This window comes from Anastrepha obliqua, chromosome 1, assembly GCF_027943255.1.
Source record: "Anastrepha obliqua isolate idAnaObli1 chromosome 1, idAnaObli1_1.0, whole genome shotgun sequence".
NCBI lineage: Eukaryota > Metazoa > Arthropoda > Insecta > Diptera > Tephritidae > Anastrepha > Anastrepha obliqua.
This window is the reverse complement of record NC_072892.1, coordinates 168,224,123-168,366,112: the sequence shown is the minus strand read 5'-3', so window position 1 is coordinate 168,366,112 and position 141,990 is coordinate 168,224,123. Positions and strand designations below refer to the sequence as shown.

Here is a 141,990-nt window from a genome sequence, read left to right as displayed (position 1 = left end):
GAGAATATAGTCACGTACGCGCTTTGTTCACAGGGAGAGCAAGCGAAATCTGACTGCACATATCATTTCATTGTCACTTTTGGTACTCCCAATAGAGCGATAAGTCATCGTCACACTATTACGAGTATCGCGCAAGTAAACTAGTAAAAACAACACAAAGTGATTTTAAACCAAAAATGCATGTTTGTAGACCTTTGGAACACTAAAACACTAAATTATTCGCCATCAACTATTTTTGGTTTTCTTTCACCTATTAACCTTAACTCACAATTTCTTCACTCACCTTGTGACTCTTTCACCTGCCAGTTAGCTAACTTTTTGTTTGTGTACAGCTTAGTTCTCCTTTCCTAGGTTTGATCCGATTATATTTTCCTTCTTGAATCAACCTGATTTCAGCAATGGTCAGTGTTTTTATACCAAGAGTCGTCATTTCTTGCGATCTTTGTTCTTTGTGCGTGAATTTGCAATCAGCTGCTTTTGTGTGTGCGCTTTGTTTATTTCTTTCGCAACAAACAAATACATTTGGACATTGCTGTAGATTTCTTCATCGCAGAGTTGCACGTGGTGTTCGCTTTAAATGCCGTAATCACTCCAACGCTAAGGTAACGTAAAGTAACGAGTGATGAAACATAAGAGCAATAAGCATAATTCAAATGCAACTGAAGTGAAAATGGAAATGCTACTACACAAATCTGAATTATATTTTAAAAATCCGAAATTGAAATATTTGAAATTGTGTGTAAATGTTTTTCATACATTAATCTGCAAGGTCATGTGTAGTTATCTTAATATTAATATAAAAAGGACATAATTTCTTAGCATTCGGCGGTTAAAGGGTTATATCAGTTAAAATTTTCAAAAAAACGATTTTTTTCTCTTGATTTGCTTAATGTACATATATTTAAGAATACACACAGAAAATTTAATACCGTTCCGGTGAATATTGTCGAAGTTACACGCAAATTTAAAAAGGCGTTTCTTTCAGAGTGTATGTAAAGTGCTTTTCAAACTTTAACGGGTTTTTCTCAAAATGGTGTTTTCAAAGTCAGTGACCAACATTACTCTAACACGGCTAAACCGATTAGTCTCAAATTTTAACACGAGCTTTTTAAATACATTTCTTAGTAATTAATCGATGATTTTTTATCACCGTTAAAGATTGTTTTTAATAAACAATTTAAAGCCGAAATTTTGGGCAAAAATCGATTTTTTTTTTTTAGAAACTGCCATTTTGTCAAAAAAATGTAATTACTAGACTGAACGAAATCTGTTTGCTTTTTTAATTTCAGAGGATCCAGTTCCAGTGGCCACCGCAAAATGTCTTTTTTGAGAGGAGCTCCCGGAGATCAGCTGTAGCTCCTTTCCAAATAAATATTTTTACTAATACTAACTCTTAAAATATAGTTAAAAGATAACATAATATGTATACAAATTTTTAGATCAATAAATTGAAAAGTTTTTTCAGAAAAAATTCTGGAAAATTCGCTTTTTTCGTCCTTGTAACTGTATATATCCCCTTAAGTGGTGTTCCCCACTGTGATTTATCAAAAAAATCGATTTTTTTTTTGCATTTTCTTAATATTTAAAAATATGTAAAAAAAGTTAACTTAAAATCTTGAAAATTGACGAAGTTATACTTTACATATCATTTCAATTATCGCTACTTAATACTGAGCGCTCTCACCGAGCGCCGCCAATGAAAACTTTAAACGAGCTTTTCTCAAAACGACTTTTCTGAACACGGTGGCCTCGATTTCTCAAAGACTTAAGAACCGATTTTAATTTTTTTTTTTTAATTTTTGTACATGTATGGGCTACAGTCGTACATAGCCGTTTTTAAAAATTTCAAAAATTAATATTTTTTCAAGCCTTTCGAAAACAAAAAAACGGTAAAAACACAAACTCATTTTTGAAACTTCCACAATTTTCACAAAAAAAATATAAAATCACCGCCACGTACGAAAGCCATTGATGTATAGATTAACCAGGGTGCATCAGTTTTTTATGACGTCATTGCATTAATATCAATGACAATTGTAATTTTTAAAATTTTTTAATAAAAATTTGTGTCAGTATAGTTGAATATACCTGTATGTTAAATAAATTATAATTTGTCCGATCCTCAAATAATCATCCCTACTTATAAAAAAAAGAGGTTGTCTGTAAAGTCGGTTTACTGACGATAGTTTAACGTGACAACGTCATAAGAAAATATTGATGGAATGGTTGCAATTTTCAAAACAAAATTTTAATTTTATTTGTTTGATAGATATTTTGTATGGATATAGAGGAGGAGGTAAATGGGATTGCAATGGAATAGGTCAAGTTACATTTACACAAACGTGAAAAATGACGAAACACTTATCAAATTCATGAAAGATATCTTCAATTTCGATTGTGCATCAGACATTAATAAGTCAACAACACTAAGAGGCACCATCATCGATTTGCCTTTTTCAAGACACTTTAAACTCGAAACACTCCTTTTCATTTCCTACTTTTTCTATCATCGTCCTATTCTCAACAGAGAAATGGTTCATTACCATGCACACAGGAAGAAGGCATATACAAATACAAGTATGTGAATTTATATATGTACATATGTGCATATACATACATATATACGCTCACTTAAGTGGGAGAGAGCAAGATGTCGAACGTTGCCGTTCGTTTGCTTTGTTCGTTCCGCGCTTTCGCTTGCAGTTCATTCAAGGTAACGGCAATGAGCAAGGTAACTACAAATGAGCAAGGTAACGGCAATGAGCAAGGTAACGACACATTTTTTCGTGCGTGCAGCCGGCTAAATCGAATTATAAGACGTTATCACGTCAAAAATTCATGAAAATCACTTAATTTTCACGCGTTCACAATGGTGTTCCGCCTTAAATGGAGTGAAGAAAGATTTTAACAAACCCAAGCCAATTTTTATATTTGCAATTTAACTAAATATGAGAATATTACTATTTTCTCTACCAAATCATGATGATGATGAATTGCCATCGCGCTGATCACTGAGCGCATAGATCTGGAACGAATGATATCCATCGATTTTGGCTTTAATCTTTCGCCTTAACCTGTGCCCATGTCAAATTTTTGCTATACGTTTAAGGGGTTAGGTAGTCAGAATTTTCAAAAAATTGGATTTTTGTGTTTTTGCATTTTCTCAAAGTATAGTATCTTAAAAATATTTTGTGAAAATTTGAAATGAATCTGACAAATACTTTTCGAGTTATTCAACAATTAACAAAGGGCGCTTGGGCACTCTGGAACGTTCGAGAGCAAGTAGCTAACAGCAGCCGAAAGCAAAAGATTTCTCGGGTTTTATTGTTACGAATGTCCATTTTGATGTATATATAAGTATACCTAAATATATATATTCCCTATATATACCCTACTAATATATATATGGCTCAAAATCACCAAGGTTTTATGCCAAAAAAAAATTGCAAGCTATAATGATGACTATTAGTTTATACTGTTGCTTAATTTGTAAATTTTTTAACCTTCACAGGGCAGCGCACAGAATTCTTTATTTTTTTTAGTAATATTGCTTAGTAGTAAATATCTTGCAGAAAACCATCAATTCGGGAACGTTTTCCTAAGTTTCATAAAATCCGCAAAAACCAAACAAAGCGCATAATTTGAGCTTTGTTTAAAAACATGGGTATGTATCTATATATATAATATTAAATACCTCCATTTATGCGTATTTTATTGTAATATTATAATGTTCCCGAAAATGATCAACCGTTCCCGAAATGACAAAAATGTTCTCGAAATGATGATATTGATATAATTAGGTAGAAATAAGGAAATATTTAAATTATAAACTACCGTTTAAAGAACTAAGTTATTTATTTATTTATTTTTTTACAAAACTTATTACTTTTCAAAAACATTAATATCATTATCAAAATAATAATATTCTTGACTTTTTTCTTTTTTAGCGTCGGTGTTGGAATAATACTGATTATTTGCTCAAAATCAATATATGATATATCCTTAGATTCCAGCTTAAATTTTCTAATATTGTTACGCACAGATCTCAAAAAGGGTACTAAGATTTCTTCATCATCGTCATCGACACATGTCTGGCAGCTAGCAACATATCTGAAGCAAATATTTGGCTTCTCAGTAGGAACTTTAACAAGCAAGAATGTCCCAGGGGATATGAGATTTTGATGTATATTTTCTTTGCAATAAGACGTATGCTTCAACATCAATCTGTTTAACTTTAATCTGCTGACGACGAGAAATTGTCTCTAAATCTTCATTGTCCGAGGAAGATGACCAGTATTCAGATTTATAAATGCTTACTCTATTTTTAAATCTCAAATCGTTATCTGTGATCATGGGCTCTTCGTCAACAGGAGATTCAATTGCAGGCATAAAAACTTCTTCAGGTTCAACTGCACTCATATTACAAAGGCTAGAAAGCCTCGATAGTTTTAGCTCTTTATGAAAATGTTCGTATCGATATAATTGTATTAAAACGTCTAGTCCTTTTTGCCAGTACACTTTTGTTATGTCCATTATACCTGGAATAGCATCCAGAGACTTTGGAACGCGGTTTTTCTCCTCAATCACGTTGTCTTCTGGGATTACTTTTACTTCGATAGCAGCATTTTTGAACAAATCGGCGAATTCTGAGGCTATTCTAACATCATTACCCATCAAGACATGTCTGTCAGCTGTTCTTTTTAGGTATCCTCCTACACCATCCATTGGGCCTTTACCATGACCAGCCTCGCCTTTTTTTTCTATAATATTCTCTGCCCTTAACCCGTTTAATTTCTTTCTGCTCTTAAGTCATCTTATCCAAAAACTTTCTTCTTCTAGCATTCGCCTTTTATCTTTGGCGCAAATAAGCTGCACTATCCTTTTTAAGCTTTTTTTGAGATTTTTATTTTATTTTTTTCTTTATCAGGAGTTTCCATTATGCTGTAATTATAAGGAACCAAAATTTTAAAATAAATTTATTAAAAAATTTTAAATGATTCGCCCTTACAAATAATAATCATCATTCCGAGAACGCAACAGTCATTTCGGGAACGTGTCATCATGTCCGGGAACGTTTCCGAAATGACGATTTCAAATAAGCGCGCGCTTTGATTAGACGGCGGTCATCTTTAATGCGATCTGTGTTTGCCAATAGGAAAATATGTGAGTTTACTTTGTTATTTCGTGTCGTAAAAAGAATTTCATCAATAATTAAATGTAATAATTTCGTTCACGAATTGACGGACTATTGATGTACGCTCTACGAATAATGAATTGAAAGGTACTTACCATTCGATACGTTCGCTGAAATGACTTGTGCGGTATCGGACAAACTATATTGGACATTTTTATAGTTAAAAATAAATAATCGTTTAGTATCCTTTCTAAAACTAAATTTTGTGTAAAAAATACGGTGTATTAAGTAATGAAATGGGTAACTTACCTCAAATTTTTATATTAAATTTTGGGCTTGTTGCTGAAGATTGTACATTAGGACGCGTTCCCGGAATGATTATCCATGCATGTATAATATATTGATTTTATTTAAAATTTGCTTTATTAATTAGTTATATTGTTTGATGTACACACAAAACAGTTAGTTGAACGAATTTATTAATTTTTTATTCTCAAATAAGTCAAGATTTAAGACATTAAATTGCTAGCAAAGCCAATTCTGCACCTTGGTGATTTTGAGCCATATATATACAATTTCTAGGTAGTACAATTGTTGAAAAATGTTTTTTTAAAACTATTTTTTAAGTAATTTACCATCGGACGTTGTTCTAGAAAGGTTTCAAAACAACTTTGGACTTCTGAAAATATTAATAAGTAGCGTTCAGTGAAAAGAAAGAATGTGTTTAATCCGAAAACAGCGGAACGCGATGAAAGTATTCAGAGTACATCTTCTAAAAAATTGAAACAAAACACTGAAGATGATGTACCTGAAGACAGCAGAACTGAATTTCGAATAATAAATTTTATTATGGTATTCATTTCTATTTCTGTTCTTTTAAGGGGTTAGGTGGGTTTGAAAATTTCAAAAAATCGATTTTGTTTTTGTCTTATTAAATAGTATAATATGTTTAAAATATTCTCCTAAAATTTCAAATTGATCCGAGTAAAATTCTACGAAATAGACCCTTCAGAAATTCCGCCCATCAGGCCATGCCAGTGCAGCGTTTCGCAGGTATACGCGTTTATCTCAAAACTCGATTTTTTAAGTCGGTGGACACGATTTCTCGAAAAGTTAAGAAGCGATTTTGTTCAAATTTTGCACACATCTTTGGAATAACATTATCAAGTTAGTGAACGAAGGATTTTTTTTTTTATTTTTATTACAACTAATTTTTTCGAGCCAACACATGACGAAAATTTGACCAAAAAATGTGTTTTTTTAGTTCAAAGTCTGTCAAAAATTCAAATTAAATTTTATTTTTTTTCCTTCGTCCAGTAACGAGATTTATCCATGTACTAACGAAATATTTTTGGTTTTTTGATTTTAAATGAACCAATAATGAGTTATGCTGTCCACGGCAAGAACATTTTTTTTGTGAGACGTTAAGGGAGATGAGGTACCAACGGCTGAGTTTTCGGAATTTTTAAATAAAAATTTCACAAAATACTGTTTAAATATGTGTCTTTGATATGCTGAATTGTTTAAATAAAATATATGATTGTATATATTAAAAAAAAAAAATAGTAAAAATACCCTTTTTTTGAACCTCTGTAACCCACCTAACCCCTTAAGTAATCTATGTTGCTACGTCGTCCTCTATTTCGTGTTCCCTGTGTTTTCTAGTCTAAAGCAGCTCTGCTGCCTTCGTGCGTTGGTCTGCGCAGAGTATACCCTATCCAGCGCCAATTTCTTTGCCAAATCTCAATATTTCGCTAGCAGAAGTACTATTAAAATAATTTTAAAGTGAAAGCTTTATTAGTGAAAGGTACGTCAAAAAAATTAAATGCTTAAGTCCCAATATAAAGGGTGGTTAAATTTCAAGGGCCGATGTTGAATGTGAACCACCCCTAAACGTCAACGACACCGTTGGACTTCTTTCTTTGGGGTTACTTGAAAAAAAATGTGTTCGTCAATAAGCCAGCAACAATTCAAGAGCTAAAGGATGAGATAATTCGGTACATTAACGGCATAGAACCTGAATTATGCCTCAGCGTCATCGGAAATTTGGACCATCGGATGGAGGTGTGCCGCCTAGGCCGCCGCCATTTGGCCGACATTTGGTTCCATACGTACTTGAACTATACCAATATTATCATAATAAGGAGAAATGACAATAATTTCCTAAAAAAATTGTATTTTATTCAAAATCAACACCGGCCCTTAAAACTTAACCACCCTTTATTAAATAAAGGATAGGAATCTGTTGAAGATGAATCAATCACTAGCACAATTAGTTACTAGTGAAATGCAATAACTGAAAGTTTCACTAATTCCCAGTGATGGACAAAAAGCTGACATACACCTACTCTTTTTGTTGTTTGGAAAGTCCAAAACGTTTATTGAAAAATGTATTGATACAGTTTTGTTTGAAACCTTTACCTAATCGCAATAAACTGAAAAAAATCTATTCTTAAACATAAAATAACAAAGTTAGGGGGGAACAGTTGAGAAAAGTCTATATACTCGTACAGTACAAAAACAACTTACTTTAGTGCGAAAACTCAACTTAATCCCAGATATTGCTGCTGTTCACTATTTAGTTGGTCCAACGTTAGCGTCAATAATTGCTTGAAGCCAACGTGGCATCGGGACAACTATATTTAACAACCCTACAGATGTTATGCTGCTCCAGGCTTCTGAGTTCTTTGAGTATGGCAGCGCTAGAAACCAGATTTTTTCTAATTTTGTACCAAGCTCCGCATTATCCCCTGAAGGTTTCAGATGCTCCAGTTAAGATTCGTATTTATAACGATCCATGTTACCCTCAATGAATGCTATTTTTTTATACTATTATTTAAATGGCGGCAATTTTGTGTTATTGACGTAGCCATTAAGCCAAAAATGGGACTCATCGCTGAACATCGCTAAGTTGGTTTGAGCGCACGATTTACACTTTTCCCAAAGCGTCGATTTTCGTAATACGAAAGCACGATTTGTAAACATTGTTGAGGCATATGTCTTTCCACGATGAAATGCCGATGAATACTGAAAAAAGCTCATGCATTAGGTTGGGGAATAAGTTCGTAGCGTTTTTACCAGAGACTTTTATTTAAACAAAAACAATAATTATATTAATAAGTTAATCAATTATATATTCGCCGTTGTTGTTTACAACCTCTTCCCACCTCTCGACCAATTTGTTGATACCGTTCCGCCAAAAACCGTGTGGCCTGGTGTCAAAGAAGTTGTTGAGCCAGTTTTTAAGGACCTCTTTGCTATCGAAAGTAAAACGCCCTTCATGTGGCTTGACAGGGAGCAGAAAAGGTGGTAATCGGTCAGTGCAGGGTCCGGAGAATACGACAGATGCTGAAAGACCTTCCATTCGAGCTCTTGGATTGCGGTTTGGATGGCGGGCGAGATGTTGAGAAGCAATTTGAAGGTGACTTTCTTTGTATTTTTCGTTGAGCTCGTGAGTCACCCAGGCTCCCAAGGTACATTCCATTGAATGAAGGTGATTGAGAATCATTTCACAGTTCATTTTTCCGACAATTCACGACTGGTTGGCGACTGTTCTTCTTCAAAAGTGATTTGAGGCGTTCTTCATCGAATTCAGAAGTCCTTCCGCTGCGGGACGTGTCATCAACGTCAAAGTCGCCATTTTTGAACTTTGAAGACCATTTCCGTGCTGCAGACTCGCCTAATGACACCTTCTCCATACACGTCGCAAATGTCCCGCTCGCTGCTTCGGCAGATTTTTGGCCTCGATGAAAAGCAAAGAAGAGCAGGTGTCGATAATGTTGATTTTCCCTGCTGGGTATTCCATTTCTGAGTACTTACCCTTCGCCAAACAGCAAACAAATCATTGTAAAACAAAAGAGAATATAAAAACGCTATGAACTTATCCCCTAACTTATTTCTCAGGAAAGCGCAGAAAAGATGGAGCTCAATTTCTTCATGTGCTATTTCGAAAACCCTTTGGCCCCAGTACAATATACGGAGGACTCAGAAAGTCCTTTGGACTCCTCGCCATTCAATTTCCAAATTCGTAGCTGTGTTTACCGGTCATTGAACGATCGGCACACACGCGAAAAAGCTAGGTTTACCATTTAACCCTCATTGCAGAAGCTGTGTGGACCTTTCAGAGAACAAGACTGTAGACCCTGTAAATGTCCGGGTTTGGCAGCTAGACGACTAAGTCACTGGGAGCTCCTTTCTTCGATAGCCTGGGGCAGTGCGCCAACTTAAATTCCATCAATCTTCTCCATTGTATCAACAGTTCTGGCTGTAATGGTATCAAAACGGCACTTTAGTGCTACTTGAGGAGTGCCAGACTGGCACTTCAACCATTTCACCTACCTACCTCACCTACCTATTCCCCAACCAATATATGCGATGGCTTGATCGTAAGATTTATAAGAATGGACAACAATTTGAAGACAAAAATGCTTTAATTTGAATCATTAAAACGACCTGGTCTGAAATTTCATTAGGTTCTCGGGAGAATTTGTACAAATTCATTCATCAACGTATTTACGAAGTAATTTATAAACAAGGTGGCAGCACAAACTATTAAGCTTTAAATAATAAATGTAAAAAAAAACAGAATTTCCTATAATTATTATTATTTTTTCTTATTTGGTTAGTGCCTCTATTCAAGTAAACCAATAAATGGAGGGCAACAATACAGCTGCTGAAGTTTTATTGCTGGGAAATACCGTTATTTGGAATAATATTTTAATGCATATTTATTTTCGAGCAAAGTACAGTCCTCACTTGAATTATCAGAAAACCTTGGATTACTAGATCAGATACAGCTGCTTTAATAACCATTTTTTTTCCATAAAAATGATTGCCTTTAATCAAGTGAATCGCGCTGTACTTTAAATCTTGCATTGCTCAATATTTGATTAATTTTGAAATGTAAATCTAAACTTAATAATATTTTAACTGCTCAATTGCTTAAGATTTTTTTGTAAAATTTTTGTCTAGCCTGTAAGGTACTTTGTACTGCATATTGACAAATAAATACATGAAATAAATAATTAAATAATTTGTTTAGCAATTAGTTTTATTCGAGTATCCACTCTTCGCTGATAAATAGCCATAATAGTTAAAAGCGGCATTGTGCAGCGTTGTCTGGTGGTCTAATTAAAAAAAAGACGATAACTTTCAAACAAATGTTTACTGTTCAATTCATTCATGACAATAAATTCAATGTAAAACTCAATTCTAAAGCCAATCAGTAGTGGGCCACTTTAGGTTGAAGTACTACCATTGAATGCGGCAATGCGGTTAGTGATATTTTAATACTTTCTAAAAGCTATTTTTTGTTTCTATTAAAATTTTAATTTTTACTGTTTACGATTTTTTAAATATTCTTACTTACGAACTTACACTCATGCGACAGTTTGGAAATAAATAAATAAATATGCATCTTAAAATTGCTGGCAGCGCACAGTGGTTCCGCCATAGGACATTGGATGAAAATAGTCATGTTAAAATTATGCAACAATATTTAGCTAAATGTTAGTTCATTAGTCATAGTAACTTAGAGTACAAAAAATATTTCAACTGCACAAACAATTCACTTATAATTGTGCCTCCAAAGTAAGAGTGAGATTATGGAAGGAGCTCTGGTATTACTCAGCAATTGGGCCACGGACTGTGGTTTAAGCGTAAACCCGAGAAAAACTGAACTGATGCTATTCACCAAGAAAACCAAGGTGCCAAACTTTAATCTCCCAAAACTAAACGGCGTCAGCCTCACGCTAACCAAACAGGCAAAATACTTAGGGGTTATCCTGGACCCCAAACTCAGCTGGAAGTCCAACGTAGAGTACAGGGTAAAGAAAGCAAATATAGCACTTTACACGTGTAAGAGAATGTTGGGAAAAAAATGGGGTCTCCAACCAAAATTATCCAACTGGTCCTACACAGCCATTGTAAGGCCAATACTAACATATGCGGCACTGGTTTGGTGGCCTGCAACAGAAAGGAAATACAACAAAACTAAGCTGAACAAGATACAAAGAACAGCGTGTATCCTAACTACAGGAGCGCTTAGCACCAGTCCTACTGAAGCGCTCAATGTACTAACACATCTATTGCCACTAGATTTACACATTAAAACAATAGCTACTTGCAGCGCGGTGAGACTCAGAGACATAGGAAGCTGGACAACAAGGCCGTACGGTCACAGCAAGATCCTCCTACAGGGACCCCCGCTGCTCAAAAACGGATCAGACTACACAGTCCCCGACCTAAACTTCAAGAAAGGCTTTACGGTACGTTTCCCACCGAGAGCCGAGTGGAGCAAAGGAGAGGTGATTGGAAGATACGACATCGAAATTTATACCGATGGTTCTAAGATGAACTGTGGTGTGGGAGCTGGCTTCCATTCGGAGCCACTCAACCTATCTCAATCAATTCGTCTTCCTGATTATGCCAGCGTGTTCCAGGCAGAACTTTTAGCGATCAGAGAAGCATGCAAATCCCTAGAACTCTACAAGGTAGTTGGCGCAAGAGTAGCTATCTTCTCAGACAGTCAAGCAGCTATTAAGGCCTTAGACTCCAACTACATTTCATCAAAACTGGTCCTACAGTGTAGGGAGGAGCTGAAACTGCTCAGCCATTGGCTTGAAATTACCCTGATATGGGTTCCTGGTCATAGGAACATACGAGGCAATGAGATAGCGGATGAGCTAGCAAGAAAGGGCTCTACACTAGACATAACAGAGGCGGTGGCAGTTTCCACCCCACTGAACACACTAAAAGCATCTATTGCTTCACACTATCATGCTTTAGCCGAAAGAAGATGGAAGCAAATACCTACATGTATCACAACAAAAAACACATGGCCGTCATATAAAATCCAAAGGACGAATGACCTGTTAGGATGCTCTCGGCCAAACATTTCACGTATCACTGCAACCCTTACAGGACACTGGAAAGTAGGGGATCATGCAGCCAGACTCAATCTACCCTTCAATCCTATCTGTAGAAGCTGTCAAGCGGAAGGGGCGAAGGAAAGTCTGTTCCACTATTTATGTGAATGTCCGGGACTAGCCAGGGCACGACTCCGATCCTTCGGTAAGCCTTTCCTAGAGCAAATTAAGGAGATCTCAGTCATCGAGATAAAGGATTTGCTCCTATACTTGGACCTCACTAAATGGATCTGACTTGGAAAAAAAAAAAAAAAAAAAAAAAAAAAAAAAAAACAACAGAAAACATCTCATCATTTCACGAGATAGTGGTATTAAAACGGTGCTGGTCACTAATTAGGAGCATTCTCAGCTAAGTAATGTTCAACCACCTCAACAACAACAACAACAAGAGAATATGAAAAGTGATAGTTAGCGTAGTCTCCGCTCCGTACTTACGCAGTTCCGGGAAGTGTTACTTTTCTAAGCATACTGTGTTTATGACCTGTTGTACAATGGAAATTCAAGTTGAAGGTATGTACGACATTTTCAACGTTTTGTTATTTTTTTTAATTATTATTTAATAGGTTTTCAGACCGTACGAAATACGTACTTTAAAATTTGCCGTTTATTTTTTTTTTATAAGAAGTTTGTAAAGTTTTAACTAAGTTCGCACGAATCTGCACAAATGAAACATACATTAAAATATTCTTACGTATGTCCTCTTTAACCCATTCGATCCCATTGTACTCGCTTGAGTACAGAAAAAGCATCTTTTTCGAAACGACGTCAAAAGCCAACGCTTACAAATTTTTAAATGTACTCGCCACTTTATAATACAGAGCAATGTTGAAACGGAATACACATGTTTCTCCTTCTTTTTTTTGAGTCCCGTTATCCGTTATTCACTTGTCTTTGCGTGCACCTTTGCTATTTTTCTTCTTTTCATGGTTTAGTTTGCAATAATCTCTCTGTTTAACAAAATCTAAGTTATCACGGAAAAAGTTCAGTGTTGAAATACTCATAATACATATAATTTGTATACTTTATAACAAAAATACGAAAAAAGTTGCGGAAAAGTGCATTTCGGTAGGTTTAAATTCTAGTGTACTCGCATGGGTACAGTGGGAACATTAATATATATTTTGTGTGCATATTTCATGTAGATGTGGTAATGGATGTAAAAAAATTTTACGGAAAGAGGTTTCACAACCTTTCTGCGGCCACCGACTATATTGAATCAAGCGACCGTAGTCACTTCGACTTCGCTATTATACCGCCAAATTCCCACTGGGACACAGATGAGGAGGACATTGAAGAGGATAATATATTGCGTGATGATATTCCATGGGATGTTCCGGGCGAAGTTGACTTATTTTTGAGCAGTGACAGTGACAGTCATGTCTTTACGTCATATGACCTTCTTAGAATTTTAAAAGAACAAGGATTTAAGGCTACTGGGACTGTTCGTGAACGGCGGTCCAAAAAATGTCCTCTGAAAACGAACAAAGAACTACAAAAGAAGCAACGGAGAGAGTTTGATTTTATGTAAGAGTATCATAATGATTTATTTGAATAGTTGTTTTGTATCAAATTTTGTAGGTGTTCTGACTCAGGAATACTTTTTGTGAAGTGGAATGACAATAGCGTTGTGCAGTGGGAACAAACTTTGATAGAATTGAACCTTTACATACCGTCAAACGATGGTCAAGACAAGAGAGGCGCAAGGTGAATGCCCATCAGCCGAAGTTGATAGCGGAATACAACTCAGGAATGGGAGGAGTTGACCTTCACGACCAAGCTTTGAATACTTACTATATAAAGTTTAGAGGAAAGAAATGGTGGTGGCCTATTTTCACCACAATGATAAGCTCGTGCGTAGCAAACGCATGGAAGCTTTATAAAATGGCAAGTAAGAGTCAATGCGACTTGTTGCAATACCAACGTGAAATTGTGCGATTTTATTTACGTAATTATAATATCCGGGACATATCTTCAAAACGATCGACAACGGCATCAATAGCTGGTTCCTCATATAACCATTTTCCCAAAAGGATATCGAATCAGCTGAGGTGCAGGGAGGTGTCACCAAAGAATTCGATGGATTTGCGAGTTATGCAATGTAGCCCTTTGCGTGGAGAGAGAATGTTTCAAAAACTTCCATACTGTTAACCGAACTAATAGCCAAGGGAGTCTTTGAAAGTGTCTTTTTATTTAATACTCCATATTTTCATATACAGGCAATGTATATACATATTATCCCATTGTACTCGATTGAGTACAGCCCAAAAAATGCATTTCTTTGATTTTTTTTCGTGTTTTTCTTTTTCAAGGAGCTTAATTACACTATTTCAATAAACGTTTTATAAACGCATTTAAAAAAAACTGTTTTATATAAGGTTGGGATTTAATGGGTTAAGGAAAAATAATTAATAATGCGATGACCTGCGATTGCGCTTGATATAGGGTCTAATCTGTACCTATGTGACTCATCTACGAGTAAATGTTATATTTGTGGTGCGACACCAAAAGAAATGAATGACTTAGAAAAGTGTAGAAACAAACAAGTAAACTCCAGTAGATTTGAATTTTGTTTATTACCCCGGCATTCTTGGATTAGATTTTTTGAATACTTTATTCATGTTTCTTATAGAATCGAATTTAAAAGGTGGCAAGCACGTTCATCTGAGGAAAAAGCACTTTTAGCTAAGAGAAAGGAATTTGTTCAGAGGGAGTTTAGAGAACAATTAGGCTTGATAGTTGACAAACCGCGAAGTGGAGGAAGTGGCACCTCCAATGATGGAAATACAGCACGAAAATGTTTCCTTCATTCAACCATATCATCCGAAATCACAGGAATAGACAAACACGTTATAGACAGATGTAGTTATCTCCTACAATGTCTTTCATCTGGTTTTGAAACTAATTCGAATAAATTCAAAATATACGCACTAGACACTGTTAAAATTCTAGTTAGTAAATATTCATGGTATAATTTACCTGCATCAGTTCATAAGTGCTCATTCATGGGTCGGAGGTGATCGATCATTGTTTATTATCAATTGGAGAATTATCAGAGGAGGCAGCTGAATCATGTAATAAATTAGTGAAACAATTCAGACGTGACAATACCAGAAAGCACTCAAGAACTGTAACTAACACGGATCTTTTGCACAGGCTTCTTCTTAATTCCGATCCATTTATATCTAGTCTACGAAAATTACCATGAAAAAAGAAATCTATGATGTCAAGAGAAGTGTTAGATTTATTGAGTTAAAAGTTTTGTATTTCTAAGTACATTAACTTTTTTGGAAGTGAATGTTTTATTGTTTTCATAAATAAGAATAAGTTAACTGGCATCCAAGTATACTTCATGCTCATCCTTCCGGAATTTAATGTTTTTTTTCTATTATTGTTTATAATTTAAGATTTATGCAAAACCTTAAACGAAACAAACAAATTTTACATAAAAAATGTGTGTACCTAATTTTCCTTTGACTTTTTATATTAATTATATTATATAATATATTACTTTATTATATATTATTATTATTATTATATCTTATATATATTCTTATTATAATATATATATATTACTTTTTATATGTCTTAGTGTTTTTTTAACAAATAAAAACATTTCTCAACTTAAAAACGTACTAAAAAGTCATTTATCACGCCAAAAGTTCTTATGACCGCTCTTCCTACGCGGCGGGACCACTGTGCAGCGCTTAGCGACTCTGCGAATGTCTAGTCAACTACTTGTATATCCATACTAACCGCATTCAACCAAGGATGATAGATGTAAAATCTTTTCTCCATAGTAACGGGTGATCAATCATGAGGTGCTTTTTTCAATAGTTAAAAAAAAACAAAAATGTAAATTATGTTCAAAACCTTTATTCATCATTTGAAAGGACATTCTTTGACATTTACTTTTTGAATATGACTTCATTCAAATGTTGGCCGCAACTACGCTTAAGGTGGTCCATTCTGAAGGTCCAATTTTCAATCACTCGTTCGAGCATTTCGACTGGTATGTCGTGAATAACACGCGTAATGTTGGCTTCCAGAGCTTCAATCGTAGCTGGTTTATCAGCATAGACCTTGGACTTCACGAATCCCCAAAGAAAAAAGTCCAAAGGTGTGATATCACAAGATGTTGGTGGCCAACTCACAGGTCCTAAACGTGAAATCAGCTGCTCTCCGAAATAACTTCTCAATAAAGTCATTGTTTCACGAGCTGTATGGCAAGTGGCTCCGTCTTGTTGAAACCAAATGTCGTAGAGATCATTAGATTCAATTTCAGGTAGCAAAAAGTCCGATATCATGGTACGGTAGCGAGCACCATTCACAGTTACGTTGCGGCCATCATCATTTTTGAAAAAATATGGACCGATGATTCCACCAGCCCATAAACCACACCAGACCGTTGTGTTCTCTGGGTGTAAAGGTAGCTCTTGAACCTGTTCTGGTTGCTCTTCATCCCAAATACGGCAATTTTGCTTATTGACGTAACCATTGAGCCAGAAATGCGCCTCATCGCTGAACAAAATTTTGCTCGAAAACAGCGGATCTTCTTCAATCTTTTCAAGAGCCCAATCAGCGAAACGGTGACGTGCAGGAAGGTCATTTGGCTTTAGTTCTTGTACGAGCTGTATTTTGTATGCTTTTAAATGAAGATCCTTCCGTAAAATTGACCAAGTTGTTCCATACGACAGTCCAAGTTGCTGAGAACGGTGCCGAATCGATTCATCGCGGTTTTCACGTACACTCTCTGCTACTGCCGCTATATTCTCAATGCTTCTTGCTGGACGTGGTCTATTCGGTCGAGAATTATCCACCAATGAATATTCGGATTCAAATTTGTTGATGGTATGTCGAATAGTGTTTAAGGCAGGCCAATTATGTTGACCATAATGCGGTCTAAGCGCACGAAAAACATTTGTCACAGAACGCTGATTTTCATAATACAGTTGAACAATTTGTGGACGTTGTTGCGGTGTGAGTCTTTCCATGATGAAATGCCAAACGCTGTTCAACAAATCCACGATTACAGTTTGCCACAACTCGCGCGCGATCTGTAAAAAAAACGCAAATGAAAAAAACTCCTCTTAATTGATCACCCGTTATTTAACTGCCTATGCCGAAGTTGATTTGAATTTAAATATCACACCTGATGAATTTCAATAGCTTGAACTGGTTAATACAAATCTAATTAGCCACTGTTGGTTGTCATCCTCCAATCCAAAGCCCCTTCTTTCATTTTTCCACTTGCTTGGTTATTTTCCCTCTGTTTTTCCCTTGTATGCTTTCACAATGGACGTATTTTGATTCTTTTTCCAAGTGGGCCCACGCATGGCCAGCAATTTATCCTATCCTATAGTATCCTAATTTAAAATTTGCTGGTCTCTTAGATCCGGGTTTCTTTGCCTTTAGATGCTAACCTTAGACGACTGCAGAAATTTTAGCTGCTGCGTCACTCGAAACCACGGTAACTAATTGTTTTCATTCAGGTTTTGATAACTTTACTGCGTTCAATCGCGGCGCCTCGACGTTGTAATTATAGCGAGAGCCAGGTTCGAGAACACTCTTTGCGATACTGTAAATAGTTTTAAACTTGACAAAAAGACGGTGTGCTGGGCTAGGTCTGGATATAAACCCGTCCAAAACAGCCATCATCCCTTTCACCAGGAAAAGAGTCTTACCAGGAATGGAGGAGATCAGCATAGACGGGGTTACTATTGATTTGGTCAGCGAAGTTAAGTATCTTGGCCTTGTCCTGCATCGCAAGCTTAACTGGAAGAGGCATACTGACGCAACCTTGCCCAAAGCAACAAGAGCTCTCATGACCTGCAAACTTCTAGACGTTGGGCTGTAGCCCAATAATCCTGAGATAAATGTACATCATGATAATAATACCAATGGTGGAGCAGTCGCTAGGGCATCGAGAGTCACTCTCTCGACGGTGCGGGCAGTGCATAATATGCATGTGCTTCACAGGGACAGGGGTATAACTGGGAACGCAATTATGGACCTATTGACGAGAGAGGTTTGCCTTTAATAGGACGCGCGCGCCCTTCCTTACTATGGGACAACACATAATCAAGGAGAAGCCCAGTAGTGAAAAGCTAGGGCTAAGGGAGGTTTGATTTTATATTTCGAAAGTATAGTAAAATTTTTGGAAGGATATTCCCAGTATTCGATTCTACAGCCGTTTTAGCAGGTAGAGTAAGATTCGTCACGCGACCATTCTCAAAACTTTAAACTCATTATCTCAAAACTACTCTTTTCGGCCTGGTGATGTCAAAAAAAAAAAAAAAAATTCAACCGAATCGTCTGAAATTTACATATGTATGTTGATGTTCACAACATCAATGGCTATCGCCCGTACTGGAATCATATTATTATTTCAATTATTACGTATTTTTTTTTTTAACTGAAAAAAATACGATTTTTAGAGTGTCAAATTCAAAACCGCGGAAAAATTTTCAAAACTTTTTTTTCAAAAATTTTTTTTTATTCTAGTACGGGACGTTGCTACAGCCATACTGATTAATGGTTTTTTTTGACTTTGTGTTTCAGATAAATAGAAGAGCCAAAATGGACAACACCGTCCAGGTCCAATTTTTCGGGAGGCAACTTCAGCGCCATTTTTTAAATTAAACAATTATTTTTCACATTTGTATGTAAAAGAAGGCCACATTTGTATGTAAAAGGCCTAAAAAATTTAAATATCGTTTTTAATTTTTTTATTGTAAAAAAAATTCCTGAAAATACCCTAAATTTTCGAGCTCTAGACCACTGGACCCCTTAAGAAAGAAGTACTGCTTTTTTATTAAGAATTAGTTTTTAATATAAAATATATATAAATTAAACACTCTATCGGAAGATTTATAAGTTTTGCAAATGGCATCGTACTTCTATCATATTTGACACCTGTGAACTGGACAGCTGCAGTATACTTATACACACAGGCATGGAATGAAGCTCGTAAAGGTGAAAATAAAGATTTCCGTCAATCAAATTTTTTTTTGTTTTTAATTCAAACAAAATTTTTTTATTTAAAAAAGTAAAAAAAGTAAAAAAGTTACTCTCAAACAAAATTTGGTGATTAATTTTACGCCACCTTATATAAAAATGTTATAGTTGCTCACCATTTTCTCTCATCAGTAATCTAACGAGGTTCCCCATGAGTTGCGACTACTGAGTTAAAAATGCTTACATATTTCAAAAAATCAAATAATAATACAATATATAAAATCGAAAATAATTAAATTTATTTCCTACAGTGCACTCGCGAAAACTCGAACTAATGAAAACCAGCCCTGTCCGAGTTATCGAAATGTTCGAGTTTTCGAACGTTATGTATTTTTAATATACATATATGTATTCGTTTTAACAGTTTTTATACCCTGTCCATTTTTATGGCATAGTTAATCAAAGAGACTATCTGGTTTCATGTTTTGTAGTTCATTGCCAGTTTATTTAATAAAAAATGTTAGGAAATATGAATGTTGTTTACAAATTATTAGAAAAAAAAGCAGTGATCTTGGTTTGATGTTTCTTATTTTCTACCGTATTCAATACAGCCTTTTCGCGCAGTGATTGTAGCACATTAACTTTCCTCGGGCTAATTTTTTCAGCAGTTGCCCATGCTATAGCTTTGTTGAAAACTGTTACGGCTTCGGATGAACTTATGCGCTTTTGTTCATTTTCACCTGTAGCTTCAACTTCATCTTCGGATTCGCTTTCTGCAATAGCTTCAACCTCTTCAATCAAGTCGTCGTTATTTCAGTCTCTTATTTCTTCTTCTGTGAAAGTAGTCTAATAAATATTTATTATTGTTATCGTGCGTTTTTTTATTTACATCAAAACCATAACTACCTCAGGATGTAAGTGTTCGAGAATTTCGGCAGCTTCTTTTTCCATACTTTTAGCTTCAGCTTCTATTTGGTTTTTCAAGACACTAAGTGGAATGTCATCGTCGTCATCGTCTTTCAGGTTTGCAAAGTTTAAAATATTTGTCCAGCATTTCGCCAACGTCTCCTGTCTCAATTTATTCCAAGCTCTATCCAAAAATGTAACAGCATCTCTCAAGCTAATTTTTTTTAATGATTGGATCAAATCGCAATCATCGGAGAAAATAGCTGCCAAGAGAGAATTTCGGTAATGTAGCTTTGTTATTCTTATTGCATTTTGATCCATTGGTTGAATCAAAGGAGTTACATTCGGCGGCATAAACATCACCCTAATTAAACCATCTTCGGATCTTAACGTGTCCTCGTTTGGATGCGAAGGTGCATTGTCAAGCAAAAGTAATGCCTTTTCAGGTAGTCCTATATTTTTTAAATAAGTTTTCACCTATGTAATAAAAAAAAAATAGGTTTTTTAAAGGGTGTTTAATTTGTAGTCAAATATGAACTTGCCTGTGGTACAAACGAAAAGTGAAACCAATTTTGGAACAGAGTTGATGTCATCCAGGCTGATTTTGAACTTCGGTACTCCACTGGGCAGTTAAAATGCCTAAATGCGCGCGGATTTTCGGCTTTTCCAATGACAAGCATTTTAACCTTGTGTTTCCCAGTAGCATTCGCACACGCCAGAAATGTGATGCGCTGTTTTTCAGATTTGTTTCCCGGTGCCTGCTTTTCCATTCTAGAAACGTATGATTTTCTCGGAAGGAGCTTCCAATATAACCCGGATTCATCTGCGTTGTAAATTTGTTCTGGGCATAGTTCAAGCTCCTGAATTTTAGCTTGGAACTGAGTTTTGAAAGGCTCCACTAACTCTGGTCGCGAGGATAGTTTTTCCCCTGAGATTGAAATCAATCGTATGCCATGCCGTTTTTTTAAATTTTGTAGCCATCCATCGCTGGCAAAGAAGGTTGAGCCATTCTCGCTATATTTGGCATGTAACTCCTTAGCTTTCTCTTTCAAAATTAATCCATTTATAGGATAATTCTTGCTGCGTTGTAATAAAAACCACATGTAAAGCTTTTTTTCCATTTTTGGCAATTCTGAAGCGCGAAGCGTTTTACGTTTTCCAGGGCCCGATAGCGTGTTATTAACGCATTCCAAAATTTTGTTTTCATTTTTCACAATTCCACAAATTGTGGACTTGGCAGTGTTATATTTTTTGGATAGAGCTGTGATACTAACGCCATTCTTGGCCTCGTTAATTATTTCAGCCTTTTTTGATAAACTCAAAACATTTAGTTTTCGTCCCATTATAAAACGCAAATAAATTTGATCTTAACCGCGCAAAATCCCGTGTATCACTGACAAATATCAATCAATTTAAAAGAAAAGTTCCGTAATTAGCAAGAAACATAGCCAGTGCGGCGCCTTAGCATGAAACAAAAGACGCACATAACGGCAAAAATTTGAATACTGGCCGTTACAACACATGCAAAACGACAGTTTCTCACATGTTTTTCCATGAAAAAAGAAAATAATTGTTCGAGTTTTAGAGTAGCTACATTTTGTTCGAGTTTTAAAGTAGTCAATGGAGAAAAAAAAATGTTCAAGTTTCCGAATGTTCGAGTTATCGTGTGTTCGAGTTTTCGCGAGTGCACTGTATTTCTAAAATCTTTTAGTGTTCCCCCAACCTTGAAATTTCACAACCACCCTAAGACATTCTTTAAGGAGCGTAAAAAGCAAAAGTTCCAAGTATATCTAATATTTTCTAATGACCCAATTAAGATAAAAAAAGTATTTTCTAAAGATTGATTGCCAGCAAATGTGCACAATACTCGTACGTTAACATTGTGATTGATAAAGAAAATCATCGAAAAATGTGTGCCATGTTTATCTTTTGTGTTAATTAATCATATTTTGTATTGGTTTTATTTTCAAATTTCTTTTCATTTTACGAGCCTGACGGCTGTCCGCCGGCAATTAACTCTATAAATATGTACGTGTCCACATGAATGTAAGTCCACTGCATACGCACTTGCATTTGAGTATTGCGCACAGTTTCAAATTTGCAGCGCAGCGACTGCGTTCACGGCTGCGGCAGTGACTGCGATTATAGCAGCGATGTTGACGTTGACTTCGTAGCGGACAATAACCATATTGCCTTTATGTTTTCCCCGCACACCGACGTACATACATACATACATATGTGTGTGTGTAAGTAGTTGGTACGCATCTGTTTTGTGCATTCTTCTGCGATGGTGGAGCGTACACTTGTGTTAAGTGAGAATTTTTTTTTAATTTTCAGGAACTTTCAACGGCAGTAGCGTGATAACGGCCACGTTTTTGTCAGCTCTTAGGATTCCGTAAGGGGAATTGGTGCATACGACATTAAGTCTATTTAGATTGTTTCAAAATGCATTATCTTGTAATATTTCTTGTGTTAGCTTGAACTACACTACAAAAACCATATGTACTACCATACGCCGATTTCAGTGCAAAATTGGGCCCGTAAGATTTGAAACTCAAAATTTAACTAAGAAAAAAAAAAAATACCAGTCTAACGGTTAGACTTGATAGAAGTGAAACCTTCCGTAAAACAAACTGAGAGAGAATAAGACGAAAGCAGCATTAGGAGCGGGATAATTATAGGTTCATTATAATATTGCTATAAAGTTCATATTTTATTTTCTTCATTTTATCATTATTCATCCTCAATGTTTTCAATTTCAACAAATGATACGAGTGGCTTATGATAGATAAAATATGATACAAATGCTTTGGTTTCGATGTTGTCAAAAAAAATACCCAAACGGACCGAAGAAACAGACTTACAAATTTCTTCCATTTTCGTCTACTTGTATTCATATAAAAATTTATGTCTCTTCCCACCAAAGCTAAATGTATTAGTATATTTTTTCTTGTATTTATTCAAGGCTGAAATCCAAAAAACTGTTTTCAATAAATAATCAGAAATGTCCTACAATGCAAATTTCAAAAAAAAAAAAAATTTTATTTCTTGTGATTCGAACCAAGAATTTTGGATCGGAAGCTCACATTGCTAGCCGCTCGGCAATCGCGCCATACTGTCGGTGTTGGCCTAAAAGTTATTTAGTTCGTCGCTACGTTTATATGTAATTCGTTTCACTTTTTCCCAAATCACTCCCAACGATTCTAAAGAAGTTTTCACTTCAAAAATTAATGTACGACATATTTATACCGATTCACTTAAACTGACTTTCAGTATCTAAACCAAAAATAGAAAAGCCAAAAAACTGTTTTCAATAAATAATCAGAAATGTCTTACAATGCAAATTTCAAAAAAAAAAAATTCCATTTTCGTCTACATGTATTCATATAAAAATTTATGGCTCTTCCCACCAAAGCTAAATGTATTAGTATATTTTTTCTTGTATTTATTCAAGGCTGAAATCCCGGCGGTACTGCAATACCGGGTCAACCCGTGGCAGAGGCGGAGCAAGCCCACAAAACACTCCGCGCATTTCCAAAAATTAGTTTAACATTTGTTGTCCTCCGATGGAGGATCTATAAGATGTTAAGCTGATAGGAACAGATACCACACTACCTACTTCAATAGATTTTCTAATAAACCTTTTGAGAATTTACACGCTCACAAAAATTAATGTACGAAATATTTATACCGATTCACTTAAACTGACTTTCAGTATCTAAACCAAAAAACTGTTCAATAAATAATCAGAAATGTCCTACAATGCAAATTTCAAAAAAAAATTCCATTTTCGTCTACATGTATTCATATAAAAATTTATGGCTCTTCCCACCAAAGCTAAATGTATTAGTATATTTTTTCTTGTATTTATTCAAAGCCGAAATCCCGGCGGTACTGCAATACCGGGTCAACCCGTGGCAGAGAAGGAGCAAGCCCCTAACACACTCCGCCCATTTCGAAAAATCAGTTTAACATTTGTTGTCCTCCGATGGAGGATCTATCAGATGTTAAGCTGATAACCACACTACCTAGTCTATACATTTTAAATAATAAACCTAATAAAACTTTTGAGAATTACACGCTCACAAAAATTATTTATATCAACATATAATATAACGCTTCGTAACTAAATAACTTTTAGGCCAGCGACGACAGCATGGCACGGTACCGAGCGACTAGCAATGTGAGCTTCCGATCCAAAATCCTTGGTTCAAATCACAAGAAAAAATAAAAGTTATTTTTATTTATTTCGTCGCTACTTTTATATCAACATATAATATAACGCTTCGTAGCCAAGTTGGTCGCTTTTTTCGTTTCACTTTTCCTCAAATCACTCCCAACGATTCTAAAGAAGTTTTCACTTCAAAAAGTGCGTGAGGCGTAGTACATATAACAGAAATGAAACTTTCAAGGAAGACAAAGAAAGAGGGAGAGACCCGAGAGCGAATGAGAGAGAGAGAGAGAGAGAAAGAATATATATCTAAATAAATACACAACATTTGCAGAGAATACAAATATACAAAATTTACAAAAAACGGAGAAGGGTCGAGCGGTGTAGGTAAATGACAGACACAAACCGTAGCAACAACGCGTACAACTCCGAGCGTTTATCACCCGCAGAAACGCAGCGATTCCAGGACCGCAGCAATGGCACAAGGCAATACCAATAAATGTTCTCTAATATGGAACCCATTCTACCAATGTCATATAAATAAGATTGAAAGAGTCCAAAAAGTCTTTACCAAATATGCGTTGTGTAAGCTGCGCTGGCCTAAAGGGCTCCCTAGTTATATAGGCAGACGCAAATTGATTGGACTGCAAAGCCTTGAGGGCAGACGAATCTACTTTTCGATTCTCTTTGTGTATAATCTTTTAAATTTCAATATAAATTTGCTGTGAGTTACAGAGTTTAATTACATATCAAACAAAGCACCATGATTTAAGGCAGGCTCGTTTATTTGTAGATCAACGGTATAGAACTAACTATGCCCTCAATGAACCAATGGTGAGATGCATTCGATTCTGCAACAATTATTCTAGCCTCGACTTTAGACTAAGTTTATATAATTTTAGGCAACAATTGTTTATAATCTTTAACTAATAATTAAAAATTGTCTAATATAGTCTGTAAGAATTATTTGTAGACTGAATAAACGAAATAAAAAAAAAAAATCCGACGCCGCAATGGATAGCACTTTATAGTACGCACAAGCACTAGCCAGGAAACGGCACCAAAATAAACGCCAAAAAAATTGGGACCAAAAAACGCCCCCAACAGTAGGCACTAAGGAAATATAGCACCAAAAAGTAGGCACCAAAAATATATTTCCTACAAGTTTGCACCAAACAAACAAGCGCCAAAAAGTAGGCAGTGTTATTTCTCACTATAAATTAGCAACTACGAGGAAAAACTCGGGAAAAATAGTATAAAGTGTATCTAAGATATATATAAGGTATAGTTCTCTCTTTCCTTTTCCTCAACGTTATATCTTTTTTCTCTCTCGCGGAACGAAAATGGCCAAAACGTTGCATGGCCTTGAAATTTTACTCTCCATTCTCGCTCGTCCATCGACGCCTAAGAAGTTTCACTTTACAAAAATAAATCTATTTATCTATTTTTTCTATTCATTTTTCCCTATGCGACATAGCACACGCATTATCTATTCAAGTACGTCTAAAAGCACTTCAATATTACAATGCAGCAACAATTTGCAAAAGTTGTTCAATATTAAGTATTAATTAGCAATTATCTATACCTACAATTTACCGAGCATGCAATTTTATCTAGAATCTAATTTAATGGCACTTATAACTCGGTATCTCTGGGTATGACTAAATGATAGCAAAAGTCTTTTCTAGTAGCAGTCGCCGCCCGGCAGGCAATGGCAAACTTCCGACAGTGTTTCTGCCATGAAAAAAGATCCTCATAAAAAACCATTTGCCGTTCGGAGATGGTATAAAGCTGTAGGTTCCTCCATTAATGGAAAAACATCAAGAGGCACAACACAAATTTTGAGGAGGAGCTCGAATAAACACCCAAAACGGGTGCGCGTTTCTCGAATTTATGACATTTTGAACTGTATACTGAAATAGCGCAGAAAAACAGAAATTAGTCATTTCAAATTGGTTAAATTTATTTATGAATTTTTTAGAATTGCTTCACAGCTTCGAAGTAAACTTTCGATTATCTTTTGACATCCATCCCAAGGAATAGAGTTCCACGCTTCCTGCACTCATTGTAATAGTCCACTGACATTTTAAATTTTTTTTTTTCACAACCTTAATCTTAATATCGTTCCACAGATTTTGAATGGGGTTAAGGTTGGCGCTTTGTGCTGGCCAATCCAGAACTACAATTTTTTCTTTGGGAAGCCAATTTTTCACAACTTTTGCTGTATGCTTGGGACCGTTTTTATGAATGAATAACCAGTTTGGTGGCATGGACACGAAGGAATATGGCTCCATCACATTTTTGAGAATATTAAGATTAACAAACTTATCCATATTGTCATTTATTCTAACCATCGGTCCAACTCCATAGCAAAAAAATGATCCCCATACATTCAAGTTACCCCCACCGTGGTTGTATAGCGGGGATTGAGCTCTTGGCTTTTTGCGCGATGAACACCAGTCTTCCCAACATGACCAATCATACCAATTTTCGTTTCGCCCGTAAAAAGTATTGTTTTGCAGAAATTCACGTCTAAAGGCATTTGTGAAAGACAAATTTGCCTTTGATATTTTTTTCGACAGTAGCGGTTTTTTCCGCTGACACGTCCATACAATTTATTTTCTGCTTGAGTTTTTGAGTCTACTTGATATATTTCGGCTATATTCCTCACTTATTTCTAACGTAATCGCTCAAGAGTACTTAAAAGGGTCACCCTTCCTTTTTTTCAAGGATTGTCTTTCGCGCACGCGTCTTTCGAACTTTATTCCTTTCAAGAATCTTCTTCTTCTTCTTCCAACATAGAATCTCTCTTGCCAACAAGTGCTACTTTGGACTAAGTAGGCAACCCTCTCGACGAACAAAACTAACACTCTACAACGTTCTCATCATGCCCGTCCTAAAGTATGGCGCAGATGCTTGGATGAAGACAATATACGTTGAAGCGTCGCTTGGAGTGTTTGAGAGAAAGAATCTGCGGAAGATTTTTGAACCTTTGCACGTTGGCAACGTCGAATATCGCAAGCGATGGAACGATGAGCTGCATGAACTTTACGACGACATAGACATAGCGCAGCGAATAAAGATCCAGCGGCTACGTTGGCTGAATCCTATCGTTCGATTGAATACAAACGCTCCCGCTCTGAAAGTATTCGATGCGGTACCAGCTGGTGGCAACGGAGGAAGAGGAAGACCTCCTCTGCGTTGGAACGATCAGGTGGAGAAGGGCTTGGCTTCACTTGGTGTGTCCAACTGGCGTCGGTTAGCATGAGAAAGAAACGACTGGCGCGCTTTGTTAAACTCGGCCAAAATCGCTTAAGCGGTTATCGCGCCAATTAAGAAGAAGAAGAATATATTTGATGATTTTGCATACCATTTTACGTGAACAACTCATTTCTGCACTTTTGTTTGTTTCTTTTTATCTTTTTTGTAAAGGTCCCAAATAATGTTTTTCTTTTCAAGTGAGTGGTGAAGTTACTTTCCCTTTTTCGTGCCCAATAACGATTTTAAAAGTAACATTTATATTTGCAATTACAACAAGCAAGAATTTACCGAAATAATTAGCTTTAATTATCTTAACTAATAATGGAAATCTAAAGGCGCTATTTAAAAAAAAATTAAAAAAGTTAACGGGGCTCATTGTCCGATATTAATCTTCGGTAGACAGACTGGAGTGTGAGGCATCCCACAAAATGTTTAATGGGTTATAGTTTGTTTATTTCTAACATCTAGAAATATACCGTTAGCTGTGTTTTAGCCGATTTGGCTCTTCGAATTCATGCAGTGAGCCCTCATTAGTTGGTGCATACCGAATTTATGCAGACCTAGAAATTTATTGGGTGAAATTTGCCCCAGTGTGTACTTAGTCTTGCCATAAGTTCTGTTACAAGTTAAGTCCGTTATAGATATGAAATGATAATACTTCTTTTTTAAAGGATTTAGTTTTATTTAATCTTTTTTTTCCTTGTTCACTCCTCTCAGTAGGATACGACCTCAACAGGACTCAGTCTTGCGTTGGTTTCGTTAATCTTTTTTGATTTCTGACAGGGTAGGTGATTAGCCTGCCGCTACCAGTCCTAAGTAGTGGGAATGCCCACCTGTCGTTGCTTAAGAACATCGCCATCTTACTGCTTAATTTAATCATACAAAAATTTAAAAAAAAAATATTAAATTTTCATTCGAAATGGTCACCATTTGCCTTTACACAAGCCTTCAAATGATGAGGCAACTCAGCTCTTGCAGCACGCATGGTTTTCATAGATATTGACGATGCTGTTCACTGCTTGAACCAAAGATTGTTTGAGACTCTGCAAATTTCTGTGAGGTCTTCGAAAGGCCATATTCTCCTATTCTGATCACAAACTGTAGTCCAATGGATTCATATCTGATCTTCCAGACGGCCAACCTTCTGCGGCTTTGAACCCTGAAATATTGTTTTTTAGCCATTGTTGGCTGGTTTTTGCGTTCTGGGCTGGAGCGGAATCTTGCTAGAAGATCCAACGCTCTCCATTGAAGAGAGTACGGCTCAACTGCTTCACCACGCCTTCTAAGACATGCTCCTGGTATACTTTTGCCGCGGAAATGAAGAGATGTACAAAGCACTCCCCACCAAACCATTACGGAAGCTGGGCGATGGCCACGCTGAACCCTTGGAACAACATGTTTGCGTCTTTCGAAGTCTTAGCATACATTTTATCGTTTTGCTTATTAAAAACTTCTTCTACAGTGAAAATTTTCTCAGCTGTGAAAAAAATATTTCCATGGCCGTTCACCGCGTGCCGCCAAAGAAGCTGTTTATATCTGTCGAGTCTATTTTTCTTCAAGTGCGTTGTCAAAAGATGATCAGTTGAGCGGCGGAAGGACGGAAGTATTTCATGTGAAGATCATCTATAATTAGTCTTGACATGAATCTGGTCGATACATTCTTTTCCCTGGCCATGATTTTCTGCGAATTCGTTCTCGAACGGCTTTTAATGATTCCCTGGTTTGAGCCACGTGAGGACGACCATTTCGTTTTTGTCTGTCACTTCAGACGCTTGGGAAAAACGATTGATCGTGCGGTAAACAAACATTCTCGAAATATTATGTTTTACCAGCAATTCGTAAATCTCACTTGCACTTTTACCCCTTTTTTGTAATTCAATCACTGCAATGCTATTTTCTTTAGCTCCCCACTCCATTGTTAAGAAGCGAAATTAGCGAAATTAGCCACGGTACTGAGTATCATTTTTGAGTAGACAATGCATACGAACAAAAGCAACAATAACGGAACTTTTTTCAGCGATTTTGTTCTCGCCGTATGCATTGTGAAATTTGTCACAGAATTTATGGCAAGACTAAGTATTTGAAAGAAATTAAAATTTGTTCTGGCACTTATCGCACTGCCGCACAATATTCAAGTTTTACGCTCTCAACACATATTTGTAGCCTTTGTATTCTAGGCCGTTATTATCATTGATTACTCGCTTACAAGAAGTAATGCATACCAGATACATTTAGTAGATAAAAGCTTGAAGAATCAGAAAATGCAGTTAACTAATTTTCGATAAAAATTGCACTTACACTTGCGCTGAACCATCGATATACATACATATAAGTATATAAAATAAGTACATATGTATATACAACTCATTGCTGTATGTGTGTATGTGTACGTCTGTATTCACAATTTGCCTCCATCTGCTTGCATTCCAATAAGTTAGCGGAACAAATGTTATCAAACTGTAGCAACAATAATGTGAACAACAAAAATAATAACATTCATAATTACAAAACCAACGATTGATTGTTCTGAGTCTCAGAAGGCGGAGAACAAATTTCTTCGTATTGTCTTAGTCATAGCAATCGCACAATGCAGTCTTTTAGAAATTTATATATGTATGTATACTTCATTTTGCTTATTTATGTGCCTACTGAATATGCATATGTACTTATACAAACAGTGTCCGGCACTCGAAGTGTAACCAACTTCAGACCGCTCTCGCAGCTGATGCACGGGCATCAGCTGTCTGTTAGTTGGCTAAATGACAGTCCAGCGTATTTTTTACAAGCGCGCTTAAGCATTTTGCCGATAGTAAACGCGAAAACAGAAAATCAGTAATGGATTTCAAACGTAATAGCGGGATTGCATTATATTTAGGTGGGAAAATCACAATCAGCGATTTTTCGTGAGCTGGAGCACCTTAAAGTAAAAAGAGTTTTTGTTTATCGCACCATTACTCGTTAGCATCGTAGCATCGCGAAACGTCATGGAGGTGGTCATCAAAAGACTGCAACGCAAGTGAAGTGGTTCAAAAATTTAAGAAGCGACTTGAGCGACATCCACGACGAAGTGCCAATCAAATAGCGAAAGAAGTGAAAATATATGCGAAGAGTTGCTTCGTTTGGCCGAAAGCGGTCAATTTCCGAACAGTGTGCTTACTGACGAGAAAAATTTTCAAATTGAGCAATTCGTAAATTCTCAAAACGATAGGGTTTATTTGACCGACAGTTCATACGAGAATTTCAGAACTTGAGTCGTAGATTGGCCACTAGGAAGCAGCACCCGCCACAGATAATAGTTTGGGCCGTTGTAACCGCAGGTGGGCACTATCCAATCGTTTTCATCGAGATAAATGCGAAATATTGTCGGGTAAGTATTCTGGAAGTTGTTTTGAAGCCGTGGGCAGACAAACATTTCGGTGGCAAACGATGGCCGTTTCAACATGACTCGGTACCGTCTCACACAGCTCGAGTGAATCAAGAATGGCTAAAAAACAATGTTGCGAACTTCATAACGTCCACCCAATGGCTCTCAAGTTCACCAGACGCGATTCCAATGGATTATCCTCTTTGGACCATTTTGGAGAGCAATGTCCAAACTAAAAGATTTACCAGTCTCGAGGCGCTGAAAGAAGCCATTGTTCGCGAGTGGGCGAAAATATCTACAAATCACATTCGGGCAGCTTGCGACTCGTTGCTGGACCGTCTCAAGGCCAATATCGAGCAAAAGTTAATTGATTTTTAATTTCGTATTATTTTTCACATTTTTACCTTGAATTGAATAAAAATAATTTTCCTAACTAAATTTATGGTCTTTTAAATTGGTTACACTTCGAGTGCCGGACCCTGTAGTATGGATTCTTTTCAAGCTCAAAGTGATGAAGTTATAAATGAAGCAAATTTACTCAAATTTGGAAAAAGTGATTAACCCAAAATGAAACACAAAAAAAGGAAAATGCTTGAAAATGGACATCGCTACTCCCGTTTTTTGGTATCTCGATAACTACTTAATAAAACTCACACAATCTTGGTATATATGTGCCACCCACCTCAGTTCAGCTCCAAATCCAAGGTTATTAAGATCGGATAAATTCATGCCCACTTTTTTAATGCTAAGACTAAATTTCCGGCCATCCGCCTGATGTTACAAGTTATAACTCTCATAGATGAAATGGTTGAAGTTCCAGTCTGGCACTATAACTCTCACTGTGCATACGATAGTTTGATTATTAAATATTTGCGGAAAAGTAAATTTTTGAAGTGAAACTTCTTTTGTCTCGAAGGATGAAACGCTGTGAGGAGTAAAACCATAGCGTTTCATCGACATGTGACGCTACGCCAGCGCCATCTGTTAAAAGCGTGGCGTGGATGAAACGCTGTGAGGAGTAAAACTACGCTAAACTACGTAAAACTCACGCTATGCCAGCGCCATCTGTTAAAAGACTGGCGTGGCGTGTCGTCGTGAATGTAATGCGGTCGTTTATTATTGCATTCTTATCGAATGTAATTTGTAAATATGACATTTGATTGACGGCCGCCGTAGCCGAGTGGGTTGGTGCGTGATCACCATTCGGAATTCACAGAGAGGTCGTTGGTTCGAATCTCGGTGAAAGCAAAATTAATGAAAACATTTTTCTAATAGCGGTCGCCCCTCGGCAGGCAATGGCAAACCTCCGAGTGTATTTCTGCCATGAAAAAAATCTGCTCATAAACATATCATAAAACAAAATGAAATAAATGTATAAAAAAAAAAAAAAAAAATTTTCTTGTGATTCGAACCAAGGATTTCGGATCGGAAGCCCACATTGCTAGCCGCTGGGCTATCGCGCTGTGCTGTCGCCGCAAAATAATGTATCATAAATCTGTTTACCATACCAAAGACCATACACTTTGCGAACGCATTTCGGTGGAAACAGTTGACAGTTATCCCAAACACAATATTATATTAGTAACGCGAGACGCGTCATAGAGTGTGTGTGTAGTTTTGAGCAAATCTTACAAACATATTTTGTTTTGTTGATTGATTTCTGTTAAATATGGCATCAAATCAACAAAAACGGAAACCGAAAACAGGTGCTGAACGGCAACGTGAGTATTTGGAGCGTAAAAAATTAAGAGCTACTGTTGAACACCGTGACAGTGAATCCTCCGGTTGTACGATAAGTGATAATTTGTAGTACCAACAACAAGATGCGGAACTACCATTGATGCAGTATTTCATCGATACCTTGATAGATTAGAATGTAGATCATTTTTTACGTATTTCAGTTACCATAAAGCCCTTGTTTCATTTTTGGAAAACGAATCCAATAATGATAATGACAATGCCGAGAACCAAATGTAATTGAGTACAATAAATTCATTTCTTTTTATATTAAAATAAATAAATAATTCTGTTTAATAAAATTCCATTCCATGCTTTCCATGACTTCTGCATGCATTATATTGAAATAATAGTTAAATTATTGATTTGTTGATAAAAGAAGTTTCACTTCAATCGTGCGGGTTCCGTGAACTACCACACACTTTCTTTTTTTTTTTTGTTTTTTTCGAACTCCATTTATTCCATACAATCTGTCATAACAATAACAATAAGTACTATTTTTACCTACAATTTAAAGAAGAATAGCTTAGAGTAAGAATTCCCAGTGGAATGCGTTACATAATAATTAACATCATACAACATATACATATATTATACAATTTTACAACTTTTGCATTTACGTACTATATATTACGTTTTAAATCTTTACATTAAATCGTTAGGCTGACATTTTTTTAATCTTGAGGAGTAGCTTATCTTGGAGAGGTTGTTTGCTCGGTTATTCGGATGAGTGGCAAGTCGGTTGTTGTATCTCTGGCTGAGGTTGTTTATTTCTTCGAAAACTGTCGTAACTTTTAGGTCACGGTGCAATATCTCGTTTCGTACAAACCATGGCGCATTGGCACAGATGCAGAGCACTTTTGACTAAAATCTTTGCATGATTTCTAGATTTGATTTTGCAGCTGAGCCCCATAATTGAACTCCGTACGTCCATATCGGTTTCAGAATAGATTTGTAGATAAGCCCCTTATTGCCTTGTGTAAGTGCTGAATTGTAGCCGATTAACCAGTGTAGTGATCGCAATTTCAGTCCAAGTTGCTTTCGCTTTAAAAATATATGCGATCGCCAAGTAAGACGCCGGTCTAATAGAATACCTAAATATTTGGCATTGTCTGTTTGAGGTATAGGAACGCTGTTAAGAGATACGGCAGGACATGAGCCATGTCGAAGAGTGAAAGTTATCTGCGCCGATTTGCTTTCGTTAGCTTTTATGCGCCATTTTTTCATCCAGTCGCTAATACTGTTAAGGTTTTCTTGTAGGTAATCAGAAGCAATTGAGGGAAGGGTACTCCTGGCCATGACGACAGTATCATCTGCATACGTGGCTGTATATGTGTTCTTTGATAGTGGAAGATCTGCCGTGAACAAAATGTACAAGACGGGGCCTAGAACAATTCCTTGTGGTACACCTGCTCCGATTGCGTGAAGGTTAGTTTTTTCGTTGTTTACTTTAACAAGAAAATGTCTATTTTCCAAGTATAATATGATTTTATGAGCATATAACAGTTGTGCGGTAAGCCCTGCTTAAGCTTGTATAGCAGGCCTTCATGCCAGACTTTATCGAAGGCTTGCGTTATATCTAAAAATGCCGCTGTACAGTATTGCCGCCTCTCAAGTGCTTGTCTAGCGAAATCATACATACAATTAACTTGCTCTATGGTGGAGTGATACTTGCGAAAACCAAATTGGTGCGCTGGAATGAGATTTCTTTAGTAAGTAAATGCATTATGTTTGCGTTCGGCACTATGCGCCCAAAGACAGCGCGATAGCAACTAATAATTATAATTTTTGCGTAAAATTTTTGTGCAAATGGGTTAAAGCTCATTTTTGAACGATCTTTAGCTCCTGGGCGATGCTACGACTACTTACATGCTGGTCAACTTCGATTATTTTTTACATGCCGGTCAACTTCATTAAAATCAAAAATACCTGACCAGAATCGACGAAACCAAATTTACACGAAATTACATATACAGCATCGGCACCATAAACACAATTCTCAATTCACTCATTCAGCGGCACGGCTTGCATTTTCGCCTTTATCAAAGAAAAACTGTAAAAATGTACCGAATTTTCTCTTTGTTGACTTCCATTGTTAACACCCTGTAACTCACAACTGAATGGAACAAACAAAAAAACGGCAAAGATTTTTTTTAGTGTGAAATGTCACCTTGACAACGAGCATGAACTTTAAATTGCTCAGATATCGATCACTACAGCCATATATCAAGAAAATAATGGATTTCTTTTTCATCATACAATCAGCTGTTTGTAGAGTTTTTTATACATTAATACAAAATAAAAATATTAATTATTGATGAAAAATTGGTTAAAATTAAACTATTAAAATTTACTTTCCATAAAATTACATTTTCCTTATGTCGTCTTGCCCGCTTTCCTCTGCAAACGATTTATTTCCCTATGATGCTTATCGTCCTTTTTTTACTACATAACCTCAAAATTTATAGGTCCTTTATCGTGTCTGTAAACGCAGTTTTGTTCTCTCAAGCTGTTAATATACTTTTGGGATGATATATTTAAAAGCCAGTTGTTGGAGCTTGTTTTCAAACAACAAATCGTTGCTCGCCAATTTGAATTGAAATTGTAATGGCGTTGCCATAGTTTCGCAGTTGACAAATTTTTGTTCGAATCCTTGCTTATAAAACCAAAAGAATCAAAGGACACTTTAAAGTGAAGAAAGTTGTATCGGCTCGGTTAGGAAAGCGAACTCTGTTGGTTGAGGATGAGAAAACGGACGTACGGATAAGTCAATATTAAAATCTTCATCAAACTCTGTGTCAAACGAAAAGTTCAAGCTCTAATTTCTTTTCATTCATAAAAAATGTTTTGGTTCTGCTACAAGTTAAAGTGTTAAATGCTATAAAACGTGTAAATCTGACTAGTTGTGAAAAGACTGGTCCGAAACTAGTCAAATTTAGCTCTAAGCTTGAAAATACATAAAAGCTGCCACAAAACATAACAAATGTTTATATGCTGTACTTTCCACTAAATGCTATAAAACCTATAAATATGTCTAGCTGTGATAAGTCTGGTCCAAAACTAGTGTAACTGAGTTTTAAGTTTTAAGCTGCTCAAAAGCGTGCTGTAAAACATAACCTATTTGACTCTGCTGTAATGTCTAATTAAATGTTATAAAACACGTACATAAATCGGACTAATTGTGGTAAGACCAGTCCAAAACTAGTCAAATTTAGTTTTAAGTAACAAAAAAGCATGTTGTAAAACATAAAATCATTTTCTTGGCTATAACTAAATGCTATAAAACCTGTAAAGCCGACTAGTTGTAATAAGTCTAGTCCGAAACTAGTCAAATTTAACTCAAAGCTTGAAAATACATAAACGCTGTAACTTCCAACAAATGTTATAAAATCTGTAAACCTGTCTAGTTGTAATAAGTTTAGTCCGAAACTAGTAACAGTCAAATGTAACACTAAGCTTGAAACTACAATACATACATACGTAAAAACATTATTTGATGTAACTTCCAACAAATGCCATAAAATCTGTAAATCTGACTAGTTGTGTCAAGTATGGTCCAAAACTAGTCAACTTTCGTTTTAAAGTAAAGTTATTCAAGAACTGTCAACGTTCAGAAGCTTAAATAAAGACGAGTGACAGCTAATTTTAAGCTGTGGAAATTGTCCACAAATCTTAACAGTCTTATGCCAACAAATCACATACAAAGCATGAATCAAAATATACTATACACTCGAATCACTATTCCAAAATCCATACGACTCTCACTACAATACATACATTTTACTCTATGCATTTATAGCCTCTGTTACGATCGCAGTTGCGGATATCTGCGTTAGCCAATGCTGCTACTGCGAAGTCAACGTCAATTCTGAAAGTGAGCGCACAAGTGTTCGAACAAACGAAAGTACTATTTTCGAGGGCGGTTGACCGGCCGGCTGTCAGGCTAAATTTATTTTAATCATCGTCGTGAGTTGTTTTGCCTGTGCATTCATATGCATGAAAATACGCATATGTATGTATGTATGTATGCAAATATGTGTGCACGTGTTATATACTCGTATGTATGCGTGCGTTTGCTCATTGAAAAGGCGGGCAAAAATAAAAATTAAATCAAATTCAAAACATTGCTCTGGCCTGGCGGTTTGGCATGCACAAACATACATACCTACATACGTTTGTATTAGGGAGGTCGGCCCCGGTGTTTCACAGATACCGGAAATGCCGGGATTTGCATGCATTCATCTCGGAATATCGAACATTTTGAAATAGGGAATTGAAAGAAGTAAAAATTTATTTACTACAAAATTATAATGCAATAAAATTGTTTCAATTACCGAAAAACTTGTTCTAATTTACTTTCAAAATATGGTGTCAATTGATTGTGGGAATGTTTAGTAAAATGCCGCATGCTTTGAAAAAAAAGAGTTAAAGGGGGGTAGAAAGTTGAGTCCCCATTCTAAAAAACGGAACCAAACACACTGAGGTTTATACTTTTTAAGTTATTTGATGTTAAAGTAGTGTAATTTAACGTCCTAAGCTCCGACTAGGAACGATAATTTGTGCAGAGAGAGATTTTTTTATAGTAATTCTGTAGTTTTTCTTAAAAACATCATCCAAAAGTATACATAAGGGTGGTTAAGTTTCAAGGGCCGGTGTTGGTTTTAAATAAAATACATTTTTTTATGAAATTATTATTATTTCTCCTTATTATGATAATATTGGTATGGTTCAATTACGTATGGAACAAAATATTGGCCAAATGGCCGCCGCGGTTGCACACTTTCAAGGACCACCAAATGCAAATAGTTCCTTATCTAAAGGGTGGTTAAGTTTTAAGGGCCGATATTGATTTTGAATAAAATACAATTTTTTAAGAAATTATTGTCATTTCTCTTTATTATGATAATATTGGTATGGCTCAATTACGTGTGGACACGGCGACACACCTCCATCCTATGCTCCAAATTTTCCATAACGCTGAGGCATAATTGAGGTTCTATGCCGTTAATGTACCGAATTATCTCCTCCTTTAGCTCTTGAATTGTTGCTGGCTCATCGACGTACACCTTTTCTTTCAAATAACCCCAAAGAAAGAAGTCCAATGATGTCGTTGACGTTTAGGTGTGGTTCACATTCAACATTGGCCCTTGAAATTGAACCACCCTTTGTAATTGAATTGGAAGGAAAGACTTTCGGTTGATGGTCGGTATTATTACAAGACACAACCCATGGGGTCAGCATATGACCACCATTGGAATCATTGAGGACCCAATGCGCCTGCCGTGCTTGGAGGGGGCGGATAGCATTGAGCACTTTCTCTGCGAGTGTCCTGCCTTTGCTAGAGCACGGCTACGAGTTTTGGGTTCCGATGTCGTGAGAATGAGTAATATTCGTTCTCCAAAACTGGAGGATATTTACAGATTTGCCAAAGAATCTGGAAAATTCTCACAGGACTAACACCTTTATATCTGTCTCTATTCTTTCCTATCTCTTTCCTTGATACTTTTCTTCTTCCCTCCTTGACTATCTACCCTCTTTCCAGAGCTCTAAATACAATGGGCTTTGTAGTCTGAGTGTTTTAGGAGAAACGAAATCTCCTGGTGCTCCTTGGCTCAACCTTTTCAAATTTCAATTTCAATATATTTTCAAGGAATAAAAAAATAAAATAAAATTAGCGAAAAGTTAATGCTGTCGGACTCCCGAAAAGCTTCCTTTGAGTTGTCTCAAAAAAAAAATTTCAATTCTGGAGCAGAAAGGTTTGATTACATCAAATAAACTGCTGGGAATAAAAAAAGAAAAATTTGAAAACATTTTGCATACAAATCCTGATTTGGGTTTTCGCCACAACATTTATTGGTCCTACGAGCCTCGAACAGTGCATGCGAAACCCCAAACGATGTTAATTTTTTGCTGATTCCAACATCGAGTGGCATTTCAATTCACTGACTGCCACTCATATGGCAGGTTATTGAGAAATTGGTATCACACGCATAAAATATATTGCCGATACCTTCCCGGCTCATGAAGAATTCAGCACACTCTTAACTGAAGTAGAGGCCCGCGTAAACTCCGGTTCGCTATGTGACAACTCTGGCGATGCTTGTGACCTAGAAGTGCTAACTTCTGAGCTTTTTATTGTGGGTAAGGGATAAAAATCGATTTTTTTTTTTGCATGTTATTGTAGTAAAACATTTCAAAAATACCGTGTTAAAATTTCAAGCCAATCCGAGCAAAACTTTTTAAGTTATAGAGCATAAAGCCGAGCCGCCTCAAACATCTGCCGAGACGCAGCAGACTTTAAACGCGGTTTTCTCGAACCTTTTTTTTTAAAGTGCGTAGTCATTGGCATTTGAAAACTACTCAACCGATCCTTTTGAAATTTTGCACACATATTTTACATATAAAAAACCTCCCCCCAACGTTTTTTTTTCGCCATTTTTTTTTATATTAAGGTGGTTTTACACCTACAAAATGGCGGCATTTTTTCGTCAAAAATCACTTTTTACTTCAAACGACTACCAAATGGCTGAAAATGAAAATAAATCGTCAAAATAAACGTTGGGGGGAAGTTTAACTCATACTTTAACTAAATTATTCGATTTTTTTGATTTCAGATGATTCTACGCTGAGATATGCTGACTACTGCAAAATGTATTTTTGAAAAGACGTCTACGTAAATGTGCTCTCATTCGCTCATTTTGCAATATTTGTATATGAAAATTTTATCAAATATTCTTGAAATGTTACTTTATAATATGCAACAACTTTTAATAAACTGACTTTGAACCGTTTCGCTACAATAAGTTCATGAAAAAAGTGCTTTTTTTAGTGTTTATCCCTTATCCCCCCCCTTAAAGAAAGCACTTTTCCCTTATAAATATTTCCTTCAAGAAACTCAAATTTCAAGCAACGTTCAAACGTAGCGGGGCTTGAGGCAAAATACAAAATAATTTAAAACTACCGCTAGTGATTTCAATTTTAAAAATATTTATTTATTTTGATTTCATATTAAAAAATTCATATCCCAAGGAAAATTTCGAGATCCCGATATCAAAACTCTTCGCTAATATTGACATCCCTAGTATGTATAGATTTATTTTCCCCAAGTGCGTGAGTGTATTTCATTTGTTGCTATTTGTGTAGTTGCTATTGGAGCGCCTTCTGCCGCTGCCAATGTAAACGACACTGCTGTTGTAGCTACTGGCGGGAAGTTCAAATGGCTTCAACCACTAATGTGCATGTGTAAGTGAGGACTGCTCTTTTGGTGCAGTTGTGCAGTTGTGAGTACGTAGATGACAATTCAGAATAAATTCGCAAATAAATACAAAGAATATTTCTCTTTTCTTTTGGTTTTTTTTAGAACTCCTTATTTAAGTTTGTAATTTCAATATAGAAAGAGAAATTTTGCTTTTGATTGAAGAATTTTTTTGAAATAATATTAACACAATAACAAATAATATTTAACACAAAAATCATACGTTTGAATTCTCTTATCAGCCATTTTATGTTATATAGGGTGGGCCATGTAAAATTTGCTTTTTGAATCGGCTATAAAAAAAACACTAATCAATATTTTTTTTAACTTTTTTTCTTTTATTTTGAAGATTGAATATTGTCATTTATGAATGAAAAATAATATCGTTCAAATGACTGCCACGACTGGCTTTACAGTAGGCCATTCGATCAACCCAATTTTAAGCACATTTTCGATTGTTTGGGCTCCAATTTCGTGAATGGCAACTTCGATTTCGTGTTTTAAAGCATCAATCGTCTCGGTTCGCATAGCATTTGTCCTTAACGGCTCCCCACAAAAAATAGTCCAACGGGCTGAAATCGCAGCTCCGAGGCGGCCAATTGATATCGGAATTTCGGCTGATTATTCGGTTTTCAGAAACGGTAGCCAAAAGTTCGAGTGTAACTTTGCAGTGTGACGAGTTGCACCGTCCTGTTGAAACCAAATGTCGTCCATGTCATCCTCTTCAATTTTTGGAAACAAAGACTCGTTGAGCATGTCACGGTTTACTGTAACCGCGGCTCCTCGCTCATTTTCGAAAAAACATGGCCCGATGATGCCGCCAGACCAAAAATCGCAAAAACAGTGACTCGTTGTGGATGCATTTGCTTCTCTACAGTAACGTGTGGATTTTCTGAGCCCCAAATCCGAGAATTTTGCTTATTGACGTAGCCACCGATGTGAAAATCAGAAAAGAAGAAGAATACTCACCACTTTGGAAATAGGTTTTCAATATTTCCCAATTTTGCTCAAGCGTATTGCGTCCCATTTCGTAAATGTTAAACCTTTAAGTAAATTATGAACACATTTGACATGTCATTTGTGCTACCATTCTCAAAAAAATAGGTGGTTCAAAAAGCAAACGCTATATGACCCACCCTGTATTATTCTGTTCGGCTCACAACGGACCCGTTTCGTGGTCTAAGTGACAGCGCCGTTTCTATATGCGATGAGGCTGCTAAAACTATTCTGTTTGACTACATTTTTTTCTTGCATGTGCCGGCTCAACAACGCAGAGCAAATCAAAACTCAGTTTGTCAAACTCGTAGAGAGCACTTTGCCGCTGTCGGCTCTGCCTTATCGGAACGGCCCGGATTTCTGTATATCTGCTCAATGACTGTCACTTTAGTGGCATTCCCCAGAAATTGATGAGGAATTTTTATGCTGTTGCAACAACAACAGAGCATTTCGAAAATTTCACGCTTCAATGCAATAGATTAAAACGCAGTTCATCTCTTATTGGATGATTTGAATTTGTTGCAGATGACGAATTTTATACAAAAACTTGGGATTGCATTCGTGTGAAATTCAATTGGATCCAGAATATTCAAAAAATATTTGTTATTTATGTCGTGACTTCTCGGATTAGACTCTCAAAAACTTGAAAAATTATCTGCTTTTTTATAGAAAAAATTTATTTTAGTGGCAAAGGTTTTTCGGAGAAACATCTGACTCAATAAACAAAAACCTCGAATTTGGAGAGAAAATAACACAAAGTTTACGAAACATGGGCCGCTTGCTGCAATCCAGGGCGAATATATTAAATGTGATATCGGTAAAGCAGCTAATTTGCTTTTTTCTTTCGCCGTGTCCATGTGACTGTCAGCCCAGAATGAAGTAAAGCAAATTCAGTTTTTGTTTTCTATTTTGCCAATGATTTGTTTGACAATCAAACGTACAAAACATTGTTGTTGGTCTAGTGCGCCTTGCTGCAATCATTGTACACAAATATAAGTAAAAACACTCTTCTTCTTGCTATTTTTTGACAGGCACACTTGGTGGAAGTTTGACAGGCAGTCAATTGTGTGATCGTGTGAGTGCTTGGTTTTTTTACTTAAGCGTATTGGCGGGCTAGCTATGGCAAATTAGAATTTTTATGGTAACTTTAAAAATAATATAAAAAAATTGCGAGTAGCGTAGTAAACATAACAGAAGTGAAACTTTCAAGGCAGACAAAGAAAGAGGGAGAGACCCGAGAGAGAATTAGAGAGAGAGAGAGAGAGCGAGAGAGAGAGAGAGAGAAAGAATACATATCTAAATAAATTCACAACATTTGCAGAGAATACAAATAGACAAAATTTACACAAAAACGGGGAAGAGTCGACCGGTGTAGGTAACGCCGAACACAAACAACGCAACAACGCGTGCTACTCCGAACGTTTATCACCCGCACAAACGCAGCGATTCCAGGACCGCAGCAACGGCACAAATTACCGCAAGGCAATACTAATAAATCCGACGCCGGAATGGATAGCACTTTATAGTGCGCACAAGCACTAGAAAGGAAAGGGAAGTAAGCGCCAAAAAGTAGGCACCAAAAAAAAAATCCAAAAAAATTGGGACCAAAAAATGCCCCAAATAGTAGCCACCAGGCAAATATAACGCCAAAAAGTAGGCACCAATAGTATATTTCCTACAAGTTTGCACCAACAAACAAGCGCCAAAAAGTAGGCAGTGTTATTTCTCACTAGAAATTCCACAAGGAAAAACTGAGGAAGAATAGTCTAAAGTGTATCTAAGATGTATATAAGGTATAGCTCTCTTTCTCCTTTTCCTTTACGTTATATCTTTTTTCTCTCTCGCGGAACGAAAATGCCCAAAACGTTGCATGGCCTTGAAATTTTACTCTCCATTCTCGCTCGTTTATCGACGCCTAAGAAGTTTCACTTCAAAAATGGAATATAATATCTTCGACTTGGAAAATTTACAATACTAAATATTTTTAACTTATATCTTAGTTTTTATTAAACTTTTTATGAAGAAATACTATATTATATATGAATTGTTACGTAATTTTTTAATCTTTTTGAAACGATTTTATATGAAATTTAGTCATCATCGTAAAAGAGCGTTTCGGAATCAGCTGATCTCAGCTGTGGGCATTTTTTGACAACCAGCTGAGAGTGTTTTTCCTTATGGATCTGTACAATGACTGCAATTTACAAGACTGTGGGGGCATCGGGGCCCACACGAATCTACAGAAGCTGATGTAATTTCATCAGCTGATTGGTGCCTGATTGGCAAGGTGAGAGTATTTTATCTTCTCTCCGGTCTTATTCCTTCAGCTGAAATTTGATAATAGCTCATCAAATCGTTGTATTTGTAGGATCGATATCACCGTGTATAGATTCGCCCTGATCCAAGATCTTATTTTTTACCTTATATTTTATGTATTTATTATATCCTTATCGCTGCATAGCCACTGATATTTTATGTACATTTGTTTTACGTTATAGTTATACGTCGAATCGGCTCACACTGGTCAGTCAGGGTTGAAAGTGGGGTGGTATTCATACTTAACAGCCAATAGAACACACTTTGGAGCAATGACCAAGGATTATTTATTATGCAGCACGAGCGGCATTGATGTAGACATACCAGGATGGTAGATTACAGGTTCGGCCATCCGTTATGGTGAAAAACAAGATTGTGAGAATAATTTCCATAGTGAAAAGATTTTTAAAAGTTTGCTCTCTAACAGATCGTTATTCGGCTCTGAGCGAATTGGACAGAATCAGATGATGGGCTGACATCACTTGGAATGTATTTCCATATAAACTGAGATTGTGTTGGTGATATAGGAAAAAAACTCTTGATGTTGTTCCGCAAATGGAGGGACCTACAGTTTCAAGCCGACCCCGAACGCTAGATATTTTTTATGAGGAGCTTTTTCAAGGCAGAAATACACTCGAAGGTCATTGCCTGCTATTAGAAAACACTTTTTCTTAATTTTGGTGTTTTACCGAGATTGGAACCTACGTTCTCTCTCAGAATTCAGATTGGTGGTTACACACAAACCCATTCGGCTAAGGCGGCAGTAAATATTTTAAAAATGAATTACATATTCCTGAATTGTCCTGATGAGCAATGGCCTTACAGTATCAATTAACTTCCAAATATCAGGAAAACAAATTACTTATTGTCATATAAAGAGGGTGTAATACTTTTTTGGAAGCAATAAGAAAAACAAAAAAAATTACACTTTGTTGCTGTCTGAACAACGACTGATTGGGCGGGGTGTGAATACATGTGAAATGATCGTGCATAATTCGGCTGTTGAATCTCTCAAATGACGTGGCAGCCGAAGTTTTCCTCACAATTTTCTTTATCACCACAGTTAAAGAGCAAGCCTGGTAACAGAATTATGCCCGCTCATTTCACAAGTATTCACACATTCGTCTAATCAGTCGTAAACAATCCGCTGTCATGACCATAATTACGTCAGCCAATCAGCTGATTCCTTCACATTTGCAGAGAGTCGGTGAATGGTTTACTATTGGCCATCCTTCTGAATTTTTGTTACCATAATCAGCTGATTCTTTCAAATTCGCTGCGATCCAGTTAAAGGTATGATATTGGTTACACGTTCCTGATTTCTTTCATCTGGGTTAAGTAGCCAATAAGCCGATTCTTTCAAATTCACAGCGAGCCGGTTAACGGTCTGATCTTCGCCATACCTCTAAAAATATTTTCACTATGATAAACATATTAAGTTAAATTTATAGCGATCGACTGATTCAGGCATGTTTCGAAAAGATTTTGGTCTATTGGCTGCAAACATACCCTATGAGCAGAAAGTATCGGGAGTGTTTAAATAGAACAAAACAGAGTTAAACTTCAGGCAAATTTATTTTATCTCCTCCAAAATATGACCCGTCTGAAGCAACACACATGTGCCAACGCTTAACCCAGTCCTCCATGCACCCTTGGTAGGCCGACGAAGGGATGGCTTCTTTGATCTCCTCTATCGACTGAAATCTCCTTCCACGAAGTGGTGGGAAACAAAAAGAAGTCGCACGGGGCCATATCAGGTGAATACGGTGCATGCACGATGGTACTTACTTGGTGTTTAGTCAAATAATCCAGCACAATTTTGGTGCGTTACCATCATGCAAAATCCAATAATTGTTTGCCCACATTTCCGGGCGAATAATATTCTTTATTGACTGCCTGACCCGATGAAAGGTATTCATGGTGCATTTTGCCTTTTTTTTTTTTTAAGGAGTTTACGCCTTGGCAATCGATGAAAACAGTCACCTACCCAGTACTTTTTGATCATAGGGTATAAGCAGGGTAATGGAAATTATTTGGAAGAAATCATATGCCAGCATTAAAAATTAAATCTTAGAAAAAAAATTAAAATAAAAAAATAAATAAATAAAAAGAAAAAAATTATAAATATAAAAAATTAATAAGTAAGTAAAAAAAATTAAAAAAATTAGAAGAAATAAATAAATAAATAAAAAATAAAAATCTCGCCTCTATTTCCATTGTTCGTTACCGTTTTGACCTGATTTAGCTCCGTGTGGCTTCTAACTAACTTTGTGAATTAGAGGTCTCCGTGTAAAGTAAGTTCAAGAACTATTTCCAGAATTGAAAAATGTTGGCATAAATGTATGAAATGGATTGGGCAGAATAAATAAAAATTGTAAATAAAATAATATAAGAAAATAATATAATGTAAATAATAAATAAAAATAAAAATTGTAAAATTGTCATATTTTTATTTGGGCTCAGAGTTATGGATAAGGGAATACACATTTTTTTTAGAGAACATCTTAAATAGCTGTGGAGAGATATCAGTTTCTATATTTAAGACTGAGCTGCTCATAATATCAAATTGATAAAGTTGCTAAAACTGACTGCTTTTGTTTATTGGGTATATTTGTATTTACACACAAACGCATGTTTTCTTGCTGGCTGCTCGTCTCGTGCGGTAAAATTATCAGCGAGCCAGTCAACGCAGTAGCAGTAGCAGTAGCAGCAGCAATGGTAGCAGCAGCAGTGGTAGCAGCGGCAGTAGCAGCGACGGCAACTGTGAACAGCCTGTGGCCGAACAGATGCACGCAAATGCTCGAGTGCTTGACTATAACATTTCACGATCATTAGCCGCTCAGTTTAGTCGGTGAAACGCACTCGCCGCGAATAGTTCGATCATAAATAAAAAATTTAAATTACAAAATAACTGAATAAAATTAAATTTGAACTTAAAGTAAAATAAAAAATAACAACACATTTTTTTTGAACCTAAAGTAAAATAAAAAAAAAACTAACACATTTTTTTTACATATGGTCGAACACCCCTTCTCGATCAGCAATCGCAGAGAACGCAGCAAGCGTTAAGAATATCTCTCCCAGACGCACTGCAATTTTCCGCTAAACAATTTTTCTTTTGCTGAATTATCACCTTTAAAGCTTGTTTTGGTTTCTTTTTTTTTTTTTGTTTTGTTTTTTGCTCTACATAAGCAAACATAAAAGTGAATGTGAAACGCATGAAAATCGCGTGGTGTCGACAAGAAAACTCAGCGGCAGCGAAGGAAAACGAAAGACAAACGCCACACAACGTAAAAGAGGCTCAGTAGCTAACAAAAGCACGCCAGCTGCTGGCTGGTTGTTAATATTGCCTTTGCTATTTCTGCAGCAAAATTCTAAATAATGGTTGCAGTGAAAATTTAGGAAAAAGCAGATACCAATACGCTCAGTCAGTCGCCCCTGACGTGTTGTGTTTGGGGTCACTACGCACACACAGACACGCCGCGCAAGTGACGTCGCTCTGCCTTCACTGTCTTCCACGAAGATTCTCCATCCATACATTGAAGGAGTTGTTGGTGTGCATTGGGCTATAAAAATATCAAGGCGCCGGTCAGTGCAGAAGTTGTTGGAACGAGATTTACGCATAGTTGTTTTTCGTTGTTGTTTGAGCTATTAAATTTTGTAGTAAATAGCTGTGAAATTGAGCGACAGAGGAGACCGCCACCGCCACCGCCACCACCAGTTGGCCGCATTTGGCGCCAATGAAAAATCACAACAGCAACGTAGACGCAGACGCAGAAAGCCGAGAAGCAAAAGCCAAAGAGTGGTTCGCATTGAGTGTGAAAAGTGAAAGTGTAATGAAGTGTATTTTCTAATTTGCAACAACAAAGAAACGCGTAAAATCAATGAATAATAAACGGACGGAAAATTAAATCTAAAGTAATTCAAATACCAAATTTGAACTAAAATAAAAAACCAAAAAATTTAGAATCTGTGTATATTTTTATACAAAAAAAAAAAGAAAACAAAATTAACAATCTGTGTATATTTTAGTCCAAAAAAATAAATAAAAATAAAATAAAAAAATCGTGCTACAAAAGATATTTTGTAAATTTTCTACTCAAAGGATTATATTTCTTGTTAATAAGAAAAAAACATCACCGAAAAACATTGCATTTAAATGAACTGAAAGAAAACGAAAATTGTTTTCAGATTTTCAATTGTGTTTAAAAATAAATAGAAATAAATACCTTGCACTACTCAGAAAACCTCATCAAATTTGACAAATACAAATTCAGGCTACTTGCAGTAGAACGATTGCAACCAGAATTGTCTGAACCAACCAAACAGCCTCATAAATAAAAACTTTTTTAACGAAAAGAAACGCAACGATGACAGCAAAAACGAAGCCGGAATGTAATGAGAAGGTGAAGGAGACTATTAGCGAAAAGACTTTCAAAGATATACTCACCGAACAGTTAGAACGCATCGGAACGGGTGGCGCTTATGTTTGGTAATTATTTTCTCCATTCTCTGATATTTTTCTATTCACTCGTAATACAAATATGAGTGAATATGTAAATAGAGCATAAAAACAAATAAGGAAAGCTACATTCGGTTCGAACCGAAATTTATATGCAAGCGCGCATATTTGAAAAAATTTAGTTTCGGCTGGGTGTTAATTTTTGGAATCAAACAAACGCATAGGCAATGGGAGTTTAGGATTGTAATTTCAGGCAGATGAACGGAAATTTAAACTTAACATATATTTAGTCCTGCCATAAGTTCTGTTACAAGTTAAGTCCGTTATAGATATGAAATTATAATACTTTTTTTTAATGAAGTTATTGGCTGTACAACTAATTAATTTCGTATTTTTTTGTTAAAACCAAAACTATTTATTTAAGTATAAAAGTGAAAAAATATTTTATTAAAAATATTGTCCATCGGAAGCGGCAACTTTTTCCCATCTTTCAGGCAATTTATGGATTCCATCCCAAAAAAACTTCTCATCTTTTGCGCCGAGAAAGTCATCAAGCCATTTTTTAATACCTTTAACATTGATGAACCGTATTCCAGAAAGGTGATTCTGTATCGACCGAAACAAGTGGTAATCAGAAGGAGCTATGTCTGAGCTATAAGGCGGGTGAGGTAGAATTTTCCATCCGGCATTTTCCAAATAATTTTTGACCGGTTCTGCAACATGTGGGCGAGCATTGTCATGATGGGAAATCAATTTCTCGTGTCTGGTCGCCAATTCTGGTCGTTTTTCGGCTATTGCTTGCTTCAAACGTATCAATTGTTGCCTGTATAGCTCTCCCGTGATCGTCTGGCCCGATTTTAACAGCTCATAGTACAGCACACCCTTCTGATCCCACCACCTTCAAACCATGAATATTCGGCTTGGGTGCCGATTTGGCTGGTTGGCCTGGCTTCCCATATGATCTTTTACGCTTTGGGTTGTCGTATTGAATTCACTTTTCATCGCCAGTGACAATACGATGCAAAAACGATTTCTTTTTGTGGCGATTAAGCAGCATTTCAGACATGCAAAATCGTCTCTCACCTGTAGCACCCAATTTCCTTGTTTGTGAATGTATCCGGTTACCTTTAAACGCTTAGAAATTGCTTGTTGAGTGACTTCCAATGTTTTTCCAAGTTCTTCTTGAGTTTGACATGGATCTTGATCGAGTAATGCCTCCAATTGTTCGTCTTCAAACTTTTTTGATGGACCTGATCGCTCTTTGTCTTCTGTGTCAAAAACACCAATTTTAAATCGTGCAAACCACGGCTGACATACTTTAACCTCTGGAGGTCGCATGATTTTCATGGATATTGGCGTCGCTGCTCGCTGTTCGAACCAAATATTCTTTGAGACTCTCCAAATTTTTGTGAGGTCTTCGACAGACCATTTTCTCCAACTCTGACCACAAACTGTAGTCCAATGGATTCAGATCTGGACTTCCAGACGGCCAATCTTCTGCGAATATTCCAGGAATATTGTTTTTTAGCCATTGCTGGCTGGTGTTTGCCTTTTGGGCTGAAGCGGAATCTTGCTGGAAGATCCAAAGCTCTCCATTGAAGAAAGTATTACTGCTCAACTGCTTCACCACACCTTCTAAGACATCCTCCCGGTACACTTTTGCGCGGGAATGAAGAGATGTAACGCCTTTACAAGACACTCCGCACCAAACAGTTACGGAGGTTGGATGGTAGCCACGCTGAACCCTTGGAATAACATTCTTTGCTTCCTTAGAAGTTTTAGCATAGATTTTATCGTTTTGCTTATTAAAAGCTTCTTCAATAGTGAACATTTTCTCATCTGTGTAAAGAATATTTTCATGGCCGTTGACCGCGTGCCACCGAAGAAGCTGCTTGCATCTGTCGAGTCTAATTTTCGCCAAGCGCGTTGTCAAAAGTTGACCAGTTGAGCGACGGAAGCCTTTCATACGAACAAAAGCAAAAATAACGGAACTTTTTTCTGCGAATTTGTTCTCGCCGTATGCATTGTAAAATTTGTCACAGAATTTATGGCTAGACTAAGTAAAGTGGGCGAGGTTTTTACCGATTAATTCAGATCCATATGGACCAAGTTTGGGGGAGCTTTATTAAGTCCATTGTAATATTTCCTAACGTTGTTCAAGCATAAATTGATTTATTTATATGATATTGACTTTCTGTCAATATTTCCAGAGATAAACAGTTGTTAGGCTCGGAACATAATTGTAGCTGGACAACGGGTATCGGGTGGACGGGTGGGGATCAGCTAATCCACTTCCGTCGAAAAATTCGGTCGGTTAAACAAAATTGCGAGGGCCGGTTTTCAGCTGGCATTTTGTGGTTACAATAAAATTTATTTTGTAATGAAATCTTTTCGTTTGCTATATTTCTGAAGCAACTCGTTGAAGCTCATTCTTACAAAAACAAAAAACTTCTTTCTAAATTATTGATAATTTGCAGGATTTCTTACGCTAATCGAATATTATTTGCTTTTTATTTGCATGCTGTTGATTCTAAACAATGAAATTTCATGAAAGAATAAAAAAAGCAACCTTGAGTCTTCAACCCGTCGGAGAAAATAGAGATAGATGATTAGTAGCAAATCCAGGGTGGGTTAGGTTAGGTTGGAATGGTTGCCCAAGGAATGAGCACACTTGGACGAAGATAAACGGATTCGTCCTTTGTGATACCATTATGTAGAAGGTGAGGTGAAAGAAAAAACCGATGGGATGAAAGGGGAGGGGGTGGTGGAATGGTTAGGTGGATGGGTTTAGAGTGTGTGGATTATGAACGATGACTGTGCTGCGTTTGCGTCAACCGCTTTGTGCTGTTGATGAAATTCATCAGATTTTTAATGTCAACGCCAGCTATATCAGCAGGCGTAGCAAAGAAGTATGAGCCAAGATGCCTGGATCTTAACCCCGCCAGAACAGGGCAGCTAAGGAAAAGGTGCTGAGATATTTCCACATCCGACGCACAAAAGGACTCGAGGTAATTTCAAGTCTCACAGCATGAATTCCTCGAGAGCTGATATTTTGTCAACCTCAGAAGCTCGTCCGAGCGCCCCCGATCCACATGTGGCCAGAAGGATTTCGCGACCTTAAAAGTTTGTGTACTTGCCCAACGTTCACTGAGTTGGCGCGAAGTCCATCTTTCCAGGAGCAGACCGCAGGTAGTCATGGGGATTCCAATTCTCTCCCTTCGCGAGGAAATCACCTCACATATGCCTTGTCTGGCCAGCTCATGCGCCTCCAGGGCAAGTCTAGAGTTTCTTGCATAGCTTCTTAGTTTTATAGTTTTCCAAAAGTAAGTAGATATTATTTGCAACATTTAATGAAATTTTAAAAATAAATGTTTTAGTCCTGTGGCAAACAAAAATTTTGAAATAAAATTTATTTTGGTAAATGGTGTGAAAATTATTCTACAAGTTTATTTTAATTGTTTTTATTATTTTATTTAATATCAAAATAAGGGGCCCAATTTTAGCTTAAATATTTATTTTATTTTTTTACTTGAAATTTCGAAAGCCTAAGTGATCAGGGACTCGGAAAATAGCAGTATCAGGTTTTGTTTTCGTTCCGAGTCATCGCCATTGCAAAATTAGGCGTAGATATCCTGCATTCGTGCATGCATACCATTTGTATGTATGTATGTATGTATGTGAGCAAATACATAGCACAAACACATGCACGGCAAACAATTTATAAAATACTTTATTTTCGTCGCTAAAAGTTTACATTTTTTTTCAAATGTACATTTCATTTCATTTCACTCGCATGCCTATGTATATTTATTCATATTACATGTAGATATGTACGTGCATAATTCTATGAATGTGCATACGTAACTTTGTATTCAAAATGTTTTCAAAAGCAAGCTTGTAATATGTACATGAATACACTTATGAGCAGATATTTTGCCTATAGTACACAATGCACATTGATTTCTAAACGGTCATAACTCAAAATCAAAATGGGAAATATAATTTTATATTATCGTATTTACATATGTGTGTATGTGTGTGCTTTATGTATGTGTGTGTGTATAAAGGGTCTTTCAAAAGTGATGCCTAGATGTCAGTAGTGAATGTCTTTGACATTTGTCAAGCAGACAGGCGTACAATTTTAAAGGTATTAAAACATTTTGGGAAATCAGTCGACCTTTACAAACATCTTAATGCAAAATTCGTCATTTTTTATATGGAAATAATCGTCCATATGAGTCGACAATTCAAAGGTTGGTGAAAAATTTCAAGAAACTGATTCCGTCGGAGGTAAAAGAAGGACTGGCAGACCAAAAACTACACGTTCTGTTGAGAATATTGCAGCTGTAGCGCAAAGTGTTTCTGAGCAACCTTCGACATTGTCGATATCTCGACATTCTCAACAATTCGTTCTCAGCATTGCATCGACGGTTTGGCTCATTTTACATGTAGACCTGTAGTGCTCTTGGTGGAAATTTAAATGATATAATTTTTCATATATAATTTTTAAATAAAATAAATAATAAAAATAGTGATTTTAGTGCGATTTTTTTTATTTGATGCTTAAGAAAATTATTCGCGCCGCCAACATCTCCAGCACTATTTTCTACAAAAATGTCATGCTGTTCGCCTACGCTGATGATATTGACATTGTTGGCATTATAAAGGGTAATTTTTTAAGATCTATAGGAAAGTTTTTCAAAAAAAAACACTTAAAATTCAGAAAAATGCATGAAATTTTTATTTAATTCGATAGTAGGCGTTATATCGCACAATCTGGGTGCCTAATTGACAGGTCCCGAACTGAAATAAAATGTTCACCGAACTCGCCTCTCTACAAGTCCATTGTTACGCGTGCTGTGTGGCATGTGGCACCGTCTTGCTGAAACCACATGTCATGCAAGTCAAGCTCTTGCATTTTGGGCAAAAAAAAGTTGGATATCATTTCACGGTAGCGCTCACCATTCACAGTTACATTACGATTCGCAGGATCTTTGAAGAAGTACGGTCCAATGATACCTCCAGCCCATAAACCGCACCAAACTGTGACTTTTTCTGGATACTGGATACATTGGTAGCTCCTGCAATTCTTCTGTTTGATCTTAACTCCAAAATCGACAATTCTGCTTACTTACGTACCCATTGATCCAAAAATGAGCTTCGTCACTGAACACAATTTTTTAAACTTAAACTTAAACTTTCTTAACAGAACACGAATTTTTATAATAAAATTCAATGATTTGCAAGCGTTGTTCGTTTGTAAGACGATTAATGGTTAAATTATAGTCCAAACTGAAGATGTTTGACAGTGAAATAAAACAAGAAACGTGCGTCAGCTGTTTAAACCAACTGTTTAAAAAGATAATAGCTAAAAAATCACCCTTTAGTTAGCGCGCAGTCAGTGCTACTTTCTCCAGTCTTGAAAAAAAATCCCGTCGGATGGGTCTTGCGGTAAATAAGGGCAAGATAAAGCACAACAGTTGCTACTTTGGGCTGGGTAGGCAATTGAAAAGCAGAGTTCTCTCACGATGCACGGAAAAAAGCTCCAACAATCACTCATCCTATCGGTCTTACTGTATGGCGCTGAGTCCTGGACATTGACGAACATCGATGGACGGTTATTAGGAGCTTTAAAGAGAAAAATTCTTCGCAAGATTTATGGTCCGATTTGTGTGAATTATGCATATCGGAATCACGAGCTGAACGCCGACATTTTCCTCTTCTTCTTAGCGTCACAGTCCTTGGTGAACCATTGCCATTCTTCTAGCCAACTTTTCCTCGGGCGACCCCTTTTTCTTTCTTCAATTGGGCGAAGATATAGTGCCTTTCTCGTTGATTGCTCCCTTGGCATTCTAGCCACATGTCCCAGCCAGCTAAGTCGTTGAGACTTAATAAATCTTATTATAGTTTCTCTCTTAACTATTTCTTTCAGTTCGGCATTGTGCCTAATGCGATAAGTGCCATCTGCCAGCCTAAGCGGACCATAGATCTTTCGGAGCACTCTTCTTTCATAGCACATTAGCTATTTTCTCTCGTTAGTCTCGTATCAGTGCTTTATACAGTCTTAATTTTTGCTCACGCGATAATATTTTAGGTCTGATCAATTTCAAATTAGCATTATATGCTTTGTTGGCTGCCCGTACTTGTATTCTACCCTTGATTGCTACCGACATGTCTTAGTTGGCTGATAATGTAATGCACAAGTAGGTACGCTGACATCGGCGCATTCAAATTCAGTGGCTGCGTTGACTAGGTCATGTTGAGCAAATGAATAATAACGCTCCAGCAAAGAAGATGCTCTTTTCGAAATGCATTGGTGGTACTCAGGAAAAAGGCTCCTCATCTACGTTGGAAAGACCAAGTCAACGACGACCTGACCTTCTTTTGTGTTTCCAAATGGCGTCAACGCGCGCAATACAAAGGCGATTGACGCAACATTTTGGCAGCGGCTAAGACCGACCATCAGTTCTAGTTGCCAGCTAAGTAAGTAAGTAAGTAAGAAAAATAGTGGAACCTGAAAGAATCGGAAGCTTTATATGTTTTATTTAAAAAAAATTTAGGCGTGTCTTTTGAAAGCCCTTTACAAACCATATATGTATGTATGTATGTATATGCTATCATGTCGCATAATGAATGCATATCTACGAGGTCAACCATCATTTTTTGTTCTTCAAATATTTACGTAGATATGTTTTGTGCTCATTCTCAACCATTCGAACTTGAAATATTAAAAATTAACAGTTTTTTTAAACAATCAGCTCTAAACAGACTAAGAGTGCGGAACAGAAGCAAAACTTCTTGTATTGTTAGCTTTACAGCGTTCAATATCAAACCATTCTGATCCATTAACGAGTATTGTACTATAAAATGTTGAGAATCATTTCTCGTAAGAGGGGCTACGTCAGCTAGAGCCAAGGTGAATCTATTAAAAGCGGAGTTGGTAAATTTAATTTGTTTTTTTTTTTTTTTATTTCGCTGTGTCCATGTAGCTGTCAGCACAGAATAAAACAAAGCGAATTATTTTTTTATTTTTTACTTTTCCAATACTTTGCCGTGACAAGCAAACGTACAAAATATTGCTGTTGGTCTAGTGCCACCACCTTCAATAAATGCGTCTTGGCTATAGCACAAACAGAATCAAATCGCTGAGCGAACTTCGTCGGACAAAGCGGGTTATATTCGTCGCAACATTCCGCCCAGTTAAACAGAATCAAAAATTCAAAGTCTTTTTTTTTATTTAGTAAAAAATTTATGCAAAAACAAAATGGATGATTAATTTTGCGCCATATTGCACTACTACTCGTAAGAAACAAGTCTCAAAATATTTAATCTATGACAGTGGTTGATGAGATAATAAAGGGTGGTTAAGTTTCAAGGGCCAGTGCTGATTTTGAATAAATACAATTTTTTTAGAAAATTATTATCATTTCTCTTTATTAAGATAATATTGGTGTGGCTCAATTACGTATGAAAGAAAATGAGTCAATTGCACCTTGTAAGCGTGCATGCATAATGTTCATCAACGACGAGCGTGAGAGGTGCAATTGTTGGGCACGACGACGAGTTGAGGTGGACGGCTCTTCTTCAACCACACTATCGCGAACAGCAGCAATATTTTCTGCAGTACGAGCTGTACGAGCATGCACTGGTGTTTTCACATCTCCTACTGACACGGTTTGCTCAAAATTTTGAACAATTTTTCCGATTGTACGCACATTTGGACGATTAAATTGACCGAAAAAATCGCGAAGGGCGCGATATGCATTTTGATTTGAATGCCCGTTTTCATAATAAGCCTGAATAACTTTAACGCGTTGCTCGATTGTGTATCTTTCCATAGTTCAAATTGAGTTAGTCTGAAATTGAAAAATGTTAAATAAAATGCAGAAAAAACTTGACGTTTAGGTGTGGTTCACATTCAACATCGGCCCTTGAAATTTAACCACCCTTTATATGTCATCGGTGGCCGCCGTAGCCGAATGGGTTGGTGCGTGATTACCATTCGGAATTCACAGAGAAATCGCTGGTTCGAATCTCGGTGAAAGCAAAATTAATAAAAAAACATTTTTCTAATAGCGGTCGCCCCTCGGCAGGCAATGGCAAACCTCCGAGAGTATTTCTGCCATGAAAAAGCGCCTCATAAAAATATCTGCCGTTCGGAGTCGGCTTGAAACTGTAGGTCCCTCCATTTGTGGAACAACATCAAGACGCACACCACAAATAGGAGGAGGAGCTCGGCCAAACACCTAACAGAAGTGTACGCGACAATTATTTATTTTTTATTTTTTATATGTCAAACACTTGAGCATTTTATAAATAAAAAAATATTTTCCAAAAAATATGACCTCATGGGTAAGAAAAACAGGTGTATCACACGACGACCAGATAGCAATGATAATTTTTCAAATTGTTATGCTTCAGCAGCTGTCAAAGTTACCAATGCCATTCAGCTGTCAAAATATTCAGTTAGATTTGCCACGCTTGCTATATATATATGTGGTAATCATTAAAAAATGTAACCGGAATTCTAGGTCAGTCCTAAATATGGAGATTTTTGACAAAAAATCATCTTCCCGGACGAATTATATTTTTTACTCAGCCGCTAAGTCAACAGTGCAATCCACAAGAGCTCGACTAAGTACCAATGCATCCACAAAGATTGGCTGTTTGGTGCAGTTTATGGCATGGCGGCATTCATCAACGGATTTTATACCTTTCGAAATGAGGAATAATACCCCGTTACCGTCAATGGTCCTTGGTATAAAGCGATATTAAGCAACTTTTTGCGGACAGAGCTCGACAACCTGACCCGTGATATGTATTGTACATATATTCGAGCTATCCAAAAAGAGGGCGCTACATATCACACAAATGACGCAACAATCGCAGCGGTGAAGAAGAAATTTGACTACTGGAGCGTATCACGGAGAGCGTTAATCTATTAGCCGATTTGACTTGGCGCTTACACACATTGCTTTGAGTTTCGCCGAGCTTCTCCTCATATTTGTGGTGTGCGTCTTGATGACGGTTCCAAGATGGAATCGGGAGTCGGAGCAGAGGTTTTCTCTAAATCAGCCTTTAAACTGCCGAATACTACTAGTGTTTTTCGAGCAGAAGTCTTTGCGATCCTGCAGGCATGCAAAATGCTTTGGCAACGTGGGAGCGAGGGATATATTAACATTTTCTCCGTTAGTCAAGCCGCGATCAAGGCTCTGACGACACCATGGTGCAGAACGAAATTAGTAAACTGATGTAAGGAAAAGATCAAATCTCTTGGGTGTGCAGATAACATTTCTCTGACCCGGTTTCAAGGACATAGAAAGATAGGAATGAAATTGCTAATGAGCTTGCCAGGAAGGGGACTGTATTGGTCTCAGAGACCTCCTACCCGATCATCGATATCCCTCAGACTGTTGTTAAAGGGGAACTGCACAAATTATTTCTCAGGAAAGCGCAGAGAAGATGGAGAGCCATTTCTTCATGTGTAATTTGGAAAACCCTTTAGCCCCAGTACAATAGACGAAGGACTCAGAAAGTCCAGGGGTCTATACGCCATTCAATTTTCAAACTCGTAGCTGTGTTTACCGGTCATTGGACAATCGGCATTCACGCGGAAAGGCTAGGGTTACCATTTAACCCCCATTGCAGAAGCGGTGGAGACCTTTCATAGAAGGAGAATGTAGAGCACTTTCTCTGTAAATGTCCGGGTTTGGCAGCTAGACGATTAAGGTTACTTTGTACTCCTTTCTTCGACAGCCTGGGGCAGTGCACCAACCTAAATACCATAAATCTTCTCTATTATACAATATTAACAGCTTTGGCTGACTAGATACATATCTGCCTATTGGAGGTCTCATAATAAAGATGAAATATTTAAAACGTATATAATTTAATGTTATGGCCAAGAATTTAGCTTTATTATAAAGATAAGGGTTTGCCATTATGTTTTAAAAATGATTTCGGGCAAGTGGCCGCCGCGGCTGGCTCGAATAAATTCCAGCCGAGAGGCCCAATTTTCGACCACTTTGGGGCCGTATGTCAGCAATAACGCACCGAATATTCTCTTCCAAGACGTCAATCGTCTCGGGCTTATCTGCGTAGACAAGAAATAGTTCAGCGGTGTTATATCACACGATCTTGGAGGCCACGCCACAGGCCCACGGCGCGAGATAATGCGTTCACCAAAAGTTTCCTTCAATAAATCGATTGTTGCGTTGGCTGTATGGCATGTAGCGCCGTCTTGTTGGAACCAAAGGTCGTCCACATCAACATCGTCCAATTCAGGCACGAAAAAGTCATTAATCATGGCTCTATAGCGCTCTCCATTGACTGTAACATTATGGCCGGCTTCATTTTTAAAGAAATATGGACCAATGATTCCCTCTGCCCATAGAGCACACCAAACAGTGACTTTTTGAGGATATAACGGCGTCTCAGCAATGGCTTGTGGATTATTTTCACTCCAAATGCGACAATTTTGCTTATTGACATACCCATTCAACCAAAAGTGAGCTTCATCGCTGAACAAAATTTTCTTGTGAAAATCGGGATCGGTGGCCATCTCGTTTTGGGCCCATTCACCGAACGTGCGACGCGCTTGATGGTCGTTCGGCTTCAATTCTTGCACGAGTTGGATTTTGTAAGCCCGCAAACCAAGGTCCTTCCGCAAAATCTTCCATAAAGTGGATGGGCACATCTCCAATTGCTGCGCGCGATGGCGGATGGACTCATTCGGGTCTTCTTCGATACTCTGCTCCACAGCAGCAATAGCGTCTTCGGTGCGCACTGTACGACGTCTCTGAGGATGCGTATTATCCACTAGAGCAAACGTGTTGCGAAACCGATCCATGGTTAATCGAATTAGTGACTCTGATGGACGATTATGTCGACCGAATATTGGACGCAGCGCGCGAACCGAACCGTTATTTTCGTAATAAATTTGCACGATTTGCAAACGTTGTTCGGGTGTAAGTCTATTCATTATGAAATGGCAAACCAAACTGAGCATAAATCAAGTGACAGCTGTCAAAAAGACCATCTACGAAAAAAGTAGTGCCAACTTGAAAACCTAACCTCTAAAAAAAACACGCTGTAGTATCAGTGTTACTTGAGGAGTGCCAGACTGGAACTTGATGTTGTTCCACAAATGGAGGGACCTTCAGTTTCAAGCCGACTTCGAACGGCCGATAGCAGGTGCTTTTTCATGGTAGAAATGCATTCGGAGATTTGCCATTGCCTGCCGAGAGGCGACCGCTATTAGAAAAACATTTTTTTTAATATGCGTTGTTTCATGCCCGTGGTTTCGAGTCCGAGCACTACCGAATGGTAGTTACACACCATTAGTCTACGCCGGCATACAATTTAACGTACTTCGATTATTTTCTCTGCGGCTGCACCAGGTCCTTACTTTACTAGCCAACCACTTTGGACGAGTTCAAAACTCTATTGCGGGTTAACGTCGCACATATTGGACCGAGTCGTCAATAATTGAGCCGATCGCTTGAAGCACTGCCAGTGATATCGAAGTGATCATTTGGAATAAAGCGCTTTTCATACATAATGGCATGAGCGTTTCATGTAGTTTCAAAATAAAGCAAGAATCAATTTCATATCTTAATTAAAATCTCTTTTCCTATCGTTCGATAATGCATTTGACATAGCGCCACTGCTCCTGCGATAAGAAATAAGTTTTTGTAGTAAATCAAATATATTATAAGAAATAAAAAATCAATTTGTGCCGGTTTAGAAGTTATCGTGTGGCATGTACAATTTCAAGTGGCTTGCCATTGCCAAAAAAAACAAAAATTATTATTTTTGCCAAATTTTCTTCATCACTTATTTCCACTTTCCCTTTATTTTCGCTCAAAATATTGCCAATCGCTGTGTAAAGCAAATTTCATAACACCTTCTAATTGGCGCAACAATGCGTCGCTATAAATTATTTAATATACTAAATTCTAGGTGTAAAGTATGCCTAATTCATTATAAAAGCCAATTTAATCCATATTTACAGATTTAATTTTTTATTTAGTTTTATGTAAATTACACAAATTGCCTTCCGATTTTTTCACGATTTATTGTTTCGATATAGGCACATAAATAATTAATTAAATCGCCTCTTAGTCGTTTTCTAAATATTCAACAAGGTTGGTGCATATAAAGTTACATAAAAATGTATCTGCAGGGTGAACGATATGAAGTGTTACCAACTTCACACTTCTTGTATCTGTAAAACAGCTCATGACATCAACGTCAAAATTGTTCTAATGACAGTTCAATATATTGTTTATAAGCCATCAAAAGCATTTGCGTCTCAATTTTGTTGGATTTTTTTCCTGTGATGGAATTCAAACGTTATAGTGTGATTGCGTTATATTTGGCTGGAAAATCACAACCAGCCATTGTTCGTGAGCTCAGTGACCTCAAAGTGAATAAAATGTTTGTGTACGAGTATCGCACTATAAAACGTTATAATGATACTGGTAGCATTGCAAAACGCTATGGAGATGGACCAAAAAAACCGCAACAATGCCAGAAATGGTTCGGAAAGTGAAGGCTCGACTTGAACGAAATCCACGTCAAAGTGGAAGAAAAATGGCCAAAGAACTGAAAATATCGCAAGACAGCATTCGACGCATATTGAAAAAGGCTTACAAGTTCCAAAAAGCACACGATCTTTCACCCCAGCAAAAAAAATTTCGGTGCGATAGAGCAAAGGAGTTTTTGCGCTTGCACAAACGTGGCGAATTTCCTAACATTGTGTTTTCTGATGAAACAAAATTCCCAATTGAGCAGTTCATAAACACTCAAAACGATCGTGCTTACTTGGCCGTATGGCTACTCGAAGCAATTTCCCATCGTAAGTAATGGTTTGGGTCCCAGTGACCGCTCATGGACGCTCTCCAATCGTTTTTATCGAGGCTGGTTTCAAAGTGAATGCGACTTATTATCGGGAAAATGTTTTAGAAGCTGCTTTAGAGCCGTGGACACGCAAACATTTCGGTCGTAGACCATGGACGTTCCAACGGGACTCGGCACCGTCTCATAAAGCTCGTGTGAACCAAGAATGGTTAAAAAATCATGTTCACACTTCATTTCGTCCACACAATGGCTTTCGAATTCGCCAGACGCAAATCCGATGGACTATTCCATCTGGTTCATTTTGGAGTGAGGACTAAAAATATGCCAGTATGGATGCGCTGAAAAAAGCGATTATACGAGAATGGGCCAAAATACCTCAAGATCACATTCGTGCAGCATGCAACCCGTTTGAAGGCTATAGTCAAGGCAAAAGGTGGTCATATCAAAACAAAAAAAAAAAATCAAAATTGTAATAATTTTTGAACAATTTTGTCTTCGAAATCAATAAAAACTAATTTCACACAAAAAAGTTATGGTGTTTTGAATAGGTAACACTTGACAGTGTAAAAACCGGAAACAGAGAAACCCTAGACGTTAACATTATCACCCTTCAGTGAAGACCCGCATAACAAACTCGGGATATCAGTTATCAAATCTCATTTCCAGCATCTGAAGCTCTAATATATCTCTCGTATTTTTTTTTCAACTCACGGTAACGGTTTCACACGTCTCTCGTAACATATTTCGCCGTACAAGTTTTTTTCCGGCTGGCTAAAATGCATTTTCCTCTCCGACGGTAGTGCGAACAGAGCGATAAATATAAATCCATTGATCCCTCGCTCTATTTTATTAAGCAGAAACCAGAAGCAAGCGTCGATTTGTTGAGCATTTCGACATTGAGTTCCCTTCTGACGTCAGATAGGACGTTTTGGATGTTTTTTTTTACTTTGAATATATAACACAACATGATTTAGTTTTGGGTTCGAACCTGGTGTATAATATGGATTAAAGTCGATTCACATAACGGATATTTAATCAGGAAGACAGAATTCCGCAACCAAGAAACTTATTGAACAACCTAGTATACTAAAGGGTGATTTTTTAAGAGCTATAGGAAAGTTTAAAAAAAAAACACACGTAAGATTCAGAAAAATGCATGAAATTTTTATATAACCCGGTAGTAAAGTCCATATAATTTAATATTTGAAGATTATTTCATACAAATGTTGACCGCGACTGCGCTTCAAATGGTGCATCCGCTTAGTCCAATTTTGGCATACTCTTTCCAATGTTTCGGCCGGTATCTCACATATAAATGCTTTAGTGTTGTCTTCCAATGCGTTAATTGAAGCAAGCTTGTCTGAATAGAAATGAGCTTTAACATATCCCCACAAAAAATGATCTAAAGGCGTTATATCGCACGATCTGAGTGGCCAATTAATAGGTCGCGAACATGAAATAAAGTGTTCACCGAACTCGCCTCTCAACTAGTCCATTGTTACGCGTGCTGTGTGGCATGTGGCACCGTCTTGAGGAAACCACATGTCATGCAAGTCAAGCTCTTGCATTTTGGGCAAAACAAAGTTGGATATCATTTCACGGCAGCGCTCACCATTCACAGTTACGTTACGATTCGCAGCATCTTTGAAGAAGTACGGTCCAATGATACCTCCAGCCCATAAACCGCACCAAACTGTGACCTTTTCTGGATACTGGTTACATTGGTAGCTCTTGCAATTCTTCTGGCTGATTTTCACTCCAAAATCGAAAATTCTGCTTATTTACGTACCCATTGATCCAAAAATGAGCTTCGTCGCTGAACACAATTTTTCGATAAAAAAGTAGATCTTCGGCCAACTTTCCAAGAGCCCATTCACCAAAAATTCTGCGTTGCGGTAGGACGTTCGGCTTCAATTCTTGCACCAGCTGAATTTTGAAAGGCTTCACACCTAAATCCTTTCGCAAAATTTTCCACGTTGTTGAGTAACAGAGGCCCAATTGCTGCGAACGGCGACGAATCGATAATTGATGGTCATCGTTAACACTGGCCGATACAGCTGCGATATTTTCTTCAGTTCGCACTCTACGTAAGGTGGTTTGATGTCCAATAATGTAAATTTGGTTCTAAATTTAGTCACAATAGCTCGAATAGCCGCTTCAGTGGGTCGATTAAACTGACCTTAAAATGGAAGAAGCGCGCGATAAACTTTCTTAACAGAACACGCATAAAATTCAATGATTTGCAACGTTGTTCGTTTGTAAGGCGATTCATAGTTAAATTATAGACCAAACTGAAAATGTTTGACAGTGAAACAAAACACGAAACGTGCGTCAGATGTTTAAACCAACTGTTTAAAAAGATAATAACTAAAATATCACCCGTTATAATATGACCTGAAGTTTGGCTAAGTATACAAAATTTTTGCATTTTTGAAGATTTGTCAAGTTTCATTGAAATTCTTATCTTTTTAACCAGAATATTTAGAATTTTCTGGTGCGCAGTTTTATTACCCATTGTTTCGTATAACAAAGTGCAAGTGCGTATAAAAAATGTCAATCATCTACCGTTTATGGAAGAAAGAGCATAACACTTCAGCGAAAAAAATTAAAAAAAAACGAACCTTCCTTACCATTTTTAATTAAGCTCTCTGTTCTGTGCATATTCATTATTATTCATTGAATAAGCTGTGAACAGCCAAGTGTGAACAGGCTGTTAAACAAGTAAAATTTCACCTAATTAGAAATTATGCGCTTAATTTGAAAATTTCTCTTATATTTAAGGTCAGGTGTCATAATTAAATTTTTTGTTTTCCAATTCACTTTTGACAATTGTCAGTAGATATTGTATAACCCGTTAAATGGCATCGACCGTCAGCGGCACGTAATCTATTTCACGAAATGCATTTCGATTTAATTGACAATATCTATGGCGTGCCAATACCTTTCAATAAAAGCTGTGTTTATTTGTTAACTAATCGCTCATCTGTTTTACTGTAATTTTTTTATTTTTTTTATTCGATTATTTTTCTCAGCTATTGAAGCTGTTCTTACATATATGGCAGGGCGCAGTCATGCGAGTACATACCCGGTAGGGAAAATTAATTCTGTATCAGAATGGAAGTGAGTATAATATTCATATTCCAGACAATATTGCATTAGTATCTCGCATTTGATTAAGAAATTAAATATATTTTGCAGAATTCCTTCTGTTTGAGGTAATTATATTAAACTTCTTTTCAAGGATCCGATCCGATTTTGGTAAAGCCTTGTATCTCCTCTTTTTTGACTGTATGGCCAAAACGATCCAACATCTCTATTTTTGATAAATAATATTTTCATTAAAAACAAAAAAGCGTTTACTGCCCCAAATTAAATGGTCAGCTGCCGCTCACCAACTTTTTCACTGTTTTTTACGACAGTAAATTTTTCCAAAATTATGTTGTTGTCACTTTCATTAATTTTCGTGAAATTCGGCTTATTTCAACTTGCAATGCAATGCGCAGACAGAATTGAGTAGCTAGGGCAATGTAGATATTTCAGAAAATCATTTTCTTTTGGCTTAAAAGATAATCTTATACCTTCAAAGCGGCCGCCGTAGCCGATTGGTTTGGTGCATGACAACTATTTGGGAATATGTAGATTCGATTCTCCGTGCATGAAACAGCAAATAATAGAAACAGTTTTTTCTAATAGCGATCGCCTCTCGGCAGGCGATGGCAAATTTCCGAGTATATTTTTGTAATACCCTCAAAATGGATCAAAGGATTAAGCTCCAAAAATATCTAATACATACCTCTTCTTTGAATTTTGGCGCAGCACTACCCAGTCCGATGCGTACCGTACCGAAAACTTTGAATGCGTTTTCCTTGAAACTACATTTTCAAGTCGGCCGGACTCATAATTTGGACTTAAAACCTTAACTTTTAATAATCAAATTCTAGTTATATGGAAATGTTCATTTTGTTATAAACAATATTCTGACGATGTTTTGGAAAATTTTGAGCTGTTAAAAAACGCGTCGTCTTGATAAAAATCGATATATCGCATAGTTCAAATAACTTTACGTATAATCGAAAAAACCTGAAATTAAAAAAGAGGTTGTCTGTAAAGTCGGTTTACTGACGATAGTTTAACGTGATAACGTCATAAGAAAATACTGATTGAATGGTTGCATTTTTCAAAAGAATATTTTAATTTTATTTGTTTGTAAAATATATTGTGTGGATATAGAGAATGAGTTAACATTAACATAACATATTATAACACAACACAACACAACACAACACAACACAACACAACACAACACAACATAACATAACATAACATAACATAACATAACATAACATAACATAACATAACATAACATAACATAACATAACATAACATAACATAACATAACATAACATAACATAACATAACATAACATAACATAACATAACATAACATAACATAACATAACATAACATAACATAACATAACATAACATAACATAACATAACATAACATAACATAACATAACATAACATAACATAACATAACATAACATAACATAACATAACATAACATAACATAACATAACATAACATATCATAAAGCATTCACCAACAGCTTTCATTTGATACCCATATTGTACATACACGTCCGAAGGTTACCCGGGTCCACGTTTTGACCTATATCTCGAGACCCTATCTACCAATAGGTATTCAAACTATACGGAAATCATCTTCAATACCTACTTAACAATGTGTGTAAGTTTGGTTTAATTCGGTTCAAAGACACGGCGGGTCCACGTTTTGGCATATATTTCGAGACCCTAGTCATCAATAGGTATAAAAATTACCCCGTATTAAAGCACTTATCAACAGCTTTCATTTGATATCCATATTGTACAAACACATTCTAGGGTCCACGTTTTGGTCTCTATCTCGAGACCCTAGTCACGGAGTGGATGGAAATACTCTGAACTAAAGCATTCACCAACAGCTTCCATTTGATACCCATATTGTACATACACATCCGAAGGTTACCCGGGTCCACGTTTTGACCTATATCTCGAGACCCTATCTACCAATAGGTATCCAAACTATACGGAAACCATCTTCAATACCTCCTTAACAATGTGTGTAAGTTTGGTTTAATTCGGTGCAAAGACACGGCGGGTCCACGTTTTGGCATATATTTCCAGACCCTAGTCATCAATAGGTATGAAAATTACCCCGTATTAAAGCACTTATCAACAGCTTTCATTTGATACCCATATTGTACATACACAACCAAAGGTTACCCGGGTCCACGTTTTGACCTATATCTCGAGACCCCAGTCACGGAGTGGCATGAAAAATACTCTGTACTAAAGCATTCACCAACAGCTTCAATTTGATATCCATATTGTACTAACACATTCTAGGGTCCACGTTTTGGTCTCTATCTCGAGACCCTAGTCACGGAGTGGCATGAAAAATACTCTAGACTAAACCATTCACCAACAGCTTCCATTTGATACCCATATTGTACATACACATCCGAAGGTTACCCGGGTCCACGTTTTGACCTATACCTCGAGCCCTATTTCCAAAATAAAATATAATCCATGTTACTCGTGGATGATGTAGCTTTCGAATGGTGAAAGAATTTTTAAAATCGGTCCAGTAGTTTTGAGCCTATTCATTACAAACAAACAAAGTTTTCCTCTTTATAATATTAGTATAGACAACATATCTTATAAGGTATATGGTAAATATATCCATACATTTTTTCCTTCATATATAATAAAAAAATTAATAATAATAACATTAAAACAACAGGTATTATTAACAAACTTGGTTTTATTTTAAATTCTTCAAGTGAATCAAATTAATAATAATCAATAAGAAGGCATATGCAAATACAAATACGTGAATTTATATATGTACATATGCGCATATACATACATATATACGCTCACTTAAGTAGGAGAGAGCAAGATGTCGAACGTTGCCGTTCGTTTGCTTTGTTTGCTTTGTCGTTCCTTCCGCGCTTTCGCTTGCAGTTCATTCAATGCAATGAGCAAGGTAACTACATATGAGCAAGGTAACACTAATATGAGCAAGGTAACACTAAAGAGCAAGGTAACACTAATGATCAAGGTAACTACATATGAGCAAGGTAACACTAAAGAGCAAGGTAACACTAATGAGCAAGGTAACGACACATTTTTTCGTGCGTGCAGCCTGTTAAATCGAATTATAAGACGTTATCACGTCAAAATTCAAAGTTCCAGCTAGTTTGGACGTGCGTCCCTCAAAGCACAAGGCCTAATGTTATAAAGCATTTCCGCTACGCACAAACTCAAGGTTTGCGGATTTTGGATTTGAAGGTATTGTCAATTGTTTTCAAAGCTCGGTTGATGGAAATTGTGTTCAAATTGCAACTCGTTTGTTTCGTTCTTTTACCAGATTTGCTATTTAGTTACGGAAAAAAAAATTGTGAGGGGAATTTTGGCTGTCACGTCACTTGAGGAATCGACAGCTGAATTCTGCACGATCATATCACACGTATTCACACCCAAGGATGATATATACCAGGTTTGCTCGTTAGGTATGATGAAAAAAATAATGGATTCTACCTCATGCGTTTTGTGTTTCACTAAGCTAAAGCTAAATTTTGTGAAACACAAAACGAATGACGTCGGCATATCTGTCAAATTCTCTCAGAGCCGAATAACGGTCTGCTAAATAGTACACCTATAAAAATCTTTTCACCATGATTCACACCTTTGTCCAATCAGTCGTTGTTCGGACAGCAACGAAGTATCATCCCAAGTGACGTGAGCTCAACACCTGATTCTGTCAAATTCGCTGAGAGCCGAATAAAACGGTCTGTTAAAGAGCTCATCTTTGAAAATTTTTCACCTTGAGTATTATATCTTATGTAGGTATATCTAAATTTTAGACGCCAGTAGCAATCAAATTTGCCATAAAATATTGTTGCCCTGTCTCGATAAGAATGGAATAACAAAATAGAAAAAATCACACAAATGAACGCTGCAGCTCCCATTTAATATTCAAATGCATGTAAACCTTACATAAACACGCTGTGAAAGAGGCGTTTGAAATGAGATGGGGTTATAATATTTGGTATATGGAATTTGACAAGTGTTTTGGCTGGAATTCGCGCTTAAATACGGCAGTGGCAGCAAACCCAAAGTAAGCTGTGGTGGAAACGTTGTTTGAGTCACGCGCAAATCCATTCGGCTACTTTGAAAAATTGTATATATATTATGTATATGGTTTATGGAATGTACAATAAAGGGCCTTTTGCAGACGTTTTATTTATTTCATCGTCTCGCTGAAAAAAAATGTACTACAATTTCCCTATTTTTTCCGCCGCCAGAGTGGCTAAGCCATAACATATTTTAGTCCCATTTAACATATTGAGTGTCAATTGGATTTGACGAAAACCTTCACATGTGGCCAAGCATGAGTCCGGCACTCGAAGTGTAACCAATTAAAAAGGCCATAAATTTAGTTTGGAAAATTACTTTTATTCAATCCAAAGTAAAAAATGTGTGAAAATAATACAAAGTTAAGAATCAATTTACTTTTGCTCGAAATTACCACCTTTTGCCTTGACTATGGCCTTGAGACCGCCCAGAAACGAATCGCAAGCTGCCCAAATGTGACTTGCAGGTATTTTGTCCCTCTCGTGGGCAATGCCTTTTTTCAGCACCTCGAGACTGGTGAATCTTTTAGTTCGGACTTTCTCTCCAAAATAGATCAAAGAGAATAATCCATCGGATTCGCGTCTAGTGAATTTGAGAGCCATTGTGTGGACGTTATGAAGTTCGGAACGTTGTTTTTCAGCCATTCTTGGTTCACTCGAGCTTTGTGAGACGGTGCTGAGTCCTGTTGAAATGTCCATGATCTGCTGCCGAAATATTTGTTTGCTCACGGCCATTCAAAGCAATATCTAGAATGATTAGCTTAGGTTAGGTAGTGATGGTTGCCCAGAGAGTGCGCCCACTTGGACGAAAGAAATTTGGTTCATCCTTTGTGATACCATTGCAAGAGGGGGAAAAGAGGTGAAGGAAAAGGACGATAGGACGAAAGGGGAAGGGGGTGGGGAGGGTTGAGTGTTTGTGGACTATGAACGGTGACTAGTTTGCGGTTGTGTTAACCCCTTTATGCTGCTGATGAAGTTCATCAGATTTTTGTTATCAAGACCTGCTATATCAGCAGGCGCAGAAAAGAACTGAGAAACAAGATGCTTAAATCTTAGTCCCGTGAGAGCTGGGCAGCTAAGGAGCAGGTGCTGAGATGATTCCACCTCATCTTCCATACAGCTGACGCAAAAAGGACTCTAAGTAATGCCGAGTTTCACGGCATGTGTACCTCGCGGGCAGTGCCCCGTGAAGATGCCCACGAAATTTGAGAAATGAGATTTTGTCATCCTCAGAATATCCCTCGAACGCCTCCTATCCAAACGTGGCCAGAAGGACTTCGCGACCTTACACGTTCGCGTACTTACCCAGCACTCGTTGAGTTGGTGCAAAGGTCATCTTTCCAGGAGTAGAGCGCAGATTGTCAAGGGGATCCTAATCCTCTTCTTTCGCGGGCACACCGCCTCACAGTTTCCTTGTCTGGCCAGCTCGTCGGTTTCGCAGTTTGCAGAAATGTCACTGTGATTAGGTACCCAAATTATCTTTATACCGAAGAATTCTGATGCAATCGAGAGAGAGACCAGGCATTCCTTGACCAGTTTCGAATGTACCATAAAAGAGCCTAGGGCCCTAATTGCCGCTTGGCTATCGGAGTAAACATTTACCTTCTTAACAGTTATTACGCAAATAAGTAGCCAGTCGGTCAAAAGAACCCTACCGTTTGGGGAGTTTAGGAATTGCTCGTTTTGAAAAATTTTTCGTCAAAAAACACTAAGTTCGGAAATTGACCGCTTTCGACGAAGTGAAGCAACTCATTTGCTTTCTCAAGTCTGACTTGTTGCTGCTTTGGTGTGAGATCATGCGCATTTTGGATCTTGTAAGGCTTGACTTTGAGATCATTGTTCAGTATGCGGCGGATGCTACGGTCAGATATTTTCACTTCTTTCGCCATTTGATTGACACTTCGTCGTGGATTTCGCTCAAGTCGCTTCTTCACTTTTTGAGCCATTTCACATGACGTTGCAGTCTATTGATGGCCACCTCCATCACGTTTCGCGAAGCTACTAGAGTCATTGTAACGAGTAATGGTGCGATAAACAGAAACTTTTTATTTTTTTTTTACTTTAAGGTGCTAGAGCTCACGAACAATCGCTGATTATGATTTTCCAGCCAAATATAATGCAATCTCACTATTACGTTTGAAATCCATTACTGATGTTCTTTTTTCGCTATGCTATTTTTCGCTGCATATTCAAATTCAACAACGGTATATTTCACATTAAAACAAGCTTGAATTCATGAGAAATTTCAGCTTTGTGTAAATACATACTTTTGATTATGGGTGTATGTAAATCGCTGATTGTGATTTTCCAGCCAAATATAATGCAATCTCACTATTACGTTTGAAATCCATTACTGATGTTCTTTTTTCGCTATGCTATTTTTCGCTGCATATTCAAATTCAACAACGGTATATTTCACATTAAAACAAGCTTGAATTCATGAGAAATTTCAGCTTTGTGTAAATACATACTTTTGATTATGGGTGTATGTAAATGTTCCTTTTTTGGCTATTGACTTTTTCAATTCCAAATGAGGTCAGATCGTTTATTTTTCATTTCAACGACAACTAGAGGCAAAATTTTGGAAATCAAAATTTTTTATCAGTATCAGAAAAAATGTGCATATAATAATAATCCATTCTTTTCGAAGGTAGCTTTTTAATTAATTCCCAAGGTTACACAATTTTTACAGCTAAAGTAACAAATATGAACTTAAAACGTAGTAGTGAGAGTCAAAATGTGCATTGTTTTTGTTGCTAATAGAAAACATCAGTTAGTAAGGGAGCAAAATAAGAAACGTGAAGAAGCGATGTGAGAATATAAGTAGCAGAGGTAAGGAGAATGAGTAAGGAAGTGTGTATTATTGGTAGTGGAACCATGGGTATGTGACTACATGTAATTTTGATAAAATTTCAAATGCAATCGACATATTCCTATATATAAGCATAAGGTCTATGTATTATATATGCATATACATATATATGTATGTTTTCACTTGCCTTGCGCGCATCTTGATCATTTTCTGGTTGAATGATTCCGTATTCACGAGAAATATTTTATTTTATTTTCGTTGCCATTGTTGCTAATAAGAAAACACGATACGGAAGAAAGCGTCAAAAATAATAATATAATTTAAAAATATTGTGGATTTCATTCATTCATTCAATTTCATTGATTGCCGTATATGGGAAAAAGTTATTTTTATAGAAACGTAAATGACACCGCAAATTATAGTGACAACCAATTATTAGATAAAAGCCGATTATTGCATTATGGAATTCATACAATTTTTAACGCCTGTTGTAATTACAAAATATTGATGTATACATGTATGCACAGTAAAAGGGCAGGTTATTTTAGAACTTTTTAATTGTTTAATTAAGGGGACAGATACCTGTAAACGGCCATATTTTCCTTAATTTTCATTAATTTTATTTAAAATGAAAAAGTCAATATATTTTTTTCAAAATTGGCATACAGTTTACTTATACATTGAAATAGTATAAATTTTTTTTTATCTCAATCATTTAAAATGGCGGATGTACACTCTATTCGTCCAGGAAGGTCGCAGCGGGGCTTCTCAATCGGAGGGCATTGTAGCATCGGCGTCAGTGACCTAAATACAAAAACCCTAAAATTTTTTTGTTTGCTAGTGTTATAATTTTCATTTGAATTAAAACAAAATGGAAAAAAAAATTCGCGGAATAAAATGCATCAAAAAATAAAAAATGAATTTTGGGGCGAATTTCCCTACTATTTTTGCTTCGAAAAATTTTCGAAAACTTTAAACACATTAAAATTAATATCATAAAAAAGATGTGGGCAAAATTTCAGGGAGATCGGCCAATATCGTTATCGTGTATGCCAATTCGAAAAATATAGTTTTGAGAAAAACGCGTCTAAAGTTTGAATACAACGTAACTACATGGTTTGATTAAAAAGTAATGAGCCTTATTTTTTTAAGCAGTTTTATTAAACCTTTTGGCTTATACAACTAATGTTCTTCAAAATAGGACCATTGAGCGTCAATACACCGTTGGTAGCGGTCTTTCCACTGCAGGAAACATTTTTTTAACTCATCCGCCGGAATCGTGTTCAATTCGGCTGTCACAGCTTTTTGGATCGCCTCGATGAAGTCGACAACTTTTCTACAGCTTTCTTTTCAGGCGCGGGAACAAGAAGAAGTCCAGATGGGACAGGTCTGGGCTGTAGGGAGGGTGAGGAAGCACCGGAACCCCCCATCTTGGCCAATGCAGAGGTGCAGAGGAAGGCGGTATGCGCCGGCGCATTGTCGTGATGAAGGGTCCAATTGTTGACGAGGTCGGGCCGAACCCGAACCTTGATCGACTTGTGCCTACGTTTTACCTGGGCACTGGACAGAGATTAATCCCCGTAAGCCTCCTTGAGTAGCCCAATGGTTTCGGTACTCGTTTTGTTTAGCTTTACGCAAAATTTGATCGAGTAACGTTGCTCCAACGATCGCTGCATTTTCGCCACTGCAAAATCCTAACACACTTTTAAAACAGCTTTCTCGCGCGGAGCGATGTTGACTGCACCGCTGTTCGGTTTCTAGGTCCAACGATCATTTTCCCCCACCAGCCGATTCGGTTAATCGCTTGGCAGACGCTCCGCGCGGGAAGGCTCATTACTTTTCAATCAAAAACTGAAATTGATTACCTTTTTGATTTAATTATTGTTTTTTGTTTGAATAAAAGTCTTCAGTAAAAACGCTGCGAACTTATTCCCCAACCTAATACCAAGCACTTAATTGAAAAGTAAAAACCAATCAATAGAGTTTACATTAAAATTTGCCTCAGTGTAAGTCAGCAATATTTTACCTTTGTCCACAATTCTCACTACCTTCCCAAATTAGTATTTGAGCCAAAGACGTAAAACCTCTCCGCTAAAGGTGTTCCAAAGGTATTATTGGAACCTCAAAGCCCAAGTATTTAATTTAACAACTTCAAAATGAGAAGTATTTATATCAACAATTTATGCATTTTTAATTTAAGTTGTTTTTTTTCGAAAGTTGTTCTGCCAAGTCGTGACAATTTCGTTAAAAAATCAACAGTCTAATCGCTTGAAATGCGAACAGTTGTTGGGCACGATTTAAGCAATAAAAGTTGTTGTAAATATTTAAAAATCGTGCGAGATTTATATGCTTTTTTTCACTATTGTTATGACGGCGAATAACTTCGCGCTTTTTTGTAATTTTAATAACATTTCGTACGATTTTTAATTGAACTACACGAACACTATTACATTCACGTGCTGAACTAATTTCCCAGCAAAATCGCCCTGCAGTGAACGCAGCTGGTTCTGAACCAGCGATTCGGTCTTAAACTTCGTTATTCATCACTAGTCCCGCGCCGATCTATTGTACTTTCCTACTACTTCCACTAGCGCCGAACGTCGATACGAGTGGCTGTCAAAACTGAATGATGCTGAAAGCGAAATCCCTACTTGACAGACCCTGCATAATATCAAGTTTTATTATGCTATTCTATAATTTCATTGCGCAAATGTTTTCAAAGTGTCTAACTTGCTTTATATCCACTAATAAAGTCAGTGCGAGACCAGCAATTAAACACATGACGGATCTCGAGTTTCCACATCTCACTTCAACCCGCTACAGTAGTCGACTGGGCTACCTATTGCCCTCATATAAAAAGATGTGTATGTATCGGGTGATTTTATTCAGCAGCATGAGAACTTTCGATATTGTTGCTGTTGTTGTAGCAGCAAAAACATTCCATACATGTACGAGGAGTGCTGCTAGAGTGACATTCCTTGGCCGAATATAGAGTAAATCCAAGTCGTTTCGGTAACGTAGAAGCGACTATCGGGCAACTATCGAAATCGATAACTATGGTTTGACAGCTGAGAATGGCAAACTGTGTTGACATTTCTGTTTAGTTACGTTAGGCAAGTCAGCATGAATCTCTTAAAGCCAGAACAACGGTTCCAAATTGTAGAAATTTAGTGTTGAAGAAGTCGCTGAAATGTCGATTCGTCGTACTCAACTTGTTTGCCTCTGTCCTTCGACTAGGTGGAACATTTTAGATAAGAATCTTCGATTAGGTTAGGTTAGCCAGGTTGTTTGTCTAAGACAGGACACTCGGTGGCTCTTTGTGATACCTACATGTGATTTCCATCCCCTAACTAAGTTGCCAAACCACTTAGATCTTTTTAAAAAGGTAACTAGTCCCTGCAATGAGACATTGTGTAAAAGGTCTTCCAAGAAATAATCGCCAAGATATTTGGCACGGCTTCTTTGAAATGCAGGACATTCACAGTGGAGGTGTTGAACCGACAAAATTTCTTCTTCATCTCCACAAGCCCAGCAGAAGTCATTGTGAGATACATCCATTCCACTGGCTATGGTGCCAATTGTCCAGTGACCCGTTATAACACCTGTGAAGACGCTGGTAGTTGAGCTGTCGAATCCAAGCAGATATTTTGTTCTTTTAAGAATCAGATTTCACCAGAGTGCTTTGGAGGCCCTCTAGTTGGTAGTCAGAGACCACCTTCTATTGGTTTCCGCGATTACGCTCAAGTTAATCGCAATGTATAACTCGTTTAGAGGAATATTTATGCAATCTACCAATCGTTGAAGATCCAGCTCAGAGCCCTTCCTTGCACACTCATCCGCTCTTTCATTTCCCTCCACTCCACAGTGGTCGGGAACCCAACAAAGTGTGGTGTTGTGTTCTTGAAGAAGCGAAAGCAACCTCCTGCGTTCTTTAATACATCTTGAATTGATGCGCGCTGAGGCCAGTGCCTTGATCGCTGCTTGACTATCAACAAAAATGGTAAGGCTGTCGAAGAAAGGAGCTCCCAGTGACTTAGTCGTCTAGCTGCCTAACCCGGACATTTACAGAAAAAGTACTCTACAGTCTCGCTCTCTGAAAGGTCCCAACAGCTTCAGCAATGAGGGCTAAACGGGAAACCTAGCTTTTCCGCGTGTGTGCCGATCGTCCAGCTACGAGTTTGGAAATTGAATGGCGAGGAGTCCAAAGGACTTTCTGAGTTCTCCGTTTGTTGTACTGGGGCCAAAGGGTTTTCGAAACAGCACATGAAGGAATGAAGTTCCATCTTTTCTGCGCTTTCCTGAGAAATAATTTGTGCAGTTCCCCTTTAACAACTGTCGGGGGGATGCCGATGATTTGTCGGAGGTAAGTCCATTAGTCTTATCGTCTTTGCTGCTTTGGCTATAGCGTAGATCTCAGCTTGGAAGACGCTACACTGGTCTGAGAGTCTAAAGGAACAATTTAGGATCTTGGCTTATGTACCTTCAAAATACCATATTTATAGCTCCTGCAAGAATTGAAGCCAAAAGATCATCGTTTGCGTCGCACTTTTGCTTATTGAACTCATTCAGGTTTATTATTCAGATTTACTGGAAAATGACGTCTGAAAGTGGATTAATCGCATGGACTACGTAACTCGTAGCTGCGGTGGGCATTTGCTAGATATGATATTTGAAAAAAAACGCCATGAAATTATCTACCAGATTAAAATTAAAAAAAAAATTCATTCCAACGCCATTTCTATTTTGTATTATCATGTAAGTTCCCAAGCTCTTAAAAAAACACCACTTACATATGCACATGAATGAGTACATACTATGACAGCTGATAAATCTATGTCTAAATATAAATCAGCCATTCGAGCACACATAGTAAATGCGGATTCCTCATAAAATGTGATAATATTGATGTACATAAATACTGACGTGTGTACATATGTACATACATACATACATACATTTGTATGCATGAATATAAAACATACTGGGCTTTCTACTTTACTCTGATGTGGTTTAAAGTGCAAATCCTACATTGATAAGAGGAAAGTTTCCTAAACTCATTCGAACACACTTACATACATATTCACAATTCTATTTGTTGTATGTATGTATGTGCAAGTGTGCATATGGTAAACATTCTTTTGCAACACTATGTGGCTGCATGTCTAGAAAATATTTACTCGACTGCATAACATTGCATATTTCCCCATTTGTGAATGTTTCCGTGCATTGTATTTGGGGCGATGCTCAGACAAGTATTCTCCTATTCATGCGCCTACTCGTTTGTATGTGGATGTATTGGGCTTATAACGAAATAAGCTTAACAAATGAGCTCGTGAACGCTGCGATTATTTGATGAAATGTCTATTGCGAAGCGATAATTTATCTATTCCGAGAAGTTTGCAAGTTTTTGTTTTAACACAAATTGAATACTGAAGGATGTTGGAGTTTTATGAGATAATCCGGAGTTGATGATTTATGAGTTTATGAGATATGAGATGACCTTAAAAAGGTCAGGTGGAACCAAATTAGTCCCGAATTCAAAAACAAAATTGGTTGACTCCGTGATACGCAGCTTAAAGCTGTAATTCATAATGAAGGATACCTAACAAAGTACTAAATACCTTAAGTGGCTAGGGGTAGTCAGAGGCCCGATAAAATGATGATTTCGATAAATTTTTTTTGCTAATCAATTGCTTTATTTTACAAAAATAAAAACCTAGCATTAATGCATCATGTTTCGACTTGACTTCAGCAAAATTACAAAAAAAAAAAATTTTAAATTGTAAAAGTTATCGCTGTTTGTGTGGAGCCCATTTCTCCAGAAGTCCCTTGCGGTGATCATCACAAGTCCTTGGAGATTCATCTACAATCAATCGGACAACAGAAATTAGTTTTATTAATAGAGCTGACCCGGCGAACTTTGTTCCGCCCTAGAGGCAATAAAAAAACAGATTTTTGATTTTATTAAGCTAATTTTTTTATTAATCAAGTATTTCAATGAAGCTTTAATAGATTTCACTCTTCAGTTAAGCACCTTGTGATACACGACATTTTTTGTTTTATTATCAGGTGCAAGAAGAAACAACGCAGATGGTTTTCCGACCCGTGAACATGTCACATATAATTGGCCATGTGAGAAACATTGATTTTCTAGATTCAGACCACAAACTTTCAAGGATTGGCCTTGTGATTTGTTAATGGTCATGGCGAATGCAAGACGGATCGGAAATTGAAGTCTTTTAAAGTCAATCGGAAGATCGGTTGGGATCATCGGGATCCTCGGAATGAGAACTTCTTCAACTTCGAATTTTCCTTTGAATATCGTCGCATCACATTGTTCATCAATTTATTTACCACCAAACGCGTACCGTTGCAAAGTTTTGGTGGGCTTATGTTTCGAAGCATGATTACTACGGAGCCAACAATTAGGCGTAAATTGTGCGGTGGTAAGCCAGGCACATCCAAGGAGTTTAAAAATTCAATTGGATAGTTGGTGGCTACATCTTCATTTGTTACACAGCCAATGGATTTGAATGAAAGCATTGTTCCAATGATATAATTTTGAGTTATGTAGTTTAGATCATCTACATCTTAATTCTTAGCCGTTAAAATTGCTCGCTCACTCAACCATTCATTATTTTTGTAGTTATTAATGATGTTTGGGAATACTTTATTGATAAGTTCGTCTTTCGATGAGACAAAGTTACAGAAATTCTGAGGAAATGAAACCAATCCGCTCGATTCGTCGACAGGTACTGGACCATTACCGACAGTCAGTAATTGCTTAGAGAAATCTTCAGTAGATGTATCATTAAGTAATGCAACTCTCATGTTTGTTGTCAGCTGAAGTTTCATCGCATAGCGCCATAGATTCGAGGATTTGAGGCAAGCGTTTATTTCGTCAGCAGCCGTTTATCTTGGCATTACTGGCAGTGTTTGGCGAAAGTCGCCAGACAGTAAAATCATTGCGCCTCCAAAAAAGTCAGTAATGGCAATTCCACTCTTCCACTTAGGCAGCACAATCCGGGCGTTTCTCCGGAAAACTTCAATGCGTCACAATACTCGCAAACAACGTTCATTGGCCCAATGCAAACGCTAGGATGCAAGCAGTAATCAGTGTTGCAATCATATCGAAACGCTGCTCGATTCAAATCAGCACTTGATAATTCTCTTCTTGTGCGTCGAAAATGATCTACTTGTTGATCTTTGTTATTCGCTCGACGATTTCGCATTGCCAAACGAGCCGTTTCACGGGCTGCCTCGCTTTGCTCTTGTGGTTGAGAAGCACGAAGTCGAGCCATACTAACGCGGTGCTCTTCACGGGCAATTCCTTGTGCTTCTTCAGTCGTTTCATTCGCAATGTGTCGTATCCTTCTTGCATTACGGCTTTGTCGGGAAAGATTCGATCGTCTTGGTCGCGGTATTGATAATGATGATTCAAAGAGAATACAAATTACTGTGATAATATATTTCTGAAAAAATTTGTATTATCAAATTTTCTACTTAACCATAGACAAAATTACGTTTAGCTGTCATTTTCGTTTTGTTATTCCATATCAGATGCGTTTTTGTTATACCACATTTTATAGTGACTTCACGGAAAAGCGTTCGACTAGGATAAAAAGTATCCTATGTCCGTCTCCTGGTTCTAAGCTTCCTCTCCACCAAGTTTCAGCCACATCGGTTCAGCCGTTCTCGAGTTATAAATAGTGTACTCGTAACTAACATGACTTTCTTTTATACATACATATAAAGGGTGAACGATATGAAGTGTTACCTATTCAAAAGACCATAACTTTTGTGTGTGAAATTAGTTTTTATTGATTTCAAAGACAAAATTGTTCAAAAATGATTACAATTTGAAGATATATTCACTTTAGCTCGATGTGACCACCCTTTGTCTTGACTATAGCCTTCAAACGGTCAAAAATGAGTTGCAAGCTGCACGAATGTGGTCTTGAGGTATTTCCCTTTTCGAAAAATATTGTGAAATATAGAACACTTTACCAAAAAAATCGTATCTGTATCAAATAAGGTTTTTTTTGTTGAGCAGCATTGAAAGCCGAAAAGTGTGAGACTTGCCTTTCGGCTCACCCACTAAACATCCATTCCAGCTCCGTTTCCCTCCCACCGCAAGGCAAACCGTCAAGTAACACTTCACGGGCGGAGGAGCGGCCTATTGCCTATTCATTGAGGTCTTCGCTGTTGTTCAGCGCGGCGCAGTTTTGTATCAAATAAGGTGTGAGTGACTGTATGTATGTATGTAACCCGCTCAAGTAAAATCGGAAGTTTCTTAATATTTTTTTTCCTTGTTTAGTCCACTCGGGAGCATAGGGCCTCGACAAGGACCAGTCTTGCGTTGGTTTCGTTAGTCTATTTGATTTCTGATAGGGTAGGTGATTAGCCTGCCCCTACTTAATAAAGGGTGTTTTTTTTAGAGGTTAGGTTTTCAAGTTGGCACTACTTTTTTCGTAGATGGTCTTTTTGACAGCTGTCACTTGATTTATGCTCAGTTTGGTTTGCCATTTCATAATGAATAGACTTACACCTGAACAACGTTTGCAAATCGTGCAAATTTATTACGAAAACAATGGTTCGGTTCGCGCGATTCGAAAATAATGGTTTTTGTTCAGCGATGAAGCTCACTTTTGGTTGAATGGGTATGTCAATAAGCAAAATTGTCGCATTTGGAGTGAACATAATCCACAAGCCATTGCTGAGACGCCGTTATATCCTCAAAAAGTCACTGTTTGGTGTGCTCTATGGGCAGAGGGAATCATTGGTCCATATTTCTTTAAAAATGAAGCCGGCCATAATGTTACAGTCAATGGAGAGCGCTATAGAGCCATGATTAATGACTTTTTCGTGCCTGAATTGGACGATGTTGATGTGGACGACCTTTGGTTCCAACAAGACGGCGCTACATGCCATACAGCCAACGCAACAATCGATTTATTGAAGGAAACTTTTGGTGAACGCATTATCTCGCGCCGTGGACCTGTGGCGTGGCCTCCAAGATCGTGTGATATAACACCGCTGATGATATAACACTTGCCCGAAATCATTTTTAAAACATAATGGCAAACCCTTATCTTTATAATAAAGCTAAATTCTTGGCCATAACATTAAATTATATACGTTTTATTTTATCTTGAAAACCTAACCTCTAAAAAAAACACCCTTTATTTATTTATTTACTTATTAATATTCGCGTGATATCAATTATTTATACTTCTAGCTACTTCCGGCTGTGTTTCTCTGGCTCTTATTTTTTCTTAAATTATTTTTAATTATTAATAATTAATTTTTTTTTTTAATTTTATTAGTAATTTTATATACCTATGTAAACAAATATTGAAATTTTTGAAACTTTCGTCTTCTGTTTTGGTATTAAAAAGGCTGTAGACTACGGCACCAATCTTATCACATTTATGTACGCAACAATAGAAGAGTTAAATTGTTTTTATGGTCCATTTTATGTACTCATATGAAGTTATTCTAAAAACGTTTATCTTATTTTATAGTCTATGGTAGTTCCAGCCACACAAACTAGATTACATACTGAACAGTGAGTTATATAAATTAAATTTAGAGATTTTATTGAACTCAGTAAGAGTTCTAATCGTTGCGTGATTAAAAAAGTTTGCTTTTATTGAATGTAGATAAAAAAGAGAGGGGCAACGCAAGACTCTCGTGGCATCAGTGAAACATACATACGTACATATCTGTGTAAATATGTATGTAGACCGGGGCAGTCAAGTCATAGACAAACATAAGTCAGCCCAAGGCGAAGAAATTATTGCTCTGTCAGGCATATTTACTACCATTGTTCCCGAGTTAATCTGTTAAGTGGTTTTTTGTCTTCTCGAAATCTTGCAGTCTGACATTTTTCTTAGCTTTCTTTTTTGTTTTAGTTTCTTGTTTTTTTTTTGTATGATGCAACAAACGCTTCAAAACGCCAAGATTGAAAATTGCATTGACAGTTTGGCCCGTTGGCACGAACTCCTTTTGGACAATTCTCTTGGAATCACACACTTTTATGTGACTTCAAAATTACAAATAATTTCGAGCTTTTTAAAGCCCTTAGTAACCAACTGAATAAAAACAGTATACAAATACACAAATTATTCGAGCAGATCTCTCTATCCGCAAACTGAAGATTGAGGGTCGTGCCAGGGCAATCTTTCTAAGTAGATAGAATTGGAACGGCATATAAATCTGTACCGAAGCTGTTAGTTCTGTCTTCACTGACGACTCTAAGATTGAATCGGGCGTCGGAGGGCGGGTTTTCTCTAAATCAGCCAATTTATCTATTTCCTTTCTACTGCCGTATACTCTTAATGTTTATCACGCAGAAGTTTTGGGATCCAGACATGCAAAATGCTTTGGGAACGTGGGAGCCAGGGAGATATTAACATTTTTTTCGATAGCCAAGCCACAATCAAGGCTCTGAGGACGCCATGGTGCAGATCCAAACAAGTCAACTCCTGTAAGAAGGGTATCAAATTTCTTAGGTGTGCAGGTAACATTACTCTGACCCGGGTTCAAGGACATAGAAACATAGAAATGAAATTCTGAAGAGCTTACCAGGAAGGGGACTGAATTGATCTCAGAGACCTGCTCTGCGGTCATCGGCATCTTCTCAACTGTTCTTAACTGTAATTTTTTTATTTTAAGGTTAATAGGCAAGAAAAAAAAAGAAAGTACCGAAATGTACAGATCAAATAGAGCTCCATTTCTTCGTGTGCAATTTCGAAAACCCTTTGGCCCTAATACGATATACGAAGGACTCGGAAAGTCTTGGGGACTCCACGTCATTCAATTTCGAAAGTCGTAGCTGCATTTACCGATCATTTGACGCTCGGCACACATGCGGAAAAGCTAGGTTTACCATTTAATCCCCATTGCAAAAGCTTTGGAGACCTTTCAGAGAAGGAGACTCTTGAGCTATTTCTCTGTAAATGTCCAGGTTTGCCAGCTGGACGATTAAAGCCACTGGATGTTCCTTTCTTCGACAGCCTTTGGTGCACTACCACAGGGTTTTCCAATAACAGGTGCACATTACCCAAATAGGGTTTTCCAATAACAGGTGTTAGATGTTAAACAGGAGAGATGATTAACGATTTTTTATGGCCGGAATTGGATGGTATTGATCTGGACAATGTTTATTTTCAGCGAGACGGCGCTACGTGCCACACAAGCAACGAAACCATTGACCTTTTACGGGAAAATTTTCCGGTCTGTGTTATTTCTCGAAGATGTGATCACAGTTGGACATCGAGATCTTGTGATTTAACATCTTGTAAGTTTTTTCTTAGGGGCCACGTGAAAGATAAGGTCTACGCGAACAGCCCATAGTCGATTCAGGACCTCGAAGATGCAGCCACTTTGCAATTCGATTATGGAAAATTTCATGAAACAGATATTTGTCTTGTAAGCGCGGTCGTGATGGTCATTTGCCTGATGTTATTTTCCACTATTAACGGCATTCCTTCCTCTTTTTAATGAAATAAAAATCCAATCATTTATATCAGGTCAGTCCATAAGTTCGTGCGTATTTTACCCATAACTTCACTTTTGCACGATTTTTGCATACAAAAAATTATTCGCGGAATATAAAGGAACTATTTATATTTTCTTTGATATATTGTTCATTCAACAAATGATTTTAATCGGGTATAGAAGCACGTGTTGTTAAAAAATAAAATGGAATCTTCGCACGCGCATAAGAGGCATATTTTGTATTTTTTTATAAAGAGGTAAAAATGCCACAACTGCTGCTGCAGAAATAAACACTGTTCACGGAGAGAATACCGTTAGTGTAAGATCTGCGCAAAAGTGGTTTTCAAAGTTCCGAAGTGGTAACTGCGACGTGGAAGATGCCCCGCGCGCTGGTCGTCCTAAAGTCTTTAACTTCGAAGCCTTGCTCGAACTCGTGGAAGCTGAACCAAATTTGACACTCGATATGATAGCTCAGAAGTTAAATTCACCGCATGGAACAGTTCACAGGCACCTGGTTTAGTTGGGAAAGGTTTCAAAGCTGGGAAAATGGATTCCGCATAGAGTTTCCGTAGCCAACCATCAGCAAAGAGTGAATGTGTTCTCAGCTGCTGCAACGGCTTAAAAATGAAAGTTTTTTGAACCGTATCGTTACTGGTGATGAAAAAAGGGTCCTTTACAATAATCCTGTTCGCAAACGCTAATGGTTAGATAAAGATGAAACACCAGAACCGACCCCTAGAGATGACCTTCACCCCAAGAAGATTATCCTGTCTATTTGATGGGATATGACCGGTATTGCTTATTATGAACTTCTGGAACCAAACCAGACGATAACTGCTGATTATTATTCCCATCAGCTATCAAACATGAATGAGGCTCTTAAAAAAAATCGATCGTCTTTAGCGAATAGACGCAAAGTTTGGTTTCACCACGGCAACGCAAGACCTCATACCGCAAGGCAAACATTAGGCAAGTTGAACGGGCTCGGATGGGAGCTCATGCCGCATCCACCACACTCTCCGGATAAAGCACCTTGTGATTATCCCCTTTTCCGTGGACTTCAATCCCATATGAGTAACAAGAACTACTCCTCAAAAGAAGCTATAAAAAGGGATATCGAAGCGTATTATGGCTCCAAGGACAAACAATTTTTTGAGCAGGGAATTAAAAATTTGCCTAAACGTTGGGAAGACACCGTAAATAATGAAGCAAAATATATTATTGATTAATAAATACTTTAAACATCTTTTTTTATTAATTTTAAAACCACCTTTAAAAAACGCACGAACTTAAGGACTGACCTGATATTAAAAAATAGCATTTTTCTTTGAATATCAAAATAACACCTCTTATTGGAAAAACCTTTACAATCAATCTTCTCCATTACATCAACAGCTCTGGCTGGCTGTAGATATCTGCCTGTTGGAGGTCTCATAATGGTATCGAAACGGCGCATTAGTGCTACTTGAGGAGTGCCAGCTGGGTACTTCAACCATTTTACCTACCTACCGACCTACACTCGGCTACGACGGCGGTTAGTTACATGATTTTTCGATGATTTACTTACTATATATAAAAAACAGCTAAGCATTTAGAAAGGCAAAAGAGGCTAACACGTTTATTATATTGGAAGTTTATTTGTTCAAAAACTACTATTTTTATAGAAATTCGTTTCATTTGTTTTAGTAGCAATAAATGTCATGCCACTGTGCATTTCTCCTTATGTAAATATGTAAGTTAGTATACCAGACACCTATAAATACTTTCAGGAACTGAACTTATGTAAGTGCGTATGCATTTGCATTTTGTGTATTGGAAATTATATAGTATATATGTATGTATGTATGTATGTACATATGTATGTATGTATGTAAGTAAGTTATCTCCAAAATTTAATGGCGACTTGAAAAATACGGGATTGCAAATTGCAAATTGTTGTTGTATTCGGCGAATAAGCTGTCTTTTGTTTATTTTTTTTGTTTTTGCTCCTCAATACAGTAATTATTCATTAAGGTCTGTCAGCCTGCATACAAATTAATCTTATTATTAAGGCAATCATGTCGCAAACAAATGTTCATTGTCACAACCTTCAAAACCACAAAATGTGCGATTAACCGCAAAACGTAAAATGAAAATATTAAATTTCAGAAAAAGATTTTGTTTACCAATTCGAAATGTAAAAGGTAAGAAAAAAGTAAAAACAGTTGCCTAAGTGAAATGTTTTGTAAATTTCCGCAACGATCATTACATACTAATGAGTGCTGAATTGCGTATGAGTGAATTTGTTGCGTATGTATCTACGTAGATATGTACCTATGTATGTACCTATGTGCGCACCAAGAGGGCATGGGTTTTGGGGTGCAAACCAATAAAGGATGTCACTTTTCTCACATTTAGCACGACAAGTTAATTAAAAATGCAATCATTGCTCTAGAATTAGACTCCAAACAATAAAAAATAGTGCCGGTCAAAACATGCAAATTATGCAGTTTGCCGTCGTGTTTTCACACCAGCAACACAAGTGTGCTGGCACGATATAGTGCTTGGTTGGCTAGAGTGGTGCTTCATCCAGAATCCAACTAGCGCTTCCGCACCATTTTATTGCCACATCCTCGTTACCAACTTGTTTATCAGTTATTTACGGCATGACTATATCCAGTCTGTGCGGTTTAAGAACCTTGTTATTGTTGACATTTAAACCAGACAGTTGTTTGAGACCCTCGAACAGCGGTTGCCCAGGGTTAATATTCTGTCTTTCCATAGGGCAGGACATTCACAGAGGAAACGGAAGATTATTTCCTTTTTTCTCCGGTTGTTTACAACTATGACAGTATGTGTTGTGAGGGATGCCCATTTTGCCCGCTTGTTCTCCAACAGATCAAAAGCCAGTTGTGACTGCCGTTAGTCTCCAGGCGTCCCGTCGTTTCATGCTTATTAATGCCGACGATTGCTTGAGGTTGTAGGTGGGCCATAATATTCTGCTAATTTTGCATTTCGTCTGGTCGCTCCCTCTACAATACGCGATTTGAAGGTATTTTAGGGAAATTGTATTTTTGATTTCACCCAGTGGCGTGAATATCGATTCTGCGGAAACGATATTCATGACAGATCTCCCTCTTGCCAGTTCATCTGCTTTTTCGTTACCTTCAATAATCCGATGCCCCGGAGCCCAGATTAAGGGGTTATATACTGTGAGCCCGAAAAAATGGACGATTGTCATAATTTCTTTTAAATATGTTTTAGAACTTCTATTCAAATGAGGCATATATCATACTGAAGGGTAACTCTCGAAGAATACATTTTGGTGTTTTTATTTTAAAAAATGTTATTATTTATTGTTGATGCATGAGCAGCTCAACTGAAATCAAAAAAATTAAATGATTATTGTAGAAACACGTTTTTTAGTGAATCTGAACGGTTTATTTACCCAACAAAAAAATTCTCGATATGAAAACCGCTTTGTACCAAAAAAACAATTTTTAAGGGGTTGAAAATTAAAAAAAAAAATTAATTCCAGCGACCTATGCAAATATTTATAAAAAAATAATCGTTCAGATTCTCGAGGTTGTAACTTCGAATAATTAAAAAAAAAGTTTATGCAAATCGGTCAAATAGTTTTTGATAAATAATGATCACCTTGACGGTAATTTTCAAAAAACACAACTTCGAGATAATCGCGTCTAAAGTTTTGCGTGCACTTCATTTATGGATAATTTGCGCGCTTCCACGGTCTGTAACTTTCGTTCTAGTGCTCCGATCTTTATGATTTTTTGAATTTATATTTTTAAGATGATTTACTTTTGGAATATGCCATAAAAAACTTTTCGATTTTTTAGTCCAACACAAGGTTTGGATTTCACTCAAGGTGGAAAGGCTATTCCTACTTGTGTTTGCAGCTTGGCTATCCGAAAGAATAGCGATATTGCGCCTGAAAGAGACTACAAGCATAAGGAAGACACACAGATTTTTTCAATTTTAAGTCTCTGAGAATTTATGCCAGCTCCAACACCACAATCCACTTTACTGCCATCTGTATAGGATGTAGTGTCGAAGTTGTTTAGTGAAAATCCCTTATTCCATTCCTCTTTAGATGGAAAGAGAGTGGCAAAATTCCTATTGAATGCTACCGTCGGGACGTCAGTCCTCACCGAGGTTAACTAAGTTTGTCGCAATAATAGACTGGCATGACCATAAGTCATGGTTGCCGTCTTCTTAATGTGTAGGTCTATTGGGGTAACGTGTGTCAGTGCCTTGAGAGCTTCCCTAGGAAATGAACTGATTGCACCAACCGTTATTGCACAGGCTGATCTTTGTATTCTACCTAATAATTTCATGTTTTATTTTCTCTCTAGAGCTTTCTACCAAACCACCGAGCTATACATTAAAATTGGTCATATAACTGCCTTATACAACCATAATGTATACTTCGGTTGACGACCCCATCTTCTTCCAAGCATACGTTTATAGGCATATAAAGCAATTTCTGCTTTCCTTACCCGTTCTTCTACGTTTAATTTCCAGCTAAGTTTGGAGTCCAAAATTACCCCTAAGTATCATACTTTGCACTGAGTGAAAGTGAGAGGGTTTGTCCGTAAATGCTTGGTAGAGTAAAAATTGGTACCTTATATCTGGCCGTAAATAACATGAGTTCTGTTTTGCGCGCGTTAAAACTTAGGCCACAGCCTGTAAGCTCGCCTAACGCCCTTTGAGCGATCCCACTGATCGTATTGGGACACAGTTCTGAAGCCATTAACACCACATCAGCAGCGTACGCAACCACTTTTACCCCACCTGCATGAAGTTTTATTAAGATTTTGCTAATCACACATAACCAAAGAAGTGAACATAGTACTCCTCCCTATGGAGTACCCCTATGGACTCTCTTAGTTATGTTGATATTACCCATATTAGCTCTAATGATTCTGGTTTCTAGCACAGATATGATCAAATTGCTGATAGAATTTTGCACCCCTAAGTCTATTAACGCCCGTTGGTTAGCATCAGTGCTACCTTTATTAATGTAGTGCTTACTTTTCTCAGACGCTGTTTACTTTCTTCGGAAATGGGTGAAACGCAATTCTAGTTTGAAATTTTGTTTCTTGTTTTTGTAGCTAATATTGACCAACTTACGAGAATGAAAGATTATTTTAATTATTGGTCTACCAAAAGCCTACTTAAGAACTACGATGCCTTGCATGAGCTGTATTTTATGTATAGGCACGTAAGCCAAGATCCTTACGCAAAAATTTCCACGTAGTCGAAATACAAAGGCTAAAAAGTTGAGAACGACAACAAATCGCCGTTTCGGCGTTTTCTTCAACACTTCGCGCTATGAACTTTGCGGAGGGATTTTCAAAGTAAATTTCCATTATTTGGAAACATTGTTCTAGCGTTAGAGGAATCATGAGGACTTGCAACGCCGTCTGCTATTCTCAGCTGTCAAACCATAATTATCGATATCGATAGTTCTCATGCAGCTAAAAAACACCCGATATTATCACCCATAATCTCATAAGCTATATTTTACAGCTTTATGAATTATTTACATAGCTGTAAAAGAGTTGAGCATTTAACTCTATCAGACTGACCTCCAATTGGAATAGCAACTTCAGTGCATGAGGGCGTGTGTGTGCATCATTTCTTTCATTATATCTACGAATATTCCTCATAAAACCACTGGGCTTTGTGAGCTTTGTTTCTCGACTAAATCAACATTTTTAATTTATGATAAAATAAGGAAGTTCATACAAATAATTGCTTACCTCTTAATTAATACCTTTATTTGATCAGTCATACGTACATTGAACTCGGAGGGCTGAACCTACAACTAAATAAGAAATATGTAAATATATTTATCACCTAGAAGCTTGTTATTATTTTTCGTATCACTTGATCGTTTGTCGAACGTTTTAAAAATAAAAAAAGCATATAATAGTAACTTTGTGTCACATATTTGATGCTCTTTAGATGAATATTTTAAGCGCTGATTATTATGATTTCTCTGACTCATGCACTTAAATAAATACCTTTATTGTAAGTACGCAGTACTTGTTGTTTTAAAATGGTTTTGCTGCTGTTGATATTAGCAGTTCAAAAAACCCTGCTCAGCGCAGTGAAGTCATTGGTCATCGTCGCCATCCATCTCATCTAATGGTAGACCCATGAAACTGGCTGTTCCGATAGGGCGGGACTAGAGGGAAAGAGTTGCAAGAAGAGTGGATATGTGAAGAGGTGGTTAGTGTCGTGAGGAATAACTTCACATGCTGTGCATATGTTGTATGTGGAGTTTGTCTAGCTCATTTCTGAATAAGTAGGAGGATAATCAGCTATATTTTTGTGCCAAAATACTCACTACGCAGCTGAAGTTCCTTGTCTGCGATGGGTGGTAGTTGGATTACGATAATGACATTCGGGGAGCGAGAGTTCATAAGGATGGTAATGGACTCTCGGTGAATGTAATTTTTAAATGGTCTTTGATGATGGTAAAATTCTATATATACAAGAGGACGCAAAATTTAATCATCCAGATTTGTTTTTGAATAGCTTTAGGTAGGTAGGTAGGTAAAATGGCAAGAGTGCCGCCACAGACACACTTCAAGTAGCACTTATGTGCCGTTTTGATACCATAATGAGGACCATTACCTGTGCAAAGAGAAATGTTTGGGAAGAGAAACCCTTCTACAGCCATCCAGTGCTGTTGATGTAGTGGAGGAGAGAAATGGGATCTAAGCCGGAGAATTTCTCCCCCAAAGGGCACGCTAAGGAATCTCAAGCGCCTAGCCGCCAGAGCCGAACATATGCAGAGAAAGTGTTCCACAGTCTCCTTCTCTGCAGGATCCCCACAGCTTCTGCGATAGGGGTTGTACAGAATTCCAAGCTTCTCCGCATGAGTACCGATCACGCAGTGACCAGTGAACACCGCAATGAGTTTGGAAATTGAATGGCGGGGGATTCCCATCACCTTAAGCGTTCTGTTTCTATCCTATTGGGGCCATAGGGTTTTCGAAATAGCACACGATGAGACAGAGTCTTGCGCTTTTTAGAAAGAAATTGTGTAGTTTCCCTTTAAAAACGGTCAACGGAACACCGATGTCTGAGAAGGGGACAGCTGAAACCGATTCTGTCGACTCCTTCCTGGCAAGCTCATCGGCAATTTCATTTCCCTCTATATTCCTGTGCCCAGGAACCCAGATAAGGGAAATGTTTCATGCACGTTCAAGACATTTGAGTTTCTCCTTACAGGAGTTCACCAGAAGAGAGCTGCAATACGGCGACGACAGGGCCTTGATCGCGGCTTGGCTATCGGAAAAAATATTAATGTCTCCCTCCCAACAGCGATCCCGAAACATTTTGCATGCCTGCAGGATCGCGAAGACCTCTGCTTGAAAAATGCTGCTCGTTTCCGGCAGTTTAAAGGAGACCGAAATGCTGGCTGATTTAGAGAAAACCCCCGCTCCCACTCCAGATTCCATCTTGGATCCGCTTTACTGCTAAATAAAAAAAATGATTTTGAGTGATTGAAATATTTATTTTGACCTTTACGTATCCATTGCCTGCTTGTTTGCTGTCAAATACAATGCCAAACGCAAGACGTTAATTGCAAAAATTATAAATCTTCCGATAGGGTGGTTAATTTGTGTGCCTTCTTGCATATTTTTCAGTCAAAATGTCTTTGTTTCTTTAAGAAATTACTAAGATTAATTTAGGGAGACCAGATGCATTGGCTTAATAAAGAACTCGGACACGCAAGTGATATGGTTTTACCTAAAAAAATATATATTAAAATTAAAATCTAATGCATTTTTGTAAAACTGCAAAAAAACATAAGCAAATTTCAACTCATTCGTACATAGAAAATACAAACATAAAAACTTAGTAAAATACATGAGAAAAAAGAACTGGTACATTTATATAAGTAGAGTTAGGCCAATAATATTTAAGAAAAATCAACATAATTAAAATTAAGTCGACAAGCCTTTATTTTTTCGCACAGCATTCAGTCTTCTTGGCATGGATTCGACCAGCTTCTTGCATATTACAGGATCCATTTTCCCCACTCTTCTTTAATAGCATCTTCTAGGCCTTTCTTGACTCTAATAACATCCTTTTTCAGTTGGTTTTCCAAATCAGCCCACAGATGTTCAATTATATTGATGTCTGCAGATTGTGGAGGTGTTTCAAGTACTTTAGGACAGTTATAAATAAGCCACAGACGGGCATCAAGAGCCTTATGCTTAGGATCGTTGCCTTGATAGTACTGGAAATTGTGCTTAATACCCAGCTTTTCAGCACTTAGGGCCAAATTTTCTTTCATAACTGTGAGGTACTGTTTGTGGTCCATGTTGCCCTTGATGAGGCACAAATTTCCAGTACCAGCAGCGAACATACAGTCCCATACCATTACCGACAGACCCCCATGTTTAACTGTCAGACTTAAGTTTTTTTCCAGCAACTTTTCATTAGGACTTCTGTACTCATATGATTGTACATCTGACCTAAATATGTTAAACTTGCTTTCATCTGGCAACGTGCTTCCAAAACTCGAAATCCGTATCCCCGTGACGCTTTGCGAATTTTATTCTCTTGAGTAGGTTAATCTCGTTGATGAAAGGTTTTTTTCGTGCAGCTTTTCCATTATAATTATTCTTTCGCAAAACTATACGTACCAGGTGTGTTCAAAAAGTATCGCGAATTTTGTGTTTTTTTCAAAAAATATTTAATTATTCATTAATATCTATTTTGTACCCTTTAAAGTAATCCCCATGAGATATTATACACTTGTGCCAACGTTTTTTCCAGTCTTCGAAGCACTTCAAAAAATCATTTTTTATCTTGTTCAGCTCCTCCGTAGCGTGGTCCTTTCATGGGCCTCTTCAGTTTCGGGAACAAGAAAAAGTCACAGGGGACCAAATCTGGGGAATACGGTGGCTGTGGCATGATTAGTTTGTTGCTTTTGGCCAAAAAGTTGCGCACAAGCAACGACGTGTGAGCAGGGGCGTTATCGTGATGCAAGAGCCAATTTTTGTTCTTCCACAAATCCGGGCGTTTCTGGCTGATTGCTTCGCGCAAATTGTGCATAACTTGCAGGTAATATTCCTTATTGACTGTTTTACCCTGTGGCAAGAACTCATGATGCACAACGCCCCTGCAATCGAAGAAAACGGTAAGCAAAACTTTTACATTCGACCGAACTTGGCGCGCTTTTTTCAGTCTTGGTTCGTGCGGCAGCTTCCATTGAGATGATTGAGCTTTAGTTTCCACGTTATAACCATAAACCCACGATTCGTCCCCAGTTATGACCCTCTGCAGCGAATTTGGGTTTTCGCGGACAGAGTCCAACATCTCATTAGGAATTTTCATGCGATGTTGCTTTTAGTCCAAGTTGAGCAGTTTTGGTATGAATTTTGCGGCGACCTCTCTCATGCCCAAATCATTGAAAAAAATCGAATGGCACGACTCAGTCGATATGTATAAAATTCAAAATTCGCTATACTTTTTGAGCACACCTCGTACTTTCGGGGTCGTAGTTAATATTAAGGTGTTGAGCGACTTCTGTTGCGATCTTAGGAGCGTTCAAATTTGTGTTTCTCTGAATTTGTTGCACTATTCACCGTTCACCTGCATTCGAAAAAAATTTTCTTCCCAATTTCCCCCGGATTTGGTTTCTTTGAAACGTTCACGTCGTATATAGTCGAACGGTGCCTATCCACTATTTCTGCGATTTCTCGACCGATTTTACTTTTTTCATGATGACTAATAATTTACTTTCTGACTTCAATTGAGCTGTCCACGCTGTCTACCCATGTTTATAATTTGGACTTTTATTCAACAAAACACGACTGCAATTTTATTTTAATTTCTTGCGTTTGGTTTTTTCTTTGCACTGTTCTACCGAGAGCTAATTGATTGTGGAATTCCCTGTTTTAAAGTGCCAACTAATCGCATTAATCGGACATCTGGCGACTTCTTTTTTGACACCAATTTTGCGAATGCTGCATGATAAATTTTTTATAACAAGGAGGTAATGGGTTTGCAAATTATTATTACTATTTTTAAAATCCTATTTGAATATCCAATAGAAAAATAAAAAAATAAAAAATTTAACTTGCAAACAAAAACTTATTGCGCCGTTATAAAAGTATGGTATTCCGGTTAAGGATTAAATTTTGATCAAAATAAAATCTAATTAATTTTTCACTCAAGTTGTCCTTTTTCACGACAGACCTGCCACTATCAAAAAACACATACCTATACAGCCACGTATTCAGATGACACTGTCGTCATGGCCAGGAGTACCCTTCCCTCAATTGCCTACAAGAAAACCTTAACAGTGTTAGCGACTGGATGAAAAAATCGGCGCAGATAACATTCACTCTTCGAAATGGCTAATGTCCTGCCGTATCTCTTAACAGCGTTCCTATACCTCAAACAGACAATGCCAAATATTTAGGTGTTCTATTAGACCGGCGTCTTACTTGGCGATCGCATATATTTTTAAAGCGAAAGCAACTTGGACTGAAATTGCGATCACTACACTGGTTAATCGGCTACAATTCAGCACTTAGACAAGGCAATAAGGTGTTTATCTACAAATCTATTCTGAAACCGATATGGACGTACGGAATTCAATTATGGCGCTCAGTTGCAAAATCAAATCATGCAAAGATTTCAGTCAAAGGTACTTCGCATGTGTGCCAATGCGCCAAGGTTTGTACGAAACGAGATATTGCACCGTGACCTAAAAGTTACGACAGTTTTCGAAGAAATAAGTAACCTCAGCCAGAGATACAACAACCGACTTGCCACTCATCCGAATAACCGAGCAAATAACCTTTCCAAGATTAGATATTGTTATTGTTATGACAGATGAAATAAATGGAGATCTAAAAAAAAAAAAGTTGTCCTCAAATGCCGTCCGCACCTTGTATAATTTTATTTTATTAATGCAAATTTTGGTCGAATGCTGTTACACATAATCGAAGTATTTCGAAAGTCAACTACATAGAATAAGGCTATACGTAATAAAAATATTCCAATGCGGAAGTTCGGAAATACTTATTTATTCACACCTCGATAATTTTAAACTTGTACTTATAAAATATTGATTTGTGTGCAAAAAAATTACAAATCTGAATTGTTTCTGTTGTTGAAATTAAACCCGTAACAACAACCAGCATGAAAATTAAGACATCCAACTTTTTTGCGCAATATTTCAAGTTCACCGGCTGGCGGTGGCGTTTAAGCGCATGATAAATAATTATACAATAAACTAAAAAATAATACGAGTTTTCATATACATACGAGTATGTCAACTATAACTGCGAACTGTCACCACTAGTCACCCACGTTGTAATTTTTACGTGTTTTCATTTGCATTCCAGTCACGCAGACGCCTGCGCTTAGGAGTGAATATTAAATAATTTGTTTACGCACATAATTTGACATTAGTTAAGGATTTTTTCATAGAAGTAATATCGTACTTAAAAAAACCAAAAGCATAATACACCTGTGTGCAAAATAATAGTAGTGCAATGAATTAACAATGTCAGCCTGGAAAGCCAGCGGGGAATCTCTCTTGCCAAAAAGTGCTACTTTGGACTAGGTAGACAAGTGAGTAGTAAAGTCCTCTCGCGACGAACAAAACTAACACTCTATAAGGTTTCGTCATGCCCGTTCTATCATATGGCGCAGAAGCGTGGACGATGACAACATCCGACGAAGCGACGCTTGGAGTGTTTGAGAGAAAGATCCTGCGGCAGATTTTTGAACTTTTACATATGTGCGACGATGGATAGGAGATGGTACAATGAGCTGTATGAGCTTTAGCGCAGCAAATAAAGATCCAGCGGCTACGTTGGCTGGGTCATGTCGTTCGAATGGATACAAATGCCTCGGCTTTGAAAGTATTCGATGCGGTGCCAGCTGATGGTAGTAAAGGAAAAGGAAGGCCTCCTCTGCGTTGGAAAGATCAGGTGGAGAAGGACTTGGCTTCACTTGGTGTGTCCAACTAGCACCGGTTAGCATGATGAAAAAACGACGGGCGCGCTTGGTAGTTAAACTCGACCAAAATCGCGTAACCGGTTATCGCGCCAAGCAAGAAGGGAAGTTGAATTAACTAGTTTGAACTATTTTTTTGGATGTAATAATTTTTTTATGTTTCCATAAACATATATGTAACTTAAACTCCAAACTTTGTACAAAATTGAAAAAAAAATTAACAAAGTAAAAAAAAAATGCATAAAATATCCAACTTGTTCAAATTCTTTTCAAAATTTGGGTATGCAGTTTTAAAGTCCACTCAATATTAATATAACGAAATACGAGTTTCACGTGACGCAAAATTCTCGTTGATTTTTGAAATTTTTTTCGCTGAGGTGTTACGCATTTTCTTCCATATAATACATTTTCGAATATGTGCATGTCAGCACGACTTTTGAGTGACTTCAAACTGAGACTTTCTCAAACTAAAATTCAATTTACTATAAAACTGCATACCTTTAAATTTTCTAAAGATTCTTCAGCACTTCATTTTTGAGCGACTTCACACTGAGACTTTCTCAAACTAAAATTCTGTTTACTACAAAACTGCATCCCTTGAAGTTTTTTAAAGATTCTTCGGCACGATTTTTGAGCGACTTCAATTTGAGAATTTTTCAAACTAAAATTCAATTTACTATAAAACTGCATACCTTTAAATTTTCTAATGATCCTTCAGCACAATTTTTGAGTGACTTCAAACTGAGACTTTCTCAAACTAAAATTCTGTTTACTATAAAACTGCATACCTTTAAGTTTTCTAAAGATTCTGATTGAAGAGCTCACAATTTGTATGACAATTTTTTTCAAATTTGATACATTTGAGTGAATTTTGTAGAAAGTTTGGCGTTATAGTTATATGGTTTTTGTTATAGGAGTCACTATATTTTTGTTAAAACAAAAAAAATTAAATACAAAAACATATTAAGATAGTTACAACTTTGTAATGCGTAACGCTACTATTATTTTGCACACAGATGTACATGCATGAATAAAAAATCATATTGTAAGAATTATGGTAATTGACTGATTGGGCGATACCCAACCGGAATTGTCGAAATATGTTCATATAGTATGTACGTGTGTAACTACTTGACATTTTCGCTTTATATTCGTGCTCTCGTTTTTTTGATGACCCTCGTATTAAGTACTTTGGCTTAATTATTCTTACAGTTAGGCAAATCCAGATAACCTCTGGTTACAACTGAATGTCTAGATGTCGAATTGTCTGCGTTTGCCTGCGTTTTACGCATCATAACTCTAATTCAATTAGCGCTGATTAAATTTTATTTCTACAAGGTTGATTTATTTTTGTGTTTAGTAGGCCGTAGACGTAAATGGATATTACGGCGTAGTTGAATACCGCACGAAAGTGGAAATATTTTTTATAGTATTACTCAATCGGAATGATTTGGGAAAAATGATAGGGCTTTCATAAGGCGCACGACAATTATATTTGATTGCCATGATTGCCGTACCTTTTTTCACGTCCCTAATTTCTGTGTTTGAGCTTAGTTGGCGTTTTAATTTTAGGGCAAAATTCAAAGTGAAATCCCATGCGAACTCATCTTACTCAATCATAGTGCACACACGTTAGAACCGAACGGAATTTTTTCCACTCATATTCCGTCAACGGATGAGTGAGTGGGGTGCAGCAGTTGGAGGCAAGGCATGGCAAACATGTTTACGGAGTTTACGGCACGAAGTTGAACGGAAGAGTTTGTGGGGGAGAATTCTGCGAGGAGCTCCTCATCAAGCTCAAATTTAGGCTTCCGGACCACTGTAGTATTTTTCAAGCGGAAGCACTGGACTGGTTGCTCATTTCGGTAATTACTGTAAGGGATGTAATTATTGTAAATATGTAAATAGGGCCTTGGGCTCATTGTTTCTGCGTTCGAAATTAGTCGGGGAATGCCTAGCTTCTCTCTCCATTGCATTCGAACAATTCGATATCAGGGTCATTTGGGGTCCCGCTCACAGCGGCATAGAGGGAAACTGTTGGGCTTAGAAGCTGGCTAGACAGGGAACCCTGGAGACGGTTTCATCGCAAAATGAGAGGATTGAGGTTCCCTTGAGAACCTGTGGTCTGCTCCTGGAAAGATGGGCCTCGCGTCAACTCAGCAAGTACTGGGCTAGTGCGCAAACATGAAAGGTCGCGAGATTCTTCTGGGATGCTCGAGCCAACTGCTAAGGCTAACAAAGCTGCAGCTCTCAAATTTGGTGGGTATCCTGACCACACTGCGGTAAGACTTGGAATTGCCTCAAGTCCGTTCTGCAGAAGCTGTCTGTAGGACGAAGTCGAATCATCTCAGCTGCCTTGCTCTCGTCGGGCAAAGATTTGGACTTCTGAGCTCTCACTTTTTCGTTACACCTGCGCAGGTTTAAATATAATACATCTGGTCATCAGTAGCTTGAAGCGGCGTTGTCATAAGTGCATGGTCATCCTCTTCCAATCCCAAGGCCTCTTCTTCCCTATCTTCTCCTTCCCCTGTATAGTATCACAGTGAACGAATTTTGAATATTTGTCCAGCTGGGCTCCTCGCAAGGGCAGCCATTTATCCTAACCTAACCTAACCATCCCAATGGAAAATTTGGATAAGACAAAAAATATGTGTGACTCGTCCTAATTATGACATATCTGAGTTTACAAAAAAAAAAAAGGTTTAACTTCTATGTATTTTCGAGTCGAAAAATTATAATTTATATACTTGCCTATAAGTCGCCAGCAATACACATACTAAAGTATACATACATGCTTACATCAAATTTTAGTGAGAAGTATAAATCAACTTAAATGAGGAAGTAAACGATCATTTGACTAATAAAAGTCGCAGACAAAAGTTCATAGAGAAAAATCAAAGAAAAGCATAATGTCAATTAGCCTGAAAGCAATTAACATTTAAAGACTTTGTGTATGAAATTTTATGAGAAAATTACTTGTAATCGGTTCTGACAGATTTTCAGAGCTAAGTAAAATAATTGCGTTACTTAATATGGGGTGGACCATGTAAAATTTGCTTTTTGAATCGGTTATAAAAAAACTCATCAACATATTTTCAAACTTTTTTTTATTTTGAAGATTGAACATTGTCATTTGTGAATGAAAAATAATATCGTTCAAATGACTGCCACGACTGGCTTTACAGTAGGCCATTCGATCAACCCAATTTTTAAGCACATTTTCGATTGTTTGGGCTCCAATTTCATGAATGGCAACTTCGATTTCGTGTTTTAAAGCATCAATCGTCTCTGGATAGTTCGTTCGCATAGCATTTGTCCTTAACGGCTCTCCACAAAAAATATTCCAACGAGCTTAAGGGGTAACACCACTGTAGAAATTTCAAAAAATTGATTTTTTTTATAAGCTTAAAAAATTCTTTGAACCTTTTAAAATACAGAACAAAAAGTTTTATACGTTACCGAAGTCTATTTCATAAATATTTTAAGCTTTTAACCCAGCGTTAGTGACTGATACCTAACGACTTCTCCAAATTTCCAAACTTTAAACGCGTTTTTCTCAAAACACGTTTTCTGAAATTGGCACGCAGCATAACTCAAACAATTTTTAATATTTTTAATCAGGTTTTTCACTACATCTGTATAATAACCTTCTTAAGAGAAGAGCGTAGGGGTTTTTCGATAGATTAATTTAAACGATTGTTATAATTATTTAAGTGCCGTTTTTTTTGTCCAAAATAGATGTTTTTCCTTCAAATGCTTGCTAATTCCGCAAAAATAAATATTTTTTAAATCCCCTACGTGTTTCTCTAGCTATTCTTATCTAGATTAAGAACAAAAATGTTTCTTTGCTCCAGATTAAAATTTGCGCCCTCTGTGCTGCGTGCCGCGGAGCTCCTTCAAGAGAAACCACATTACAAAAATGTCTCCAATGCCGCCATTTTGTAAAATTTTTCGATCAAAATTTGTAGTTTTGTATTTTAGTATATAAGTAACAACTTCCCAAATCAGAGTGATTGTTTCCCCTTTCCTTCTCTACAAAAAAATTCTTTAAAAATCGTGTTTATTTTACGCGTGTACAGTGGTGTTACCCCTTAAAGCACAGCTCCGAGGCGGCCAATTGATATCGGAATTCAAAAACGGTAGCCAAAAGTTCGAGTGTAACTTTGGCAGTGTGACAAGTTGCACCGTCCTGTTGAAACCAAATGTCGTCCATGTCATCCTCCTCAATTTTTCGAAACAACTCGTTGAGCATGTCACGGTAACGCTCGCCATTTACAGTAACCGCGGCTCCTCGCTCATTTTCGAAAAAAATTACCCGATGATGCCGCCAGACCAAAAACCGCACCAAACAGTGACTCGTTGTGTATGCATTTGCTTATCTACAGTAACGTGTGGATTTTCTGAGCCCCAAATCCGACAATTTTGCTTATTCACGTAGCCACCGATATGAAAATCAGAAAAGAAGAAGAAGACTCACCACTTTGGAAATAGGTTTTCAATATTTCCCAATTTTGTTCAAGCGTATAGCGTCCCATTTCGTAAATGTCAAAACTTTAAGTAAATTATGAACACATTTGACATGTCATTTGTGTTACCATTCTCAAAAAAATAGGTGGTTCCAAAAGCAAACGCTATATGGCCCACCCTGTACTATACTTGGTAATAGTATAATAGATCATATTCACCTCATTATCGGTGATAAAAGATACACCAAACTTGCTATCTAGATATGGTGAAAAGGCAAATGGTGAGGGGAACTTGGGCTGCCACATCACGGGAGTATTCGCCAGCCGAAATCTGCAAGATAATTTCAATATATTCACGCACTCGTCCAATCATAGTCATGTCATAGGATGATTTTTTTCGTATATCACCAACACAATCGATTTTTTTTTGTAAACACACATTAATCAAGTAACGTTAGCCCATCAGTTGATTCTGTCAAATTCGCCCAGGTTCGAATAACGGTCTGTTAAAGAGCTCACGTTTGAAATCTTTTCATCATGAAATGTATGAGGTTTGACCATTAACTATGGTGAAAAACCAAATTGTGCGAGCAACTCCGAGAAAAATATGACTTGCGTCGAGAAAAAAGTCTTGACTAAATAGTCAAGTCTACTTTTACTTATAAGTATCGAGGAATGACTTATTGTGTAAAGGTTCGAGAATTGTAATATATTTAAAATATTAATTCGGCTGTTTTTTATTTCCTCCATTTAATTCCAAATTTCTTTTGTCACAATCTCCATATCTTTACGGAAAGGCTTCTAAATTTTCGCTCCGGCATTGTACTTCTGAAATAAGTTTTTAAAATTCAAAAGGAAGGAAAGAACGATATGTTCTTATAGTGCTGAGAAAGTAGCTAGGTTTATTCCATAGACTTTACTTTTGAGGGACTCCCACAGAAAAAAGTCCATAGATCGGGCGACCTGGGTGGCCAGGATATGTCGCCGAAACTGCTTATAAGTTTGTTAGGGAAGAAATCAAGCATTGTCGCCATGATCTCTCTGGTCGTGTACGGCCTGACGCCATCTCGCTGAAGCCATGTGCGTGTCCTGAAGGAAGGATGTTCTCTCATTACTGGCAGAAAATAATCGTTCAGCATTCGCCGGTAAGAGACTCGTTCACAGAAATTGCTTGCCCTTGAGGACCAATTATTCCACTATTTTACTATGCACAACTAGCACTTTGGGACTGTGAAGTGACTGCTGATATTTTAATACTGTGTTTCATCCTTTAGGTGACCAATAAAGGCAATTTTGCTTATTTGCACATTTAAATGCAAATGTTAAGTTTAAGTACTTGCTCAATTTGAATTTTGAAGGAGTGAGGTCTAAGATCCTTCCTGAATATTTGATGTTAAATAGTTTTCGAAAGTCCCAAGGCAGCTGCTCTCTTGCGCTCAGACTGACACGGATTATTGGGCAAGCATGTAGTGACGTGTTCGATATTTTCATTTCTTCTCGTTGTCCTTCTTGGCCTCGGCCGTAGGCTGTTAGCCACCGAACTTGTTTCCCGGAACCTTCGCACCCATGACCGAATCAAATATGCACTTGGGGCATCACGTCAACGTCCAACATTTTAACGTAAGGAAAATCTAAACGGGCAGTTGTATAGATGACTAGATGCGAAATTCTTTTTCTCGTAGGAGTGCAGCATAAATGTGCATTTTTTTTAACATTTTTCAGTAATGCCACATCGGAAGAAATATTGAATAAGTCTTTTTTTAACAAAAATTGTGAGTTTATAGTTTCCACAACACTATTGAGGTTAGTATTTAGTGTGCGGTTGTTCAGTAGGCTGATATCACTCGTATACACCTACATACAAGGTGAAGTCCAAAACAAACAAGACTGAACTAAAATAGAAACGACAAGAGCTTTACTCTGATAACTTCGAATTTATTTACGCAAAATAGTCCCCTCTGGCCTCGATACACTGCTTTTTGTGATCTAAAAGCTTTTCGAAAGAGTGTTTCAGGTCATTGACCGGAATGTCCTTCAGGATGTCGGTAAACGCGTTTTGGATGACCTCTACGGACTCAGAAAGTTTTCCTTTCATGGACAAGTTCAATTTTCCGAATAGGTAGAAGTCCCAGTGACCCATATGAGGTGAATACGGTGAGTGAATGATGGTTAAAATGCGATTTCTAGTCAAAAAATCAATCACAAGAGAGGATCGACGAGATGGTGCATTATCATGCAATAAGCGCCAACTTCCTCTTTCGCGGTTTTCAGGGCGAATTCGACGAATGCGATGCAACAAACGCTTTAAAACGCCAAGATAGAAAATTGCATTGACAGTTTGGCCTGTTGGCACGAACTCCTTCCGCACAATTCCCTTGGAATCGTAAAAACAAATGAGCATCGACTTGATTTTTGACTTCTCCAAACGTGATTGTTTGGGTGGTGACTCGTCTGGGGCCTTCCTTTCGGCACTTTGACGCTTAGTTTCAGGTTAATTTTGGAAAAACCACGTTTCATCACCAGTTACAATGTTGTTAAGGAAGTTCTCGTCTTTTCTCGCCTCTTTAATGAGGTCTTTCGAATGTTGAATTCTGAGCAATTTTTGGTCCTCAGTTCACTTGGGTGGAATAAAATGTGCACAGGCCTTTCGTAAGCCCAAACGAACACTTAAAATGCGATAAATTGATATTTTGGAGGTATTCAGCTCAGATTCCATGAATTTCAACGATGATTTCGGTTCATTTTTGATAAATTTACGAACAATTTCCATGGAGTTTTCAGTGATTACTGATTTTGGGCGGTCCGTATGTTCATTATCATTTATGTCCTCACAACGATCTCTGAAACGTGTAAACCATTCATGAACTCTGGCACGAGATAGACAATCATCGTCATAAACTTTTTTCATCAATTAAAATATTTCAGTAAACGTTTTACCGATTTTAAAACAAAATTTGATATTAGCTCTTTGTTCAAAACTCATTTTTGTACCGATGACACAAACATACTGACACTTTAGACGCAGTAACTTCGCTTCTTCTGAACCGAATGTCACCAAGCTTTCACTGGAAGTCAGCTGAGGATGTAACTTCCAACGCACTAATCAATCAAAAATATTTTTATGACACCAGTCTTGTTTATTTTGGACTTCGCCTTGTATAATGCGCGTATATCTGCTTCACGTCTAGGGGAAGCAAAAGAAAATTGTATCCAATATCTATTGGTATCTGCCAAGTTTTCTGCTCCTTAAAAGCTACCTGTGATTCGAATGCGGCCTAAAGCCCTCATATGATGCGCTTGTATGATAGTAGCTAACTGGCCAGATTACCGCAAAGAATACTGATTGTAAATATTTTAATTTTTTTTTTAATTTAAATATATGCATAACTTTCTTGCAGGACTCTATTCTTTTTATGCGTCTTACCAAATATCCTTAATGGTTTTCATGTCTCCTCATATACGCTGCTGGGCCATTTGCCTGAAGATCAGTGGTGCGTTGTGTCCGATCTTCAGTCCACCAATTGGTCCGTTGGCGAACAGCGGCACATATCACAACATAATCTCGACACGCGTGGCTGTACAATATGGCATTACGATTACGAGCAGCTGAGTACGATGACCTACGAAGATGCGCTCAACTATGTTGAAAACCAAGCTGAGACCGGCTCACCAGCGGAGATTCCGTGCCTTTCACGTGGCGTATACGCTTACTCGGATGCCGACACCACATTCGTGGCCGATTGGGATCTGGTGTGCGATCGTGCTATACAGCGCACCTCAGCACAGGTGGCCATATCGTTGGGCAAATTTTTTGGTTCCTTCTCTTTTGGCGTTTTTGCGGATAAGTGAGTATTTTAATTGAATAAAATTGTGACAAAAACAACAATATTGCATTATTTCACAGATTTGGACGTAAAACTTCCTTCACATTGGGTGCTATCTTTTTCATAGCGTCCAGCCTTTTATGCACATTCTCACCCTGGTATTGGCTTTTCTTAGCGGGTCGTTTCGGTTTGGGTGCCGCATCGTCGGGTCTTTTCTATCCGGCTTTCACAATGAGTAAATACATGAAATCATTAATTTTGTGTTTTTAATTTATTAAAAATCAAAATTTGTTGTTGACATTTTTCAGTCGTGGAAAATATCTGCTTGCGCCACCGTTCCTGGATGTCAATCGCTTTTTCGGGCTCTTATCCGGTTGGTATGATCTTGATGGCCATTGCTGGATATTTCGTGCCTCAATGGCGTTATCTACAGCTGACTCTCACAGTACCATCAGTTTTGTTGATACTCAATTGCTTGTAAGTTCGCATGTGTTCGTCTTTGTTCTTCTTATTTTATTTGGTACCAAATTTTATTTATTTATATTTATTAAACTGTGTATTTTGCAATTGCTAATCTATGGTATATATGTACATATGTGTATACGTAAGTTAATTAAATATTTTTGTATTTCTTCTAATTTCATAAATGCTACTGTTTATTTTTGATAAACGATGGCTGCTCTAATGTCATTGCACTGCGTTGTTGCTGCTGTTTATGATGGATGCTGTTATCATGGATGCTGTGCCTTCGCACTCACACATTTTCCTGTATTCAGTTTAATGAATGAATCGCCACGTTGGCTTATAACGAAGAAACGCTACAATGACGCCTACCGAATCTTATTCAAGCAGAAATGTCACTACGAAATTCAGAAGGAATCCATTGAAGCCATCACCGATAAGCAAGCCGTAAGCTCTTATTTTACATTTCATATACCTATAGTATGTAATATATGTATATATGTACTTGTGTACCTACATAAAAGGGCCTTTCAAAAAGAACGTTCGAAATTTATTAAGCTAGAGAAATATTCGATTTTTAACGCAATTTGTGTTGTGACTGGTTCAGTTCTTACTGATATATGGAAAATCAATGTATAAGCAGAAATTTTTTTTTTCAAAATTAGAGCGCGATTCAAAAATAATCTGCGTACTGTAAAGGGTGATCGGATTGAAGGTACTTTTTCCAATAGGGTTTTCTTGACAGATCACGCGTGACTACTGTCAAACTGCGTTTAAAGGGTGGTTAAGTTTCAAGGGCCGGTGTTGATTTTGAATAAAATACAATTTTTTTAGGAAATTATTGTCATTTCTTTTTATTATGATAATATTGGTATGTCTCAATTACGTATGGAACAAAATATCGGCCAAATGGCCGTCGTGTCCTCGGCGGCACACCTCCATCCGATGCTCTAAATTTTCGATGACGCTGAATCATAATTGAGGTTCTATGCCGTTAATATCCCGAATTATCTCATCCTTTAGCTCTTGACTTGTTGCTGGCTTATCGACGTACATCTTTTCTTTCAAATAACCCCAAAAAAAGACGTCCAACGGTGTCAAATCACATGATCTAGGCGGCCAATTGACATCGCCGCGACGAGAGATTATTCGGCCATCAAATTTTTCGCGCAAAAGAGCCATTGTTTCGTGAGCTGTGTGACAAGTGGCACCGTCCTGTGGAAACCACATATCGTCCACATCCATATCTTCCAATTCGGGCCATAAAAAGTTCGTTATCATCTCACGATAGCGAACACTATTCACAGTAATTGCCTGACCGGCCTCATTTTGGAAAATAATACGGCCCAATGATGCCGCCGACCCATAAATCGCACCAAACAGTCACTCTTTGGGGGTGCATTGGTTTTTCGGCAATCACTCTTGGATTATCATTCGCCCAAATGCGCCAATTCTGCTTATTGACGCATCCACTGAGGTGAAAATGTGCCTCATCACTGAAGATGATTTTCTTCACGAAGTGCGCGATATGCATTTTGATTTAAAACCCCATTTTAATAATAAGCCTGAATAACTTTAACCTGTTGCTCGATTGTGTATCTTTCTATGGTTCAAATTGAATTAGTCTGAGATTGAAAAATGTCAAATGAAACGCAGAAAACGACTTGACATTTAGGTGTGGTTCACATTCAATATCGGCCCTTAAAATTTAACTACCCTATATAATTTTTTTCAGCATTCATTCACATTTCAACATGGAAAAACTTACGCCTCAACAACGTTTATAAATCGTAAAATTTTATTGGGTTGGCAACTAATTAATTGCGGATTTTTTTTAGAAAATCAAAGACAATTTTTTAATGGAAGTAAATAACTTTATTCTGTCATGTATTGCCCATTTTGATCAATGACCTTTTGCCATATTTCAGGCAGCATCATAACCCCATGTTCATAAAACTTCTGGTTTTACTAGCAAAAAACTGAATCAGGTACGATTTTCCAACATCATCATTATTGAAATTTTTACCATTCAAGGAGTTTTGTAAAGATCGAAACAAAAAGGAATCAGGTGATGCAAGGTCAGGACTATATGGTGGATGTGGCAAAACATCCCAACAAAGCTCCAATAATTTTTGCCGAGTAGCCAAAGATGTGTGTGCCCTTGAATTATCATGATGGAATACAATACTTTTTAAATTTGTCAATTCGGGCAGCTTTTCTTCAACTGCATTGTTTAATTTCGTTAGTTGCTCAATGTAGACACCAGAATTGATCGTTCGGTTGGATGGTAAGAGTTCCAAGTAGACAATTCCTTTGTAATCCCACCAAACTGATAACAAAACCTTCTTTTGATGAATATCAACTTTTTATGTTGTTTGAGTTGGTTCACCTGGCCTGCTCCATGATCTTTTCCGCTTGATATGGTTGTTAAGAACCCATTTTTCATCGCCAGTTATCAGTCGTTTCAAAAGTGGTTCATTTTCATTACGTTTTTTAGAAAAACCCAGCTTTTAATGCGTTTCTTTTAGTTCGTGAGGAACCCATGTATTCGAGTTTTTGAACTTTTAACCGATTTTCAATGTACGATATATAATTCAATTTACGATATGTAATATATAAAGCTTCTCTGCAATCTCACGTGCTGTACTGTGATGATCCGAATCGATTATTGCTTTAATTAGGTCGTCATCAACTTCAACTGGACGACCAGAGCGTTTTTCATCTTTGAGTGAAAAATCACCGGAACGAAATTTGGCAAACCAATTTTGACACTGTCGTTCTTTTAAGGCTTCGTCACCATAAACAGCACAGAACTTTTTATGAGTTTGCGTTGCGGTTTTCCCTTTGCGGAAATAAAAAAGCAAAATATGACGAAAATGTTCCTTTTGATTTTCCATTTTTCAACGAACGCCAAACGAAAACTACTCAACCGATCAAAAAACGTTGTTTACTGATTGACAGCTGAATTGCCAACTATCAAATAACAAAATGTGTTTCACATTTGACTACGTCTGACGTCAAACCTAAAAGTTCAACTGAAGCCATCTATGAGTGAATTCCGCAATTACTTAGTTGCCAACCCAATATTACGAAAATCGACGCTCTGTGAAAAGTGTTCAACGTGCGCTCATGCCAACTTAGCGATGTTCAGCGATGAGACCTATTTTTGGCTAGATGGCTACGTTAATACGCAAAATTGCCACATTTTGGGCTGAACAGCAACCCGAAGCCATTATCTCCACTGAACACAACCGTTCGGTGCAGCCTCTGAGCTGGAGGAATCATCGGCCCATATTTCTTCAAAGATGAGGCTGACGCCAATGTAACAGTGCATGGCGAACGCAAACGCGCCATGATAAACGACTTTTTGATGCCGAAAATTTAAGCTCGTGATCTCCACAACCTATGGTTTTAACAAGACGGCGCCTCTTGCCATACGAGGGGCGTTCAATAAGTACGCGCTTTAGAATGAAGACACCATTTTTTCAAACATTTTTTTTTTTATTTTTCAACATAGTCTCCCCTGTTAGAAAGATAGACTTCGCCCAACGCTCCGGGCCATTTTTTTAACCCCTCCAAAAAATTGGATTTGCTGAACTCCTCTGTCTCCAAAAGACGCCTCTGTTTCGACGATGACTTCCTCGTTTGAACCAAATTTTTTTCGCGCGAGCCATTTCTTCATTTAGTGAACAAGAAAATGTCGCAGGGAGCCAGATTTGGTAAACACGGGGCGTGCGACAGCAATTCATAGCACAATTCATGAAGTTTCGCGCCGACAACTGTGGATGAATGTGCCCGGTGTGTTATCGTGGTGAAACAGCACCTTCTTGTTCGCCAAATGCGGCCGTGTCTACTTCAATTTTTTGTGAAAGCGATCCAGTAACTCACTGTAGTATTGTCCAGTAATCGTTCTTCCTTTTTTTCTAAAAAATCCATGAGAATGACGCCTTTCGTATGCCAAAAAATCGTCGCATGACCTTTCCGGCCGATGGGACTGTCTTCGCTTTCTTTGGAGCAGATGCACCGGGAGAAATCCATTGTTTTGATTGTTGCTTAGTTTCTGGTGTGTAATGATGAATTCAGGTTTCATAACGGTGATAACTCGACGCAAAAATTCTTTCGGTCTCTTATTCGGTTGGTATGTTCTTAATGCCCACTGCTGGATATTTCGCGCCTCAATGGCGTTATCTACAACTAGTACTCGCAGTACCGTTTTGTTGTGACAACTCGACGCAAAAATACCTTCTGATCTCGCATAAATTGCTCCAAATACTGCTTCGAAGTTAACAGCCGCATCCGCTTGATGTCCACCGGGAGCAATCGCAGGACCCATCGGGCCAACTTATCATGTAAAATATTAATTGCCATTCCGGTCGACACACTTATGGCCTCTGTTAGTCCACGCACTTTGGTTCGTCGATCGGAGAGAATCATGTTGTAGACTTTTTGCATGATTCCCTCGGTAACCACGACTGCCGGGCGTCCTAGTCGCTCCTCATCAAAAGTTGTGGATGTTCGCCCACGTTTAAGTTCGTTAAACCAATATCTAACTGTGGTCATAGATGGCGAAGCGTCCCCATAGACAGCATCCAAGTTTGCTTTTATCTCCTAGCATTTTTTCTCATATAAAAACAAAAAGCAAATTATTAACTTTTTCCATCTTCGCAAAAATCACGAAACTCGTCTTACTCGAATAGCTGCCAAATTCAAACTAGGCTATCAATCAGTCTGAAATTTGTTTTGCCGTCGTTTGATAGATGGCAGTGCAAGATGCTAACATCAACCTCCCTCAGGTACGCCCTGTGTCATCAAACACGGGTACTTATTATACCGCTCTCGTAATTTGTTTAAAACAGCGATAGAGAAGAATTCATGCTTAACAACTGGCAGCCGCTAGCATTTGGCGCATTTGTGCCCCTTCTAAAGCAGCACCAATTTCTTTATTTAATAGCCACACTTCGCATTCATCCAGAAATTTTAATTAATTTAATATAAATATAAATATTTATTACCTTTTCTAGGAAGCTTTACCTGAAGAGAAACTTTCACTTTGGACTAAACTGAAGGAGGGTCCGCTTAAACAATTTAGTGAGCTTTTTGGCACGTGGAAACTGCGCCGCCTCATTTTCACCTCTTACTTTATGTTCTGTGTAACCTCGCTCAGTTACTATGTAACGGGTACGTCTTCCACTCACCTAAACCAGTTTTCTATGTATTTATATAATTAAATTGAATAATTCAGCACTAAATGCCGCCAATTTATCGGTGAGCCGATATCTCTATGTTGCCATTACCGGCATGGTGGATCTACCCTCATATCTGGTGCCCATGATAATGCTGCGTTTCTTCGGACGTCGTACAACTACAGCGTCACTATTTATGCTGACGGGAGTGCCATTGCTTTTGGTGCTCGTTGTGCCCACAGGTGAGCAGAATTTGAAACATTTTTACTCATTATTTTAAGTTCTTTTTATGAATTTCACTTCTGTTTCGTTTTAGGGGAAATCATTTGGATCATTTCATTTGCGATGTTGGGTCGTTTCGGTATTAGTGCCACATATTCCATAGTCACCCTCTACACCGCCGAACTGTATCCCACCGAAGTACGCAACTCGGCATTGGGCACTTGTTCGACATGGGCACATGTGGGCTCCATTTCAGCGCCTTATGTAGTGGATGTGCTGGTAAGTCAATATAGTGGAATCGTTGATTTCTCTTGGGATAATAACAATTACACATTTATTGCATTACTTTTACATATAAATATATGTAATTTATAGGGGTTGCTCGGCTGGTATATTCCAACAACAATTTGCGGATGTTCTGTTTTAGTAGCTGGTCTGCTTACGCTCACTCTGCCCGAGACGGGCACTCATAAGTTGTCGGATCGCGTTGAGGAAGTTCCCTCCGCATCGGAATCGGACCCGAGTTCCGATTCAGAAACTGAAGACAACACAACTTCGAATGTGGCCAAGGCGAAAGAAATTGAAAGCAGTGATAAAATTTAGTTTTTAATTGTTATTATATTACATTATTTTTTGAAAATTGTAATAGTTTTGCAAAAGTTCCATTGATTATCATTTAAGTGAGTTTATAAGGAAAGCAAAAACCGAATGCATCATGGCTCGTGTTGTGATCAAAGGTGTTGAATAGTATTAGAATTTTAAATACAAATGTATGAATTATACAAGCAGATAAGTTTGCGAAAAAAAATAATAAAAAATCACTAACTTGTTCGTACATAAATATAAACATGAAAAAATATGTATTTAATTTGCAAATTTTTAATGCACATGTGTACTTATATAGTAACCGTATTTTCTTTTGCAGGAAAATTTAAAACTCCAAATCATTTATTAAATATAATATTTTTACAGTTTTTTATTTACTTTAAGAACGCAGGAGGTCGCTCTCGCTCATCCAACAACCCAACACCACACTTTGTTGCGTTCCCGGCCACTCTGGAGTGGAGCGAAATGAAAGAGCGAATGAGTGTGCAAGGCGAGGCTCTGAGCTGGATCTTCAACGAGTGATAGAGGGCATAAATATTCCTGTAAACGAGGTTAGGTTAGGTTATGGTGGTAGTCGGCGCGTATGACCAACTCACTTATTGCACCTAACCGAGGTGGAGGAGCATAACAAACTGCTCAGCAAACAGTTTCTGCTAGGGTGTTACCGTAGACCTCACCCATGCAGATACCTGCTTGAGCCTGAACCACCTCCCAGGCACGTCAGGAGGCATTTCCTTAACTACGCGGACGAGATCCAAGACAAAACAGACAGACAGCTACTGCATCGGACAGTGTACAGACAGGACATAAACGACATTCATCGAGAGACCCTTGCCACCTTCTTAAGCTCCCGACCCCCGAATGCCGTTATCGGAGTTCAACCACCACCAATCGCAGAGGAAGAGCTTTCGCGTAACCTTGGCACAATTACGTTCTGGATACTGGTGCAGTTTAGACTCCTACCTATTCAAAAATGACCCCAACACACCAAACTTATGTCCAGCATGTGAAGGCACCCCGCACGACACTAACCACCTTTTCGCATGCCCCATCAAACTCACTCATCTAACACCCCTCTCCCTCTGGACCCAAACCGTCGAAACAGCTAGTTTCCTGGGCCTACCGTTAGATGAGCTAGACGAAGACGACCGGTGATTACATTGCAGTGACAGGGCAAAGTTACCGCTACAACAAAAAATTAACAACCAACCCACTTAGACCTTACAGGTCCGTTGTGATACCACTGTGCGACATGGGAACCTTGTTTATTTATTTTCATGAAACCATTTTGAGGCTCTTATGAAGCGCAGGATTGGTCTAATCCCCGCGCCAGATAGTTCTGTAAGATAATTGAGAAAGTTTTTACCTAGACAAGCTGCTCTGATTTTAGCTAAGACTGGAGAATTGCAAAGGAAGTGCTCAACTGTTTCTTCCTCTTACTCATCTCTACAACTTCTACAATATTCATGGGAGAATACTCCTAGTCTCAAGGAATGCCAGCCAAATCGCCAGTGGCCGGTGACACAAGCCACGACCTTTGAGATATCTTCTCTTGAGAGGCTAAGCAATTCCTTTGTCCTTTTCTTGTTTATTTACTGCCATAGTAGCCTGGCTGTTACGCATGTGTCTTCATCTTCCCATGACCCATTGGCCTCTTGAGTAATGTTGTTTTTAACACACTTTTATTAGGACGGGTTGTATGTATGTATGTATGTATGTATGTAGGTATGTATGTATGAATGACTGTAACGGAATCTTTGAGCTTAATTTTCACTGGCTTCTAAAAATCTGATCGACTCGGAACACACAACATAGATGACTAGATGGGAAACTCTTTTTCTCGTGAGAGCGCTGAAAAATGTGCATTTTTTATAACATTTGCCAATATTGCCATACAGGTAGAAACATGAATTGGGTATTTTTTTAAACAAAAATTGGGAATTTTTAGTTTCCACACCACCATTGAGGTTAGTATTTAGTGTGCGGTTGTGTAATAGTATATTACTCGTAAACACCTACATATACTAAAAATAAAAAATAGTTAAAAAAAACTAAAAAACACGCTTTTTTGCTAATCGAACTAAAAAGTAGAAAATAAAAATAGTTTAAAAAAACTAAAAAACACGCGTTTATTGCTAATCGAACTAAAAAGTAGAAAATAAATTTTAATGACAAAGAGACCTATAATGAAGTAATAGCAAATCGAAGGATCAGTCATAGTCAACTACCTCAGAACAGAATTATAACAAAAATTAAGATACAAATAGAGTAATTCAAATTAGAGTTAAAAGCGCGGCGTGTGTGCAGTTTGGCTGCAACAAGGTAATGATCCGAGTCGATGTTGGCTCCTCGGATCGTACGTACATCTAATACACTAGAAGCGTGTCTTCCATCTATCACAACATGATCGATCTGGTTTCGCGTTTTTCGATCAGGAGACAGCCAGGTAGCTTGGTGTATCTTTTTATGCTGGAATCTGGTGCTGCAGACTACCATGTTTCGGGCCCCGGCGAAGTCGATCAGCCTCTGTCCGTTACCGGATGTTTCGTTGTGTAGGCTGAATTTTCCGACTGTGGGACCAAAAATTCCCTCCTTGCCCACCCTGGCGTTGAAGTCGCCAAGCACGATTTTTATGTCGTAGCGGGGGCAGCGCTCATAGGAACGTTCCAAGCGCTCATAGAAAGAATCCTTGGTCGCATCGTCCTTCTCTTCCGTCGGGGCGTGGGTGCAATAATTTGCGAGATGTTAAAAAAACGCGCTTTGATGCGGATTATTGCGAGACGCTCGTCCACCGGAGTGAACGACAGTACTTGGCGACGAAGTCTCTCTCCCACAACAAATCCGACACCGAATTTGCGCTCCTTTACATGGCAGCTGTAGTAGACGTCGCAAGGTCCTATGTTTTTCTTACCTTGCCCCGTCCATCGCATCTCTTGGATGGCAGTGATGTCAGCCTTTACTCTCACGAGGACATCAACCAGCCGGGCAGAGGCACCTTCCCCATTAAGGGACCGGACATTCCAGGTGCATGCCCTCAAATCATATTCCTTATTTCGTCCTGGCCACTCCCAAGTGAATGGCGATCAGTAACTTTCCCCACTTGCGTGGACTTCTACACATGGAACCATCCTCCTAGCTTTGAACCATCTGTATAAAAATTTAATTCCCTCCTTTTCCATGGCCCTGCCACTCCCTTCTTGACGGTATACTTGTCTTGAAGAGCTTGTCGAAGGTAAGTCTAGGAACTCTTAACGAACTGTATGCTGCGATTGACTTGAGCGTTCACGGAAACCAATAGAAGGTGGTCTCTGACTACTAACTTTAGGTTCTTCAAAGCGTTCTGGCCAAAACTAAATCTTAAAAGGACAAAATGTCTGCTTGGATTCAACAGATCAACTACCAGCGTCCTCACAGGTGTTATAAAGGTGTTATTCGAACCATAGCCAGTGAAATGGGTGTATCTCACAATAACTTCTGCAGGAGTTGTGGAGATGAAGAAGAAATTGAGTCCTGCACTTCAAAGAAGCCGGTTCAAATATCTTGGCGATTATTTCTTTGAGACCTGGGAAATTTGCAAAATGTCTCACTGCAGTTACTAGTCTCCCTTCTTAAAGAGAACTAAGTGCTTTCAGCAACTGACTAGCCTAACCTAGCCTAAATAAGCAACCTGACTAGCCTAACCTATTTAGTTTGTTAAGAAATATCTCTTATAGCCTAGACAGACGGTGACGTTAATCGGGTTTAACGACTTAATTCGGAATTATCTCAAGAATTAAGGGGTTTCATACGTCCAGCAGTACCAAAAATGCGCTAAAAGAAAAACTGTTTTTGGAAGGGATAACAATAGAAATAAATATAAAAATTTTGTATACATTGTTTATTAGTACTTAAACTTTATAAAAAAATGTATTTCAATTTTCTTTACAAAACTTAGTATATAAAAAATCACGTGACCCAAAGTGCAATGAAAAAAAAGTTGCTCCACGGTCTGTATCATTTCGCCTTGAAATGTTGATAAATCTGTACAAAGTAAAAAAAATCTTTTAAAATAAAGTTGTAGTTATAGTCTGTCGAGCCGGATTTTTGAATTTCGAAAAATTTTTCTATTTACGGCATTAAAAAAAAAAAATATGCGTTTTACGTCACATGTCACACTTTAACTATGTTTATAATTTTTTTTAATAAAAATATCAAAAATCCGGTTCGCAGACTATATAGAGAAAAAAGCTCTTTCGAATTAAAACACAAAACCACATCAAAAAGTATTAAAAACTTTATTAGTTATCATGCAGACCGTGCCGGAAAAAGTAGTTTCGAGAAAAACGAGTTTAAACTTTCAAGTGCCTCAAACGAAGTGCTGCTAAATGTACGCAACAAACTCTCGTCGGACAGTTACATTTTCTACCATAACTTTGTATCTATGGTGAATTTTTATAAACGACTTCCACAGAAATACGCCTAAAACTATAAAGAATAATAATCTGTAAGAAAAGAAAATCGATTTTCAGAAAATTCTGGACGTATGTAACTCCTTAAGTGCAACTAATTTGGATTGACAACTAGACTTAATTCTAATAATTTAGGTGGATTAGAGGAATTTTCGATGGCAATATTACCGAAAAATTACAGTTAATATCCATGATGAGAGATGGTGAATAATGAAATGACGCCTATCGTGGTCCCGTTACTTTGCACTCAGCGACTTTGACAATATCAGCTGATTTTCGCGACGTCACCCTCTAGCCCAATCGGTGATCAGTGTGACCTGATTATCATTTTCGTAACTTGATTTCGTATTTTTTTGTTCTCTAGACTCGAATTATGTTAGCGAATTAAATAATGCAATAAAGAAGAAATTTAATTTTCAGTTATTTTTCAGTAAAATCTAATGATATGGAATTCGAGATGTCATTAAATTCGCGCAGAGTCTATATGTATAATAGGTGCACTGGCTCGTAATTCGTTTTGAATATTTTGCGATAAAAAGTAAGGGTAAGGGTAAGAGTTTCGTAAAGTACTCGCCGGAAAGTCAATTCGTTGCAAAATAAAATTAAACACAAAACAGAGCGATAGAATCGACATTCAAGCATTCAAGCGACTTTAATCCAATTAATAACAAGCGGGAGCTATAAAAGGGTTAAGGGAGAGAAAATTTTAAAGATCTTAGGTCATATTTAAGAAAATTCTTTTGTACCCGTACTATTCTTGTGATAGCGCTTCTCCGATATCAGAGTTCAAACGCTCACATTTTGGCAGGTAAGATGGAACTCTGAACGGTACCGTAGATGGACAGCGAGACTAATGCCCGATCTAAAAAAATTGATAGAAAGAAAGCACGGTGAGGTTAACTATTACTCACTCAGTTTTTTCCGGGCATGGCTCCTTTCGCAAGTATTTGTGGCGGCGAATGGTTAAAGTTAGCCTACCAAACTGCATATACTTATGGAGATACTGAGTGTGATGATGCGGAGCGCACCTTCTTTAAATGCGAGAGGAGGAACATAGAGAGAACAGATCTGCAAGGAGCTATGGGTGTATTTACACCTGAAGAAATAATCGAGAAAATAATGATAGACGAAGGAAAATGGAATGCCGTCGCAAATTTCGTGGAAGAAATTATCCGAAAAAAAAGCGTGAGATGGAAAGTTATGCTGAAGAGCATTAAGCATAGGTTTCTCAAAACAGGCCATCCTGAACGCAGTGTCCTTCTTAGGACGCCGTCTTGGCCCTCCACCTCAAAGCAATGCGGAAGCAGTCCCGGTGGGAGGAAAACATCCCAGAAAAAAGGAGGGATATTTTTAGTGGAAGCACCATACACGCGGTAGCGATGGTTATTATATGGTGCCAAGGCATTTTTGACTCAACCTCACCGCCTACCCTCATAAAATTCAAACTCAGTAAATTCAATAGCTTTTTGAAATTTATAAAAAGGTTTTAAATGTTAAGAAGAGTTGAGAAAAGAAGATCCAACCTCTAACCTCTAAAAAAGCGAAAAATTACAATATATTTGCACTTTGAAAACCTCAAATTTTATAAGAATCAACAAATTTTAAATAGCACTGAATTCTTCTCAGCATAAACTTTAAATGCATGAGTATCTTTTTTTAGCCCTTTTTTAATTACAAAAATTTATTTTTCAACTAATATTATAGTATCAGCAACGATATCCAACACCGTCTCTGTACATGCAACCGTGCGTTGCATTTTTTAAACGAACAAAGCATACGAGGTTTCTTCAAAAATAAGGTGATTTTTCAAATTTCGCGGGCAACGTACGTTCGACTTTCGATTACATTTTTTTTTTATGTTGGTACACTCGTCTTGAAGGCATGTTCACGGGAAAAAATACCCATCACCTACCCCGTATGTTTTAAAAAAGGGGTATAAGGGGGGGTAGAGGGGGTATTCTACTTTCTAAAAGTGAAAACCTCACTTGTCGGCGGCTTGTAGTTTTTAAGTTATTTGATTTTAAAAATTGTAAAATTGACCAAGAATCCTCCTATTTTGGTTACTACAACCAGCCGAAGTGCTGCCAGACATCGTATAAATAAACAATTTTAGAAGATAATAAATGAATAAAAATACAAAATTTTACAAATTATTTCTATATTATATACGTCTATTCATATATATATATATATATATATATATATAGGTATATTTATGGATATATGTATATATTTATATACATTTTATATATTAATGCTTGATTTTCAGTAAAGTATGTTTGATTATATGCATTTTGAGTTTACAGATTTGTATTTGCTGGGTGTATTTAGATTTGTATTCAAACAAAAAAAAAAGTTAATTATTAATTTTATACACATATATGTATGTTGTATTTGAAAAAATATCTTATATTAATATTTGATAGATATATATATTTATACATATATTTTAATATATTTTAAACAAAAATACGTCAAATTTTCACTATGTTATGAATATATGATATATATATAATATATACATATATATATTTAAAAAAAAATAGAAAAAAATAGCGCCGCAGGCGAAAATTTGGAATAAAAATTCGTGCGATTCGTGCCGCGCTTCAAAAAAATAACCCTCATCAGTCCAACTCCGGCTACGCAATCCACAGTACTTTTGCCTAGAACTCCTTTTCGCTTGGGCGGCCTTCGGCCGCACTTCAAAAAAATAACCCTCAATAGTGCAACACCGGCTACGCTACACATAGGAGTTTTACGTGAAGCTGAACTGTATTTCGAAAATCATATCGATATTGTAATTATATATATTTATGAACTCAATATATACACCTTAGAGGTTGTAAACCCCCATTCCCTCATTATTCTAACAAAAACGAGTGTGTGGAAATTATGTTCCTATGTTGCTTCGTTTTCAATCGCATTCTATTTTTTTTTTTTTTTTTGCTTCTGGCAGCACTCCATTCAGCCATGCTTTTCAGTTATTGTAAATTTAGCTGGCGCGTCAAGTGTTTGCAAGTTATAAATGCAATTTAAATTGTTAATTTATGGTATATATCAATAAAAAGAGTTAAAACGTATGTGTATGTTAATGTAGTTTGAATATTTATTAAAATAAATGTGATAAGTGCACTTATTGTATCAAAATTTGGTGAAGGTAAAAGACAAATTTTATCAACAAATAACTTAAAAACTATTATTAACTGAATAGTGTTGGTGCTAGTTTTAGCAAAATAAGCACGAAATCAACATCTCCTGTGAATTTCATTGGAAAATTCGTAATATTTCTCTCAAAACAAGTGAGGGGGTAGTGCATGGAGTCGGAGCACAAATCGTTATCATCACGAACTCTTTCCTCCAAATCGATCAACATAATTATTCGCGACATAATTTTTACTTTAATTATACTTCTTACACTTATAAAATTGAAATTTGTTTTGAAATTTGAATAACGGACTAGTAAAAGTTTCATGGCTGCAGTGGAAACGGAACACTTTTGTCATGGCGCAAACAAGGATCGCCAAATAATCGTTTGTGAAAAGACAGAGTGACAAGTTTCTGTGAAAACGAAAATGAAAACTTTTTCACTTCACGTTTACATAGAACGAGAATTGAATCCATGATCTGACTTGGAGCTGCCGAATTATCGATAGTTGAAATCATCTTTAGTTTTTAATAGTTGATGTATGATTGTCGATACTATACAATATAAGCGCAACGAATTATTTTGACGCTAATGTATGTCAAACTTGTGTATTTACGGGCAATCAAATCTCATTTAAGAATTTTTTTAATTCGCAGCTCAACGAATTCTTTGAGATTCATCTGAAGATGGAGGTATACAAAAAAAATGTCTTGCTGAATTTGGGAGCGACTAAGAAATAAGATATACTATAACTAAATGATGGAAAGAATAATGAGATGGCGCCTATCGTGGTACCATTACTTTGCTTTCAGCAAATTTGACAACGAGTGAAGTCGTATTAGCACCAGTATGGCCAGATTACCATTTTCGTAACTTGATTAAGCATTTTTTTTTTTGTTATTTAGTCTCGGAGTTTTAGTTCTTTCTTCGTGACATTTTTCTAGCCTGTTCTAATTAAAATGTACTGTTTATAATTTTGTAAAATATACATACATTTTTTAAAAATTAGTTCAATAATTCACTCCGTTTTATTTAGCTTTACTTTTTTTAACATCTGGTCGCAATGCCCGCGATTGCGGTTATTGTTGGTGTTTTTCTCCTTTCAGCAGTCAAAGCTCTCTCTCGCTACTGCAGTGTTGCCTAGCGTTAGATATGAAAACATACACAAATGCTCATTTAAAGAAAATAAAATATCAAAATTCTATTGAACTACTTAAAGAACTTTTCATACGTGACAAATGGACTTAAAAATGTACGTATTTTTAAATAAATGTGTTATAGCTATGTATGTACAATTTAATTTATTAGTTTTTTGTTAAGAGAAACTCTTTTGTTAAGAGAATGACTTTTTTGCTATTATGTAACAAGATAGGGTACTTTTTTTGTAAAGATGTCGTTATGGGTTCTTCAGTATTTTCTGGTATTTTGTTGCTTTTTCTTACTATGAATACATCTCCTGATGCCCTATGTCCCTCTAAGGATTGAGGATCAGTAAATATCACAGGCCTGCGAAATCTCGCTTCTTTACAGTTTCTAAAACCGCTATGGGTGTTTCCTGAAGGTTATTTTATGCTGAAAACGAATATGACCTTGAAAATGCTCCAGCACGTCAGGATTTTTGGCAATTTGAAGTTAAATAATGAAACAATGCAGATTTTGGCCATTTTTTAAATTTTTTTTTGAGCAAGGTAAAATTTTTTTTAATTTTTCACAACGGCATCGCAAAGTACTACTCTTCAGCTTTAAAATCCACTTTTAAAAATACTTTGCGATTAATATAAAAAAAGTTATGCTATTTTGAATTCGCCCTTTACAGGGGCGTTAGAGAGTTAGAAAGGTTGAACTTGCATATCTGAAAGTCTCCAATTCAAAATAGAATAACTTTTTTTATATTAATCGTAAAAATATTTTTAAAAAAGGACCTTAAAGCTAAAGAGTACCTAGTACTTTGCGATGCCGTTGGGGAAAATTAAAAAAACACCTTACCTTGCTCAACAAAAAATTAAAAAAATGGCCAAAATCTGCATTTTTTCGCCGTAGCCGAATGGGTTGGTGCGTGATCACCATTCGGAATTCACTGAGAGGTCGTTGGTTCGAATCTCGGCGAAAGCAAAATTAATAAAAACATTTTTCTAATAGCGGTCGCCCCTCGACAGGCAATGGCAAACCTTCGAGTGTATTTCTGCCATGAAAAAGCTCCTCATAAAAATATCTGCCGTTCGGAGTCGGCTTGAAACTGTAGGTCCCTCCATTTGTGGAACAACATCAAGACGCACACCACAAATACAAAGAGGAGGAGGAGCTCGGCCAAACACCTAACAGAAGTGTACGCGCCAGTTATTTATTTTTTTTATTTTTAACCTCAAATTGCCAAAAATCCTGACGTGCTGGAACATTTTCAAGGTCATATTCGTTTTTAACATAAAAAAACCTTGAGGAAACACAAATAGCCGTTTTAGAAACTGTACCTTGCAGGACTGTGTATTTAAAACGTTTTCAATGTTAAGCAGAGTTGAGAGAAGAAGACTTAATATTCTAACATAACCTTAAAAGGAGCAAAGAATTAAATTTTCACTTTAAAATATCAAATTTTATAAGAACCAACAAATTTTCATTAACACGAAAATCTTCTCAGATTGACCTTTTTTATTAATATAGTTACAGTTATATAATAATATAATAATTTTTTTTAACTTACAGTTTCGGTAGCTTTAAATTTAATAAAAAAAAAAACACCAAACATTTAACATTTTCGCATTTAGGGTATAAAGCATTACATTTATTGCGAAGAGCAAATGATTGGCAACACTGCACAACTCAGCTAATGTGGCGTTACGCCCTCTCTAATGGGCGCAATCTATTTTCTATAATTTTTGGAATAACTATAATATCTTCAGATCATCTTGCGCTTGCATTCATGAAAAAATTGCTGTCAATTGTGATACGAAAATTAAACAAATTTGATGTAATACTTCCGATAGTTCCAAAACCATCGATATATCATAAAACAGTTGGTGTTATCGTTAGTATCGGCGACTGTTTGACAGTTCTTCCCGGCTAAGCCTTTTTAATCGAACAGAACTTCTTATTGGTCGCCATTAGAACGTTTTTACGGGGGTTTTAGTGTGTATAAGAAAATTTTTTACTTTTTAAATAATATGGACCGACGGTAAGATAAGTGCAAAAAAGAATTGTAATTTAGAGTAAATAAATTTTGTCCATGCAGGGCCTTAGCGCAAAGAAATAGAAAACCGCAAGGAAACAATGCCGCGCCAGATATGGCATTGCATGCGGTCCACAAAGAAAATGGGCAAAAGTCGAATGTAAGTAATTCAACCAATATTTCAGAACGTAAATGCTTTATTGAATATATTTGCGGCAGGCCCCTCTGGAAAAAACATTGAAAGAAAGTAGCAACAGGACAGGCCCGGGTATTGCTAAAGGCGAGTGTACCACTTGTCTGAAGGCGGCAATATGTGTGTGCCAGCGATGTGGTGATTTTTACTGCTCACCGGAGTGTCAACGGAAGGATTGGCCAAGACATCGTTACATATGCTTTCCCGTTCCGTAAGTTTTATTCGTGGAAGCCCTAATTTTTTAGGCAATGCACAATTTTGACTAAACTTTTCATTACTACCACGATATATTTGGTTGGGGGGGCGTGGTACCTTGCGCCACGCCCAATAGAAAAAGCAAGGTCAGACTATTGTAACGATGAAAGCTCCAACCTCCTAGGGTCCTCATAGAATACCCATAATACCCCAAAAGCTTAAAATTTAGGTTTTTTATGACCGTATTTGCATCTTGTGCTGAAATATTGTTGAAGGGAAATGCATAAAGCAATCGGTAACCCAGCAAGCATTTAACTTAGGTTTTATAGATTGAATTATATAATGAAATGAATATTTTATGAAAATACTGTTGTATTATCGTAAAATTTATAAGTGATCCTGGCGAAAAATTTATTATTTTTATAAAAATTTTATTTTATAAAAGTTTTTTTGTTTTTTGTAACAGTATATATGTATATTTTAAAACAAAAAAGCACCGAATGCGAAAATTGCGACGCACAATCACAGGTTTTTTATTCCAAATTTTTGATTATTTGTAAAAATATATATTTAAAATTCCAATAGCGCCTCTTTATAGAAATGCTTCTTTTTGTAATATGTATATATTTACAATTTCTAACAAAGAAGCGCCGGCGATTTTTTATTACATATATTCACTTTTTATAATTTTGATTTTGTTTGTAACCAAATCGCGCGATTTTTATTCCAAATTTTCACTATAAAAATATACTTTTTATATATACTATAATATAATATATATACATGTACTCTCAAGCAAAAAAGCGCCGCAGGCGAAAATTTGTAATATATATCGCGCGATTTTTTAGTCCAAATTTTCACTATTTTTGAAAATAATGATTTATAGATCTATCGCGCGATTTTGTATTCCAAATTTTAACTATTTATAAAAATATTTTTTTTGTAACAGATACCATATAGGTATATTTTTAAACAAAAAAACGCAGCAGCCAAAAATTTGGAAAGAAAAATCAGTTTTTATGAAAATATTCTTTTTATGCGATTTTTTAGTCCAAATTTTCACCATTTTTGAAAATAATGATTTATCGAAGGCCAAAGGCTAATTTAACTTTTTTAAAAACTACAAAAGTTCTATCGAACATTATTGTTGGTTACTGGGTTTTTTTGGTTTCGCTTTATTCTTTTCTCATTATCGTTTCTTTGACAGTTCGTCCCGCACATTTATTTTGCACGGCATTACAAACGTTTTGAAGAACATTTGTAATAATAGAATTTTAATAAAATTCATAGTATTATTGAGTAAACATAGCTTTAAATCAAATCTTTAATTAATAAGGAGTGTTTATAAGTGAATATTGTTACTTGTCTGTGTTTGTATTTAAGAAAAATAAGCGTCTGTAATAGGGAATTTTTTCAATGGAAATGGAAAAATTAAGCATTTTTTAACGTTAAATATTGCTATTAATTCTTAATGGTAATTTATAAAAAGTACTATAAATCGAAAGGCTGATATAGTGACTACATTTGTGTGTTATTATTTTTAAATTCGATCCACGGACTTGGAAATTATAGGCAAATATATCGTGGTAGCAATGGAAAGCCAACCCACATTTTTTATAGGATTGTTTATATATATTAATTCTTAAGTTAGGCGGGTATTAATGAACCAATTCGTAGTTAGGAACGATATCACCAAATAATCACTTTCTAAAGCTTGAACTGTTTTTGCTATGATTACGTACATTATGACACAGGGACTTATTGACAGTTTTGTTTCTTATTTAATTTTAATAACTTGTTTATGGAAATGTTGTTCATTCTGATTCTACAAAACCATATAAATCGAATTTTCAAACCAATCTTGTGCAAATTTTTAAAATTTTGATAAATTTTCATTTCAAACTTTTTAATCGGAATTGTTAGACAAATTTCGAGTACGCCGTTTTATAGCCCATGGAAATAAAGGGTTTTCCAATAAGAGGTGTTATTTTGATATTCAAAGAAAAATGCTATTTTTTAATATAAATGACCGGATGATTATTTCATTATAAAGAGGAAGGTATGCCGTTAATAGTGGAAAATAACATCAGGCAAATGACCAATGACCACAACGACCACGCTTACAGGACAATATCCTTTTCATGAAATTTTCCATAATCGAATTGCAAAGTGGCTGCCTTATCTCCTCGATAACCTCACGAATTCCATCTTTGAAGTCTTGAATCGACCCTGGGCTATTGGCGTAGACCTTCTCTTTCACGTGGCCTCAAAGAAAAAAGTCACGAGGTGTTAAATCACAAGATCTCGGTGTCCAACTGTGATCACCTCTTCGAGAGATAACGCGGTTCGGAAACTTTTCCCGTAAAAGGTCAATGGTTTCGTTGCTTGTGTGGCCGTCTTGTTGAAAATAAACCTTGTCCAGATCAATACCATCCAATTCCGGCCATAAAAAATCGTTAATCATCTCTCGATAGCGCAATCCATTCACCGTAACTGTCCAATGACTCCGCCGGACCATAAACCGCACCAAACTGTCACATATTGAGGATAGAATAATAACTCTTGGATTTTCTGAGCCCCGGATCCGATCATTTTGCTTGTTGACGAAGCCACCGAGGTGAAAATGGGCCTCATAACTCAAGAGGATTTTTCGATGGAATTATGGATCATTTTCATGCATTGCAACGACCCAATCAGCAAAGACACGACGTTGTTGATGATCGGCCGGCTTGAATTCTTGTGTTAACTGGACTTTAGAAGCCTTAAGACCCAAATCTTTATGCAAAATACGGTGTAATGACGATTGTGAAATGCCTAATCGCAAAGAACGACGAGGAATGGACAAACCTGGGTTTTCTTCAACCCTTTCGGCTACAATACTTTCAATATTTTCGCCTGTTCTTGAGCGACGTGCACGGGTTTTATTCTTCACATCACTACAAAAAAAAATGTATAATAATCGACTCGATTTTTGACCCACTTTAGACTTATTAGTAAGCGCAAAGTTTAATTATTTGTTGGTGCCGCTTAAATTCACAACTTTTTTTATCATATTTGGCTTGAGTAAATTATAAAATAGTGAAGTGACAGTTTTTACTTATACAGTTGTCAATCTCATGGCAGCTGACTCTACGTACTAACCCTGCTTAATACACTGAAATTCACGTCTCCCATCTAAGATCAGCTCTATGCAGAAAGTGGCAGCGAACTTGACCCTTTACATCCGGCCAAGAACTGTCACCCCAGCAGCATTTTCCGTACATAAACGGGGAACGTTTAAATTGCTACAACAACAACCTAACAATTGCCAGCGCTATCTATCTCTTGCATCAGTCTTGCACAATCTACCGATCATCGTCTCCAAAATCAATGGTCACGACGGTTTAAAGATTCAACGGGACTAGCTTACATCTCAAAAACCATAACCATTCTGAAAACCACTGGAAAATGTAAATCGGTACCATGGAAATCTGCCAACTAACTGGAGTTCGCCCGATGTCTCTCCTTTCCCCAGTAGTGACGACTTTAAGAACTTCTATTGCCAGTCTTTACGAAAAATCTGAACCAATGTACACTTCACCTCGGCTTCCGTAAAGTGTATATCATTTAACCGCAAAGACACGTGGACTTAACCAATGGTATTTCTGCTATGTGCATAATTTTTATCGCATTTCGTGAAATTGGTCTTTGTGCCACTCTTAAAAAAATCCACACCTCTGGGATGCGCGTAGTCTCCTTTTTGGGGTATGAATCAATTCATTTTCTTCAACTCCATTGGAAAATTAACTAATGATTACTTGAATTATATAAAGCTTTTCATGATTTTCTGCTGAGGGCAAGCAGAAAGCATCGTTTATTTAAAGCAGATGATCAGATAACCAATAATAAAATTACTTGCAACCCGAAATGAAAATTCTAAAGGCTCTGCACCAAAATGATTCCTGATTGGAGAGGAGTAAAGATTAAGTGGTGGTTTTTGTCAATAGTCTCTGGAACTTCGATAGTATTGATAGTTTTCCAGCCCTAAGTTCCAGATCGGACAAAATACTGTTACTGAATGTCTCGTGATTCAGCTCCAACAGCTACATAGTGAGGTATTTGTGCTCCCAGTTAGGGAACATATTATTTATTGGGCTCAGCAAGCAGTTCCTACTGTAGTGTTACCATAAGAACCACCTCTGTAGGCACGTCAGTAAACATCTGCATGACTTGACTAACAACATCCATGACTACACTCGGCAACCACTGAACCTGCCAGTATACTTATATACATATTAAGAGTAATGCGTTAAATAGGACTGGGTTTTCATTATTATCTACGGAGGTATAGTAAATCTTTTACTTTAAGCCGGTTTTCTCGGTTGTTGTAGCAATAATACGAAACCCCGTCAGTGCAATGTAAATCACTGGTCTCTTGGTCTAGCTCATCTAACGGTAGGCCCAGGATACTTGCTGCTTCGACAAGTTGGGTCCAGAGGGAGAGGAGTGGGTTTTGAGGGGCATGCGGAAAGGTGTTTAGTGTCCTGCGGGGTGCCTTCACATGCTGGACATATGTTAAGTATGTCGGGGTCGATTCTGGATAAGTAGGAGTTCAACCTGCTACAGTATACAGAACGTAATTGTGCCAAGGTTACGCGGAACTCTCGGGGAAGTTGGAGCTCTTTGTCTGCTGTGTGTGGTGGTTGGACTCCGATTATGGCATTCGCGGGTCGGGAGCTTGAGGAGGTGTAGAGGGTCTCCCGATTAATGTCGCTTATTGTCTGTCTGAACACTGTCCGGTCCAGTAGTTGTTGATTCGTTTAGTCCTCATCGGCGTAGTTGAAGAGGTGCCTCGTGACGTGCCTGGGATGCGGCACTGGCTCAAGCAGGTGTCTACATGGGTGAAACCTACGGTAGCACCTTAGCAGAAACTGTTTGCTGAGCGGTTTGTTGTGTTCCTTTACAGGCAGCATCTGAGCCGTCTCGTTATGTAGGTGTTGTAGAGGCGACATCAGGAGACATCCCGTCGCTGTCGAAATAGCAGTGTTTTGGCATGTCTGAAGCTTTGTGCACTGCGTGTCATTAGTTCCAAGCGACCAGACAGGCGCAGCAAAGTTTAGCTCCGGCCGGCCAATTGTCTTAAATGTCGACAGAAACATTTATTTGTCTTGGCCTCAAGTACTTCCGGCTAGCGATTTGAAGACCTTGTTGCGATTTTGGACTTTAGTGGCCATTGCGGTTGTGTGCGCAGAGAAGGAGAGCAAACTGTCGAAAGTTACTCCCAAAATGTTGGGGTTGTTTACAGTCGGAATTGGTGTATCGTCGACTTTAGCCTCCTCTGCCCAGGTAATAAAGAGGGTCGCCGTGGACTTGGTGGGGGAAAGCTGTAGACTCCTCGCAGTGAAAAAGCGAGAAAGATTGGTTAGGGTATGGTTCACTTTCGAGCACAGGCCATTAATGTCATTGCCCGACACCATTATCGTGCAATCGTCAGCGTAGGAGACTCCCTCTGGTGGCTGGAGAGCTTCGATATATAGAAGTTAAAAAGCAAGGGTGAAAAGAACAACTTGCTTTATCTTCCGCTGTTTAGAGATTTGGTCTCGAAAGATTACTAACGTGTGTCGACCACTCAGATAGTTAGCGGACCACCTCTTCAGCCTTTGCGGGAGTGTCGATTGTATAATATCATCTAGTAGCGTGGAATGGCTGACTGCGTCGACAGCCTTGTTGTTGTTGTTTTTAACAGCGTAGTTAGCCCTGTCAGTGTAGGTATATCATCTGTCGTCTTCGTCTAGCTCATCTAGGGGTAGGCCCAGGAAACATGCTGTTTCGACAGGTTGGGTCCAGAGGGAGAGGGGGGCTAGATGAGTCTGATTAAGGGGGCATGTGAAGAGGTGGTTAGTGTCGTGCGGGGTACCTTCACATGCCGGACATGTGTTTGGTATGTCGGGGTCGATTCTGGATAGGTAGGAGTTTAACCTGCTACAATATCCAGAACGTAATTGTGCCAATGTTACACGAGTCTCACGGGGAAGCTGGAGCTCTTCATCTGCAATGGGTGGTGGTTGGACTCCGATTACGGCATTCACGGGACGGGAGTTCATGAAGGTGGTAACGGTCTCCCGGTGAATGTCGTTTATTGACTGTCTGAATAGTGTCCGGTCCAGTAGGTCTCGGTCAGTTTTGTCCTGGAGTTCGTCAGCGTAGTCGAGGAGGTGTCTCCTGACGTGCCTGGGAGGCGGCTCAGGCTCAAGCAGGTGTCTGCAGGGGTGAAACCTACGGTAACACCCCAGCAGGAACTGCTTGCTGAGCAATTTGTTGTGCTCCGCTACTGGGAGCATTTGTGCCTCGTTGTGCAGGTGTTGTAAGGGTGACATCAGGAGGCACCCGGTCGCTGTCCGAATGGCGGTATTCTGACATGTCTGAAGCTTTATCCACTGCGAATCACTAGTACCAGGCGACCAGACAGGCGCAGCATAGTTTAGAACCGGCCGGCCAATTGCCTTAAATGTCGAAAGCAACAGTTCTTTGTCCTTGCCCCAAGTGCTGCCGGCCAGCGATTTGAGGACCTTGTTGCGATTTTGGACTTTAGTGGCAATTGCGGTTGTATGCGCAGAGAAGGAGAGCAAGCTGTCAAAGGTTACACCCAAAATTTTGGGGTTATTCACAGTCGGAATTGGTGTGTCGTCGACTTTTACCTTGAGGGGCAGCTTGACCTCCTTTGTCCAGGTGGTGAAAAGGGTCGCCGTGGACTTGGTGGGGGAAAGTTGGAGGTTCCTCGCAGTGAAAAAGCGAGAAAGGTCGGTGAGGTAGTTGTTCACTTTGGAACACAGGCCATCGATGTCATTGCCCGACGCCATTATCGTGCAATCGTCAGCGTATGAGATCAGGGAAACTCCCGCTGGTGGTTGGGGGAGCTTCGAGATGTAGAAGTTAAAAAGCAAGGGTGAAAGGACACCACCCTGCGGTACGCCTTGCTTAATCTTCCTCTGCTTTGACATTTGATCTCGAAAAATCACTGACGAGTGCCGACCGCTCAGGTAGTTCGCGGACCACCTCTTCAGCCCTGGCGGGAGTGTCGACTGATAAATGTCATCTAGTAGCGTGGAATGGCTGACTGTATCGAAAGCCTTCTTTAGGTCCAACGCTACTAGGACAGTCCTCTCGCAGGGGCGGTTTTGGTTAAGCCCGTGACAGCCTTCTTCAGGTCCAGCGCTACTAGGATAGTTATCTCGTAAGGGCGGTTGCGGCTAAGCCCGCGGGTTGAATGATTGTTTATGGCGGTGAGTGCTGTGGTGGTAAGAGTACTGTGCACTCGTCGGAAGCCATGCTGAGGTGGGGCTGGGGTCAGGTGTTTTTTGTAGAGTGGGAGTAGGGGAGCTTCAAGTGTCTTCACTACTGGGGAAAGGAGAGTTATCGGCCGATAAGATTCCCCTTGGTTGGTGGGTTTCCCAGGTTTCAGTAGTGGAACCGCAGATTGAAAACCCTTGTGAGGTACCCTACTCCTAATGGAGGTTTTTCAGCATCAGCATGTTAAGTCCAGCGTTTCCACGACAGTCGGTTCTACGTTACCGAAACGACCCGGATTTATATCCGGCCAAGGACTGTCACTCTAGCAGCATTCACCGTATGTAAGTATGGGGAATGTTTATGCTGCTACAAAAACCATCAGGGCCAATGGCTTTTGATGCTTTTGTTTCGTTAACGGCCCCTGGACCTCATCACAGGAGAAAGCAAGTAGCGTATCAGTTTTCTCGATATTTCGTTACGAATTATTTAAATAATTAAATAATACTGGCCATTGGAAGCTACAACTTTACTCCATCTTTCAGGCAGGGTACGGATTACTCTGACGAAAAATTCGAGTTCTTTTGACTTGATTCATTCAGTGAGGCAGTTTGCGATGCTCTCGTAAGAAGTGAACCGCTTTGCAATAACGGCTGACTGCATTGATCGGAACAGATGGTAATCCGAAGGGGCAATGATGTCTGGGGAATACGGCGGGTGGGGCAAGATTTCTCAATTCAGTCCCTATAAATATTTCTGTACCGATTTAGCAACGTGCAGCCAAATCGGTTTGTCACGTCTACCGTGCCATTCCGACTGTTTTTTTTTAAGAGTTCGATTCAAACACATAAGCCGCAGTCGGTAACGATCGCCAGTGATAGTTTCAGATGGTTTAAGGAGTTCATAATAGATGACACCCTTCTGATCGCACCTGATGCACAACATAACCTTTGAAGCATGAATATTTTTTTCGCTGTCGATGGACCTGGTTTACCTGGCAGGCTCCAACTTTTTCAACACTTAGGATTATTATAATAGATCCATTTTTCAAATTATTGTTGTTGTAGCAGCATAAATATTCCCCATACATATACGGGGAATGCTGCTGAAGTGACAGTCCTTGGTCGGATATAAATGCGGGTCGTTCCGCTTACGTAGAACCGACTGTCGTGGGAACGATCCATTTGTCATCGCCAGTGACGATGCGATGATGAAAACCTTTAATTTTTCCGTTCAAGAAACGTCTCTCACTTGTCACCAAACGACTCTCGATATCCCTCTCCTTCAATTGATTTGGCACTCAGTTACCTGCTTTCTGGACCATTCCCATCACGTGCAAACCTTTACCGACGGTTGATCTGTCAACATCCAACTCTTTAGACATATCATCAAGGGTGCGACATACGTCTTCATCCAATAATTGTTGTAGTTGAGTATCTTCGAATTTCTTCGGTGCCCCTTCGCTTGTTCGATCTTTATCTCTCACGTCGAAATTGCTACTTTGGAAGCGTCGAAACCACTATTTACAAGTTGTGTTTGATGAAGCCTTATTACCGTAAATATTGATCAATATACGATACGTTTCAGCTGCACTTTTCTTTAAAAGGTAACAATGAAGCAGAACTTCCCGCAAATGCTGTGTTTTCGGATCGAACGAACGAAAACATTTTTGATGTCAGATAAAAAAGGATCTTTACGCTTCATCTTACACCTTCAAATCACCAGTAGAGTACTATAGCGAACAGAAAAATAGTATCAGCAGCGATACCAGCGTTCCCACGACAGTCGGTTCTACGTTACCGGAACGACCCGGATTTACAGGGTCCGCCATATAACTTAAAAATGCTATAAAAAGAAAATACTCAATATTTTTCCAAATTGTTTTTTTTTTATTTTGAAGTACAATCCTTCCGGTTAATTGGGTGGTCGGTTTGCTTCAGCTGCCGAACCAATTGGACTTTGTACGGCGTCATACCAAGGTCTTTACGCAAAATTCGTCTCAATGATGTCTCCGAAATGTCCAATTGTTGAGAACGGCGGTGAACTGATGTTCGTGGTGATTCACGAACACTCTCGGCCACAGCAGCAATATTTTCGGGTGTACGCACGGTTTTTGGTCGGTCACGCGTCGGTTTGTCAATAAGCAACACAGTTTCTCTTATTTTTTTCGCAAAGCAACGCACATACGCTTCATTCGGTGCTTTTCTTCTTCCCATTCTCGTACGTAATTTTCGTACACATTCTGTAACATTTCCATGATTTTCAAAGTAATGTCGCAATATTTCCCAGCGTTCTTTGAGCGTATACACAACCATTTTCGTTCAGCGGAAGAATAAAACTAATTTTCTGTCAAATCAGATGACAGCTAAGTGTAACTTCCATTATTTTATTACTCAATTACAAAGAAATATTCCAGCACGATATTTATTTATGACAACAGTGTTGGCATTCAGCGTATAAACTGTTAAATTTAACGCAGTGAATAAAGGTTAGCCCATATTATCGTTACATTTTGAATAAATGCGTTTCTTACAGGCCTTTGGTACATCCGTTAATGACTGCGTCTACCGATGCATTGTATCCCGTTAACAATCCATTGCTGACCGTAAACCAAATTCCCAATGTTCCATTAGGGAGTCAGCAAAATGTACTCCATGAAATGTTCAATTTAAATTTGGGCATGAATAATCTTCAAGTCCAACAGAATTGGCAAAATCAGAATCGCGTTATGAATGGACTCCAACAACACCCATACCAACAGCATGGGCAGAGCAATAGTAAGGTTTCACCGCAGAATGCCAATAAAGTGCAGAAATCCAAGGAGCCTACTGCCACTGTACCGGTAGCTGAGTTGCCCAAGACCAACAGCCGCGTCATATTGACTGGTTTACGTACGCCAAATCGTTGCTACGTACGCGCTCTGAGTTCAGAAGAAGACGATGACTACCTATTGAATGCACGCAAAATCGATAGTTACGGCAAGAACGCAGCGCCGCTTAGCAAACTGCCCAAAGCGCTCAGTTATGCCATAGCGCCACTTCAGGGCTTCATGTACCGGGTGCAGGTGCAAATAGTACGTAACCCCGACAATATTCGCGTGCTTTTCATCGACCGCGGTATAATTTCCACGCGGCGTCTGAGCGAATTGCGCGAAATTAACGACGAAATTCTATCACTGAAACAACATACATGCCTGATACCGTTACGCAATGTTTCCAATTATGTACTGAATGAAAAATTAGCGAAACAATTTAATTCATACGAAAATTTAGAATTTCAAATAAAATATGATCGCGTGGAAGATGGTGTAGAACTTTTATATTGGCAAACAGGAAAATCACTAAATGACGAAATTGAGCAATTGTGCAAAGTGGAGGGTGCTCAAGTTTGGGCAGATTCTATGCGCTCGAAACAAGAAAACGAGAAAAAGAATAAGAAGAATGAAAAGAATGCAAATTCCGAAGAAACGAAAAACAAAAAATGTGAACCCCAAAATTCAGTTGGCAAGGTCGTAAGTGCGGCTAGTGAACACGACGATCAATTTTATGCCACAAATGCAAGTACACAAAACTCCACTGTGAATTCGCAGACAAGCATGGGACGGGAACAGTCAAAGCAGCCGAAAAATGATGTAAGGGAGCAGAACAAGGAGGAGGAAGTAAATGCGAAAGTTGAAGTTGTAAAAACCGTGGAAAAACCAGAAGAACCTACGATGATTGCCGTAAGTGGGGGAAAATTTAATTTAAAAAATGTAATACTCTAGATTCCTCTACTTGCAGCCATTCCAGACGCACTATTTCAAAGTAGGCTGCCCCCCATTCAAGGCCATTGTGCTCGATGTCTCCTGCTTGGAAATTGGATATATTGGTTGTATCGATCAAAATGATTTGTCCTGCCTACAGACAGTTCATCAGCAGCTGAGTTCAATTGATGTGTCTGACAAGCCGTATGAGCCCAAGTGAGTATCGAAGAAGTTTTAAGATATCCAAAGGCTCGACCCTTTGCCTTTAGCAGCAAACTATAAGTATATTAATAATTTTAAATAAAAAAATAATAATAATTGGCGCATACACTTATGTTAGATGTTTGACCGAGCTCCTCCTCCTCTTTGTACTGTGCATCTCGATGTTGTTCCACAAATGGCGGAACCCACAGTTTTAAGTCGACTCCGAGCGGCCAATGATTTTTATGAGGAGCTTTTTTTTTATTATTTTATTATTTATTTTAGATTTGCGAGAAGCCTGTACATATAGTTATCACTATTCAGTGCTGTCTAAAGATCAAAGGAAAATTATAAAAACTAAGGAAATTTATAAAAACTGACGTTAAAAGACAATGTCGCGGTTACAATGAAATATTTATTGTTGTACATGTTAATACATCCCAAAATCTTGTGAGAATTGTTTTTGTTGGAGCTTTCTAGCACACTTACATACTTAACCCTTTGGGGAAGAGTCGTTTACCGTTCCGGACGCGTGTCGGCATATAGCCACCCAAATTAGTTCGTAGCTGCAAGGCTCGCGACGTCTGTCGTTCTGAGCGATAAGATTCGCATAGGTATAGTAAAAGAGTCACGTTTTCATTCAAAGACATTCGGGGCCATTAGCGACGAAGTCTTATCTTTCTTATAATGTAAACTTACGATGTGAGACGACGGTAGAGCCAGAACGAATTTCTCTGCCAGAGGAACCAGCAGGCTTTTTATATATTTTATCCTATGCACGAAGGCTAAGCGATCTAGAGATGATACGTTAGATAGTCGCAGTTCTGACGAATGTTATTAGGTGCACAACTAAGTTCTCCCTTTTTTTTTTTTTTTTTTTTTTATGAAAATACAGCTGTATTCTGAAAAAATGGTTACAAGTGAATCATTGAAAGTATAGCCCATCGCTGGCTACCACTTTTTCCCATTTTTCTGGTAGATCTCGTATACCGTCGCGGTAAAACTGTTCATCTTTTGAGGCTATCCACAGATCGAGCCATATTTTGATGACTTCATATGAATGGAACTGCTGGTTAGCTAGACCATGTGCCATCGATCGGAATATCTGGAGAATACGGCGGGTGGGGTAGGATTTGTAGGATTTCCCATTTCAGTGTTTCCAGGTAGGTTTTAACGGGTTTGGCAACTTGAGGCCGAGCGTTGTAATACTGTAGAATAACTTTTTCATGCTTCTCCGCGTATTACTGCCGCTTCTCGCGCAGTGCTCGGCTCAATCGCATCAATTGAAGTCGATACCGATCTCCAGTGATGGTTTCGCTTGGTTTTAACAGTTCATAATAAATAACACCAACTTGGTCCCAACAAATACATAGCATAACCTTCGCAGCGTGAATATTCAGCCGAGGCGACGACGTAGAAGCATGACCGGGCAGTTCCCATGATTTTCTTTTCTTTGGCGCTGATCGCTGAACGCTGGGGACCATCGTTAAACTTTTCATAGGACCAACAGTATTGAAGTTAAAAGATAAATGCAACCTGAATGAATGTGGTCAAATATACTTTTAATGAGCCTTATTGAAGCATTCTAAGCTAAAGTGTGGGTGGGATTTACACACAAAACCCCATGTAACACCCTTCTTTGTTAAAATTTTGGCTTTCTTGGACCCAAATAAACCTGAATTTTCATCATAACAACCAGAACAGTATTTTCGAACTTTATGGCCGTACCCTTCCTTTTCTTGTAATTTATGTAATATTTCTTCCTTTTCCAACTGGAATTTGTTCATCTACTCGCTGTGTCAATGGTCATCCGTAACTGATATTTTTTGTTCGGTTACTTCTTGAAAGAGGGATGTGGGATTTGATCGCTGATAATATTACATTATCGCATACTTAGAAAGCGACCGCAGAAATATCGGCGCCTTGCTCAACATGTTAACCGCATTAATCTAAGTACTAGCAGGAGACTCCTTTTTCTTTCAGACAATTCTATGAGTCAGTTTCACTATTAAATTCCGATAATTATGATGTTATATTTCACTGTATTTGCTTCATAGAAACCAGTAGGTGGTGCATTTTAAATTAACAAACAACAGAAACTACATACCAGAACTATAGTACTTTCTATTCACCAAGGATGTAATATGGAAAACGATTTCTCCCAAAACTGACGGAAAATGTTTCATCTTCTTCTTCATAGCATCACAGTCCTTGGTGAACCATTGCTTCATTCAAACCTTACCCCATCTCTCTTTATCTAAGGCTACCGCCATCCACTGCCGCACGTTCAGCCTTGCAACGTCATCTTCAACGTCTTCGGCCATTTCTTTCTGGGGCGTCCTCTTCTTCGGCCTCCAACAGAACGTAGTTCAAATGCCTTTCGAGTTGTTCACTCCTTGGGCATTTTGAACACGTGTACGTCCGTGCCATCTTTTCCTCTGAAATTTTATAAATCTCATCACAGTTTCGTGTTTTGCTAAAAGTTCCAGCTTATGATTATATCTAATTCAACAGGTTTCGTCTTGCAATCTTACAGGTCCATATATTTTTCTTTCAGATACCATTAGCTGATTAATGCCAGTAGTTTTAGCGTCCATAATTCGTAACCATAGGTAAATACGGGGCGGATTTGTATATCCTTAAGGTGTTAGGGTTAGTCAGAGGCCCGATTGCAATTGCTTTATTTTACAAAAATAAAAACATAGCATTAATACATCCTGATTCGACTTGACTTTAGCAAAATTAAAAAAAATAATAATAATTGTAAAACTTAACGCTGTTTGTGTGGAGCCCGTTTCTCCAGAACTCCCGTGCGGTGATCATCACAAGTCCTTGGAGATTCATCTAAAATCAATCGGACAAGAGAAATTAGTTTTATTAATAGATAATCTTGTGCCTGATCGAAGTTTTTTTTTCAAAATTAACAATATGGCGGCCTCAGGAAATATTTTTCAGATTTTCGAGAAAAAAACCAACAACTACTGGGTGGGCCATATAGCGTTTGCTTTTTGAACCACCTATTTTTTTGAGAATGGTAACACAAATGACATGACAAATGTGTTCATAATTTACTTAAAGGTTTGACATTTACGAAATGGGACGCTATACGCTTGAACAAAATTGGGAAATATTGAAAATCTATTTCCAAAGTGGTGAGTCTTCTTTTCTGATTTTCATATCGGTGGCTACGTCAATAAGCAAAATTGTCGGATTTGGGGCTCAGAAAATCCACACGTTACTGTTTGGTCACTGTTTGGTGCGGTTTTTTGGTCTGGCGGCATCATTGGGCCATTTTTTTCGAAATGAGCGAGGAGCCGCGGTTACAGTAAATGGTGAGCGTTACCGTGACATGCTCAACGAGTTGTTTCCAAAAATTGAAGAGGATGACATTGACGACATTTGGTTTCAACAGGACGGTGCAACTTGTCACACTGCCAAAGTTACACTCGAACTTTTGGCTACCGTTTTTGAATTCCGATATCAATTGGCCGCCTCGGAGCTGTGATTTAAGCCCGTTGGAATATTTTTTTGTGGGGAGCCGTTAAGGAAAAATGCTATGCGAACCATCCAGAGACGATTGATGCTTTAAAACACGAAATCGAAGTTGCCATTCATGAAATTGGAGGAAAAACAATGGAAAATGTGCTTAAAAATTGGGTTGATCGAATGGCCTACTGTAAAGCCAGTCGTGGCAATCATTTGAACGATATTATTTTTCATTCATAAATGACAATGTTCAATCTTCAAAATAAAAAAAAAAGTTTGAAAAAATATTGATTAGTTTTTTTTTTTTATAGCCGATTCAAAAAGCAAATTTTACATGGCCAACCCTATAATTGTTAAAAAAAAACAATCGAAAATTTTGAAAAAAAAAATCCTTCGATCAGGCACGAATTTTTTATGTTTTTCAAAAGCAGTATAAATTTTATTGAAATCTACCAAGCGGTTTTTAATTTACAGTGATCACCAGTTCAAAATACATAGTTTTCAGAAAACGCCTTTAAAGTTTTGCTATCGATTTATGCAGAGTTATACGAATTTTTAATTACTTACCCTGTGTCATTTATTCCTGGGCCATATAATAGTTCTTCAGCCATCATAGCACCTTTCAAAATATCGATTTGCTGTTGCCTACGTAGCATTCTACCTTCACGAGTGTTATCGTTAGCGCGCTTATCTGCCAATTTCATACGTGCAGCTGCTAGTTACTTGCTCTCGAACGCTCAGGAGCGCCTAAGCGCCCTTTGTTAATTATTGAATAATTCGAAAAGTATTTGTCAGATTCACTTAAAATTATCACACAAGATTTTTTGAAAATTCTGACTACCCCTAACCCCTTAACTTTTGCTCGTGATATAATAATTTAGACTTAAGCAGCTTCGAATTAGAAAAGTAAGACTTATTGTAGCCTTATTGACTGATATTTTACGAGGGGTGCTTTTTATATGTCGGGATTTGGCAACCCTGGTGTTGCAATCTGGCAACTGACAGCTGTATCGCAAAGTTTGACATTTTTTGGCTTTTACGTACTCAGAACGTTTAGAAATACCAGCGCTATTTGTGTTGTTTACAGTAACTTAAAAGATTCGTCTCGGTCCAAAAATGGAATTAAATCGTGAACATTTTCGTGCGATTATTTTTCACAACTTTCGACGTGGATTAACTCAGCAACATTGCATGGATGAACTTAATTAATTTTTTTTGCGATGAAGCTCCATCAAGGACCAGTGTTTATCGATGGTATGGTGAATTTAATCGTGGTCGTAGTTCACTCCAAGACGAATTTCCTGAAGGTCGTTCAAAATCAGTTGTTGTTCCGAAAACCATTGATGCTGTGCGCGAACTGATATTGCAAGATCGTCATGTGACCTATCGTGAGATTGAGACAATCTTAGGCATTAGTGGGACCAGCATACATTCAATATTGCATAAACATTTGACTGTCAAAAAAATTTGTTCGCGTTGGAACCCACACAATTTGTCAATCGCTCAAAAAAAGGCTCGTGTCGATTGGTCGAAGGAAATGCTCAAAAAATACGATCGCGGGGCTTCGAAACACGTCTATGACATCGTGACAGGTGATGAATCATGGATTTACGCGTATGAGCCCGAATGTAAACAGCAGTCGACTGTATGGGTGTTTCAAGATGAGCCAAATCCAACAAAAGTTGTTCGCGCACGAAGCATTTCCAAGCAAATGGTCGCCTGTTTTTTCGGAAAAACTGGACATGTCGCAACCGTACCATTAGAACAACGCAGAACAGTAAATTCTGAGTGGTACACAACCATTTGTTTGCCAGTTGTCTTCCAAGAAATTAGGAAAACCAATCGCCAAAGACGGATCACTCTTCACCAGGACAATGCGAGCTCTCACACATCGGCTCAAACAACTGCATTTTTGAGCACCCAAAACATCGAATTAATGGGTCATCCGCCGTATAGTCCTGACTTGGCACCGAATGACTTCTTTTTATTCCCGTACGTAAAAAACAAACTGAGAGGTCAACGTTTTTCGACACCTGAAGAAGCGGTTGCGGCATTCAGAATGCATGTTTTGGAGGCACCTCATTCAGAGTGGCAAAAGTGCTTCGACAATTGGTTCAAACGCATGCAAAAGTGTATAGATCTTCATGAAGAATATTTTGAAAAACAATAAAGTGATTTTCGATGATTAAAATTTGTTTTTGTTCTCTAATCCCGACATATAAAAGGCACCCCTCGTAATACCCAAATATGTAAATTCTAGTCATAGTCATAGTCTCCGATCAGCAGTCATCATGCCTTAAACCGGGGCTTGATCGAACCGTAAACTTCGTTTTCTCTGTGTTAATTCTTAGCTCAGTATTTCATATTATTTTTTCTAGTTTTATAAACGCACTCTTTAATTCACTTCTGCCTTTCGACATAGTAAATATATGATCTACATATGCACAAACCTGGAACGGCTTGTTGTATATATAGTATTCCCATTTTCTATTTATTTCGGTTATTGCTGCGTGTAGGACTAGGTGGAATTTCAATATTAATAAAGCGTCTGCCTGTTTAATTCCCAATATAATGGAAATGACTCTGCAAAACTTGAGTTTATACCTCTGACACATGGGCTGAAAAGTCCCGGACCTAACACATAGATGGCACTAGTTTGATAACATTCACCTCTTTTTTAGTTAGTACCAACCTTAGAAAGACCACTGCTAAAATTTAAAAGTATTTTATTCATTAGTTCGAAAGTTATTGTGCTAAGAGTGACGCTACTTTTGCTTTTTCCAAATAATGGATCAAAAAGAATTTCCGAAGCAATGGGTTGAAAAGTGTTATGGGAACTCCGCTCCATCACAAACAACAACAAAACGATGGCTTGCTGACTTCAAACGTGGCCGTAGAGACACCGATGATGCACAGTGGACGTCCAAATGAGGCGGTAACGCCAGAAAACATCTAAAGAAACCACTAAATTGATTTGAATGGTCGAAAGTGAAGTTGCGTGAGTTAGCTGACATCGTGAAGATATCAAAAGAAAGGGTTGCATGAGCATTTGACAATGAGAAAGCTCTGTTAAAAGTGGGTGCCGCGTTTGCTCACTGTTGACCAAAAACAAGACAACGGACCGAGTTAAAAATCACTCAAAACAATCGCAAAACTGCATGAATTGAACTTCGAATTGCTCACACACACATCCACCGTATTCGTCAGATTTGGCTCCCAGCGACTATTGGCAGACTACGCAGACCTAAAAAAAACTGATCGCTCTATTGAAGAGGTTATCGCTGCAAAACTGAGGGCTATTTTGAGGCAAAAGATAAATCTTTCTGCAAAAAGGATATTAAAATGTTAGGCCCTGGACTTTTCAGCCCATGTGTTATTTCGTTTGTGGAGAAGAAGTTATTTTTGGTTTATTATTTATTAGTTTACTAAACCATGTATGAACACTTTGTTTTTCAGAATGGATGAATATTGCATTGCCAAGTTCGAGGATATGTGGTATCGTGCCCAAGTAACTGACATACCCGACAAGTCGCACTATACTGTGATGTACATTGATTTTACAAATGAAGCCACTTTGACTAGCGCCGATATACGTCATTACCCGGCAGACGTGACGAGTGCGTGCAAAACTAATTTATGTTTAATTGACGGTAAAGAAAAAACTCGTTAATATGAAATAAAACTTTAATTGATAAACATTTTTTTCACCCATACAGGATTGCCCTCCAACTTCAGTGATGCACTCACAAAATTTCTAAATGAAGAAATTAGTATTCAAAGCTCCATCACCATCGATAGCGTGAACAAGATCGATGAACAAGTCGTTGTTATTGAATGTAAGAGTCTACTAGAGAAAATACGCAAAAATAATTTGCTAACTTAATTTAAAAAAAAAAAAAACAAAAAACGCAATCGCTAAGTCGATATCAGCTCTGTGAGGCCTGAGTAATAATTTAAAAACAAAACAAAAAAACGCTTAAGCCTTGCAGCAAAACTACAACCATGAAAATGAAAAAAAATCTAAACAGTTATCATTTAAAATATATTCTTGTGGGAGCTACTATAGTGTCTACCAGATAAAAAGCTTAAACAACAAAAAATTTGAAAGCATGACTAAAATGAATTTCCTTCTTCTACCAGTCACCAAATTTGGCAGGTGTTGCTGGAAGGAATTTACACATAATAAGTGATTTTATATGATGACTAACTCCAAGTTTTTGAAGCTGCCAAAGATGTAACCACTTTGGACACGCATTTTCTGTTTATTTCGTATTGATTAGATAACTTCATCATTTATGGATGCTTAATCCTATTCATATTACATGCGTATATCATGACATATTAGACGCAAGACCTACACATAGAGGTCCGAGAATCTTATTTTGACCGAACGCCTGTTTTAAGTCTTTTAAACAGCTAAACAAATTCTCATCTCTGTAATACGAGATAATTATCTACGTGATTTTAATCGCACAATGAGGCTGAATCCCAGTTCCTCATTGCTTTTTATGATTTCTGATTTTTCTATTTCTATTTTCTGATTTTTTTTTACCCGGTATTCCCTTTACCATTATCGGCTTTGTAAGCTGGATTCGTATTCGGCAAATGATTGGCGTAAACGTTAGAATGTATGCCACAAAATATTTATATCACTCTATGCTATTACAACAACTAAGTATTTTGCAAGAATTACCACATATTGACAAGTGTTCTTGTAATGTTGTAATGTCTACATATTTAAGTGTTAATGAATATTACAAATTCGAAATGCAATGGTAGCTGACTCATAAAATTCTGCATAGATTCCTTAACTGACAATACTAGTCATTTCTTGCAGGCAGCATACACCAATGTGTGTTCATGGTGAAGATAATGTTTGTGTTGAATATGGTGAAATTTATTATTATACAAGAAAAAAAAAATCATTGGACTCAAATTATTTTGTATTGCGCTGCATGTTTTTTACATAAGGATTACACTTTTTTCGTTTAAATTTTCAATAAAGTTTTATATATTATTTTTAATGCCTGTATACCGGGTTGTAAAGAAATCATTGTACGCCAGAATGTAAACTTGAGTATCAGTTTCAATAATGGATAATAAAATTTGTGACTTATTGGACTATATAAAAAGTGTTAAGCAGTGTGTGACATGAGAATTTCCTCGTATCGTCAAGTTCATGCTTTCCCTTTTGTTCTTTCCCCCAAGAACATGTATGGTTGACAACGGCATAGACGCAATCAAGGCGAATTCATTGGCCAAAGGCCAAATGGAAAGAACAGAAAAAAAAGAAAAAAAAAAAGAAAAAAAATCAGCTGATTTACAGATACCACCCAAGAAACAACCAAACACAAGAAATTATACGCACACACACACATATACCGGAAGACAAAAATCTTTTGCGCACTTTTCACTTTATTTTTTTTTTCTCCACGCACGTTGCGTTTTTACAATCGAGAAGGAATTTTGAATGTACAGCTGAACAATTTCAGCGCGTTCTATTGGGGTGTACTGTTTCATGGTATAAATCTCCTTCGACTGACGCTTCCAACGCGGTATGTCATTAGCTGATCTGAAATTACAGTAAAAAGTTATAGGGTTACTCAATGGGTCAGTTTAATATGGCCAACCCTGTATATATATATATTTTCCTGCCCGGCGTCTTCCGCATAAAACGCAAGCAAACTGAATTTGGAGGCTTTGTATTAATTTGTGCTTTCACAATTTAACACACAGCACTTCGTTTTCATTAGTTTGATGAGTTTAAATCTCACAAATCGCAATATTACCAAGCCATTTACTGGATTTTCACAAACATGTAATTTCTCCTACTTTTGTTTGTTTTGTTCGTTTATTTTGTATTGCGAACTGAGCTGACGTCAGACTTGTCAAAATCGCGAAAAATAAAGTAACTGTTTTTTAATGGCGCCACCTGAGATACTCTATACGCCTTGGATACCATCTTTAATATATTCGCCTTGTGTTGAAATTATTTGAAAATGTTCATAATAACTTTTGAATTTAAATTCATTGCACAATTTCAATTTTCAAATTATGTAGAAATTTGAATGCAAGTAAAAGTAATTAAATTTTTTGCTGACAACCGAATGTGCACGGCAAAAGAAAAAAAAAAAACAAATCAGCTGGTCTACTGCGAAAGAATGACCACGGCAAATATTAGGTGGGCGAAAAAAGTTATAACATCAAATGCATATTAGCTATCAAAACAATATTAATTTTATTTTTTTGTATTTTGTTGTTAATAATTTTTTTTTTATTAAAATTAAAAAAAAAAATTTTTTTAATTTTTTTTTTTATTTTTTTTTTATATATGTAAGCTTGAATAGGCTTTATTTATTATTAAATAGTAATTAAATACATTAAGAAAATTGATTACAAAATTAAAATGAAATGAAGTTAGCAAAATTACGACTGTTGCTGCTGAGTGGTTACGCTGACGACTGACTTTTTTATCCTTGTTCTTGTTCCTCTTCTCTACTTCTCTACTTCTTACAGGTGTGTTACTAGTATGGTTCAGCGCTGCCATCTCACATATATTTTTTTAATATTTTTTTTTAAATATTTGTTTTTGTTGTTTTTCTTAATTATTTTTATTTGCAATATTTTTTTTTTATTTAATTTATATATTTCTTTATTAAGCTTACTATGTTAAACAAAAAACTCATATAAATTCTCTTTGTTGTAAACAAAATTTCAAATTATCAACGCAAGTAATGCGTTTCCTAATTCAATTTTGTGCTGACAACCGCATGTGCACGGCAAAAGAAAAAAATCAAATCAGCTGGTCTACTGCTAAAGAATGAGCACGACAAATATTAGTTGGGCGAAAATCGTTATAACATCAGATTTTTATGAGCTATCAAAACAATATTAATTTACAGTGGAGTCTGGATATAGTGAACTAATTTCTCCAAGGCCTGTTCACAGTATCCAGGTTGTTCACTATATTAAGGTTGACATTTTTTTTTGTTTTAACTTGGTTTATTAGCTTTAAATTCAGGTTTTTTATATAAACAAAACAGATTATTTGTATAAAGTAATATTTGGAAAAATACATAATAGGACTATGAATAAGTTCGTGCGGTTTTACAACAGATGGCGTAACTTGATTATTATTCCATCGATCCACATTTCCAAACATTCATTGGAGAGCTACTGTCGTAAGGCACAAACGTCAGTATAAGTTTTTTATTTGAAGCGTAAACAACAATATTTTTACCACACTTGAAAATGTCGAATTTCGTGCCAAATAATGTGTTTTTGCGGGGAATTCTTCTTCATTATTTTAATATGAAGAAAAAAGCAGCCGAAAGTCATCGTATCTTGGTGGAAGTTTATGGTGAGCATGCTCTAGCTGAGCGAACGTGCCAGAAGTGGTTTGCACGCTTTAAAAGTGGTGATTTTGGCTTGGAAGACGAAGAACGCGAGGGTGCGCCGCCAAAGTTCATGGATACCGAATTGGAGGAATTGCTCGATCAAGATCCGGCTCAAACGCAAGAAGAGGTTGCAAAAA

At 37.6% G+C, this 141,990-nt stretch overlaps 2 protein-coding genes and 2 pseudogenes across 2 annotated transcripts; 2 read left to right on the top strand and 2 right to left on the bottom strand.

Annotated features, from left to right (window-relative positions):
* Window positions 1-23,365: 23,365 nt before the first annotated feature.
* On the bottom strand, window positions 23,366-23,551 carry LOC129236502 (U2 spliceosomal RNA; annotated as a pseudogene).
* A 236-nt stretch (window positions 23,552-23,787) lies between these two features.
* On the bottom strand, window positions 23,788-23,971 carry LOC129236557 (U2 spliceosomal RNA; annotated as a pseudogene).
* A 23,113-nt stretch (window positions 23,972-47,084) lies between these two features.
* On the top strand, window positions 47,085-108,858 carry LOC129240525 (organic cation transporter protein). The gene is made up of 9 exons (XM_054876388.1): window positions 47,085-47,512; window positions 101,719-102,165; window positions 102,225-102,379; window positions 102,453-102,621; window positions 102,921-103,053; window positions 107,628-107,784; window positions 107,849-108,031; window positions 108,106-108,290; window positions 108,387-108,858. Exons 1-9 carry the CDS (start codon window positions 47,391-47,393, stop codon window positions 108,612-108,614), a joined length of 1,779 nt encoding a protein of 592 aa, XP_054732363.1. The 5' UTR covers window positions 47,085-47,390; the 3' UTR covers window positions 108,615-108,858.
* A 10,340-nt stretch (window positions 108,859-119,198) lies between these two features.
* On the top strand, window positions 119,199-138,485 carry LOC129240517 (uncharacterized). Its single transcript, XM_054876376.1, has 7 exons — window positions 119,199-119,379; window positions 119,437-119,533; window positions 119,593-119,777; window positions 129,563-130,748; window positions 130,807-130,985; window positions 137,913-138,106; window positions 138,173-138,485. Exons 1-7 carry the CDS (start codon window positions 119,369-119,371, stop codon window positions 138,337-138,339), a joined length of 2,019 nt encoding a protein of 672 aa, XP_054732351.1. The 5' UTR covers window positions 119,199-119,368; the 3' UTR covers window positions 138,340-138,485.
* The last annotated feature ends 3,505 nt before the right edge of the window (window positions 138,486-141,990 follow it).

What these genes read in the sequence shown, in the direction of transcription:
- LOC129240525 (XM_054876388.1), top strand. Translation starts at nt 47,391, where the DNA reads ATGACAGCAAAAACGAAGCCGGAATGTAATGAGAAGGTGAAGGAGACT. An exon ending in TTGTTGATACTCAATTGCTT is followed by an intron (nt 102,622 to 102,920) that starts GTAAGTTCGCAT and finishes TCCTGTATTCAG; the next exon opens with TTTAATGAATGAATCGCCAC. An exon ending in CTTATGTAGTGGATGTGCTG is followed by an intron (nt 108,291 to 108,386) that starts GTAAGTCAATAT and finishes TGTAATTTATAG; the next exon opens with GGGTTGCTCGGCTGGTATAT.
- LOC129240517 (XM_054876376.1), top strand. An exon ending in AAGAACCTACGATGATTGCC is followed by an intron (nt 130,749 to 130,806) that starts GTAAGTGGGGGA and finishes CTCTACTTGCAG; the next exon opens with CCATTCCAGACGCACTATTT. An exon ending in TAATTTATGTTTAATTGACG is followed by an intron (nt 138,107 to 138,172) that starts GTAAAGAAAAAA and finishes TCACCCATACAG; the next exon opens with GATTGCCCTCCAACTTCAGT.